General features: G+C 47.8%; 4 protein-coding genes across 5 annotated transcripts; 3 read left to right on the top strand and 1 right to left on the bottom strand.

The window, feature by feature from the left end:
• Positions 1–10648: 10648 nt before the first annotated feature.
• On the bottom strand, positions 10649–19171 carry GSTT2B (glutathione S-transferase theta 2B). Its single transcript, XM_032947237.2, has 5 exons — positions 18689–19171; positions 16123–16210; positions 14423–14579; positions 12968–13144; positions 10649–12303 (listed from the first exon to the last, which is right to left on the bottom strand). The coding sequence occupies exons 1-5, from the start codon at positions 18798–18800 to the stop codon at positions 12088–12090; spliced, it is 750 nt and encodes a 249-aa protein (XP_032803128.1). The 5' UTR covers positions 18801–19171; the 3' UTR covers positions 10649–12087.
• A 6086-nt stretch (positions 19172–25257) lies between these two features.
• On the top strand, positions 25258–34136 carry PGAP4 (post-GPI attachment to proteins GalNAc transferase 4). Its single transcript, XM_032947236.2, has 2 exons — positions 25258–29197; positions 30410–34136. Exons 1-2 carry the CDS (start codon positions 28710–28712, stop codon positions 31110–31112), a joined length of 1191 nt encoding a protein of 396 aa, XP_032803127.2. The 5' UTR covers positions 25258–28709; the 3' UTR covers positions 31113–34136.
• Positions 34137–41287: 7151 nt separating this feature from the next.
• Positions 41288–51918, top strand: LOC116939165 (14-3-3 protein epsilon). Its single transcript, XM_032947235.2, has 6 exons — positions 41288–41485; positions 46507–46706; positions 47137–47243; positions 47862–48068; positions 48889–49025; positions 51135–51918. Exons 1-6 carry the CDS (start codon positions 41422–41424, stop codon positions 51188–51190), a joined length of 771 nt encoding a protein of 256 aa, XP_032803126.1. The 5' UTR covers positions 41288–41421; the 3' UTR covers positions 51191–51918.
• A 7978-nt stretch (positions 51919–59896) lies between these two features.
• LOC116939164 (protein-tyrosine sulfotransferase 1-like) lies at positions 59897–105810 on the top strand. 2 transcript variants are annotated; one of them, XM_032947233.2, is made up of 7 exons: positions 59897–60181; positions 89865–90089; positions 92294–92429; positions 93131–93325; positions 93669–94036; positions 96038–96236; positions 102345–105810. In XM_032947233.2, exons 2-7 carry the CDS (start codon positions 89881–89883, stop codon positions 102375–102377), a joined length of 1140 nt encoding a protein of 379 aa, XP_032803124.1. In that variant the 5' UTR covers positions 59897–60181; positions 89865–89880; the 3' UTR covers positions 102378–105810. The 2 variants fall into 2 exon arrangements, with proteins under 2 accessions (XP_032803124.1, XP_032803125.1); XM_032947234.2 differs by having other exon boundaries at positions 59897–60185.
• The last annotated feature ends 4809 nt before the right edge of the window (positions 105811–110619 follow it).

Raw genomic sequence — 110619 nt, 5'->3', positions numbered from 1 at the left:
TGGGGGTGGTTTTGTTGGTGGTGGTGGGTGGTGTTGTTGGTGGTGGTGGGGGGTGTTGTTGGTGGGTGTTGTTGTTGGTGGGTGATGTTGTTGGTGTTGGTGTAAAGACAAAGGTCCCCCGTGTAGCCGTGTAGAGCTGTCGAGGGGGACAAGTGCCGTTCGATTCGAGCAGCGACTCCGCGGCGGCCAACAACCGCGCCCGGCCGCCTTTGTCTCCCCGCGGTGGGGCGACGTTTTACAACCGACACCTACCCCAGGTACTCGTTTTAGCGCTGAGTCGACCTAGGAGAGGGATCGAACTGGGGTCGCAGGGGGTTCGTAGCGAAATAGCCGACTGGGTGGTTCATCACTCATCGTGTATCGGTTATCACGACGGCGTTCGATTTTATTGTTTAATTATCATCACCACTTAACCACCACCAACAACAACCACCACCAACAACCATCGTCCAAATCAATTAATTAAACTACGGACGAGACCTCGTTCGCTACCCGCGCCGTGCGTTCACATGTATGCACTGTATGTATCATCACAACTGGTTGGGTGAGATTTTTAGTTTTTTATTACCACAACCACCAAGCAATATTTCTTGTCATCATCATCGTCGTCGTCGTTAACATCGTGGGCGAGTGGAAGGGATCAATCTTATTTTCTTCGTGCCATCATCATCATCATCGTGTCACTGGCTTGATGTTTGTTGTTGTTATTATTGTTGTTGTTTTGTGGAACCGGGTTAATGTGGATACACACTCGCATCACTTTGCACGACGATCCAGTTGAGTAACATGAACCACTCGTACACGAAGTCTCTCTGTTTAGTGGACACACACACATTGCTACAGCCCCACGTCTCTCTGTGTACAAACAAAACACACACACAGGGAGAGAGACGTGTGTGGGTGTACTTGCTGTACACAAACACGTGTGGTCACTTCAAGTGTAGGCGCTTGCTAACACTACTTGCCCATACCACCACCACCACTTAGATAGGGGAAAACCTTTGTAAGAGCAATGTCTGTGTACAATTGTGTGTGGTGTTGTGGTGTGCGGTGTGGTGGTGGTGTGTGGTGGTGTGTGGTGGTGTGTGGTGGTGTGGTGTCTGATAGTGTGTTGTGTGGTGGTGTGTTGTGTGGTGGTGTGTGGTGGTGGTGTGTGGCGGTGTTGTGTGGTGGTGGTGTGTTGTGGTGGTGTGGTGTGTGGTGGTGGTGTGGTGGTGTTGTGGTGTAGTGGTGTGTTGTGGTGTGGTGGTGGTGTGTGGTGGTGTGGTGTGTGGTGGTGGTGTGGTGTGTGGTGGTGGTGTGGTGTGTGGTGGTGTGGTGGTGGTGTGTGGTGGTGTTGTGGTGTGGTGTGTGGTGGTGTGGTGTAGTGGTGTTGTGGTGTAGTGGGGTGTTGTGGTGTGGTGGTGGTGTGTTGTGTGGTGGTGTGGGGGAGCGGTGGCGCAGTGGTTTGGCCTCCATGTGCTCGTGACGAAGTTGCGCAAATTCTCGTCCATCGGTGGCAGAGTTTAAATCCGAACCGGTCCCTGTAACCACCCTAACGTTAGTTTAACACACAGTAAGTAATAAAGTATTAAAGCTTTCGTGACTGCATAAAATTACTCAGTAAGTAGTTGTAGGCTTTCCCGACCGATATCATCCATAATACAGAGAGGGTTTAAAAAAAATGGGTTAAATCGCGTGTAGATATATAAATGCGTGTCGTGAAACCCGCCACCACCCGACACAGCAACATTGGTATGGTTTAGTGTCACGTAAACAGGACGTGGCCAATTCGTTACTGGTAACAACAACAACACCGGTTGTGTGTTGTAGAGCCACCATAACGTGGCCAACACGTGGCGAACGGCACAATAGAAAACCTATTGTTAATGGGATGTTAATGACCGTATAAGTATTAATGAACGGTTATTATTGTATGTACGTTGAAACTTCTTTCGCACCGTACGTAGCCGCCCGTGTACATATCACGGTATGTATATGTACTCTGTACATTGTGTACAGTACGCACACTGTGCACAGTATATGTGTGCACAGTATATATACAGTATAGACATAATGTAGACGTATATATACTGTCTACATTATGTTACAGCGTTATACAGTGTACACGCACTGTGCAAACATTGTACAGTATGCATGTATGCTGCGCAGAGTATGTACCGCGCACAGTACGTACTGTACGCAGCACACGCACACTGTACGAAGCGGATAACACTACACAGCATATGTATACTGTACATAGTGCGTATACTGTACACAGTATATACCGTTGCACAACGTATACTGTGCACAATGCATACTGCGCATTTATATACTACAGTACGTACAGTCCGTGTTTATACAGTGTATATTTTGAAAAGTTGTTTTGTTTTGGCCATGTTTTTGTTTATTGTAGTACGGAGTGAGACTGATGGCCTTAATCTTAGTTGTCTTGTGGTTGTTGTTGTTGTTGACTTGCATCCCACTGGGATTTTTGCACACAGCGTTGGTGTACGGTGCTATTTCAGGAATATTTTGATATTTCTTTCCTGTATTTTCTGTTTGCACAGTCACATAGTCACTTTTAGATGTTTTCTTGTACGTGTTTTTTTTTGTTTGTTTGTTGCGGTTGCACCCGATTCAAGAGCCGAATGGCTCACAGGGCTATACCAAATAAATGAACTATGTATATTGCGTACAGTACGTATATTGCGTACAGTACTGTACGGGGAGGCGGTGCCAGTGACGTGCGGCCGGGCACGTGGTCACAACAACAGCGCCACGTGCCAGGTCAGAGGGGGGGTTTAACCTCCATACGATACGTGAGTAACGTTGTTAGAATAATAACATTTATACTGGAGGACTTCGACAAAGGTAAATGTTTTGTGGGGGTAGTTGGCGGGGTGTGTTGAGACAACACATCGCCAAATTTCAGCAGCGTTGAGCTTATAACGAGAAACAACCCCCCCCCACCCCGGGACCGCTTGTCACAGTGAGGCTGTATATTCTTGGCTCTTTCGGGAAACAATAAAATAATGTTAAAATAATATGATTTTATTGTTTCCCTTCCACGTGGTGACTTTACCGAAAGAACCAAGAATATGAATCCCTGCAGTCACGAAAGCTTTAAAACAGTGAGGCTGTTTAGCGGCCAGAAATTTCGTAGTGCAAAGGACCCTATCCGCAAAACTTTGTTAGTAATAATAATAATTTACCCTGAATTACAAATGTGAGAATGGGCGAAAGGACTTAACGCAAGAACGTAACAAGGGTGCAAAGTGGGGCTAGCTCAACGTTCGTCCTACAAAGTCCCATCACAAGGGAGAAACACAAATAGATAGTTTTATTTTGATTTATAGCTTTTCGTGACTGCACGGATTCATATTCTTGGTTCTTTCGGTAAAGTCACGTAGAAGGGAAAGAATAAAATAATAAAAATATAAAACAATACAATTCTCACGACGTTTCGACTGCAACACAAGCAATCATCATCAGGTGTGAAAACCACAGCAAGAAAATTTTCTCGTTGTGGTTTTCACACCTGATGATGAGTGCTTGTGTTGACTTTACCGAAAGAACCTAGAATATAAATAGATAGTTTAACACGTAGGCTTTCGCGACCAATATTCATAATAAACGGTTTTTTTGTTAGATCACGTTATTAATAAATGTTGTGGATTCACTCTTCAACACACCGGTGGGCTAAAGTAGTGAACTATTTTGTCTTTTGTCAACATGACACTTTTTTGCTGATTGGCCCTGTCGGGTGGTGGAGGGTTACGACACATTTATAAATAACGCGATTTAACCCAAAAACCTTTATTATGGACAAATAGACAGTAGGTTTTTTGCCCGTATTGAGACGGCTGTACGCCGTACGGAGCTGAAAACTCAATTTCCCTGTACAATAATGTGATAAGTTCGCTAAACAATGAAGATAGTTTATGTTGGAAAGGGCAGAACTGGAAAACACGTGTGAGTCGAGCACACCTAGGGCACGCATCTATTGACGAAGGCCTTGGTGATCACAACGAGGAAACGGGCCCCTATGAATGCGGAGCAACACATTATCTTATTTCGTACGGCTGATGTCGATGCAGAGACAACAACTACGATTTCACGTCCAAGGTGTTCAAGGCCGGACAAGTCGCATCAGAATGGTCTGGTTCTGGATGGCCACAGTCGCGGACTATTGGAGAGTTTTAAATGTTCCCATTTTTGCTTCAGGTGTATACGCATCTACTGCCATTGTTTGTGCAGTGGATTCGATTTAGGATGGACAATGAGCTTCGTGAAAGATCAAACCCAGAGGAGGATATTCTGAGGTTGGGTCTTTCACAACGAGGTGTTTGTGAGTTATCTTCAACTCCATTCAGCTCTCCAAAAAACTTCACCGGGGGTTGAATTCGCATTTGTTTCAAGGTTAAGCGCATGGGTTCCTCAAAGGGCTTGCGTGACTTCAAGCGATAAATGATCGATAAATAATGCAGGAAGTAAATAATAATAATAATGTTATTTTGTCTACCTACGTGACTTTACTGAAAGAACCAAAGGGTAAGGCTACCCTGACCGCGTAACAATTGTTTGCTGAATGATACCGCCTCCTATTGACTGAATAAGGCTCGTGCACGTATCATTATTTTATTACACCTCCGACCTGACGGAGATAAGATGCCGCCAACTCGAAATGCATTTCTACAGAAAGATACTGCATCTAGGCTGGACCCGAGTGACCAACGTGGAATTAATGCAAAGGTTGCGCATAGAAGAAGACAACCCGCTGATGCAGCCAGTGATGAGAAAGTAACCGGGACTATTTGGACACACGTTGTAGGATGGGCGACAGCAGGAAAAAATAAAAAGTGTTGTTACTCTTTGCTTTCGGTAATAATAGGTTACGACGTTTCGATCGCAACGCAAGCGAACGTCTTCACGTGAAAACCGTCTTCGCCTGTTACTCGCCTGAAGACGGTGGCTTGCGTTGCGATCGAAACGTCGTCGTGATCTATTATTTTGTCTAAGCCACGTGACTTTACCGCAAGAACCAAAGAGTATGGATTCCTGCAGTCACAAAAGCTTCAAATCAAGATTAAAAGTGTTGTTGTTTGTAAAAAAAATGGAAGGAACTGGAAACGGAAGGAAACCTCTCAAGATAATGGCTTGAGACTTGGTGCCAGAAAGATGTGGCGCTACCTGAGCATATAAAATCAAGATTGAGCATATTGTCATTAAGACAGAGGAAAGTGTAAACGAATGACGAAATGCGCAGTGGATACCCACGGGCAAATCTGCCCCTCGGATCGTGATGTCTCCCCTGCAGGCGAAAGGGCCTAAGCGCCCACCAGATCTCTTAGAGGGTAAAGTGGCCTTACACTGCCACGTTGGCTCGAAATCCGTGCGAGTAACCCACACTTTACCCCACTACACGGGACCTGCAGATCTACGCGGTTGTTACCCATCCGTAAACGTTGCGTTGGTAAGAGGCGGCGGTGGGGAAATGTTGGAACTCGGCCATTGCATGCCTGCCCAACCCCTTATCAGTGCCCTACATTATTACAGAACAATTCAGACCTTATTGGTCATCCCGTGGCCCTTATAAATCTCAATGTTCATCCTACAAAGTCCCATCACAAAGGAGAAACACAAATAGACGCATTTTTTGTTGCCCGTATTGAAACGGCTGTACACCGTGTGGACCTGAAAACTCAATTTCCCTGTACAAGAATGCGGGGTAAACTGTATGGGTTAAAACGGTATGCCATTGCTTCAACATGAGATCGAACCGGTGACCTCTGGATTGCAAGTCCAGTGTGGTCAACTTGGAAAGTTCGGCAATATATTGGGCCAACGGTTCCAACTTGCAAACGTTGGCACGACGTTGGCACGACGGTGGCCCAACGTTTGCATGTTTACTGAGCAGCGGTCAAAGCACACCGGTGCTCGTGAAAGCGATGCAACACAAGGACGAGTGTGCATAGGCAAAAGGAACAAACGTGAACATTCGGATGCACCGAACTGCCATTGGCGCGCGGTCACCATGCGATTCTATCAAGAGGTATCGAGTTTAAGTGTAGCGAGCCATAAAATAAGCCAATTAGAGGTACAAACATTGGATTTAGCAAGTGAACTAAGCACCATAAACTTTTAAATATCCATGTAAAATCCATGGATGTTCTTTTGTGTGTGTGTGTGCTTACTTTGTTGTCCTTCCAACTGCGCTTTCCGATTATCACGGTTGGCTACGTACGGTGCGAAAGAAGTTCAACAAAGCTTTCGTGACTGCAGGGATTCATATTCTTGGTTCTTTCGGTAAAGTCACGTAGAAGGGAAACAATAAAATAAGAAAAATATAAAACAATAAAATTCTCACGACGTTTCGACTGCAACACAAGCAATCATCATCAGGTGTGAAAAGTCACGGCAAGAAAATGTTTACCGAAAGAACCAAGAAACGTATATACATCGACATACAGCCATTTGCGCTCCGCAAGCCAATAGGGGGCACTTGGCATGGAGAGAGTGATGAAGGGGCCCAGAAATAACGTGGGGGAAAGTGGATGGGTGGGCTGGGGGGGGTCAACAGGGTTTTAACTGCAGCGAGGTCGAAATGCGACATAACCGGCCACTTGCAACATTTTACAAACCGCGCCGACCGCAGGTTTTTAACATTTAATAAACTGACATTTTCACATAAATCGGGGTGGCAGGGGGGAGGGGGATATACCCATGGCTGCTGTGTTGTTCAGTGAATGGGACATGGTGTACCTGCATCAGAACGTTAATAGACCGATGTTGCACATCTCCTTTGTAAGTGGATCATTAAACACAAGCCAATAAAGTCGTGCGGTTTTGGCCCTGCGACCACAAACTATGGCCCATATAGTAGACCCATAGAAACACAGATAAGTAGAGATTCACAGGGAAACAAGGAGGTACCATTAAAGACAAATCAGTGTGATTGCGGCCATGCAACCAAAAATATAAACCCTATAGTAAACCACTATACTCCGCGCTCCTTCAACGAAGGAGGGATAGCAGAGCGACACGAACTTTTACCTGAAGCCCTCTCGCCATGACTCGCAGACCTCGACATTGGCATTTATCTCCTGAACATTAGAATAGGGGAAGAGAGAGAACTAGTTTGGGCTGTGATGCGCAAACACTACGGACCGCCACACTCGCCCTCGTATATTCGACGGGAGAGTATTGCTCACCTGTGTGTGGACGCAGCGCTCACACTCGCGTTATCAACACACACCTGAACATCGCAATCCGTGTCATCTCAGGTACACTGAAGTCGACGCCGAGCCAGTGGGTCCCAGTGCTCACCCCACATCGCTCCGCCGCAAATCCGTCGTGAAACAGCAGCCGTCCGGGAGCACCAAGTAAATTACCGTTAACCCCCGCACCTTCCGAGACGTAGGGACATCAACCCAGTGCCGCCTGTTCGCCTAAAATCACGCCACCCCTTCTGGATCACAGCAGCTTCACTCCACGCTGCAAATAAAAACGAAGGCGAGAGGTGGAAGCAAGTCTGAACTTCGGTCGACGTCAAAAGTAAACGTCTCGTACAGGACCATAACCGTGGATCCTCCCGGTTTCAACCTTCCACGTCGCCAATGGTCGACCATTGACTGAATCCGGACCGGGCACGGCCGATGTAACTACCCGATGCACAAATGGCGCATCAAAGATTCGGCAGCCCACGAGTGCGGCCACGAATCCCAAACGATCGACCACATCGTAAACAGCCGCCGTCTTTATTGCTTTAAAGGAGGAACGGACGAGATCCACTCTGCGTCTGAACAGACAATTGAGTGGATAACAAATCTAAAATTACATCTTTAATCTGCTGCTATGAATCCATATGAGAGACGAATAGAAGGCAGAGGAGCGTTTGGGGTGGAATGGACAGGGATTAGACCCAGGCGGTCCTCTTGTCAGGGTGGGGTTGGTAACAATTGCTCGGTTTAGACCAGGGGTGGGCAAATTTCTTGACTCGCGGGCCACAATGGGTTCTACAATTTGACAGGGGCCGGGCCAAGGAACAGATGGATGGAGTGTTTGTGTGAACTAATGTAAATGACATGTAAAAATCATTAAATGAAAGCATTTGGCCTTTAACAGGTAGCAAAGCATTTATTTGCAAGGCAATTTAACAAATTGCACGAACATAAACAATACAAAATCATGTCGTAATGTGACTGATCAAACATCATGAAAACATCTGAGGCCTGCGCCCAAATAATGACCTCACTTGAACTTCTTCATGATCTACATTAACAGGTTGGAGCAGCCACGCAGGCTGTGTGTCGGAGATTTGGCTCCAACCTCGCTGCAGCAACACATCATCACTTTCAGTGGGAACAGTGTTGTTGATCTCCCATTTTTGCCAGTGCATCCAAGTCTGGAGTTATTTTGGTTGTGGCAATTCTCAGGATAGATCTGAGGTGCCGATCCATTAACTTTGATCTGTGACAGGCTTTGTTGGCGTTCATGACGCTGAATGTCTGCTCACACACATAAGTCGAGCCAAACAAAGTCAGCATCTTCTGTGCAGGCCTCCGGAGATTTGGGAACGTGGCTCTGTTAAGTGAAGCATAAAAGTCATTCAGTTTAACAGAGTTGAACTTCTCCTTTAGGACGGAGTCATACTGAAGATCTATCAGTTCCAACTGCAGCTCCTGTGGTGCTGTTTCAGAGTCTTGTGACAAGGGACGGGACACCAGCTGAAGTGACTGTTCAATGTTTTCGAAATCAGAGAACCTACGGCAGAATTCTCCGTGCAGGTGCTCAAGTCATTTGCTGTATTTTTTTGCGTTTCGCAGTGCCTCTTCCTGCATGGCAAGTGTGGGGAAATGATTTGGATTTGAAGGCTTTCACATGTTTGTACATGTCGTGAACAAACTGGTCTTTCCCCTGCAGTTTCACATTCAGCTCATTCATGTGTGAAAATATGTCCACAGAAAACGCGAAGCCACTAAGCCAGTTCTTGTCGCTTAGCTCAGGGAATTCGTCAGATTTCCCCATCAACTCCAAAAATGCGATGATGTCCTCTTACAGCTCCCACACTCGTTGTAACACTTTCCCCAAACTTAACCAGTGGACACGAGAGTGGTACAGCAAGTCCTGATGATCCGCATCAGTTTCCTACAGGAACGTAATAAACTGACGGTGCTGAAGTCCCCTTGCTCGTATAAAGTTAACAAGTTTTACGGCTGGATTCACGACATGATTAAGCTGCAATACAGACTTACACAGGGATTCCTGATGGATGATGCAGTGAAGGAAAATAAGATCCTGGTCAGGGTTTTCCTCTTTCACTTTATTCTGGATTCTTTTCAGCAGCCCAACATTTTTCCAGTTAAATTTGGCGATCCATCCGTTGTGACATTGACAAGTTTACTTCAAGGTAGCTTCATTCTTTCGATGACAGCAGACACCTGGTTATACAAGTCCTCTCCCCGCGTTGTTCCTTTCAGGGACTCCATGATCAAAAACTCCTCTGTTATCGCAAAACTGTCAATGCCTCGGATAAAAATGAGGAGCTGAGCAGTGTCTTTTACTTCTGTATTTTCATCCAGTACTAGTGAATATAACTCAAAGGAATCAGACCTTTTGTTTAATTGGCTGGCTATATTTTCATCAATCAGCTCCACACGGTGAGTCACAGTCCTGCGTGATAAACTGACTTTTTCAAATTTACTTTTAACCTCCGGACACAAGATGTCTGCTGTCTGTACCATGCATTCTTTTACAAACTCGCCTTCGGAGAAAGGCTTGCTAGCCGTTGCTATTTCGAATGCCACCAAAAAACTTGCCTTGGTAGTTGACTCTTGAATCGCAGTTTGTTGGTGAAAAAAATGTTGTTGAGTCTGTAAATTAGCCGCCAACCTCTGAGCCGTAGCCGTCCATTCTTGCATTGACTGCTTGCTAGCGTAGTTAGCATGCTTCGTAGCAAAGTGGCGGCTGATGTTGTACTCCTTAAAAACTGCAACAGTTTCTCGGCATATCAGGCATACAGCCTTTGATTGGACTTCAGTGAAAAAGTTTTTTGTTGTTCACTCCGTGTTAAACACTCGGCACTCAATGTCCACTTTTCGTTTCCTTGATCTGCTTATTTTACAGAAGGGCTCACAGGGCAAAGCGAAAAAGTGAAGGGATCACCGTATCGAACTCAGCAATGTAAACAAACCCTGAAAATGGTGCTGACGGCCCACAATGCATTGCGAGATCATGTGCCGTTTCGAGCCCTATACACCACACTCCCGGTCAAAGTGCGCCATCTAATGGGGAAATGGGGGCATTACAGGAGAAAGGTAATATTTAATAATAATAATATTTGGACACGTTCGGCGGGCCGGATTACTGACTACAGACAAGTGATACAGCTGTGTAGGATTAAACATAGAGTAATAATATGTAAGATACATTCCTTTCATATGCATAAACTATATAGATACTTTAGTTAATTGTAGTTAGCCTGTTGCATATACTCTATTTTTGTTAGCGAGTTAATTGTAAATAATATTTACCCAAGATAAACAAGTTGGACTTTCGCCCGCTGTTTTTTCGGTTGCAGAGTTTATTGACGTAACCGATCATACAACTCACCACCTCTCCATCAAACGTCACCACACGGCCACCGCTGCTTAAGCACGGAGACAAATTTAGAAAAATGCAATTTTTTTATTTGGGTTTACATACTTATGTTAGTACTAAGACTGCCACGGTTTATTGTGAAATCGTCTGAGAGTTGCTGAGTAAACCGATGCTCTATATTGGACCTTTTTCGTGAGCTTACAAGAACTTGGATTTCTAATTATTATAATACTTATGAAATCCATCATATAATAAAAGATTACTATAACGTTGACAGCTTTATTACATGGGCCTTCACAGTTATGGGCTATTGTGCACAGTGCTACATGAATAATAATGATACAAAAATGATGCTGTTATCGTGTTGAGTGTAAATAGTTTTCCTGAGGTGGACCGGTAGCTCATCAATTAGAACCCTGATCTGGTACCGTTGAGTTCTGGTAGTCGAATCTAGGCAGCCACTTGTGATGGAGCGAGGTTCTCACGTGCATCGAGTTGACAGTCATATGCTGGTTGCCAACACCTACGCAAAAATTCCATCACGTAAAGTTTGGTTACGCGCAGTTTGACTAAATTCGAGCTCTGAAAATTGAAAATTAATCTGTTTGACTGCTGTCTGACGTATTACTCTCAGTGGCAGAGTGGCTGGCAGAGCGCTGCCCTCTACCCTGTAGGCCAGTGGTCACTTGAAGGGATCTTTAAGTGGTCGATCTGTGATATCCACTTCCATGGGCTGTTCTCTCAACATAAAGGGTTTCACTGCCCTGGGAGACATCAACAATGGATTATTCATCTCATAACATGGTCAGGATATAAGCATGGAAAAAGACGAACACGTTTTTTAAAAGTATATCTTGTGTTCCAGTGTGAATAAACATTATTTTAACACACACACGTAGCTCAAGGACTACTGAAATACATGTTTTCACATGATTTACACAAACTATGATGTAGCACATCTAACTAAGTATTTTCTACATTTTAAAGCCCAACAGTATATAGCCTGGTGACTGATATGGAGTAAGGTGTGTTTTTGGTAGCCATGTAACGATTTATCGATTGAAGTTGATTCTTACGTTCCTGATAAAAGTGGGTCTAAATAATTTTTGAGGCAGACAATACAAACGATACAAAACAAATGTAAAACGCAACGTGATTTGGATTACATCAGAGAGCTGAGCTTACATTGCCAAGAATTGAGAATGCCGGCAGCAGCAGCAGCCGACAATACTATAATTGAGAAAGTGAGAAGCACAGTTCAGTTCCTGAAAAACCTCCTCAAGCACATGGATTGAGACGTCCGACTTCGTGACGAACAACACATGTACAACCCAAAAAGGCCAGGGAGGCAAAAACAAGCATCGGCTGTCGAATCGTGATGCCGCATTATGACAACTCAATGAATCGTTACATGCCTAGAACTCATCCCCAGGATGTTTTGCATTGATGCAAGATGGTGAGCGTTGCGGACGGCAGGGCTAAGCGTCGTGGCAACTTGCCGCTCGCTCATCTCGTGAGCTTCTGCAGGTACTTGATGGCCGGAGGCACCGCCAACGTGCCTTCGCCTTGCGGGTGCAAATAGTTCTTGAGCTTGTCGTGGGCTCCCATGATGCACGCGTTCACCTCGGCCAGCAGGTCGGCTCCCAGTACCTCCTCGGTGCGGGCACGCCAGGCCACCAGAAGTGGGTGTGGTGCCAAGGGGTCGTGGCCGCACGCGACTGGCTGTCACGCCAGACAAGACGGGTATTATTTGCAGGCGGTGGAAATATAAATGAGCTTTGCCGAGTCAAAGGTCGATGCGGCCGTGTCTGCCATTTGCTGTCGAAGTTCACGGTTCGAACCCAATGAGCACCCCGGTTAATATTTGTAAATAGGTCCCATCTGCTCCCCGGTGGATGTTCAAGATCCCGTGATGTCATTTGAAAAAAGAGTTGAGGCAATGTGTGCCGATATCGCGGCCCAAATTTTTGCCGAATTTGATAACTTGCAAATCACTTAATTGCGTAAACCACGTTACTGCATCGCCACCTATTGGCAGACCACTAGACTCGTCTGTGAAGCATCGCCTTTTTGTGATAGCCTCGTGCTGTAAGAATGGCGCAAATACCAAATGTACTAAATTACTATTATTGTTAGAATTATCATTGCAAGACATGCTGTATAAAACACACATTTCACAACCAACTATTGTGTCATGCAAACCTTTCCAAGTCTGATTATGCCACGCTTATCAGTGACAGCCAATCGGCCGTCAGGACAGACCCATGCTCATGTTAACCCGCGATAGAAGCCGCCTGCTCAAACTCCGCGCGTGTTAAATAAAATATCGAGATCGTGAGAATCCGGCGACGACCTCAAAACGGTTAATGGGCTTGAGCGAGGTCACCTGCATGAGCTCGCAGAGTGCCAAGATATCGGCCACCGAGATCTCCTGGCCGCACAGGAAGGGCTGGTCCTTCAGGAACTTGCGCTGCATGGCGACGAGTGTATTCTCCAGGTCCTCCAGGGCCTCTTTGACCTTCTCGGGCTCAACCGGCTCCCTCGTGTATATCGGGATCAGCACCTGCAGCGCGACACGATGAGCCACGCGTGGCGCTGGGTTCACGCTCGCACGCTGCAAACGCACGGTGCGTTTATGTGTACTGCACTTGTGTGGTTTCTTTATGGGATGCATTGAAAAAAATATAATTTTTTACTCATTTATCTAAAACTGATTTTCGTGTTTAGTTTGTTGTCCTTCCCCAGCACCTTCCATTAGTACGGTTGGCTACGTACGGTGCAAAATCAACTTGCATACGTACATATTGCATCGCAGGGAGTCATCTGGCTGACTTCATCCACCTCCCAACTTCACCCGTTCCTCTCCAGTATGTTTGAGACTCTGCGTGAAGATGTCAAGGTGCAGCCCTGCAATTCCCCGCTCACACCATTGCTGGCAGATGGGCCTCCACACTACAAGGTGTTGTAGAGAGCCCCCCCCCCTACCTCTAGAGTTGTGTTTGTGGCTACTCTTTGGAGGTGATAACAATCAAAATTCCACAAAGATCGACTTAAGCAACTTGCTGTACTGCCATGTCTTGACCGCCTCGCAACCCAGTGAGATTTGGGAGTTTCACAAATCTGTTTAGCACCGATCCACCAACCCCTTGCCTCCGAAGCGCCGCTGGAATACAGGCATGCAACGACACGCGCGGCTCAAATAACGATGTGTTTCCTGGTTGTGCCACGTATTGTACACCCAAGGGGTTGTACTGCATGCTGTATCACCCAAAAACACAGAGCCACACAGCACAACTGCCAAAACTTACGCAGGAGCAAAGACTTTTGGTTAAAGCAGCGTACGTCCTTTTGTGTTTATGTAATAATTTAAACTTGTAATGAGCACAGTATACGCTCACTGTCGAAAGTGAGATAATAACTCGGGAGGCGTCAAGAACCGCAGACGGAGCAGGAAGGCAGCCAGGTGGTGAGCCGTAGCCAACAATTGCCCAAGCTTAGGCTTTATTGCCAATTAATAAGCGTGTACATAGTTTATTACAGTGTTCTTCATTGCAAGGCCCGGGGGCCATTGACGGCTCCTGGTGGCCTATAATGTGGCCCCTGACGTGCACCCCCCGACAATACAAAAATGTCTAAACACCCCCATCATCATCATCATCGTGCTGTCAAACCCAATGGTTTCAAATGTGTGGCAGCCTCTCACACTGATGTCTTATCGGCGAAAGTAAGGCCCCCTGCAGAAAATTTGCGAAAAACACTGCATCATTGTGTCCCCTCTTGTTGCTCGGGTAGTGATGCGACTCTCAGTGAGCGTCAAGGGTAGTGGCAGCGTGAAGCCAACCTCCAGCCAGAAGACCTTGGCGGCGTGCGGGCGCACACTCGTGTGCTGCCATGACAGGTACTCGTCCACGCGTGCCCGCTGCTGGACGTCCGCCGGGTACCAGTGGTCGGGCACGAGCGAGGAGTAGCGCGCCAGCAGGTAACGCAGGATGGCCACGCTGCCAGGGTCACCATCAGCAGCATTCAACGGTGGGGGATTTTTTTTTTAATATAACAAAACAATAGTTTAGTTATGCGTCAGCGGTTTCGTATCGCGAGATGTTGTATCCGTTTGTAACGAGGTCACGCCTGCAGAACAGTGCGACCCCGTGTTGGAGAAGAGCCCTCGGAAAGCAGACATTGCAGAGCTACTTCTGAGGTTCCCATGCAATTCTCAGAGCTGGAATTTAGCTGAATTAAGTTATAAAGCAACATTTGAAAACTAAAACTATTTAACTTTTTTTAAATTCTACCAGATAAGGCTTTTTTTTCTGAAACGGCCTGGCCACAAATGATATCCCAAACAAAAGTGGCTTATGTGGAAATTTATATACAAGCAAAATACTCTAAACGCATATTCTTAATGTGGAAGGAAAACCAGAGGACCCGCAGAAAAATCTACATGGCCACGGGGAGAACATGCAAACTCCAAATATAGAGGCTTGGGTTGGGATAGAACCCACGACCTCCTGTATACCAGGCAAGGCAGTTAACTTCTTGCCACCGCGGCGTTTTACGTGATTTTGTGTGAGCAGTCATTGGTGATCAGGCTGAGATCATCAAACTTTCTACTCTTGAGAATCCAGTTAGATCACGGATGGCTAAAATCTAAATCGTACCCGTGGGTATAGCTCTGCAGACTTTAATACCAGTGTCTGTTGCACAATTTTATTTCGTAAAAAAAATCGAAGTGGTTTCCTGTTTAAAGGAGTAAGGGTGGGTGGTGGTTTTGCTTCGCGTTTCCAGCTCTGAGAAAAATTTGAAGAACAAAAAAGCCAGACTTTTACAGAGTATACGAGGTTAATCATTGGACAACGTTAACTCTGACATGGCCAAGTGCATTCAGCTGGCACTGCTGAGTTATTGGGGGTCAAATCTGATTTTCAGCATGCTTGTGATTAAACTGGGTATTCAGCTGTGGTGAGTTAGTTGTCTCAGTGGTTACACGCAAAGAAACTGTCAAGTTACATTAAGGTTTTTAGTTTGGCATGTTCCAGCCCTGGGAATTATACTAAAATTTGGTTTGATTGACAATGCGATGATAAATATTTGCGGGATATTAGAAGCTGTGCCCCTCGTGTGGCTAGAGAGGTCGAGTATTGAAGTGCCTTCAGATGTAGTTCTGCAACATCATCATCTTCCAGGACCGCTTAACTGACACAGGGTGATGCACCGCTCTCTGCAAGTGCAGAATGGAAATGTCTTCATCTCTTGTCAGTAGAACAACTGGAATACTATCTATAATACTATCTATAAATAAAATGTGTTTTTATTAAGTCAACTCCCATCATTGAACGTTGCAAAGTATGCTGATTGCCACAAAAATGCACACACAACCCAGTTTGGTGGGGGGGGGGGGGTTGTCCTTGATGCGGGGGAGTGTTAAAACTTCACCGTTCGGAGCTCAGCCTTGGCTGGCTGGCTAACTCTGTGGAATGCAAGGTTGAGTGCAACACACAGCGACTTTGTAAGAAGCGGCCGCAAGTCTCGCCATTAGCTCACCACTCTGCAAGTGCGAAGCCATCGTCCAGGATCGCTGGCACCTTGGCCAACGAGTTCACGGCGAGGAACTCCTCGGAGTAATTCTGACCTGTAACATCAGAACACATTTCTTCAGTTCCCGAAGAAGCTTCCAAGCGCGTGCAGTGTATCTCGCGACATGCCGAACAACGCGCGTAAAAACTAACCCCGAAAGCGCACAGGGAGGGCCGATACAGCACAACCGTGAAAACCCTACGCGGTAGGATGCTGGTTGACAGCTGCCCTGTGCCATCACCATCCATTACGGTTTTGTGATGCCACAATCAGTTAATCTCTGTTCTGCGCTTTGGTTGATCTTATCACCGCATCCCCGTGGAAATTATCCTCTTGCACGCATCCTTTCTGGCCGTGATGTATTCTGCCCAAGCCCATTTAAAAGTAAAATCAAATTGAATGTTAAGGTGTCTACATGCGTGCGTATTGTGAATGTCTCCATCTCGATCCATAACCTGTACAATCGTAAACGTCGTGTGCTTGTGTACACCATATATTGATAATGACAGTACAGCAATCAGGTTGCCGAGATTTCTGTGCGTGGGTGCAGATGAGATAGCACTGCCTCCGTGCATGGGGGTTTGCCCCGTAACTCTAGGGGTCCTTCCACACCAACACACACAGGAGCACGCAGAGAACGGTTAGAAATGCTAAGCAGGGGCACACCTGGAAAAAGTCCTGGGTGAAGATAAAAAAAAATTATCCTCACATTTTCTCTCGACCGCATTTGAATAAAGGTAAAATAATTTCCAGCCATTCTCGATCAACCAATAGACGACAGCCTTCCAAGGCGTTGTCGGTCACGGTAGGATATGTTTGACCATACTTCACCATGCTGGTCAGTGTGGGTTGCTGAAGAGGTTGTGGGGGCGGGGCTGGATGCTCCCCCCCCCCACACCTTCAACTCACATTGCTCAGCGTGGTGAAGTATGCCCATGCAACATACGAATCACGTGATCAAACTGCACGCACGTGACGAGTCAATTCGAGAACCCAACTGATGATACCCACCCCGTGCAAATCGGAATGCATCCCGAGTCTCAAGAATCGACGCGTACGGCTTGCCGCTCGGTGGCTTAAAAAAAAAGAATACTTCACGTCGCAATGAAGGGAGGCCAAAGCGTTCCAAAAGCATGTTCATATTTGTTTCCTTCAAACAAACATGAACGCTCGGGGTAGCCCAAATGTCAACAAAGCCATCATCAGCCGTGGTCTATCCTCTGCTGGATGAAGGCGTTCCGCGAGTCGCCGCTATCTCTCTCAGTTTTGCGATGTATCGTCGCCCGAATAGAATATCCACTTTAGGTTTTATAGGAATAAAAAAAACCCCACAAATACGGGACTGATTTTGACATTAATTTCAAGCTGCAGATGCTATGATGCGAATGGTAAATTGCCAAATTAATTGAGTTTGATGCTGATACGGGTCGAATTGCAGAATTTTGTCTTCATTTACAGCCAGGCCCCGAATGAGTGGAACTGAACATGTTTTAAACGCACACGGCCACACGCAAATGTCTCCGTTGGCATTGGCTGCCCGTTGTCAACGTCTGCCTCGGGCCAAGTTTAACAACCAAGAAGTCTTCTGTAACACACGCACATGCGGTTTAAGTCGGACCTATTAATTTCCGCTAACACGAGTGAATTATATGACCCCCGTTAATTTCAAATACACGGGTATGCAATAATAATTTACCGTTATTGACCACATTGAGAAACTAGAACCGCTAAAGTTATGCCACCTTCACGTGGTACCGACAAGATTGAAAAGTCATTTTTAGAACTGCTTTCTGTGTGTTTAGTTTTTTCTCTGTTTCCCGCACCTCCGATTAGCACGGCTGGCTTCGTAGGGTCTGGGCTCATGGACTAAAAGTGTCTAACTCTCAGTAGCAGCTGCAAGGCACTCAAACAATAGTGTGCTTGTGAAATAAATAAATAATAATCTGCCTTTGGGAATTGCAGACGAGCACTCTATAACAACATTTATTAAGACGTCTCTACACCGGTTTCAACCTTTGGAGTCTTAAGCAGCAGTTACCTTTCCGTGAAACGAATAATGCTGGGTTTACATGACGCTCCAGAGTAAATACAACGTAAGTAATTTATTTATATTTTTAAAGATGCGTACATAGTTGTGGAGCATTCCTGACTTCTGGTGTGGCCGTACAATTTGCTCGCTTTACACCGCTGCTGGGCTTCGACGAGAGAGGGGAGAAAACTGTAAAAGCCCTCTCTGTAGGGGGTGTTTTGGCCTACTCTTCCAGAAACACTGGCCGGACGTCTCGGAAAAGGTGGAAAGAAACTTACACTTTACTCCCACCATACGCGACCTGCCCGATCGCCTAACTGGACATCTGTAAGCAATAAAAAAGCGCTTAATGGCTCATCGGATTTCTGCAGGATAAATATTCCCATTTCGGATAAACTGTGGGGGGGGGGGGGGGTGATGAAACAGACACGAAGACTTAACCTGCCAGAACCGTGTTCCTGAACGTGCAGAACACGTGCAGAGAAAGGAAATGCGATGTCGCACCTTTGGCGAGCTCCACAGTCTTCTGGACGAAGGGGATGTTGTTCTTCTTGAGGAAGATCACGAGAGCTCTGCACGGCTGCGACATCAGGTCCACGTACACCTCCAGACCCATGGCGATCAATTAACTGCGTTGCGGTGAGGTTAGTATTGAGAGGGTTTTGTTGTTGTTTTTGTTCGTTAAGTCAGACTTTAGCAGTCGCCGGGCCAACAAAACGGAACGGCGAGCTACGACTTTGAGAATCCGCAGGAGGATCAGCATCAGCAGGGATCCAGCGAGCGCGAGTTAAGTGACACGGCGAGTTGTGAAGAAAACAAAACTAAACCCCCCCCACCCCGAACACAACAATGCCAAAAGTTGGTCGGGGCCGACGAGAGAGATGAGATGAGAGAGAGAGATGAGAGATGATGTTTGTAAGTCAAGGTTTGGCCACCGCAGCGTTCGCAAGCAGCTTTATAGACGCGGGCTGTTCGACCCCGGTCATCCAATCACGCCGGGGATGTAGAGGGCCCATTGGGGTGGGGTTTGGGGGGGGGGGTCGGATGTGCGTGCGAATACATTCGGGGTTATTGTATTCCCTCCCCGTGTGTGTGAGTGTTTTTTTTGTCCACCCCCCCCCTCTCTCTTGTTTAACGGGATCGTTTGTGATTTATTTAATTTAGTTTAGCCCAACTGCCTCTGTAACCCCACAACCCCCACGTTATTTCGCTCTTTCTCGCTCTCTCTCTCTCTGTTGCACCCTCTGGGGAGGTTTCTCGGAGTTCGTGTACCCTGAAGCGGAAATTCCAGTTGATTTGAAGTTGGGAGAGAGAGAGACGCCATAGGTCAGGTCAGAATCATTAATTCAGCTGAGAAACCGCATTGCTGCATCGCAACACTTACCGAACTCCCCCCGTACTGAGGGGCCCCTCGTGTACGAGGGAGATGGAGTTGGGGGCTTGTAATAAGATGGAAACTTTGAGACAAAGAGAAGACGCATGGGGGGGGGGGGGGGGGAAGAGGGCATGGAGAGAGAGAGAGAGAGGAACACGCGAGAGATCTGGAGAGGGACAGAGACGCAAGAGGCACGAATGCGTACGATGATAGTGCGTGTCCGATCTTAAACAATCGGTGCAGGCCGGAAAACCCACAAGTTTAAAACGGCACAGGCAACCGTGGGGAAAATGAAAGCACTCGTCAGCGTGTGTTGCGTTTTGCCACACAAAAAAAATATATCAACAGTTCCTGAAAAACTGCAATGTCATCTCGTCTTAAGGCCCCCCATCTAACCTATATTTCAGCAAATCTGACTGACGAGCAGAAAATGCGACTGAGAGATAACTATAAACCTATATTCTTGGTTCTTTCGGTAAAGTCACGTTGAAGGGAAACAATAAAATAATGTATATAAAACAATAGTTTTATATATTATTTATATATATTATTTTATTGTTTCCCTTCAACGTGACTTTACCGAAAGAACCAAGAATATGAATCACTGCAGTCACGAAAGCTTTAAATCAAAATATCAACCTGTTTGGTTCTCATTAAGATTCACCAGTTACAATATAGTCACCAATGCTCACTGCTGCAAATGCTGCCTCTGGGAATCATATTTGCAGTCTCCACTTCTGTACCTATGTGGCGCGTGAGCTGGGCTCATGTCAACAATCGTCAAATCTGTAAGTTGCGAGATTTTCTGAAAATCCATCATAACGGAAAAAGCAAGGGATGGTTAGGAAGAGATCCATGGAGAGTCAGAGAGCAGGAAAATATAAAGAGCACATGGGGACAGATAAAAAAAACATTGACAATCGATCATGATAAAAAAGAACACTTTTACTATTTCAACTGCCACTCAAGACTTCAAAAGCATACTTCATAATGTAACGAAGCGAGGCCACAGCATTCCAATGCATGTGTGTTTTTTTCTTCACAAACAACATCCAGAATTGACCAGGAGTAGCGTTATAGTCAACATCATCAGCAGAAGCAGCAGCCATGATCACGCCACTGCTGGCTAAAGGCTTCCCCAAGACATCGCGATCGCGCACGTTTTTTTGCGATGTCACAGTCTATTGAGAACTGCACAACAGATGAATGTATCGCTCCATCTCCACGGTGCAGTGTCCTCTGGGACGCGGTCTAATCAGTGGCTGCCACTGTCACTTATCCTTGACCTGCATGAGCCATCCTGCCATTATGCGACGTGTCCTCCTGCCCTAACTCCACTCTTCTTAAGCGCTGTAGTAAAAGAAGACGGAGATAGAGGCAGACATGGTTGGCTACATACGGTGCAAAATATGTTCATCATACATAACATTATAACACCAGAGGACCTGCTGATACCTTCACTCGGCCAACTCGGCCTTAAATGAGCACCGAGAGAAGGGTTTCAACTCTGTTGATTCCAAGGCTTGCTGCCAGCTGTGGCGTCGGACTAATTATATGCTCACAGTACAGTAATCCATCGATATACAGCAATTCAATATACGTAATTTCGCTACAACGTAACTTATAAGTTAGGGAACGAACTTAAAAAGAGTGCCCCTATCACTGTTATTAAGCATATCATAAAATTACTTTATCCATGAAATAAGTACTTTTTGAAAAGTTTGCTGCATTCTTAAAATAGGATTCCATATACGCAATTTCATTTTACGGACACATTTTCAGGATCGTATATGTTACATATGTCGAGGGATACTTGCTTTAGCAGTTCGTTAAAAGGTTATACAGGGGGCCTTTGTTATTTTCTTATGCACCACCTTACGCTCCGAGTGACTTCGGTTCAACCCCAAGCCATGTACAATCACATCAGTGGCAATTGTTATCCGAACCTGGCACGGGTGTCCTTTAGGGCAGCGGTCTGGGGACGTTTTTGGCACCAGGGACCGGTTTTCGTGGAAGACAATTTTTGTCTGCGGTTCATCATTGTGTCTTTCCCCCTTTTCAAAGATGCTCTCCAGCGACGTTTGTTTTTTTACTCATTTTGGCTACTAGGGTTGTTAGCTCGTGGGCTTACCAAAACACTGTGACTGAGACAAGTGCGCAGTGCGTGAAAGAGACGCGAACGGGAGTGTGTCAATAAAATAATGGGGGCGGGCCACGCGTGGACTCACCGCCCTCACCTCCTGCTGCTGTGCGGCCCGGGGGTTGGGGACCCCTGCTTTAGGGTAGACTCCGCCAAAACATGGACTGATTTAACTTGTGGGATTGTCTCAATGAAAACGATGTTGCCGTCTGCTGGATAAACTTACGAACTACAGTGATTTGCAGGACGGTTGCGGAGTTACCGACTTTGAGCCAGTGGTACAAAAATGTTTTACAGTATTAGAACCCCACAAGATGACAAATGCCAAATATAATTGTATAGAAAAATATAATCTGTAGATAACGTACATGTTTGGTAGGTAAGTCATCCTGGTAGCCTCGTATGAATAAAATATTCTTCAAGAATTACCGTAGCGTGCTTAATCGAGAATATAGGTTTGTTAAAAACAATGTGATATGAAACATCGGAGGAATATGAAAACGTGCGGTATATTCGTTAAGCTTTCAACCCCTGGTGGACACTGCCCATGGGGCATACGGAGAGCGTTTGCCACACCACGTGGTACCAATCACCCCCTTGGCTCATGGACCTAATACGGTGGTGACATCTATTGGCCGACTAAACAAACATCACGATGTCACTAAATATATACATTACAGTACTACATATCTACCAATGGGGTTCATATGTCAAGTCGAGACTGCTCGTCTAGAAACATTTGTAAAACTTGTTTTTTTCCAGGTTCCCATGGCATAAGGGGCCATCCATAAATGACGTCACGCGATTTTTGGACGCTATTTCTCGTCACACGGCGTCACAAAAAGTCAGACCCACCCTCAAATATGACGTTACAAAGCTCTGCCCCCCCCCCCCAAAAAAATGTATAAAACACGCTTCAAATCGCTTTAAACTATTGTCATTGTAGTGCGTATTTAATGTGGCCCTGCACTCTGATGTTGTAGGAGAAAACATTTATTAAAAAGTATATTTCATTAAGTAGAACGTGCTGTCTATATTTATTTAAAGTTGCGCCTTTGTATGTGAAGTCACATTTCTCACCCCCCCCTCGCCACACATCGTCACAAATGTCTGACCCCCCCCCCCTACGTGCGTGACGTCATTTATGGACGCCCCCAAAGGTTAAAACCTATTCTTATTTTTTCATACTTTGATACTTGCAAAAAAGGTCCCATGATATCGCTGCTCACCCCGAGTTATAAATGTTCTGATACGTCCGTTGGTGATGTAAGCCCCTTTTAAATCTGTAAATTAATTCGATATGACGATGATGTGGAATTAAAGATTGGGTAATTGTATAGTATAAGGGAGCTCTAAGAGATGCCATTCTGGGAGGGTAATTTGGCCTTCTTTTCCACGCCGGTCAAGGCGTTTGGGAATAAGTTCGGCGTCCCCACATTTTGTCCCACCACCACCACCAGACACGCCTGTGGTGTACTGTAACCCAAATACGTTTGGGGTGGTTGGTTGGTGGTGGTGAGATTCAATAGCGAATAAATACACGCACGTGTATACCCACACACAAACACCCACATACACACGCGCGTGTATACCCACACACAAACACCCACATACACGCGTGTATCCACACACAAACCCACACACACACGTGTGTACCCACACACAAACCCACACACACACAAACCCACACACACACGTGTGTACCCACACAAACCCACACACACACACGCGTGTGCCCACACACAAGCATTAACAAGGTTCTAATAATTCCATTTATATGGTGCTTGCTTAGTCGCCTCTGGCAATTGGGAGTTTTGTTGTTGTTTGACTTGCATCCCACTGGGATTTTTTGCACACAGCGTTGGTATACGGTGCTTTTTTCAGGAATATTTTGCTGTTTTTTTTCATGGATTTTCTGTTTGCACAGTCAACACATAGTCACTTTAAGATTCTATATTTAAAGCTTTCGTGACTGCTAGGATCCATACTCTTTGGTTCTATTGGGTAAAGTCACGTAGGTGAAAATAAAATAACAAAAAATCACGACGTTTCGGCCACAACACAATCGGCCTTCATCAGGTGAAGGAACGAGACTGTCTGGAGGACAGCGCTGGAGTGAGAAAAGCCACGCTTAGATCACGACCTTTAAGCTTAAAGGTCTGGAGGACAGCGCCACGCTTAGATCACGACCTTTAAGCTTAAAGGTCGTGATCTAAGCGTGCTTTTCTCACTCCAGCGCTGTCCTCCGGACAGTCTCGTCCTTTCACCTGATGAAAGCCGCTTGTGTTGTGGCCGAAACGTCGTGATTTTTTGTTATTTTATTTTCACCTACGTCATTTTAAGATGTTTTTCTTGTTCGTGTTTTTGTTTTTTTGTTTGTTGTGGTCGCACCCGATTCAAGAGCCGGATGGCTCACAGGGCTATACCAAAATAAATAAACTTAAATAAATAAACACGCAAAACCCCACGTTACTCGGTGCTTTATTTAGTAGCGGCTTAATTAATCGGTAAGGACAGGCTGAGTGTTGAGGTTTACGACGTTCGGCAGCGGGCAGGGAGGATTCCGTTTAACAGGAGCGGTTTAAAGGGCCCGGAAGTACGTCACGAGGAGGGGGCGGGGCGTGAAGGGGGAGACGCGGGGCCGGACACGCGGGAGGGCCGGACACGCGGGAGGGCGCGTGCGTGGACGTGGGTATACACACACACACGTGCGTGGGTTTGTGTGTGTGTGTACACGTGTATGTGTGTGGGTTTGTGTGTGTGTGGGTGGGTTTGTGTGTGTGTGTGTACACGTGTATGTGTGTGGGTTTGTGTGTGTGTGTACACGTGTATGTGTGTGGGTTTGTGTGTGTGTGTACACGTGTATGTGTGTGGGTTTGTGTGTGTGTACACGTGTATGTGTGTGGGTTTGTGTGTGTGTACACGTGTATGTGTGTGGGTTTGTGTGTGTGTGGGTGGGTTTTTGTAACGCTGTGTGGAAGCTACCTGTGGCTCCGCACGAAGCTTCAGGTCTTCTCGCCCACGGTCATTCCCTCCCTTCTCTTCGCTTTGCGAAACGTGGACCCCCCCCCCCCCCCCCACCTAGTGGAACATCTTCGCCGGTTAGAAACATTTAGGCTGCCCTCTCTACGATCCATCCTGGGTTTAACCAGGCTGGATTGTGTGAGGAGCTCACATATCCTTGAAAGATCTGGACAAGGTCCCATCGGTGAACTCTTCCGGCAGGCAAGGCTGCTTTAGCTGGGTCATGTAGCCCGCATGCCCAGCCACCGCTTGCCGAAACAGCTTTTGTTCGGCCGGATCGAGGGGGCTAAGCGGGCGCGGCACGGGCTAGAGAAGAGATGGAGTGATGTGGTACAGGAGGACGTGGAGCTGAGTGGACTTGCCGATGACTGGTACCAGCGGTGTCAAGATCGGCCTCTGTGGAGGAGGCTCGTGAAGGACGCTACTGGGCAGTTGGAGGCAGTCGCCCTCCAACAACAACGGAGGGCGGAGGAGCGACGCTCACAACAACGAGCGGAGCGCCGGGTGGCTAAAGCACAGCAGGTTGGCACAGTATGGGGCACAGGTGGTGCATCAGCTTTTTCTTGAACCTTCATGCCCTTGGTTTTTTACCTTGAGCCAATCCCTGTCCATTCCCTTTATCCATTGTTTTTTTTACCCTTTTATCTGGCAACAAAACTGACACCTTTATTACAAGGAGTCATGTTTGCATTGACCACAATACCTCTGATATAACTCTGATAATGTATGCAGTGCATACAGTGCATACATTATCAGACTTATGTTTTTTGTTTGCATTCCGACCGCAGGTTTTGTGGTCAACGCAAACATGACTCCTTGTAAAAAAAAGGTGTCAGTTTTGTTGCCAGATAAAAGGGTAAAAAACAATGATCATATTTTGCTACTGGCAAAGGAGGTTCTAATGGTGGATCCTTTCTGTTTTCCAATTCAACCCCCTTATTTTCCAATCCCTTGAAAAATCTGTCCTGACCAATCACCGTGGAGGCCTCTTTCTTCCAATAGGAGACCAGACCGTTGTTTATTTTTAAATAGCCGTTAGGCTGCATCTGGCTTAGGGTAATTTTTCGGTCATTACACTATGAATCCAATTCTGCAGCCTACTTTATCATAGTATTTTCAATCGTTTATTGTAATGATATATATATTTTTTATTGATGGTTATAATGATTGTTGCCAGCGAACCTGAGATTGTTAATGTATTTCTATACTCTTTGGCTCTTTCGGTAAAGTCACGTAGGTATAAGATAGAAAATAAAAACATAGCCACTTCCGTGCCCTCTGATTTCTCACATTAACATCGTGCTAATCTCTCACATTAACATAGCCACTTCCGTGCCCTCTAATTTCTCACATTAACATCATGCTAATCTCTCACATTAACATAGCCACTTCCGTGCCCTCTAATTTCTCACATTAACATCGTGCTAATCTCTCACATTAACATAGCCACTTCCGTGCCCTCTAATTTCTCACATTAACATCATGCTAATCTCTCACATTAACATAGCCACTTCCATGCCCTCTAATTTCTCACATTAACATCATGCTAATCTCTCACATTAACATAGCCACTTCCGTGCCCTCTAATTTCTCACATTAACATCGTGCTAATCTCTCACATTAACATAGCCACTTCCGTGCCCTCTAATTTCTCACATTAACATCATGCTAATCTCTCACATTAACATAGCCACTTCCATGCCCTCTAATTTCTCACATTAACATCATGCTAATCTCTCACATTAACATAGCCACTTCCGTGCTCTCGTCGAGGAGGCCGCTCTCCTATCTTACAGTTACATGCTAATTTCTCACGTTAACGTCACTAGCCACGGCCACTTCTTTATGACCCTTGGGCTACACCCATTTCAAACCTTTTAAAAACAGTCTGCCCCAGCAGCAGACCACGCTTTCCCATCTGATGATGGACGCGTGTGTTGCGCCCGAAACGTCGTGATTTATTTTATTTTTCTACCTACGTGACTTTACCGAAAGAACCAAAGAGTATGGGTTCCTGCAGTCACGAAAGCTTCAAATCAAGATTAATATGTATTTCTATTCACGCTTAATATGGACGGCACCAGTGTGCCCCTGATCCAGTTGCTGGAAGTAATATAATGTCTTGGTGACAGCATGTCACTATGCCTTACTCCATCTGTCATTTTAGAAATGTGTTAATTTCTTCATCTGATCTCGGCCGTAGCTGCTTCATCATCCTTTTAAATTGATTTTGATCATTACTATCTATGGCTTTTATTAAGGTTATGAATTGTGAAAGCTTGGACGACTACATCAATTTCCGCTGACTCAAATGTCTTCGTAATAAAAAAAAGTCAGTTATTATACAATATATAACAACCATTTGTTATTTCCTACACTTTGGTTGATAGTAGTCACGTGGTCCATGGTAGAAATACCTTTTTTTCTGAAATAAGCCTGCTCACAGCTTGGATCTTTGTGTGATCCCTTATGGATTATGTGAACCGGTTACGTTCACACGTCAAGATGCTCGTGGTCTCAGCATTGCAGTAATCTTATAGAGTCTCCTTTTTTTAATATAACAACACATTCCTTTTTGCTGCATTCATGCCATTATTGTTAGTTTCTGTGTTTCATTATTGTTACACGTTCTTTTCCTCGGGTTTTTACGTAATTATGTGTACAGTATTCTGTCTTTTGTTTACAATTTTCATCACTTTTAACATCTCTTTAATCGTTACTCTTTTTGTGCTTTCAGATATCCAGTTGTGTACGTTTTTATTTATTTTCCCCGTACCTTTCAGTACAACGTCTATAAATCAGCCCAAGCCTCCTGTAAAACACGTGACTCCCCCCCCCTCACCTGAATCCCTCCCCTGTCCGCCGCCCCCTGTGAAAACAGACGCCGCTCCTCTGTAAAGCAGCGTCAAGGCCCTGATCCAGCCTCTTCCTCCCCATCCTCATCTCTCCTAACTCCTTTGCTCCAGTTTCTCCCTCCCTTTTCCATACCCCACATTTCCCCCAATTTTTTTTAAAAAATATTATCTCTCCCCTTTTACTATTCATTTTGTCTTTCCCCCGTTCATTATACATCCTCGACTCTCCCTTGCTGTGGTGTTCCACCGTTATAAAGTTGCAGGTAGTATTCATCCCCTCCCCCACCCCCCCGAACGTTTATCCAGGTCTGCCATGGATTATGGTACATTTTAATGGACTATCATCAGGTGAAATTACTGTAATGATGAAACAGTGCGCACGTTAAAAACCTGAGGAGCAACATTAATCCCCTGCACATTGAACGCTATTCTGACTACGGCACCCCTCTATGAATGAGCAATGTTCCCCGTCTGGGCGTGGTTGCCGTGAGGCGCCCATAAAGACGTGTTCTTTGCCGATTACCATTTACAGTAAGGTTTCCTGCCGTGTACAGAGATTTCTAAAAAAAATTGCGTGACTAGTTGATCATTATCAGACGACGGTGCTGTAGTAGGTGTGGTAAAGTAGGCGACGCCGCTGACAACACTTGCTTCCTCCGCCTGTTGTTGCTGTTCCCTCGCTTATCAGGTTTGGAAATTGTTTGTCTCATGAAGCTGGGGTTTTGGACGCACAATGATAGCGAGAGTGTTTTACGAGCCATCTGCTGTGAGCACGATTGGAGACGATAGAGGTCCACTACTGGCAATGTAAGACGTTTGGACGTGAGATACGAGGATACAATCTCTTTGGCACTTTTCCAAAGTCTTTTGACGTTAAGTTAGCAAGTTGCAGTTATCCATTGTGCGTACTGGGGAGTTTACCACCACCACCATCATCATCAACATCATTAAGGCAAAACTCTTATTATTCCTTGGGGTCATATGTTACGTGCACTTCGACGTGCCTCTTGTCACATCCACTGTCACCGTCATCATAAAACAATCTTGTTCCATTTGCACAGCGTGCCGCAGCTCCTTCCCTGTGCTCCAGGACGCAGCGCTCGGAGACGAAAGAGCGCCGTCGGCTGAGAGATGACGGCGCGTTGGCGTGCGCGCGTCCTCCGCTCCAACCGTAACCACGTGGCCGCCCTCTTCGCCCTCACGTTCCTGGTGGTGCTGCCGCTCTCGTGTCGCCACCTCCGCTACTCCCACTACTTCGACGGCGGCGACCGCCTGGTGCAGGCGCGGGACGAGGCGCAGGCGCGCGAGGATGCGCTGGACGCGGAGCGGGCGCGCCGCTTCCTGCGGCGGGTCGCGACCGAGGGCGACCTCCCCCGGCGGCGCCGCCACCACGGCAACGGCACGCGGGGCGAGGGCCCGGGCGACTTGGCGGTGGCGGTGGTCAGCGTGCGGCGGCTGGAGCCCTACCTGAGCCGCGTGGTGGCGCGGCTGCTGGCGCTGCTGAGGGCGTGCGGGCTGGCGTGCGAGCGACACCGGCTTCTCGTGTGCAACGCGCAGGCGGTGCCCGAGGACAACGTCGAGGCAGGCGAGATCTCCGCGCTGGTGCACACCGTCGCCAGGTGAAACCCTCGGGATAACCGCGTTCATCGGACGGCCCCACGCGTTTTAATAACGTCTTGTTCGTTGACCTGGGATGTGTTGCAAGTGGATGCCCGCGGTTTTATAAAATACATTGAGGTTTGTCTACAGCAGGGGTGGCCAACCTGTAACAGACCAAGAGCCAAAAAGTGCCCGTGAGTTCTGCAAAGAGCCAAGTGCATAAGTGTGTATATATTGACAGTTTACGGCATAGCACGGGAGACATACATTTATAGTTGCTACTGGGATAGTACGTTCTACGTTATGCACCGTCGATAGAGCCGCGTGCGGTGGATTAAAGAGTCGCATGCGGCTTGGGAGACGGCGCTTGGCCACCGCTGGTCTACAGTATAAGACACTGAATTTGTCCCTCTGTGAGTCTGTCAGTCATTCGCAACATTTTATTGAGCAATTGTCCGACAAAATTAATGATTGATTCTGTCCTGTGGAATTAAACCAGGGAACGATAGTATTAAATGTTGTGTACCACATTTAAACGTTTCAATGAAATTAAAAAAAACTGTGAAGACATTTTTTTAAAAATTGTGGAATGAAGAATGATCTGGGTAGCTAATACTGTAGTTTTCTAGTTTACGTGTATAAAAACAGGGTAAAGGTTTCATATTCTTGGTTATTTCGGTAAAGTCACGTAGAAGGGAAACAATAATGATGATTGCTTGTGTTGCAGTCGAAACGTCGTGAGAATGTTATTGTTTTATATTTTTATTATTTTATTGTTTCCCTTCTACGTGACTTTACCGAAAGAACCAAGAATATGAATCCCTGCAGTCACGAAAGCTTTAAATCAAAATTTAGGGTAAAGGTTTATATTTAATTGTGTTTAATAATGGGTTTGACGTTTTGTAGTACATTGGCAAGGCCTATGTTGGCAATCACAAAGCCAATGGCAATGTCTTAATAATTATAACCTCTATTTATAAAGTGCCTTTCATATTGAAGTATCTCAAAGCACTAACATTTACATGGTTGGCATAGGTCCTTGTACAAGGAATGAAATAGGGGACCCCCTCTCTCCAATTTCACCGCTCTTCATCGCGAAGTGCCTGCAACCCTAGGGCCCTTCGGGCCCGGTGCATTTGCACCGCCTGCACACTCTATTGCGATGGCAATCGCCGGCGGGCCATGAAGGAACTGGAACATTCGGATTCCAGCATCGCTGCCACTTCGTGCAGGTTCTCGGAGAGCGATCCGGACGCAGGGAAGCCGCCGGCGCAGAACCGCTTCGAGAAGGAGAAGCGTGACTACACGTGGTGCCTGCGGCGTGCGGCGACGGCGACGGAGGGGGGCGATGGCGGCGCCGTGGTCCTGCTGGAGGACGACGCGCTCCCGGCGGACGACTTCTTCCCCGTGCTGCACCACCTCCTGGGCGAGCGCCGTGCAGCGTCGCTGCGGCTGCGCCGCGCCCTCTACGTGAAGCTCTTCCACCCGGAGCGGCTGCAGGGCTACTTGAACCCCGAGCCGATGCGCATCCTGGAGTGGGTGGGCGCCGGCGGGCTGTGCGGGCTGGCGCTGACGGCGGTGTTCCTGCGGCTGACGCGCGCGCCTTTCCGCTGGTGGTTGGTCGCCGCCCTCACGCTCCACGCGATGCTGTGCGTAGAGATGGTGGGGCGCCACTACTTCCTGGAGCTGCGGCGCGCGTCCCCGCGCCTCTACGCGCTGGCGCCCGCCACGGAGTGCTGCACGCCGGCCATGGCGTTCCCGAGCGCGGCGGCGGCGCTCGCCGTGGCCGAGCTGCTCGACGCCGAGCAATGCGCGCCAAAGTACGGCAAGGACATGGCGCTGTACGCCGCGATGCGCCGCGCCAAGCACGGCGCCCTTGTACTGGAGCCCAACCTGGTACGGCACATCGGACGGTACAGCTCCCTGCGGTCGTAGCCACCGCCGCCCACCGCCATCAACCTCAACCCCTGCTGCTGTTGGTAGGGACTGCACCAGATATTGCCGAGTGCCGAGTCTGAATGTGGGACCGGTGCCTGCGTAACATCATGCACATGTACAGCCCGTTTGGTCAACCCACTCGTGGGTGAGGATCTCCCCCACGGCACGCGCTTCGTTTGCAGCTTCTTTGACCGTGGGGGTTTGGTCAAGGCGGGTAGCCATAGATGTGGTGGCAGTGTAAAGTTCTACGATGGGTGTCGCTGCACTGCCCTCTGCTGACAAACTGCGGAGTACAACCGCGGAGCCGCCCTTGACAATCCGCTGTGCCGCACAGCGTCTCGCGTCGTAGCCCAAACTGCATTTATTTGAAACTTGACTGCTAACTGCAGTGCATTTGACGTTACAGCCAACCTGTGTAGTCACGCTTCTCATGGTGTCTATTTGCAAAGAAGTCTGTTTCGGGTCCTGCCAGTTACGCTTCATGCTATAAACATGATCTTATTTGTTGTGTACGCTCGTAATGATGTGATGTACTGCATTCACTCGGTGTGATGTTTACACGCGCGTGGTTAAGTTTGCTGAAAACCCGTCTGCCACGATTTAAAAAAAAAAGAATTCCAACAAATGAGTGGCGATTATATATTCAGGAACTAGTTCAAAAATGTATATGGATGGGTACATTGTGCAGTGCTTTTTATAGATTACGTGACACCAGTCAGTTCGGGGCGGTGAAGGTGGTATGGACCGAGGACCGGTTCAGATATCATTTGCCACCGTTTAACCATGGCCAAGAATCCAACTCAGGTTTGGCAGCTTCATAACGTAGTGCGCTAACCATTGCACTACCGCTGCGCCAAAGTTCAGTAAAAATTCAAAGCCATCGTGGTCAAAGCCGCTGACCCCCCAGGGCCACACCTTGCCGACGCTTTACTCCCCTCCGCCGGATCCCACAGCAGCCGCTGCACAGTAAACGCAGAGAGAGAGAGAGAGCTCTTTGGTCTTCCCCATATTTTCCATTCATTGATAAAATTACATGATTGTGGCGCGGCATGTGATGCTGAGGATATGGGGTTATTTGCCTTTTCCACTTTGATAAGAAAAAAGGTTTATTGTTTCATCACTTCAAAAATCTGCCACCTACGCAATTCGAGAATATTTTTTTAAAACCATGAGGTCACGTGAATATGTTGCAACGAGAACCGTACAAGGATTTCAAAGATTCTCACGTGCACCATTCGATGCGAGCATTGTGAGCGCTAAATATCGATTTTCAATCGATGAAACGGTGTCTCATTGAGAGCCTACTTTCTAATTTCTAATGCGTGGGTGTTTTTTTTTTTCGTCGATGTGCCACCACATATCCTCCCCCAAGATCAAGTGAGCCTGGTATGTCTTCCTTATTCATGGAACGTCCTTTCCAGTTATTATATCGGGAGTGGGGGGGGGGATAGAGTTACTGGTACTTAAGCTCCAATGATGGAATTTTTTACGAACTTAGTGATGAGAATATTCGTCAACAAAGTATTATTTGTATTTATTTCAGTCATTACGAAAACCACAAGGCGTGCCGATGACTAGGACTGCCCGATCAAAGACCAAAGCTGTGATGAGACGAAACTAACAAGTATGAATGAAGACGCAGACTGAGATAACGTAGGAACTTTATTAAACACTGCAGTGCACTTAGGAAGCCCTAAATGATAATTGCTGTAGAGTATTGTATAGTATATAAAATGGTTCACTGATTGGCCGACCTGACAATATTGGGAGGCGGGGTGGGAGGCGAGAAATTGCAAGACAAAAGACAAAGATCCCCTGTGTAGCCTGAACAGACTGTAGGGGCAAGTGTTGTTAGCGAGCACCTATGAAGGCTGTCACGGTACGCGAGGGGGTGGGTGGCCAGCACTACGCCAGACCGCCTCTGTCTACCTAGTGGCCATATTTACACATCACACGAGGTACTCAATTGAGGCTGAGTCGATCTAGGGGAGACCCAGGACGGGTTCAGATAATCATCGTCGTTGGTGTTGGCCCTGAGCAGGAATCGAACTCGTATCGCCGGAATCGAACTCGTATCGCCGGGTTCGTATCGCAGCGTAGCACTAACCGCTGCACCACCGCTCACCATAAGGAAATTGCACCCCCCCCTCACACCAACATTGAATAACTAAGAGCGGACTACATTTTTGACCGCTGTAGTCAACCGAACGACTAGATAAACTCAACGGATTGACTCGACTAAAATGCCGCAGGTTGTCGCTCACACAAAAGACTGCGGACTCACGTGAAAATAATTCCGATTAACTGCACACTAGTCTCAGCTGTGCCCCCCCCCACCCCCGTGACTCACTGCTGGGTGACTTTGCTCGGTCAACTTGTGGGCCATGTGGCAGCTGCACACGTACGTGTACCCCGAGTCGCGGAGTGTGAGCCAATGAGGGTGAATATGCAAGTAAAATCATAAAATGCCTTCTATTTGTAATTCATTATGCACTGCAAAATGATGCTTTTGTCGTGGAGTTTCGCTACGCGTTTGTGGTGGCTGCCCTCGAGTGCAATAACGAGGGCCTGGTCATCGTTGTCTTAAATTGTTGTAGCTGACGGTGCTGGTTGTCACGGCTGGTATTGCTTGAGATTTCTAGTTTATAAATACAGGATCGCGAACTCTGTGTACGTGCAGCTGAGTAGTGTAACATTTTATCACAACAATGTCTTTGTAAAAGTAAGGTTCAAAGGTTTGATATCGCCAAATTTGGAACCCATGACATTTTGGTACAAAAATTTGATGCAAAAAAAAACTTGTTTGTTTTCTCATATAATAAAAAAAGGGCTTGTGATGATTTAAACATTTTTGTGGTAAAATCGGTTATTATTTTCCGGTATTTTATTTTTAAGTATTGGTTTCTTTCAGTGCATTTCGAAACAATGTTCCCGTGAGTGAAATTATAAAAGTTTTCATTTTCTCGCGTAAAAAGTAATTGTTGACGTTTTGTCTTGAAATGAAATCTCGCTTTCACAATTCTCCAAGTGTGTTGTTTTATTTTTTGAGTGCAACCGTTGGCAGCGTAGAGTTTCAAAAATTACGCAACTTATCGTAAACTCCTTTTGTTGAGCTTTAGATGAAAGACTTTTCTGGGTCAAACTGTCACAAGCACGACAATCGGGGCACGGATAGAAGAGCACCCGTGAATGTAACATGAGGTGCGCGGATTATATTTCACATGGTTAAATAAGGGACGGTGAAAAAATACGAAGGGGAAAATGATGACACCCCGTGTACTGCGTTTGTCGTCGTTTGTCATGTGGTAACGTTAATGGATTTCCCAACGCTGGGGCAATCACCACGCCACCATCATCTATCTCTGCGTCCCAACCCCCTCCACATATCGTGGTTATGTAACCTGGCGATGCTAAAAAAAAAAACCCACACTACTGCACAGCAACCATTGTGCAAAAAAAAACATAAAAAAAAATACCATGCAACAATTATGGGAATAAAACAGACAACAATAAAATCTAAATCACAAAGACAAAGAGCCCCCCCACACCGTATAGCCTCAACATAATTTTGGGGCAAGCGCTGTTAGCGAGCACCTATGAAGGCGTGGTGCTGGCCACCCACCCCCTCGTGTACCGTTCCGGCCTTCATAGGTGTTCGCTAACAGCACTTGTCCCTACAGTCTGTTAAGGCTATACGAGGAATATTTGTCTTGTGTGGCATATGTAACAGTATTATACCTGTGTAGCACAATTTGAAGGCTTCCAATTTTCATATCCGACTCATTACATTCTACGATCCTCGTTACATTCGGTTGAACTTATTTGATTCAATCTTCATCATCACAGCACAACCATTGGTCACGTAGAAAGAGTGGTTTCCGTGCCATACAAAAACATGTTTTTTTTGGACATCATTGGGATAGGCGTGCAACTTTTACAATGCGATATTACGTTAAATTAATATGCAAGGTGCAGTTTTATTGAACACAACTATTGAACCAATATTTATTTCAGAGACTGTTGTACGTGCGGCATAGTTGTCTGTTTAAAACAATCTTACCAGTGTACTGAAACAGTCGCATTTTTTCATGAAATAAAATAAGTTACAGTTGCTGCAAATATTGCTACCGTTTTAAAGAAGTCACGTGAGAAAATGTAAGTAACAGAGACTTGTAATTTTAAAGTGACCCCACTTCACAGTGAACATTGTCAGAGTGGGTGCTTATATGTAGCCTTGGGTCCTTGACATCAGTCTGAGGATACTCTCTCAGCTCTTGTCCTCAATGTTGGCCTCGGTCTCAGGAATTGGCTTTTGGGTGCACCGGCCTTGCGTGCACTGCAACCACCGTACGTGCTAATCGGAGGTGCGGGCAGTCGCCTCGATATGGAGGATCCACCTGAAAGTTTCACCGGCCTTAACCAATGCTTTAGGCTTCGACCTCAGCCCTGGCCTCGTGCGTTCTAGCCTTTAAAAAACTTCTGTATACAGTACTTACTTTGGCATAAAAAACTCACAAAACGGAAGATTTAAATTTAGCAAGAGCTGATAAGGAAAAAACCCTCAATGTAACAAATCTCTCTATATAAGGGAAATTTATGATTATGCGTGTCTGTTCAAAATGTTTAGCGTACTTCCTGACATGCAACAAACTTTACAACATCGGCATTGGGGAGACAAAGGCGGCCGGGCGTGGTGAATCCAAGTCCCGGGCGAAGCCGGGTAGTAAAGCTAGTTGTATATATAAACCGGTGGCGTTGAGTGCAATGGATACACGTGCAAGAGATCGGACAGCCTTATCACACAAACCCAGGGCCGGATTCAGATTTTGTAGGCCCCTGGGCTACATGTACTGTGAGGCCCCCAGTAATATTTTCAAAAGGAAAACAAAGTTAAAGAAAAAATAATTTTTACAAGGCTAACAGCAAATAAAATTCAGCATTCACAACTGAAATAACTTCTCACTTCATCTCTGGAGGCCCTCCAGCTGACGGAGGCCCCTGGGCTGCACCCCCTAAAGCCTCGTGCTTTAATCTGGCCCTGCACAAACCCGAACGTATTCTCCAGCACCGCGTCTCTCCTCTCGCTCCATTCACTCAATCACCTGCGTGGATATGATCCAACGTTAAACCTGGGTCAGTTGATCTATAAAGGAACACAAACGGCCTTAGAGGGAGAGAGAGACAGCAAGATATGCTTGTGAATGTAATGTCGTGCTTTAAGAGTGGACACTAGTTTTGAACGGATAAGGTATGTGGGGTGATACGCAGTGGGCAGTAACAGCAAAGTGCATTGTATAGTCACTGCTACAGTAAAGTCACGTAGAAAATAAAATACTAATAGAATACGACGTTCCTATTATTATTTCATTTTCTACGTGACTTTACCGAAAGAACCAAAGAATAATTCCTGCAGTCACGAAAGCTTCGAATCTAGAACGCTACAGTACTTATATTCTCTACCCGCCTTCACCAACCGGCACTGAACGGCGTGGTGAAGTATGGTCCTGTAAACCCGCAGGGCATAGGAGAGGCCCGCATCCTAGCAGTGGAATAACAAAAGGGCTGTGCCGTCACACGTGAAAGCGGCGTCACTGCTGGAACACGCGACCCGCGCCCGACGGCGGCCACGTGTTGATCCACTGCGAATTTCGCGCGCTTTTCACAGCTGTTTTCTCCGGCGCTCGCCCATTGGCCGCCTTCGCCACCGATCACGCGCCTCGTCGCGGCTATGATTGGTCGTCGTGGCACGATCACGCAGTCGAAGCGCGTTCCCATTGGTGCGGAGGCGGGCACGCTGTGGGCAGTGCTGGTTTCGGGGCGGGGTGGGGGGTGGCATTGAGAGCGCCGTCAGTTAAAAAAAAAGAAGACGGTGCAGATACGTGTCGCGAAACGTCTATTGGGGAGTCCACCACGCGGTGGAATGTAGACGGACGTCTACAAACGAGGGACGTCGACAAGTGGCAATGACAGCACATAAACAATGAAGCGTGCCCACGCGATACAACAGCAATGCGTGGATGGGGACCTGCAAAGGAAAACATCGATGTCTATCATGAAATCCCGACAACGTCGATTTACAACTAAAATATGGGGGCACAAAACGCCGTGTTTTGTCAGTGTTCAACATTTTAATTTGAGTGAAGATGTTATAGGAAAGAGCAATGGGCCATAATTCAAAAGCGATGTTTATTGTGGAACAAAAATAATGAACACTTAATAAAATAAAGTCGAATCGCAGGGTCAGCATTCGGCACGTTACCTTCCAGGATGCATCGTGAAAAGAGAATGTTTTGTTCTTTCATGGGAAACAATACAATGACACGTGGCCATCATACCCGTCAACCAATTCTTATCACAGAGAAATTCAGACCTTATTGGTCACCCCCGTGCCCCCTTATAAAATCTCAACGTTCACCCTACAAAGTCCCATCACAAGAGAGAAACACAAACAAATAGACACATTTTTGTTGTTGTTGCCCGTTTTTGAAACGGATGTACGCCGTATGGACCTGAAAACTAAATTTCCCTGTACAAGAATACTGGGTAAATCGCATGGGTTGACACGGTAGTCTTGGCTGCTGTTGGCGAATGGTCAACATTTAATCGCAATATTAAGCCCATTTTCCAATACTGTATATATGTCGAAAAATACGATTCATACTATTGTTCACCAACATACAGAGGCACAAGATTGCTGCTGTTACAGGAGTCAACACTCAACAAACTACAGCAAACTTACACCGATTATTTCGAACATGCAGGTGAAACGTAAGAGTATTTACAATACGTTATAATGGTAATAAACATACACTCGGTTAATGAGAGTCTGTCTCGCTTCATGTCTTCCTATTTCTGTATTTGTCTTTCGATGTCACCATGCCTCTGTGTCTCCACCTGTCAGTATACCTGTGTCTGTTTTTGTTTATTTCATTCTCTCTGTACGATATTTGTGTCCATTTCTGGGTCTGTTTCTGTTCGTGTATCGATGTCTGTGTGTGTGTGTCTCTGCTGCGTCTTTCTGTATCTGCCTCTATAAGCCTCCTCTTTCGTCTGGTCTCGCCAAATTTTTGTGCAGGCATGGTAAGCCGTGATATAATAAAATACAATTTAGATTTATATCGTGTCTAAATATGATCACATATCCGGAAGCTTTACAAAAAAAACCGTTCTAGATTTGAAGCTTTAGTGACTGCAAGGATCCATACTCTTTGGTTCTATTCGGTAAAGTCACGTAGGTAAAAAATAAAATTAAAACAACAAAAAATCACGATGGCCGAAACGTCGTGATTTTTTGTTGTTTTATTTTTTACCTACGTGATTTTACCGAATAGAACCAAAGAGTATAAAAAACGGTCATACTTATTTTATAGAGAGAGGTAGTCAGACCCAGGCAGAGGTAAAAAGAAAGGTCTTGAGGCTGGACTTAATTTTTTTATATGTAAAAAATACTCCACCTTATCATCATCTCAAACATCCATTAGAGTTTGAACTTAAAAATGTACACTGGCAAACCTGTATTGTTAAGTGTGGGTATTTATTTGACTTCACGGTAATGTAAAATCAGCTAGTGTGCAAGTGGCGTCAGGTGGCATTATTATCGCATTGTAGGATGGATGGTGAGCGGTGGTGGCAGCTTAAAGAGGCTTTAATCCAGCAGTGGATTCACCATGGCTGATGATGAATGGATACCTATGTCCTACATCCTCGAAACTAGAAGTACCAAATTTCAGTGAATTATTGCCATTCCTATGGGTTCAACTAAGGTCGAGTAAGCTGTGGCCACATGCGGGACCACTGGACTGCTGACTTGGGTGGCATGGGGCAGCTGTACACGTCCCATTAATGAGACACGAGCCATCGAGGGGTGAACGGTTTATTGAAAGCAGATATCGTTCCAGAAACGTAATCGTATAATGCATATAATTGCGAAGAGCACGGCACATTTTGTACCAATATTGGCTTGAAATGTAACAACAATAATAACTTTGCACGTAAATCTCAGCGGTAAAACATAATCTTCAATGACTACATCTGATTTTGTTGGGATTACTTACCGGTGCTTTCTAGTGTTTTTGTTGTTGTTGTATGATATTGCTGCTGGTTGTTGATTTTTAGTGTCCTTTTTGGTGGCCAATTTCCATGTAATCCTAAACAGTGCTTGCAAAATAAATTGCACGACATTGCACTTTGTCCCACAATTAATTTCATGGATGCTTTCTTTGTTTTGAGTTGAAGCAGATTTCTCAATGTTCCAAAGTGTTTCTATTTTGTAGCAACCGTACGGGGTTGTCGCCTATTACTGTATATGCCGTGTTTGTACTTTTCTCCTGGTTTCCAATTATAAATTTTTGTTCGAATGAGCAATGTTTATTTGATAAATATTTAGGAAAATTGATAGGGCAGATGACAAAACGTACTAACAAAAAAAGTATGCAATTTACAACCAGGATAAAAATGCAGATGTTCTTAATTTGTGTAATACAGCACGACTCCAATTATCCACGTTGATATTTGGGGGCCATATCGCAGATCCCATAATCTGCGGCGCACCAATCTTGATTTGAAGCTTTCGTGACTGCAGGAATCCATACTCTTTGGTTCTTTCGGTAAAGTCACGTAGGTAGAAATAAAATAAAATAAAACAAATCACGACGTTTCGATCGCAACACAAGTGAACTTCATCAGGTGGGACAACCACAGCAAGAAAATGCTGCGGCACACCGTGGAGGTTTGCAACATAATTCGCGGAAAGTGTTTTGTACCGACGCGGTGTGACGCGGATTCCCGGACAAATACTGGAAACGATCCAGATAATCGATATTTTTGTGGATTTCAGGATCAATGGTCCCACCCCCCCGGATTACAAAAGCTGCAAACGGCGGGTTATTCGTCAATTACACGATTTTGTGGATTATTGGAGGGTGGATTTTTGGAGATGTGCCCTACGCTACAGTAATCTGATTCTGATTTAGGATGCAGGAAGTTAATGATCTACTTCGGATTCAAAATAGATCGGCAATGCATGAGAAGAAAACTTATCGTTTTATCCACAAGAGTGTAATCATCTCTCACACATTCCTGCTAATTGGAAGCAGGATGTGTATTTTTAAAACATCCTCATTATTTGTTTTATTTAAAGCTTTCGTGACTGCAGGGATTCATATTCTTGGTTCTTTCGGTAAAGTCACGTAGAAGGGAAACAATAAAATAATAAAACAATACAATTTTCACGACGTTTCGACTGCAACACAAGCAATCATCATCAGGTGAGAAAACCACACAAGAAAATTTGAATTTTTTCTTGCTGTGGTTTTCACACCTGATGATGATTGCTTGTGTTGCAGTCGAAACGTCGTGAGAATTGTATTGTTTCAAATTTTTATTATTTAATTGTTTCCCTTCTACGTGACTTTACCGAAAGAACCAAGAATATCCTCATTTATGTATCACCATGGACAGTTTTCACGGTGAGACACTCCTTACCGCGGTGAGGTTATAATGCTTTCCCTGGGCCAAATTGCCGCAGGGCTACGCGTGGCATGCGGATCAGATCACAGAGTGAGCAAGGACGCCTGTACTACTAGCTCGTGTATATGTTGTTTTAATTTTGGTGAGTGACGGGACATCAATCAGCCGCACGGGGAAATTATTGAAGGCGAATCGCATCAGCGAATTTCCTCAGTGCAGAATTGCGCATGACGTCAGTGGGTTTGCCCGTATCCATGGCAACTCGACCCCCCGCCCACCCACCCACCCACCGCTCCTTCTCTCCCCCCACCCACCAACCCGCGCGCGCGCCCCGCCCATGGCTTGCCGCGTTGACGTCACCGGAACGTGCCCCCGCGCCACCCCCCCCACCGATGACGCAAACGCGTCGCCTAGCAACCGCCTCCCCGCTCCCGGCGCGCGCGCGACTGCCGCCGTTGGATTTCGCAGAGCGGATCGGACGCCTTCGACGAACGCCATTGCCCGGCGCGCGTCACGTGACCGACCCCCCCCCACCACCATTGTCCGTGATTGGACGAGGGTTCTCGTCAGCCACTCCAATGGGAAGAGGGGCGCGCTCGTCCGCGTCGATGCGATGTAGGGATTTGAAACTCGGGGGGCGGGGCGCGGGGGTTGAGGGGTGGGGCCTGGGTGGAAGTTCCCCCCCCCCTCCTCCGCCGGCCCCCCCCCCAGCCACCACCGCGGCCCCGGCGCTACTTTCGGCCATCTTGATCGTCGGGCGAGAGCGAGCGGAGAAAATAAACAAATTAAAGCGAAGGAGAATCCGAGTGGAATCCACCGTCAAAACGCGCCATCCGTCATGGAGGACAAGGAGGATCAAGTGTACAAGGCCAAATTGGCCGAACAGGCCGAGCGCTACGACGGTACGTGGTTGTTTTAAGTGATTACAAATTCGAGTGAAAATGAGAGGGCGAAGCGCCGTCTCTTTCGCGGCCGTTTTTTTTCTCCCCCCCCCCCCCAGGTTGGGGAGCCTCGCGAGCGAGTCGCCCCGGCTGCGAGACAAAATCGCGTCTCCTTCCACGGGACGCAAATAGGTCGCTCGTACATGGCTCCCTCTTTGTGCCGTTCAGAGGCTCCCACCACCACCACCCCCCCCCCCCATATCTGCGTTGATTATCGTTTCGTTAAACGCGTGTCGGGATGTTGGCGATGACATGTTTTTTGACGGGGTCGCGTTGCTCAGTGGACCTCGCGTTCACTAAAAAAAAAGGCGTTGGGTGGCAGCAAATCGTGCGTGGGAGCAGTTTGGCCGCATCACCGCCCTATTGCTGCTCGAGGCTTTCCAACGGCATGGAGGGAAGTGTGGCGTGGTAGTGGTGGGGGGGGGGCCCCTTTCGGGAAGCGTTGAAGATTAAATGAAATAAATAACGATCGGTCAATGGTGTCCGTCAAAAAAAAAGCCCGCACTAAATAAGTCGGTACGTGTGCCATACTTCGCGTGCTGTTAGTGGGGCGGCGGTGGGGAGGGGGGGGGAATTCCGTGGATGTACGTTGTTGACAGGCGTTGACGGATATGCGCGCGATCTGGAAGTTGGTGCGGTGTTTGTGGGTCCGGTGGAGGCGACGCTTATTAAATTAACACATCGCCAATGCCGTTATTGTTTTAATGAAATGGTTGTCACTTAATCTTCTATTACATGTTGGGGGGGGGGGGTTCCCCACCACACCACACCCCCCGTTTCCCTCGCCCGTGCAGGTAGCCGCTGGCCCTTCCCCTTGCGTGCTGATACGAGAAACGTGCAGAATGCCACCCACAAAAGACGACAATACAGTACCATAATTTAACTTGCATTGTAATTACATTGAACATTAAAGGTACTTTTGTCACTCTTTTGGAGAGGGGTGTTGGGGGAGTGGTGGTTATTTGACCACGCTGGTCTGTGCGGCTTGGTGAAGGCGTTGGGAGCATAGAAGCACAGCACAACGATGGATTGTGCTGCACTCCCCGCTGCTGATGACCAGCAAGCAGGTAGCCACGCCGCAGCCTAGAGCACCAAGTTGTACACACGGTGGTCAACCAATCCAAGCGGTTGATTTGGCCACAGGAATATCATCTACACACACAAAACAGGTCCCTGCAGGTTGGGCTGGTAGGAACATTGGAATTTTGCGCAATTTTATAAGACATATCAAGTCTCTGCACTGTCTATTGCTGATTTTACACCCAACAGCACGAGATTTTACTTCGTTAAAGTATTGAAAGGGGACGGACGGACACATTAATCTATTGCAGGCTGGTACACTCAGTTTACAACTTCGTTCCTACCAGTAATAGATACTGTATAGTGACATTCATTAGAGCCATGCGTGGAGTCCTTTGAGACAGATGTCTCTTTTTGTGCAATACCTGGAATGCAAAGAAAAGTACGGCGCAAAGACCGCCAAGATTCATTTCCAGAAGCCGATTCAATGAAACGGCGTAAGCGAACTGTTCTTGTATGAACAAATAATAGGTTTCACCCTTTCTGGCAATAAAACAAGATGTGTTAAGTTGTTCAAACACCAAATAGAAACATTTTGCAAGGAATCAAGTACTGTACTGCATTAACCACGCACGGTACTTGTGAACATGCAAACAAACATGCTCTGATAACATAATATATGCAATATTTGCATTGTCTTTGAAACTGATTGGCCTACACCAGAGACAGCCTTCTTTAGGGCCTAGTCCCAAAAAATGAAAAATGTACCATTTCGAATTGTCCTTACTTTACACTTGATACTCGCGTGAAACTGGGTATTTTTTACACCGATCTTACGCAATCGGCTACAACCCTCCCTCCAACCCAACCGGACCACCTGAAACAATAGGTCAGCGGTTATTACTTGAGGTGCCGTTCCCATTTGTCGACGTCATGAATTCACAAAGTAAGAAGAACAATCATGTTTGCAAATAACTAAATCTCTGCCTATGAATAAACAACCCAGCATTCGCCTGATCTAGCCAGATCTCAGAAGCTAAGCAGGTTTGGACATGGATGATAGTGCTTGACCCAACCATAGCTTAACAGGTGTTATTGGGGGAAAAAAAATATTTTTATCCTAAGATTCTATTTTTCTGATTTGGGGAGGCCTTCATCCAGAATCGTATTGCATATACTAAAGCACCGCTTGCCATGCTGCGTTCTTACTGTTTGTGTCATTCATTGTCTTCTACTTTAACAATGGCTCATGCTCGGGTCATAACGGATCTTGGAGAGGGCGATTGCCGGACTTTTTTGACAGCTGATTGACCTCCAGGAAGAAGGAAGGAGAGGAGGATGGCGAGGTGTGGTGGCATCAGCAGCAATGGCAGAGACCTCGATGCAACGTTGTGCTTAGGACTGTGTCACGCCGCGTGCTATCTTAAGCAGTGCATTGTACTCGTGTGCTCATAACAGCTTTACTTATAGTAGCGTGGCACAATACTAATGTAATAGTTGACAGTCCTTTGTCAATTTACCACATGCTGGATGAAGGCCTCCCCCACGCCGTGTTGGTCATGTGGGTTATTTGACCAGGGTAGATTGGTGATGATTGGGCCCATGATCGTTTCTGATATCACTTGCCACTGATGTCAGCAGTGGTCGGGAATCAGACTCATTTTCCGGGGTTCATAGCACGCACCACTGCTGCCTCTTCATTACCGTGCACTGTAGTGTGTAATATTGTGCTAGTAGAGGTGCGCATTGCTTGGAGACACAGCCTTTTTGAATTTAAAATAGGAGTCCTCAATAATACAACAGCTGTAATGGAATGTGAAGTCACGCTTTCTGTAATCACGTATTATACAGAGCATGCATGCGTATACTCTGTGTAATTATACCACGAGTATATGCATAAGACTGTCCAGTACATAGTGTTTCATTACTTTATAAGACACGTGTGTATGCAATATGATTCTCAGCAAGAGTAGAAATTAGCTTGCAGAATGTGTTGTGCCTTAATTTACTACTGATGAATTATCATTTGTGTGTAATGTCACCGTGTGAACAACACTGTATTGCAGTTCATTTAAAAAAATATATTACTGTGTTTGTAATCAATGACCCTGCGGCGATTTAGCTGGGCACCGTAGCAATGGGCATCAATTGGCTGCATGGTTCTGGCTCTCAAGCCTTCTCTGGTTTTTGCTGTACCGCATCCACTGTGCACACTGCTGGTGTGCATGGCAACCGTGATGCCGTAGCGTTGTTGCCCCTCGCTACCCTGATGCCCCCCCTGCCAGCCTCGCGCCCACCTCGCCTCTTTAGGTTCTGATTTGCGGTACTTCATGACGTGCTCTCTTTATTTGCCAGGACAGTCTCGCCGAGTCTCAGGACTATTTCATTTAGAATTCTGAATTGGGACGTTTGATCAATTATATTGATCAAACATCAAACATCCCGGAGTACCTGGAGAAAAATATTTGTATCAGAAAGAGTAACAACTCAAAGTGCAATATAGAGAGATATATATTAGAATCCATTTCTGTACTGCCATCTCCATGCCACCTCGCAGACCTGCCATATACTTTTCTTGAACTCGCATCTGCAACCTTTTAAGTCTGCTTAATCTTTTCTCGACTGCCCTGCCCATCTAGATATATACTTTCAAAACGTGATGCCTACCAATCTGCTCGATATATCTGCTCAAAACCTTTCTTCTTCCATTGCATTTTACCTCGCCTTATCTCGTTCCCCCCCCCCACCTTCCAAGGCCGGTGCCCCTGTTTCGCTGTGCATCTCACGAGCCATTTCCTTTTAGTATTTTGAATGCAATTGCTTGACAAGTTCTAGGAAGCAGAGTGACTGGGCCCCCAGGGTCAAGGGGGGAAACTCATTAGAGTAATTGGTCGTGCCTCCCAAGATGTGCAAGGACGCGTCGAAGACCATGCTCAAAGCGGCGGGGGGGGGGCATGCACGCGCCACGCTGGCTGTTACGAGTGTGTGGTACACCCAGGTGACCAAGCCAGCACCATGTGCCGCAGTCATTGTGGTGTGGAGAATATTACTTTAATAATTGTTGTTTGTCAGGTGTCCTTTCTTGTTGGTGTGTAATCACTTGATAAAAGCAAGGTAATTAAATAGGTGACAATTTATGCTATTGATGCAGTTTTGAAGAGCAGGTCAATTTTATATTTTTCATTGCTCACTTTTGGTAAATATATACTGAAATTCAAATTTGGCATTCTTTAATAGTGTTTACTCTGGCTATGCATTGCTGCCAAGCTGTGACACTTATTTGTCAATGTTAGCTTTTATGAGTGTACTTGACCCACACGATACGAATGTGTGATTGGCAGATACGTGCAATATTATTCTGAGAATATTAGGTACATTAAAGTGTCTGAGCAATTGAGAGGAAGAGAGCCAGCATTGCTAAAGCCACATGATAAACTATTCATTTGGTTCAGGCTCCCAAAAAAAAATCTCAGTCATATCGGAGCGAGTTAAAATCGCAAGCAAAAGGAAATATATATACCCACTGTTTCCTGTGTACTGCAGTATCAAATGGCATCTTGTGTACACTGCATGTTTACATGCAAGGAAGATTGCTTTTTGTCAGAAAGAAAAATAAGGTAGCTGCAGGGGCGTTGTGCCGATTGGAGGCGGGGGTTGGGTTGTGGGAATTCCCAAAGGGGACTCCATTTGCAATGCTACCTATGTGCTGTGAAAAATGCAATGTGTCGCGTACAGAATTGTGGACTCGCGTAGGCCATTGCAGAAAATGGAGGCATTTGTAGATGTTGCCGTGCGTTCACGCGTGGCCATTTTCCCTGTCTCCCTTTCAAGAGCTTGAAGGCGCTTTTAGCCCGGCACCCGTAAGGAGACGTCTCGCTGCAAACGAGCGCTGACAGCGCAAACGTCCCTTGAGAAACGACGTATGGCGGTGTAGTCAACTGGCCTGGTGTCGGTTCCCACAGAGATGGTGGAGAGCATGAAGAAGGTCGCGGCGCTGGACGTGGAGCTGTCGGTGGAGGAGCGGAACCTGCTGTCGGTGGCCTACAAGAACGTGATCGGGGCGCGGCGCGCGTCTTGGCGCATCATCTCGTCCATCGAGCAGAAGGAGGAGAGCAAGGGTGGCGAGGAGAAGCTCAAGCTCATCCGCGAGTACCGGCAGATGGTGAGCTGAACCCTGGGTAGTGGATTGGGTGTGTCGGCTTCGGCCAGGATGTGGGACCACGCTCATTGGTGGCAGCCAAATTTTGTTCGACAGTCATAGTAAAAATAGAGGCCGCTTGAAGCTAGTTGAATAAACAATAAAAAGGACGTGTACATGCGCAGGGATAGTTATATGTGATGAGATCAAAATGTAAATGTACGGCAATTAAGTAAACATTTTGAACGTCAGCATGATATTTTTCGGTAAACCTGTCTCTTTTTTCGGCCGCTTGCAGCGTTAGAAATTGAATGCACTTTCAAGGTCATTGTCATCTTTGCCATTTGCCATCACGAGGATCATGACAACATGTGGCTTGTGCGATTTTGGTCTCTTTCACATCGGTGCAGCACTACACAAATGTCTAAATTGCAGGTCTGTTGTGCCCACGCAGGTGGAGAAAGAGTTGAAGTCAATTTGCGGCGACATCCTGGACGTTCTAGATAAGCACCTTATCCCCACCGCCTCCACTGGCGAGTCCAAAGTCTTCTACTACAAAATGTGAGCCTCGCCCAGTTTCTAACTCGAGCGCAGTGAAGGACTGTAAAGTGTTAAATTCCTTTGTAGAAGTTCATTTCATCTACGAAGTGCCACACAGCTATGGAGAAATTGCTTAATTTAGCTAAATGTGTAGATCATTTTGTTCCTGCCCCTCCTCATGATCATTCCCTTACAACAGAAGTGTACAAATGGTTGACCCACTTCGAGCAATGGCCAATGTTTTAAACAGAGATTGAGAGTAGAGAGGTTAACTGGATTAGGCTGTTGGTGCGCTGAGAAAAAGTGGGGTATTGTAGGCAAGTTGCCAAGCTTTATCAGACATATAAACAGTTTTCCATTGGTGGATAAAGGAGAGCAGACCGTTTCCAGCCTTCATAGGTGCACGACAGTGTAAAGAGACATCTACAACGACACAGCAGTCGATGTCTTTGCCATCGCTTTATTCCAAAGAAACACCTTTGTTTAAATTGTCAGCGTGTTATGTTTTTGTACTTAATTATAAGGGCAATGTTAATGAAGACTACAGTATTTTTTTTGTTTATCTGGGGTTGTGCCTCTGTCCAAGCGATCCCTTAATTTTGTTGTAAAATTTTTTTTTACACTTTGCTGTTTATGTAGGAAGGGCGACTATCACCGGTACCTGGCAGAGTTCACCACGGCCAACGACCGGAAGGAGGCGGCGGAAAACAGCCTGGTGGCGTACAAGGCGGCGAGTGACATCGCCACCACCGAGCTGCCGCCCACGCATCCCATCCGCCTCGGCCTCGCGCTCAACTTCTCGGTCTTCTACTACGAGATCCTCAACTCGCCCGACCGCGCCTGCAGGTTACCTGGCCACGCGCCCACCTAAGTGTTGTGCGGCGTCACTTCCCGTTGATGCTTTTAGGCAAGGCTCACTGGAGCAGCGCATGTGTGAGTGCAACAGTCGAAGCCGGCGGATGAAAATGTTGTCCCGTGGATATTTCAAACCATTTACATTGTACAGCTATGCGGAATAAAAGAGGGGGCAGTGGCGGGCACAGTGGTTACCACGCCGCACTATGAACCTGGTCCTGAGTTTGATTGTTGGCCTTGGTGTGGACATTGTTGGCAAGTGATATCTGTACCGGTCCTGGGCATCCCCCGTGACCAAATCTGCACTGACCAGTAGGCTGAAGTTTGGTAAAACAATTACTATGACCAACACAGTGTGGGGAGACCTTCATTTTGCATTGGATTGACGAAGAGATTAAAGATGTTTTATTTGAAGGAAAATAAATGTACCATTATTGGGGATCATCAGTATAATCTAGCTCTATAACTCTACTATCATTGGTGCCTCGTGGTATGAAATGTCCTACTTTTACGCATTGATGTAGGCACCAACTGTCACCTGTTCTTTTTTAACATTGTTGGGTCTATTTTTAAATTGGTCGAGCTCTGGTGAGACCATGAGCTAAGATATACTCCGCATTATAATAAAACATTCTTTGTCCAGCTAGAGATTTAAAAAAGACCAATACGTGTACAAAAGTTAACATAACGATTTTGTGTGACAATAGAAGCTGAGGCCCCATGAAGGTCAGGTCAAGGGGTCAGATTGCATGTGCGCCTGCGTGCTGAGCTCGTTTATTAAGACGCGGCGTTTCCCTGCGCTCGTGTGCAGACTGGCCAAGGCGGCGTTTGACGATGCCATCGCTGAGCTGGACACGTTGAGCGAGGAGAGCTACAAGGACTCGACGCTCATCATGCAGCTGCTGAGGGACAACCTGACGCTGTGGACGTCCGACATGCAGGGTGATGGTAAGTGGCAAACACTCGCCCAATGTCGGTCTCCGTCTGTTCTTCCCAGTTCCTCCGCGTCGACGGCCACGTCACGACCTCTGCAGTGTCCGCTTTGATTTTGTAGTGCAACGTCACATGTCCGACTCGCTGGGTACTGAAGTATAGGTTGCTATATGAAAACGTCAAGATGTTAACTTCTACAGGAAATGACATGTTACACCTCGCACAAAAAGGTTACTGGACAAAAATAGAGCACAAACCACTTTAAACGAGGGAGAATTCTTTCATGTACGTTAGTAGAAGTATCAAATCGCGACACGGTGTAAGACTATATTAATGTAACAAAGTCAGATTTGTGAAGAGCCATATAAAATGATCGCAACACCTTGTACGAATGCCACACAGAGCGCGGGTGGTTAATCGGTCACGTGCGGCTATGTAATGTGCTGTTTTGTTGTCGTGTTTTTCTATTGTTTAAAATTGCAACAAATAACCTAAGGCGGGAGGGGACGTTTCCATAAATGTTTCGCGCAATGTGGAGCGCGCTCCATTGCACTCACGCACCATAAAGTTGCTGAAGACGAATGGATATTGATGCGTGCACACTGGTTTGGCGCTCTGAATTGTAGCACTGATGTGCGTTTGCCGTCAGACGGCTCAAGACGGTGTCCATTTCGGCATGCAGGAAGCTAACTCCCCTCGTATGTGCCTGCATTCTCTTCCGTCCTAAACCACTGGCCAAAAAAAAGGGTTGTTCATCGGCAGCAGTTGAGGTGCCGCACGCCGCCTTCACAAACGCCATCGATTAGATGAAATAAACTGGACGTAAAATATATGTTTTTAACGTTTTATTTTTGTTACGTTCACCCGTACACGAGATGCAGATTCCTTTTTGTTTTTGCGCTTACGTGCGTACATTCTTCACATGCACGCACTCGGTGGAGGCTTTGGTCTCCAACCACCAGACCTGCGTTTGTTGTAGCGTGACCTTCGGAGAATGAGGATTCTAAGCGGGTTCCACTGTACCTGCATGCTCAGATGTTTATCTTCACAAGTATGCATACCCAGGAACAGCTAGTGCAGCATAGAGTTGATTATAGTAAACAGTTAATGGTGGTGCCAGTGTTTTGTTATGAGATATCACAATAAATATATCTTAGAACAGATTGCCTCCTTTGCTTAGATTGCTGTAATAGAAACAGTGGGCAAACTTAGACTGCCAATTTGGTTCCTTTTAAAAACCATTACTTTTTCTAAGGATGCCATCCATTCATTTTAATTGAAGTGTATGTCGCTGATCATGATTTAACAGGTAGTCTCTAAAATTGCATGCATTGGCAAAATGAGAGCCTATTTCAGTAAAACATGCTCCCTCAACATTGCAAAGTGAGGCACTTTCTCTGTAGACAAGTTGAGTGATCCAACACACCAGTTGTGAACTGTGTGCTCTATAATTCCTCTCTTCCCTAATTGAAATTTTCCAGCCACTGCAATCTGAGAGAGGCTCAGCCTCACAATTTGCCCTCAATGCTTCCCAGAATCCTAAACCGGATCTTATCTTTTAACGGACCCTTTTTGGTGTAAATTTCTCAAACCACTGGATCTAGGTCGGCCTGCATTTTTCTCCACCGTCGCTACCTTCGCTACAAATCTATCGTCTATCATAATATTCCTTTGAATTCATTGTTTACAAATGTGCTTTTGTTAACAGCTGTCAACACACCGCCACCAATGAATATGTATGGGATAGCATGTTCCCTGTCGTGCGGGGCTTTTCTCCAGGTGCTCCAGTTTCCTCCGACATGTATAAACACTCCATTGACTGAAAATATTATTTAAAGGACAGCATAGCTTGGGCATCGTTGGTGCAGGCTCACCACCCGACTGCCTTTCCAGCTTGTCTGGTTCCTCAGCGTTTATGAAATGCAATTAGCATGCATGATGCTATATGAAATAAACAAATAATCACACATGCGTACTTGCTGGCCTGTTAAAGCATCGCGAGTCACCGACTCTGGGTTTTACCATTCAAGAGTGTTGTGATGTGTTCAGGCACGAGTAAGACACGTGACTGATGCGAACTTGTGGCTGGTCCTTGTGTGCCCTTCCCTGCACTTTCTCCCACAGCGGAGGAGGATTCGAAGGAGGAGACCTTGCAAGATGTGGAAAATGAAGCCAACTGAGCCCCAGATTTACCCACAGCCCACACAGCTCTCGCTCTCTCTCGAGCCAGCAGACACCGTGCTGCCTCCCACTCACAGCCGCCTCCACCCGCGAGGGAGGTGGGGGTTCAATGGTGGGCACGCTGTGAATCAAAACACAAAACAAAGTGGAAGGAAATCCCTGGCTCTTCTCTGTTCATGAAGGGCTCATTGCATTCATTTCTCACTTTCTAAACCCCCCCTCCCGACCCTCACCCCTAAAACCCTCAACCCAAAACGTTCACCCCCTCAATTGCGCATATTGCTCGAAGCTGTGCGCTAGCGACTGGCGGTTGCCGCAGTTTTAAAAAACGGCGTGCACTTTTTAGTTTGCCGAAGGGTGGCGGCGTAGCGAGCCCGAGCATCTCGGCGGTTTTCGTGCCATACCACCGCTCGATGGCCGCACGAACCGTAATATTGCGAAAAAGCAGGATTTTTAGTAGGTTCTGACCGCTAAAGCACATCGGCAAAGTAACCTGAATTGTCAATGGCTGATCACTTAGATGCGAGTCGGTAAGCAGTTGAGGGAATACCCAAACCCCACACTGTTTGCTTACTGTTGTTTGCCAAATTTTGAAGAGTGTAGTGTGAAGAGATGTTTTGGCTAACTGGAATTGCTCACGCAAAGCTTTCTCTGATTCTCTTTTGCTCAATTTTTTTTCTCTTTTTTGCATTTAGTCGCTATCGTAGCTTGTTAGGGCTCTTAGTGCTGCAGGGTTTCGTGGAAAACCAGGCGTAATTGATCTTTGTGGCACCTGACCGCATCAGACGCAAGATGTTTTACAACTTTTGGCTGGCTGAGACAACGGAGCAAGGGGCAGATATACCGGCTTAAAATAATGGGGGGGGGGGTATGGTGGGGGAGCAAATTGGTTCAAAAGTAAGGATTAATTCAAAAATTGGGTAAATTCAGTGGTCTGGGTTGCAACGGCTCCAGCATGATTGAACACGTCGCTATGCCTGCACAAATACGCAGTGTGTGCAACATTTTTAACCCGTCCCGTGACACAAGTACGTGGGTACAGTTGCTAAGCTTTAGGCTGTGCAGTGCTGTCGCCAGCGATCCGTATATGTCTGCGCAGTGGAAATAACTTGTACTTGAATCTTGGGTGTGATGTTTTAGGCGCTAGCTGTTTAATCACATTTTTACGAAGATTCTGTGAACTTGCTGATATTAAATATTAATCCTGTGGTCTTTGTGTTTGTGTTGCTGTCGTAGCATGTAAGTTCACTGGCGAATGAGCTTTCGTTCTGGTTATTATTGTAATCTGTTTGTGTTCATTTAATGCTCTTGTGTAACCTGAATGTCATATTAAACCTTTGGATGACTGAAATAATTGCGGATTTACTCTTACTGTGGTGTTACTGGTGTCTGATTGTAAAGGTAAAGTGTTGGCATTTCCGGCAACTAATTTAAACATCACTTTATTTAACACATTTGTTTGTCTTACTGCAAGTTATTCTATCATGTGTGAGATTGATAATCCATTTGCAAATATTGCAGAGAAGTTTGGACCATGTGTAGTCAAATATATACAGTATTTCGCAGGACCTCTCCATAACAGTCCTTTAAACTTTTTAAAAAATAATTTACATACCATGCAGTACACTGCTGTGATTTTGTATCATGATAGTCAAACTGACAATGTATTTTCAATTTTCAGATGGAATTTCTCCAAACTGCAAATTAAAACTCAATGTCTTTTTGTGAAGTTGTTGGCGATGAGGCTGAGATACATCAACCCTTCTGCACTTGAGAACTTGGGTTTAATATTGAGTGGCTAAAAACTGGATTTGAACCCAGATTAACAGCGGTGTGCTTTGACAGCTGAGCCAGAAGATGTCGTATTTGAATTGAATGTGAGATTACTCAACGTATTCTTGGTTCTTTCGGTAAAGTCACGTAGAAGGGAAACGATAAAATAATAAAAATATAAAACGTGACTTTACCGAAAGAACCAAGAATATGAATCCCTGCAGTCACGAAAGCTTTAAATCAAAATTACTTAACGCGTTTATTATTAATAGGGGTTTTCCCCTTTTCTCTGTAAACAAAACTGAAACCTTTTTACAAGGATTCATGTCTGCATTAACCACAATACCTGCAGTCAAATTGCAAACAAAAGTACGCCTTTTGGAGTCATCTGGTCGAGCACCAATTGGGTCGAGGCTCAAAAGAAAGCCGTCCCTTGGTGTGGACCAATCAGTTTCAAGGACAATGCATGTTATCATAGTATGTTTTTTGTTTACATTTTGATTGCAGGTATTGTGGTTAATGCAGACATGAATCCTTGTAAAAAGGTTTCAGTTTTGTTGCCAGAAAAAAGGGGAAAAGCCCTATTACATTTTCGTACTGGCAAAGGAGGTCTAATGATGTGTTTATTCCCATTTTCCCGTATGTTTTTATGTCCGTATTCTTCCACCAGGTGGCGGTAGCTGACCAATATTGCAACTTGCCTTATTTTATAACTGTAAAAAATCGGCACATTGTTAGACTTTATAGAGTTAATGTGTAATCGTTAGGCAAGCGTAGTTTCTCTGCGGCTGTCGAAAACTCAACCACATTTTAGATTAGCAACCTTTCAAACGTGTTTTTGTTTAACGTAATTCACTGTTTTAACTGCCCGTGTCTGAACGCCCGGTTGGCTTGCTAACAGCTCTGAATGGCAGTGCCGCAGAAGCCACATTACGTAACTGCTATCGTCATTCCTGAACCCTGCTACATATGGCAAGGACAAACTAACATCGAAGACGACTGACCAAAGCATAGGAAAGTAAAACAAGACAATCGTGAACGTGATAGGGTTTTCAAACGCACACATTTTATCGAAGAAAACGTGTTTCTGTAGCTGTCTCTCCGAAGTAGATGTCTCGGAATGCGATAATCACTTCCAAGTGGCGATGCTCACCTTGTTACTAGCCGCAGGGTGGATAACATTGCCGCTTCAACGCCCAGTAAGTAGAAGCACACTCGTAGCTTCTGGCAGAGCGATGTCACGCCAAGACAAAATGACACCACGGGCTTTCGTGTAAAACATTGCGTCGAAAAAAAATACTAGTTTCTCCGATAATCTCGTACGGTGGTGTTTATTGCAAAAAAAAATAACGTAATAATGACTGTAATGATAGCAAAACAATTGCAGGCGGGGCGTCAACTCGTCTCCACCAGCTCCGTTTGAAGTTGTAGCTAACACTTGTTTTGTCACTGCAAAAAGGTGGCGGTCCAGAAATTGCTTCTTGAAAATCTCCCTCTGTGGGATATCCCAAGTGGAATTATTTTACCGGTTACTCCAGTTTCCTCCCACATGAAGGCAAAACACCCTTCATGGAATTTGACTAAACATTCCAGAGGAAGAAGCAGCAGCACCACCCTCCTGAAAAAAAGGTCTAGACGCATTGAGGATATCCCGGATAGATATACGATATATAGATAGGTGCGTTTATTGATAACCTGATAAGAGTCCATTGAGACCGGGGCCGACACGAATACAATATCGCCTGAACACACCACAATATGTAACGCCAATTTTGCTAAAGCATTAAGAAAATTACTGCCATGGGTTGGGGAGTGGGGGGGGGTCTTGGCCATCATCTATGTTTCCGAACAACAGCCGTGTCAAAAACAAACAAAAAGACCCCCACGCATATTTGCTTCGACTTTTTGTGTTCTATTAACTAAAAAAAAATCACAACTATGCACACAACTCGTGCCCTTTGTTGTATGTCCAGGCAATCTGCGAGGAGGAATTTTTCGGCCAAGCAGCCACCGCACGACCTCAGGCCGCTCAATTAATCATTCGCGCCAGGGCTTAATTTCAAACCAGGGCTGGTCCTGGGCTGAATAACAACAACTCAACACTGCGGCCATAAAAGGAAAAAAAATATATTTGTCGATATTTCGGGCAATTAACCTTCTGCAGTGACCGTTCAAAAACTTGGCAGGGCCCTACCTGAAGAAAAAAACAAGTCTTGGGACTCGGTAAGCAAGCGTAAACATAACAACAACAACAATCAAATCTGACTGTTGATGAGACTCAGTGAGGCCGAAACGGGTCCCAGGTTTGCTTGCTTAAAAAAAATACAAATGCCGTCGGATAACAGTGGTCCAGAACAGCAGGTGGCTGATGGACTGGAGACATAACGGGGTGATCTGATCATATCACGGGGTGATCTGATCATGTCACGGGGTGATCTGATCATGTCACCGGTTGACAACTTGGCACGGTGATTTCCCAACTTTAAAACCCCCCAAATAAACACAAATTAATACCCCGTCTGGCCCCGTGTTCCCACGGGGGTGGCGGCCCTGGAGTGAGTGGAAACCACATTGCGAGCACAGTGATAATTCATCATACAGGGGGTTTATTGGGGGGGGGGGGGGGGTGGTGCGGGGGGGTTAGATCGCGTCAATATAAATGTGTCGTTAAAGCCGCCACCACCCGACACAGCCAATGAGTAAGGTTTGTCGCGTAAACGGAACGTGCCAATTCGTTACAAGTACAGCAACATCCGTAACATTTACAATCTGATCCACAACATTTACAATCTGATTGTAAATTTGGTGGATTTGCTCTCCAACACACCGGTGTTGTTGTACTATTGACGAATTGGCACGTTCTGTTTACGTGACACACCTTCATAATCGGCTGTGGCGGGTTTAACGACACATTTATATATTTACGCGATCAAACCCAACAATAACACAACCTGTATTATGGATGATATTGGTCGCGAAAGCCCAACTCGCTACTCCTGTGAGTTAAACTGACAGAGAGAATTGTGTGTCTATGTTGTGTGTCTCTCTCTCTGTGTCTGTGTTGTCTCTCTCTGCTTGTGTCTGTCTGTGTGTCTATGTTGTGTCTCTCTCTGTGTCTGTGTTGTCTCTCTCTGCTTGTGTGTCTCTCTCTGTGTGTTGTCTCTCTCTGCTTGTGTGTCTGTCTGTGTCTATGTTGTGTGTCTCTCTCTCTGTGTCTGTGTTGTCTCTCTCTGCTTGTGTGTCTCTGTGTGTCTATGTTGTGTGTCTCTCTCTGTGTCTCTGTGTTGTCTCTCTCTGCTTGTGTGTCTGTCTCTGTGTCTATGTTGTGTCTGCGTGTCTATGTTGTGTGTCTCTCTCTGTGTCTGTGTTGTCTCTCTCTGCTTGTGTGTCTGTCTGTGTGTCTATATTGTGTGTCTCTCTCTGTGTCTGTGTTGTTTCTCTCTGCTTGTGCGTCTGTCTGCCTGTGTGTCTATGTTGTGTGTCTCTCTCTGTGTCTGTGTTGTCTCTCTCTGCTTGTGTCTGTCTGTGTGTCTATGTTGTGTGTCTCTCTCTGCTTGTGTGTCTGTCTGTGTGTCTGTCTGTGTGTCTATGTTGTGTGTCTCTCTCTCTGTGTCTGTGTTGTCTCTCTCTCTGCTTGTGTGTCTGTCTGTGTGTCTATGTTGTGTGTCTCTCTCTGTGTCTCTGTGTTGTCTCTCTCTCTGCTTGTGTGTCTCTCTCTGTTTATCTCTGTGTTGTCTCTCTCTGCTTGTGTGTCTGTGTGTCTATGTTGTGTGTCTCTCTCTGTGTGTCTCTGTATTGTCTCTCTCTCTCTGCTTGTGTGTCTGTCTGTGTGTCTATGTTGTCTCTCTCTCTGTGTCTGTGTTGTCTCTCTCTGCTTGTGTGTCTGTCTGTGTGTGTTGTCTCTCTCTGCTTGTGTGTCTGTCTGTGTCTATGTTGTGTGTTTCTCTCTCTGTGTGTCTGTGTTGTCTCTCTCTGCTTGTGTGTCTCTGTGTGTCTATGTTGTGTGTCTCTCTCTGTGTCTGTGTTGTCTCTCTCTGCTTGTGTGTCTGTCTGCCTGTGTGTCTATGTTGTGTGTCTCTCTCTGTGTCTGTGTTGTCTCTCTCTGCTTGTGTGTCTGTCTGTGTGTCTATGTTGTGTGTCTCTCTCTGCTTGTGTGTCTGTCTGTGTGTCTATGTTGTCTCTCTCTGCTTGTGTGTCTGTCTGTGTGTCTATGTTGTGTGTCTCTTCTGTGTCTCTGTGTTGTCTCTCTCTGCTTGTGTGTCTCTCTCTCTGTTTGTCTCTGTGTTGTCTCTCTCTGCTTGTGTGTCTGTGTGTCTATGTTGTGTGTCTCTCTCTGTGTGTCTCTGTATTGTCTCTCTCTCTGCTTGTATGTCTGTCTGTGTGTCTATGTTATGTGTCTTTCTCTGTGTGTCTCTGTATTGTCTCTCTCTGCTTGTGTGTCTGTCTGTGTGTCTATGTTGTGTCTCTCTCTCTGTGTGTCTCTGTGTTGTCTCTTTCTGCTTGTGTGTCTGTCTGTGTGTCTATGTTGTGTGTGTCTCTCTCTCTGCTTGTGTGTCTCTCTCTGTTTGTCTCTGTGTTGTCTCTCTCTGCTTGTGTGTCTGTGTGTCTATGTTGTCTCTCTCTGTGTGTCTCTGTGTTGTCTCTCTCTCTCTGCTTGTGTGTCTCTCTCTGTTTGTCTCTGTGTTGTCTCTCTCTACTTGTGTGTCTGTGTGTCTATGTTGTGTGTCTCTCTCTCTGTGTCTCTGTGTTGTCTCTCTCTCTGCTTGTGTGTCTGTCTGTGTGTCTATGTTGTGTGTCTCTCTCTCTGTGTTGTCTCTCTCTGCTTGTGTGTCTGTCTGTGTGTCTATGTTGTGTCTCTCTCTCTGTGTCTGTGTTGTCTTTCTCTGCTTGTGTGTCTGTCTGTGTGTCTATGTTGTGTGTCTCTCTCTCTCTCTGCTTGTGTGTCTGTCTGTGTGTCTGTGTTATGTGTCTCACTTTCTCTGTGTTGTCTCTCTCTGCTTGTGTGTCTGTCTGTGTGTCTATGTTGTGTCTCTCTCTCTGTGTCTGTGTTGTCTTTCTCTGCTTGTGTGTCTGTCTGTGTGTCTATGTTGTGTGTCTCTCTCTGTGTGTTTCTGTGTTGTCTCTTTCTGCTTGTGTGTCTGTCTGTGTGTCTATGTTGTGTCTCTCTCTCTGTGTCTGTGTTGTCTTTCTCTGCTTGTGTGTCTGTCTGTGTGTCTATGTTGTGTGTCTCTCTGTGTGTTTCTGTGTTGTCTCTTTCTGCTTGTGTGTCTGTCTGTGTGTCTATGTTGTGTGTCTCTCTCTGCTTGTGTGTCTGTCTGTGTGTCTGTGTTATGTGTCTCACTTTCTCTGTGTTGTCTCTCTCTGCTTGTGTGTCTGTCTGTGTGTCTATGTTGTGTGTGTCTCTCTGTGTCTGTGTTGTCTCTCTCTCTGCTTGTGTGTCTGTCTGTGTGTCTATGTTGTGTGTCTCTCTCTGTTTGTCTCTGTGTTGTCTCTCTCTGCTTGTGTGTCTGTGTGTCTATGTTGTGTGTCTCTGTGTGTCTCTGTGTTGTCTCTCTCTCTGCTTGTGTGTCTGTCTGTGTGTCTATGTTATGTCTCTCTCTGTGTGTTTCTGTGTTGTCTCTTTCTGCTTGTGTGTCTGTCTGTGTGTCTATGTTGTGTCTCTCTCTCTCTGTGTGTCTCTGTGTTGTCTCTTTCTGCTTGTGTGTCTGTCTGTGTGTCTATGTTGTGTGTCTCACTTTCTCTGTGTCTCTGTGTTGTCTCTCTCTGCTTGTGTGTCTGTCTGTGTGTCTATGTTGTGTGTCTCTCTCTCTGCTTGTGTGTCTGTGTTGTCTCGCTCTGCTTGTGTTTCTCTCTGTGTGTCTATGTTGTGTGTGTCTCTCTCTCTCTCTGCTTGTGTGTCTGTCTGTGTGTCTCCGTGTCTGTGTTTTGTCTCTCTCTCTCAAATTTAGTTCTTCCTGATGACGGTTGCTCGTGTTGCAATCGAAACGTCGTACTCTCTTGTTTAATTTATTTTATTTCCACGTAACTTTACCGAAAGAAACCAAAGAGTAATTCCTGCAGTCACGAAAGAGAGGAATTGTCTCAGGCGATCTGCAGCTCCACGCTCCGCGAATTTCCACTCCGATCCGCGTTTAGCCGCCAGCCCCGGGGTCCGTGCACGCAATCCGGAGCGAACGGATATCATCATCATCAGCATCACCACCATCATCATCAGCATCACCACCACCACCATCATCAGCAGCAGAACAGTGATCGATCATCATCGGAAGCTCATCGAGCAACATTGGCGGCTCGTCTTGGGATAAGAAAGAAAGGGGAGGGAAGAAGGTTGTTGGCTCGCGACAATGCCTGGCTGAGACAGAGAGCTTGCGCTTTTGTATCGGCGGCTGCTGCTGTGCGGGACACGTACACAGACACACACGTGTACATATCACCACGACACACACACCACCACACACACACACACCACCACACACACGCGTACACACCACCACACACACACACCACCACACACACGCGTACACACCACGACACACATACACACCACACACACCACACACCACCACACGCACACACCACCACACACACACACCACGACACACATACACACCACACACACCACCACACGCACACACCACACACACACACCACCACACACACACACCACACACACCACCACACACACACACCACCACACACACACCCCCACACACCCCCACACACACGCGTACACACCACCACACACATACACACCACCACATACACACCACCACACACCACCACACACACGCGTACACACCACCACAGGGGTGGTGGTGGTGGTGGGGGGGTGGTGGTGGGGGGGTGGTGGTGGTGGGGGGGTGGTGGTGGGGGGGTGGTGGTGGGGGGGTGGTGGTGGGGGGGTGGTGGTGGGGGGGTGGTGGTGGGGGGGTGGTGGTGGGGGGGTGGTGGTGTGGTCACGCCCAGGCTCGCTCCACCGCTCGACTGTGGCCGTGAGGCACAGAGTGTGGGGATGCCGAGGAGCTGAGTGGACAGCCTCTTCTATCTTGCCCGTGAGGACGGGAGGACAGCAGAGGGCTTCATAATCTTCGTCATCAGCAGCAGCAGCATCATCAGCCCCGTCTGTACGCAAGGCGCTCCGAAGCCCTGGAGGGGACGAGGTGATTCTTTGGATGCTGCTCCGCTGGTTTGGATAGATGGAGTCCGTTCACTGACCGGTAGGTGTGTCCGCCACACACCCCACACATACCACACACACACATACCACACATACACCACACACACATACACCACATACACCACACACACATACACCACACACACATACACCACACACACATACACCACACACAGATACACCACACACACCACACACATACACCACATACACCACACACACATACCACACATACACCACACACACATACACCACACACACATACACCACACACACATACACCACACACACATACACCACACACACATACACCACACACACATACCACACACACACCACACACACATACACCACACACACATACACCACACACACATACACCACACACACCACACACACACATACACCACACACACCACACACACATACACCACACACACATACACCACACACACATACACCACACACACATACACCACACACACACACCACACATACCACACACACACATACCACACACACACATACACCACACACACCACACACACATACACCACACACACATACACCACACACACATACACCACACACACATACACCACACACACATACACCACACACACATACACCACACACACATACACCACACACACATACACCACACACACATACACCACACACACATACACCACACATACCACTCACACATACCACACACACCCAGCACACAGACACCACACACACAGCGCGCACACACATACCACACATACACCACACCACACAGCACAAACACACCACACACACCGCACACACATCACACACACCACATACAGCACACACAGCACACACAGCACACACACCACACAGCACACACAGCACACACAACACACACACAACACACACAGCACACACACACCACACACAGCACACACACATACACCACACACAGCACACACACACCACACACAGCACACACACACCACACACAGCACACACACATACACCACACACAACACACACACACCACACACAGCACGCACACCACACACAGCACACACACCACACAGCACACACAGCACACACACAACACACACACACCACACACTCATACCACACATACACCACACCACACAGCACACACACACCGCACACACAGCACACACACACCACACACAGCACACACACACCACACACAGCACACACACAGCACACACACACCACACACACCACACACACATACCACATACACCACACACAGCACCACACACCACACACAGCACACACACACCACACACACATACCACACACACACCGCACACACAGCACACACCACACACAGCACACACACACACCACACACAGCACACACACACACTACATAACAGCACACACCACATAGCACACACGGCACACACGCCACACACAGCACACACAACACATACACACCACACACAACACACACACACCACACACACCACATACACATACACCACACACAACACACACACACACCACACATACACCACATCACACAGCACACACACCGCACACACACACCACACACACACACCACACAGCACACACACCACACACAGCATACACACAACACATACAGCACACACACCACACACACATACATACACACACAACACATACAGAACACACACACACCACATACACACACCACACACACATACACACACAACACATACAGCACACACACACACACCACCCACACACACACCACCCACACACACACCACCCACACACACACCACACACACACACCCTACTTACACTTAGTGTATCTTGCGTTGAACAGGATCCCAATTGTTCAGATGAAGTGCCCTGGTCAATAACATCTGGTAGCCCGGCAGCATTTGCTATAACAAGCCTGACTGCTGATAACCAGACCCAGACGGTCGCACACCGGTCCGGAGTTTTTATCACTTAAAGCAAATGCTACTGGATGACACCTTCGATTAGCAAGGTTGGCTACGTACGGCGCTAAAAAAGTTCAACGTGCATGCATGGCATTGGTTCCGAGAATGAAGGGGCCGATAAACTAAAACACGTGTTGTGTTTGCTAGTGCAGAGACACACCATGCGCTCTGTGCATGCGTGCCTTTACATTCGTAACAAGTGTGCGTCACTTCTTCCGAGCTATATAATCCGTCATTCTGATGATATTTACCGAATCGGCCAAACATTGCATTCATAATAGAGTTCTTTTTGGGGTTAGATCGCGTAAATGTCTAAATGTGTGTCGTTAAACCCACTACCACCCCACACAGCCAACTAGTAAAGGGTTGTCACGTTAACAGAACGTGGCCAATTCGTCACTGGTACAGCACTAACCGCGTTGTGTGTGTTTGGAGAGCCAAGCCACAACATTTACAATATGAGTACGACGTTTCGCCAGTAATTACAACCAGCTTCATCAGGCGGCAGCCAGACATTGCATTGTTGGGACCCTCCTTGCGAAGCAGTCGAGCTTCTTTCGCACCGTACGTGGCCAACCGTGCCCATGGGGGGAAGGACAATGATCGGAAAGCACAAAAAAACCCAACAAACCCCGAATCTTGAGACTTGGCGAGGCTTTTCTGGTGAAAATAGATCGCTTTGTATTGTACGTTTCTTTTCATTCCGTTGCACGGATTATTTTCGTTTGTTCATATAGAACGAGTACATAGGGTCCTCCTTGAGGAAAACTGCGGGACTATTTAACGGGCCGTTGGCTACGTACGGTGCGAAAGAAGTTCAACATACGTATACTGTACATACAATGAAAATGTAAAAAATATTTTAAAAATAAATTAGACACAGGTGCACGTAAGCTCTCTAGGTACTGTATGGTGTGTTAGTCGTAACAGTGACATAAACACACGCACATCGAAATACAGCGACGTCTCTATTTACAAACACTCGACTTACGGATGTGCAGAGATACGAACAAACCTGTCCGTGTGTCCGGTCGCTTGTTCGAAACCGAGAGTCGTTAAGTTCAACCGCAGGTGGCGGCATCTACATCATGCAGAACGTGAAAACCACAGCCGCATCTACATCTACAGGAGATTATTCAACTTTTAAAGCCATTTCCCCGTGTTCAGTGTACACGCCGTACAAGACGTTTGGACTCGACATGAGTAAAGGTGGGACTTACGAACAATTCGACTTATGAACAGATCCTCTGGGAACGTAACTCGTTCGCAAGTAGAGGAATCCCTGTAAAGGAAGGGAGTGGAGGTGCTGCGGGTGTCGCGTTTTGCCCTCTGAACGAACCCGGTCAATTCAAGTCCACCGGCCAATTCAAGTCCCCGGCCACAGCTTATACCAGTGGACCAGTGACAGATATCTGAACCGGTCCTGACCCGCTCACCTTTATCAGGCCACACTGACCAGCAAGGTGAACTATGATCGGCCTCGAACACGCAACCTCTGGGTTATAGCTACAAGTTAAGAGTTTTTTTTGGTGTGTTTTGAGTTGATCTTCTTTGAATGCAGAACATACCGTGACATCTTGCGCGACGTAAGAATGTTGTGCCGAAGGCTAAAAGTTGTAGATTTTGGGGAGAAATTATTGATTTCATGTTGTCTACATGCAGGCGCTAGGTAGGTTGTTGCATCGCATGATCACGAGTGATGGTAATGGCTTGGGAAGGCTATCATCCAGCAGTGGATTGACCATGGGCGAAGATGATTTATGATATTCAGGATTAAGTGGTCGTGGTGTTAATCGATCTTACACAGAAAGTTTGCAAACTATGAAGAAAACACAATGTTTTCAAACCTTAACAGAATATTACTGGCCCCCTGGCTGAAGACTGGTTTATGTAAAAAAAAAAACCTCTAAGAATTCCTTTATACAGTACAGTGTATCCAGGAAAGCTCCACTGAGGTGGGGCTATTTTTTGCAGACAGGTCCTGCGTTGGAATGTTTCGCCAATTCCATTGAGTCAGGGGGGGCATGTGGGAGGACATCTGAGTGCCCGGAGAGAACCGCACACCTATGAGTGGACTCGGCACTCTGAGCTCCACGGAGATTGATTCAACGTAACTCATGAATTACTCTCCCAATGGAAACAGTCGCTGTATCGCCATCGACTGACCACTGCAGCCCAGCATAGCTCAAACCTGTAGCACCTGGCATTCCCAGGCAGTCTCGCATTCAAATACAAAACAGGATCCTCAAACTGCTTTTTTTGTGTTTAGTTTGTTGTCCTTCCCCCGCACCCCCAATTAGCACAGTTGGCTACATACGGTGCGAAAGAAGTTCAACGTACGTACATGCGTCTCTGTTGAGCTTCTGAGACCGGATGAGACGGGGTGGATTTAAACTAAAATCTAAAGATGATTGGAAACGCGCCGCACAAAATTAATTCGCTCTGGAAGAGAGAGGGAGAGAGAGAACGACTCAGAGGCATGTGGAACCACGGACAATGTACGTATGTTGAACTTCTTTCGCACCGTACGTAGCCAACCGTGCTAATTGGAGGTGCTGGAAGGCAGCAGCTAGGTGGTGACCTAACGCCAACTCCCCCCTCCAAGCTCTGCAGTCCTCTGTATATAGTAAAGTGTTTTCAGGCCAATCAATGCGTGTTTACATGTGGGAGGTAACTGGAGCACCCAGAGAAAACCCACTTGTGCGAGGGGGCAACACTCTATCCTCGGGTGTGCCATCTCGACGACACCCACAGAGAAGAGAGTAGCGCAGCATTTGTGCGATCCACCAATCCTCGCTGCGTCCACCGTGCTGGATTAATACAGGCGTGCGCCACGTGAAATGAGGCAGTGTGGGCTCGACAACCCTACCCGCGTAATCTCGTGTCACAGGATCAATGCCCCCATGTAATGGCTTGCTTTGTTTCGGCGCTGTACAAGTTGTCATTGTTATTAACGACTTCTATTTAGAACCCAGTTACAACTGCACAGCCATAGCGTTGGCGTCACAACGCTTTTAAAAATGTACTGCACTTCCAATGCGCCTTATCGCTGTCGTTTTATGTTGAAACAAAAAAATTAGTTTTCAAAAATTCCGATTGTAGATTTACATTCGCCAAACCTTGAGAACCTCCCAATGTAGGCCCAGGTTCAACAACAAAAACCTTCAAAATATTTATTCCTGAAATGTAAGTAACGTTACGGTTTTTTTTAATTTAAAAGTTGGATTTCAAATTAAGAGAGTTATTTGCATAGTAATGCCTCTTCCCCTTATTTGTTTCCAATACTGCAAAGCGCCATAGCAAGTCAAAGCCATAATGAACTGTAAACACAACACGTGGAAATCGTTCAACTGCCCAGCAGCGATCTCCTTCAACATTTCAAGGTCTTTGCACAGCTTCGAGAAGCGCTGCCACACCACACCACGTCCGGCCAGCCAGCCAGGCGGGCACACAGGTGGCCAAACCACGATTGCCACCGCGGGCACCCACGGCACCTGGCACCAGTTTACCTGGCACCAGTTTACCTGGCACCGGTCCCGGCTGAACTTCACTCGCGCGCCCAGATTTATCTACTCGCGGCGACCCATATATCGTAAACTCGAGTTTCTAATATCGACACTACGATGGGGTATCGCTCCTGTTGAGCTTCAGATTTTGGATCGGAATGCCTCCTCGTTGATGTTAAGTTCAAGCGCGACTTGTTTCGCCAGGCGAGGACACAAGCGATTCAGGATCGTCTCGTTTTGCAAGAGCGATCTGGGTCGTTGGTCGTGTGCGTAATATACGGACGTGCAGCGGTCTCCTGCGGTGTTTCAATTTGAAAGCAAAAATAAAGCTTCGTGTCCCATTCCCCCCAAAGCCCACGTCTCACATGCGTCATAACCGCCACCAAATCGACCGATTTGTAGCAATAGGCTGCTGACCTTTAGGCCCCTTTAGAGCATACTGATATTCAAAGCGGCTGATATCGCCGTATAACAAAACCAATTAGAACAACAACAAAAAAAACACTCAAATTTTTTTTTACTTACCCAATTTTTACTTCGAAAATTGTTACGCGGCAAAAGGGGGTTTTGGAAATGTCGGCAGCCAACCTCTTAATTCGGTACGGCTTGGCGAGCGCGTGTCGTGAGATGCTACAGACAAAGAGACGGCTGCGGTGTCATTTTACCCTCCGCAGCAATGAATGCGTTCGGATCCTCCAAATGCGACCGAGCGTCGCCAGAGCAGCAGTCGCGAGTTCCGAGACCGGCAGAAAACCATCGAGCGATGGCGAGAGCCTCCCGCGGGTGTCAAACTACGCACGCCGTTGGACGTGGCCTGCGCACCCACAATGCCCGCTCAGATTTGTGTCGTAACATCTCGGGCCGTCAACCGGTCACGGATATCACAATTGTCCCTGTCGTGTTTCGCGACATCCACCGCTGACATTTCCAGCCATTTGTGTGCGCCTTTCCTTGCGACAGTCCAAGCCAAATCAACGCCGTCGGCTTTAACACAGACGACTAATGTTTGGCTCGCCGACGGATCCGCACGCTGCTGTAGGCCCTGTCGGTGACTCTTGCTTAGATTTCTTGAGGGTTGGCTATCGAAGCGGCTCGACTAGTGAGGTAGCTATCGAGTGTGCTGGCAGTGCAAGTGCACAGGGTGAGCGGCTGGGAGGGAGGGGGGGTCACCATGCGCCGTAGATGCCGAGGTGCCAGGCTATGAAGATGGGAGAATTTGGACAGGGGTTGGGGAGGGGGTGGCACCCCATTTAATTCCTTGCTGTAGGGCCCATGTCAATCACGTTACACCACCGGGGTATGTAATAGCACGCAAAGCTGCCTGATGCTTGTTCTCGAATAAAGTCGACTGCTCTAAATCGCACACCCGACCTACACCCGGAGCCATCGCACGTACAGATTTCACATCGCGTGTTATTACAGTTCCACCAGCTCCGATGTTAATCTCACAGAATCGCTGCCAGGCTATGCATGCCAATTGTTGCAGTGCTTCTTTATCTCCCGGGCACACCAGACACAGCGTTTCTCAGATTATTCGAGCTACGTTTCAGTTTTCTAGCCTTTCTAGCTACAACATTATTGCAATTGACATCACTCCTTAGACAATCATTACCAGCTGTATATACGATTGTGAATGCTGGTACATTAAAACATATACGTAATCAAGTTAACTCTGTCTCTTGTAATGACAATAGTAATTATAGCGCGGTGTGTCATTGCGATATTAAATATTTGAGGGGGAACTGGTGATAATCGTGAGTGATGGGGATTTAATGCTAATGTAAACTCTCACTTTGGCCAAAGGCCCATGGCACTGTGGCTTCAGCAGTTGCGGGAGAGAAGAAAAGCAGAGCTTCATTTTTGTTTGCCGGGTCTGTCTGGGTCAATGTCTGGGAAAATATATCCACACCCAACACACCGCATCCACTATACCTCTCACTGTGGCTGTGGCTACGGCTACTAGTCACGTGCCTATTCCAGTCTACCAGGAACCCACAATATCCAATGTGAAAGTAAAGCCTCTGACGAGATTCATAATGATGTCACCAACCCGTAATTGGCATCATATTTAAGGTAGCTTTCATCTGATATTGAGACTTGTATTTGTGCGTAGTTCGCTGAGAAGCTGGGTTTAAATCCGGATTTCAGCCAACCGTGATTAAAATCTGAGTCTGAAGTGTAAGCTAGTTGATGGTGTCAGACCGGTTAATCAGTGACTGCATCAAAACACACATTACCTTAAATTTGGTTTGTCACGTAATTTGGCTACGTTTCCAGCTCAGAGAATTGAAAAAAAATATATAATTTTTGTCATGCGACAATGTCATAGCAGAGCTTGTTAGAAGGTGCGCCCCCTATTGTGTAAATGATTAAAAATGGCCACTTGAAGACAATTTTCAGATGTCCTATGTATTTGTGTCAGTGTTCAATAATTTTCAGGAGGGGGCCACTTTCGCCGATAAGACATCATTGTTGCGGGGTCGCCGCACATTTGAAACCATTGGGGTTTGACAGCACGACGACGATGATGGTGGTGGGGTGTTTTCACATTTGTGTGTTGTCAGAGCGGCACGTGAGGGGCCGCACAAAAGGCCATCAGGGACCGCCAGTGGCCCCTGGGCCTTGCAATGAAGGACACTGATGTATGTGGAACTTCTTTGGCACCGTACGTAGTCGACCGCGCTAACCAGAAGTGTGGGGGAAGGACAACAAACTAAACACAAAAAGCAATCATAAAGAAATTCGTTTTCAATCAGAAATGTATATGAAAAATGCCTATCGCGGTCCGTTGGACACCGTTCTGTCAGATCTCCAAACGGATCCTTAACCTCACCCCGTGGTGCTTCTTGAGCACAATCGTCATACATTGTAGCGGGTGGCGGGGGGGGGAGAAGATAAAGAGAGCCGTGTTTGATATTGTTTTTTCACAAGGTCACATCTTGCGAACTTTGATTTAGCGGCGTGATAGATTTCACGCTCGGCTTGTCGGGAATGCATTTGTGTGTCAAAGACCTCCTTGTGCTTGTCATTGCCGTGTGTGTGTATATTTACATGATTCGCCCAATAACGGCCGCCTTACAACAGGGAGAATGAATGACGTTTTTGGTCCTGGCCCTTCAGGCTGGAGAAAAAAATTGGCCTATTTTTATTAATTAAAATCTTGCAATTGTAAGGCATTGAAAAAAGGTGAAATGCTTGGACTTTGTTTTTGTTAACTTGCACTTGCGCACCACTGGCAAGGAAATTCCACGATTTGTGTACCTCATGTATGTATGTACTGCACCGTATCATGTAACGTAATAATAGTATGTATGCTGGGTGGCCCAAAAGTCAGGACACATAGGCTAATTCCATCTACTTTAATACTGGCAATAAAACACTTTAATTGTGTATTCTTTCAATGACTATTCTATCTATTATTAATGTCTATTTATCTTCTTCCTGTGGGGTCTCCTCCAATCCATCACTGACAAAACTCGACCAAGAACCCTGGACGAGTTGACAAAACATAAACGACTAGCCTTTTGCCCGTCCAAGGACGGATGCATTGCAGTAAATCTGAAACTTGCAAGCGAAAAGCACAGAGCGCGACGTGATATTGATTGCATCAATTCGAGTGCAATTTGTAAGGGCGCGGTGACACAGACCTATTTCATTTTAAGGTTATAATCCATTGTTCATCACGACGTCCTTTTTACTTTGATGTCTCAACAATAGCGTCACGGAGATCACGTGACGTGAGGGTTCTGCCTTTGTAGTGAGGGTTGTCAGTTGACGCCCAGGAGGGGGGAGGAGGCGTCTCGCCCCCCCCCCCCCATGTGGAGTGACGTGACCTGCTCATGATAATTATTAATGAGGGGGGAGGGTGCTTCATGTGGGGTGACGTCACCTGTTCATGATTATTAATGAGGGGGGCTGGTCGATATGGAGTGACGTCACGAGCGTTCAGGACATTCCTGGGTGATTATAGTAGGTATGTTCATGGCATACTCTTTGGTTCTATTGGGTAAAGTCACGTAGGTGAAAATAAAATAACAAAAAATCACGACGTTTCGGCCACAACACAAGCGGCCTTCATCAGGTAAAGGGACGAGACTGTCTGGAGGACAGCGCTGGAGTGAGAGAAGCCACGCTTAGATCACGACCTTTAAGCTGTGTGAGAAGAAAACAAAGCGCCTTGACAAAGGAATTAGCATATAATTTAGCATTGAAATGGCTCATTGAAATAGCTTTAAATCTAGAATGTTCATGGCAGTCAATTTGCAAATAACCCTTTGTGGTTTGTTAAAATAAATACAATAACCCTGTGTTTCCTGACTTTTGGGCCACCCTGCATATATACAACAACAGGTGTCTCTTTGCTTCAGCGTCACACTCACCGGCAGGCGAATTGCTTGGTTCACCGATTAAGGGAATAGTCTATTTTGAAGGGTTTAGTAATCGACTTAAAGCAGTGTAGAACTTTAGACTGAGTCCTGCCTTACTGCTGAAAGCCAACCAACTTTCTCGTCCATGTATTTTCATGAGGCCCAAGTGTAAATATTTCGGGTTTTCAATCTCTAGTGATAAATATAACACACGTTACGCATGTGTTTTCTAAAAGACGATTGTGTTTATGTCGGTTCAAGTCGTAGTATATTGAGCCATAATTTGGTTTGTTTTGCAGTCGGCTGCATACTTTCACTTCTTCCAAAAGATCAGCGCTTTTAGATAACCATTGGAATTCACATTATTTACAGTCAGCAGCGTACATATGTATTAGATATGTGTGTGTTTATGTAATGATGTAAATATATTCAACAGCGTACATCCAGTTGTATAGTTAGTGCGGCGGTGAGCGTGCTTTTTTACGAACCTGATGAGCCGAGTTCGATTCCCACTCACAAGCCAACACCGGTGACGATTATTTGAACCGTTCCTGGGCCTGCTGGACGAATACCTCTGCACATTGCGTTGGTTTACGGGAGATTGGTTTGACCATACTTCACGCTGGGCATTGTGGGGGTTAGAGTGGAGGATCTCGTTTGTTTAAATTGAGAAAGTCGTCGCTGTTCATTACCAGTCAGGTGGCAGGTGTTAAGAATTATCCGTCGCTTGATATCGTAAAAAAATGGAAAATTGTCATTTCGTTTTTCACACTGGCATTGTGCAGATTACTTAAATGCAGTACTTTGACGTGTAAGACCGAGCGAGGGAGTTCATTCAAAGGACCCATCAATTTAACTACAGTATTTTAATACGTGTGTCGTTACCGTCAAAGCACGCTGCAGTCAGCGAGTGGTTTTTTTGAATAATTAACCTAAAGCCTCGAACTTTCGTCTGTGTTTGTTTTAACGTTTTTGTATTCAGCCAAAAATATAGTTTTTTTTTGTTGCCTTTCAGCCCAATGTTTTATGATAATCATTAACGTATCTGGGCTCGCTGGTCGAGTCCTCGGATGGGGTTTGTGGCCTAAGCATTTTGAATTCGGCAGGACGTTTTTTTTTCAAAACGAGTCGGAAAAATTCAAACACTCGTGGGAGATGGAACGACGAATTCCGGCTCGCGCGCGGACGCTCGTCAGATCGTTGCATGCCGGATGCCAAGGTAGAGGGCTTTTGGGAAGGGCCTTCACCCAACAGTGGATTGATCCAGGCTGATGATGATGATGACCAGCATGGTGAAGTATGGTCAAATAACCCCCACGGCCTCCACGGCGTAGCGGAGGTCCTCAGCCAGCGGTGGAGTTTGCAGACGGGCCGTGTGCATGCACTAGATATATTTACAAACGCAATATTCGAACGTTTTAGGCAATCACCCTAATCCAGAGAAGAAAGACAGCGGGCAGCCAGGCTGACTGGCTCGGTGGCAATTTCATGAATGCTCAAAGTGGTGCTCGAATTTGAAATGTGTGGGGGGGAGGCCGTCATCCTTGCAAATTTACATCTCAAGCCGCTGACCGTCGCAAACCAAGCACGCGAACGTTAAAACAACAACAACAATGGTGCGAAACGCCACCGACGGGAAAAAAAACGCAGCACGATCCACCGCAGGAGAGAGCGCCTGGGCGCTCTCTCTGACAATAATACCACGGCTACTACTAATGGTGGCACGAATAATGGTTTCAATTTATCCAGCGGGATAGCATTTTTTGTTTGCGAGATGAATAGCAGCGGTGGTGTCGGAGTGAGCAACGCTTTGAAAAAAAGCTGCTGCTGCCGTTCGATGATTGATGCTTTGGAGCACAAACGCAAAGAGAGAGCGTTTTGTGCTTTAGCGAATTTCCTCGTACAGTGAGTTACGCCTGGAGCCGCACGGGGAGGATGGAGACGATGGTGCTGGTTGCTGGTGGTACGCTAGTTGCGATTGCAGCAGTTACGTCTCGTGGTTTATTTCGGTGAAGTCACGTAGAAAGAAAATAAATTAGTAGAATACAACGTTTCGATTGCAACACGAGCAACCGTCATCAGGTAGAACTAAATTTGAGAGAGAGAGACAACATACAGACACGGATATGTTGTGTGTCTCTCTTTGTGTGTCTGTGTTGTCTCTCTGCTTGTGTCTGTCTGTGTGTCTCTCTCTGCTTGTGTCTCTGTGTTGTCTCTCTCTCTGCTTGTGTGTCTGTCTGTGTGTCTATGTTGTGTGTCTCTCTCTGTGTGTCTCTGTGTTGTCTCTCTCTGCTTGTGTGTCTGTCTGTGTGTCTCCGTCTCTGTGTTTTGTCTCTCTCTCTCAAATTTAGTTCTACCTGATAACGGTTACTTGTGTTGCAATCGAAACGTCGTATTCTATTATTTAATTTATTTTCTTTATATGTGACTTTACCGAAAGAACCAAAGAGTAATTCCTGCAGTCACGAAAGCTTCAAATCAAGTTTGCAGCAGTTATGTCTCGTGGTGGGATGGATGGTGGTGGTGATGAGTGGGATCGCGGTGGTCGCGACAATGATGAAGGTGGGTGATGATGGTTATAGCGGTCGTGGTGGTGGCGTTGATGGTATTGGTGATGGCTGGTGGTAGTGATTATGATGGTGACGGTGGCGGTAGCAATGATGGTGATGTTGAAATGTTGATATTGGCGATGGTGGTGCTGATGGTGATTGTGGAAATGTTGGTGGTAGAGATTATGGTAGTGGGAATTTATATCGTGGCGATGGTGGTAGTGGTCATGATGGCAAGTTGATTTGTGATGGTTATTTTGCATATAGTGGTCGTGATTGTATAGTTGTGATGGGATTCGTGTATATGGTGGTTGTAGTTATGGTGGTAGTAGTGATGATGGTGGCGTTAGTGATGGTGCTAGCAGTCGTGTGTTTCGTGGTGATGGTGGTATTCTACATAGAGGCTATGATAGGAAACCTGGCACTAAAGATATCTCTATCCAGTGTTGACGCTCGTTACGCCCTCCCCTATTAAAGTTCCGCTCTTCCCAACACCAAAAAAACAACCAATGCGTCTGCCTCTCGCTTCGCGATGGGAAGGCAGTTTTCCCAAAGAACAAATTGGGCCACTTTTTTTTGTGTTCGCTGCAGATTTCACCCCACCGAACAAATACCGCCCGCCCGCCCGCCACCGTGGCGTTTGTCAACGGCGGGATTCAAGGACGAATCATTTTCCGTGGTCCTTGGGCGGATGTTTTTTTTTTCGGAGTCTGTCTTTGCGCGATAACGACGTGGAGATTTCCGCCACTCCCACGAGTAAGGCACACACGCGCACGCGCGCGCATGTATAGATACCGTCGACAAATGAACGGGATCGAAAACTTTTGGGGCTGCGATCGGTTTCGCTACGCGGCAAGTTGCACAGTTTTGGTTTTAGCGAGGGGGCTGGAGGGCGGCGGGGAAGAGAATGGATACGAAAGAAGGGTCAGCAGACGCATTTCTAATCCTTTTTTTAAATCTTGAGTATTGTGTTACCTAAAACGCTCACGTTTAATTTTTATTATTTTTATTATTATTATATATTCTTAGTTCTTTCGGTAAAGTCACGTTGAAGGGAAACAACAAAATAATAAAATATATATAAAACAAAAAAAATCTGACGACGTTTCGACCATAACACAAACGGTCGTCTTCAGGTGTGTTGGTTTGCATGAATGTATTTTTAAACGGTGCATTTATTTATTTATAAAAAACGTTAGCGCCACGCGCAGCGATTTGGCAGTTTATTTAGGACTAGTCCATCTATATTCTGAAAAGAGGAGGGGGGAGACGAATTTTTTTTATAATGTATGCTGTCTGAAAGCCACTGTAAGCGTGAACAATCAATTAAGACCTGAAATGGTTTATCAAATCTTTCCAATGATTGCTAAGATAGAATCCATCTTCTCGGTTGAAATTGTATTATTTTGTAAACATTGAATGGAAGGCTGACGTTGCAGGAAATGGCTCTCATTATTCAGGGTAAACGGATGGCAGAAAACTCCAACACGCTCGTCAACAAAATCGTGGCCCGTAAAAGAAAAACAAATATCATATCTTGGTGACTATGGTCCCAGCTGCCTTGAGATCATTGACAAGATCCTCCCGTGTAGTTCTGGGCTGATTTCTCACCGTTCTCATGATCATTGCAACTCCACGAGGTGAGATCTTGCATGGAGTCCCAGGCCGAGGGAGATTGACAGTTCTTTTGTGTTTCTTCCATTTGCGAATAATTGCACCAACTGTTGTTACCTTCTCACCAAGCTGCTTGGCAATGGTCTTGTAGCCCATTCCAGCCTTGTGTAGGTCTACAATCTTGTCCCTGACATCCTTGGAGAGCTCTTTGGTCTTGGCCATGGTGGAGAGTTTGGAATCTGATTGATTGATTGATTGCTTCTGTGGACAGGTGTCTTTTATACAGGTAACAAGCTGAGATTAGGAGCACTCCCTTTAAGAGTGTGCTCCTAATCTCAACTCGTTACCTGTAAAAAGACACCTGGGAGCCAGAAATCTTTCTGACTGAGAGGGGGTCAAATACTTATTTCCCTCATTAAAATGCAAATTAATTTATAACATTTTTGACATGCGTTTTTTCTGGATTTGTGTTGTTATTCTGTCTCTCACTGTTCAAATAAACCTACCATTAAAATTAGTTCGAATTATAGACTGATCATTTCTTTGTCAGTGGGCAAACGTACAAAATCAGCAGGGGATCAAATACTTTTTTTCCCTCACTGTATTCTCAACCTCTGTAACGTTCTTACCCACCCCTACTGGACATCTGTGAAACATATCTTTATAGCGCATCGGATTCCTCCAGTATAAATATTCAGATTCTGTCTCTTTTCTAACTCTCGTTTCGTCTGCGTGTCCTCTCTGCCCCCCCACAGCAAAAATCATTTGTCGCTATCGCCTCATTTGCTCTTCTCCTTTGAAGAAAATTATAATAAGTAAAGGAGTCCATATCTGTGTGTGTGTAAGTCGATGCGTTTGTGTGTGTGGGTCGATGTTTGTGTGTGTGTGTCTAAGTCGATGTGTGTGTGTGTGTCTTATTCGCCCGGGCAACGCCGGGTACTTCCCGCTAGTAAGTAAATAATATTAAAAGGCCCCTCGACTTGCACGGCGTCGTGAGACGCGGCCACGTTAAACTTCGTTCTAAATGAGAAACACAGCCGCGCAACAAACCTCCTTCATCATGTGGTGACATCTGGTAAAAAACAGAAAAAACAAGTTTTTTCGTGTTTTTTTTAAACAACAATCCCCGTAAAGTTGTAAAGTAAAAGTGCATACGTTTAATACGCACAGGGGTGGGGAACTTTACTATTCTATTTAAATGTTTTACCAGGTAAGGCCCACTGAGCTAAATTGCTTTTTTTTCAGAAGCGACCTGGCTCTCACAAATTATAGCTCAACGAAGTGGCTTATCACACGGAAATGTATAGCAGCCAAATACTCTATAAACGCGTGACGTTGATTTTAAATGTGGAGGGAAACACCAGAGGACCCGGAGAAAAATCCACGCGGCCACGAGGAGAACGTACAAACTCCAAATATACAGCAGGCGTCGGGGTCGGGATCGAACCCACGACCTCCTGTATACCAGCCGAGGTAGTTAACATCTCATAGCCACCGTGGCATCCATTTCGTCGCAACAGGAATTTACAGCCACATTAATACAAAAAAAGGTGTCCCTGAAATGAAATTGTCGTGAATGATGAGTAATGAGACAATTACGATCGTGAAGAATTTGATTAACAGGGTGATGATGATGATTGGCAAACGATGGTGATGATGAATTGGCATGGTAATGTTGATTGATGGGGCGATGATAGTGGTGAAGATAACGATTATCTAATTATAATCGATTGGGTGATGATGATCTTAATGATGGTGATGACGATTATCTGAATTAACTCTGGCCAGGATTTGAACTTATCACCCGTGCAATCTTGAGGGATCCCATCTCAGCCACTCGTGCACAGCAACACAAAGAGGGATCTAATCACAGAGAGATGAGACAGGGAAACGGACATCGGGGACTCAAACTTGAAATTCCGGACTCACTCAGCGTCTATCCCAGGGCATCTCCACTGTACGAGACAATGCCACTGCTATCTGGGACGAAAGCCTGAGAGAGAGGGAGAGAGACACTGAGAGGGCTGGTGTCCAAACAATGCCCTCATGCTTCTCCCCATTACAGATGAGGTATAGATGTCTCATCGCAGGCCATTAGCCACTGCATAAAACGACGGAATCATGGACACTTGACAAATAATATGGACATTTATTTTTTAAAGTACACAGCAGCAACACGGGGAGATGCACGCTGGGAGTGACACTGAGAGCACGTGGGTCACAGAACAAACGCAAACCCGAGACATTTTGGCTGTTATTGAAAAATGCAATTCGGATTTGGGCAGGATAAACATCGCTAAAAGGGATGATGGCTGATGGAGAAGGCCGGTGATGGAATAGCAGCAAAAGGAATAAAAAAATATTCCAGCTTCGTCTGTCTCATCCATCTGTCCGTCCCTCTGGACGTCATTAGTTCATCCGTTTATCTTTCCTGTCAGGTTCGCCGATTTATCATTGTGTTTCTCCTCCTATCCCTCCTGTATGGCAATTCATCCACCCATCGGTCCCGCTGTTCATTTTCTCGTTTGTCCATCCATCCTTTCATCTGTCCATGGCTCCCGTGATGATGGTGAAGTGGGGGGGGGTGTGGATTTTAGACAGACACCTCCCCCACCCCTGTCCCTGCAGGGAGCACATGCGTGTCTGGGAGATCTGGAGAGAGAGAGAGAACCACGGCATCTGCTGCGGGTTTAATTCATGTGCACACGCAGACCACCATCATCATCGCTATCATCATCATCGCTACCATCATCATCATCGCTACCATCATCATCGCTACCATTATCATCTCCACCATCATCATCGCCACCACCATCATCATCGCCACCATCATCATCATCGCCACCATCATCATTATCGCCACCACCATCATCATCGCCACCATCATCATCGCCACCATCATCATCATCATCGCCACCATCATCATCATCATCGCCACCATCATCATCATCATCGCCACCATCCTCATCGCCACCATCATCATCGCCACCATCATCATCATCATCATCGCCACCATCATCGCCACCATCATCATCGCCACCATCATCATCGCACCATCATCATCATCATCGCCACCATCATCATCATCATCATCGCCACCATCATCATCGCCACCATCATCATCGCCACCATCATCATCATCATCGCCACTATTATCATCATCGCCACTATTATCATCATCGCCACTATTATCATCATCGCCACCATCATCATCATCATCATCGCCACCATCATCATCCTCGCCACCATTATCATCGCCACCATTATCACCACCATCATCATCGCCACCATCACCGCCACCATCACCGCCACCATCATCATCACCGCCATTATCACTGCCATTATCATCACCATCACCACAATCATCATCATCGCCACCATTATCACCACCATTATCACCACCATCATCACCACCCCGCGCTTCCGATTAGCACGGTTGGCTGCGTACGGTGCGAAAGAAGTTCAACTTACATGCATCATGATCCCCCCTTTCTGTTGATAGAAGAACAATTAACCAGCGCCTATGAAGGCCAGCACTGCACATGAGGAAGAGATGGCGTGGACTCAACTCGTGATGCTGCTGGTTGACTTGGGGGGGGGGGGGTTAATTGCCTTCAATAAACAATGAGAACCTCAGTAAATTAAAAAAAAAACATCCATTGAGGATTATTCTAAGGGTGATGATGGATAGCGCTGATCACGATAATGACGACGATGAGGGTGGTAACGCAGATGAGTGATGATTGTGACGACCATGATAGCTGATACGGAGTGATAATGATGAAAACAAACTCTGACGCTGGTGTCGATTTTGCCGATTTGACCTTGACCTGGATTTGAACCCGTGAGGTTCACGGCTGCTACGAGCGGCCACGTTGCATACCGCCCCCCCCCTCCCCCCCCCCCCGAGAGCTGTCCGCCACTCCGTGCTGCGTGGATGTTTTCGCTTTGAATATTTAATTCGGTCGGAGAGCATATCTCTAATGGGCCCGTAATAACTTTAAATTATTAATCCGCTCGGCTACATCGATGACGGCCGCCTCCCTCTGCGAGCCCAACAAACAACAACAACATTCACCACACATCAACAACCAACACGCAGCAACTGACAAATAACAACATCCACCACACAACAATAAACAACCAACACGCAGCAACCGACAACTAACAATAACAAAAACAACCAACACATCGGCAACAACAGCAACACACAACAACAGCACACAAAAACACCACACAGCAGTTACCAACAACAACAATAGCAATTCATAAATAACATGACACAACAACGATAGCAACACACCACCACCGCCACACGAAAACACCACAAGACAGAGTTACCAACAACAATTCATAAATAACATCACACACCAACAACACCACCACCACCAAGCAACAGCATCATGGCACATGGAGACATTTCCCTTTTTGATGTCTCTAAACAGCGAGCGTCTCACGATTCGCCCCTCTCCCCTGCGATTCTCCCCCACCCACCCCACCATCCCCTACCACCTCAATTTGATACAAATTGGCATTGACGGCGGGGGGGGGGGCGGAGGGTTGTTTGTGATTCGATTTTTGGAAAACGACGATCACTTTGCGGTCTCGAGTCTCGTCTCCTCCGCGTGCGGCTGGGCTCTGCGTCTTTGATTTTTGTCCATTGCCCGGCTCGCGCGTTCACGTTTGAGGCTCGCGTGGCACCGTTTACAGCACGTCGTCGTCCGCTTCGCTGACAACGCGTTGCAAAGAACGTCGCACGAGGAACTCGGTGGGGCATCAACTCAGCCTTTGTGCAATTTGCAACAACACCCCCCTCCCCCCCCCAAAAAAAACACACCATCAGCGGGTGTTTCTGAACAAATGCCCCGAGTGCTTATTGCAGAAGCCGCTTTCTCGTGATCGCGCTCTCTTTGATTATTATTTGCCTCCGATGCCAAATTCTGTCTCCGTTTCTATTAGCCCGCCAGGGCTCCAAAGCCGGCGTCAAGTACGAATTCGGTCCAATCCACGCTCACGACTACAAACATCTCGAAAAGCCACGAATATTTACGAACGATTCCTGCTCGCACGGACCGTCGATACGCGAAGTGTCGTGAGCGTCGGAATAATTGTGTTTTTTATCGATTTCATCAACGCATGCCCAGCCACGCCACTGACACAGTTGTGGGGCGGCGGGGACCCCCCCCACCACCCCACCTTACCCCACCCCTATGGATGAAGAACCACAGTGAGGGAAGTTCCACGCTTGAAAAACTTGCATTTTCAGACAAACTTTCGGAAGGCTGAGAGTTCGAACCCCAGTCGGGGGTTGATTCTGCTCCATCACAGCTCCGATGTCAAAAAAATTAAAAGCCCTACGAGTTTGGAGTTTGCGCATCTCGCTCTCTCTCTCCCCGTGGTTGCGTGGATTTTTTTTTCTCCATGTCCCCTCCGGGTTTTCGCCTCCACGTTTAGAATGAATGTGAATGATTATTCACGCTGATAAAGCGCGCTTCACCCAGAGGTCGCACGGCGCTGCACAGATCTAAAAGCAAGCGCCTACATAACTAAGGCAATTCTAAAACCTAATATAAGCACGCAGGCTCATAATTTAACCACGGATACGATTACCCCCATCCCACACTTCCAAAACACATCACAGAATTAAGAATGCTAAAAGGCTTTCAATAAAAAAACATGTTCTTAATGCGGAATTTAAATAAACCAAGGGAGTCAGAGCAAATTCCTTGTCTGTGCGAACTTTCATGACGAATAAAACCCTTTCTGATTCTGAGATGGAATATCGGACGGGGAGTGAATTCCACAGCTTGGGGGAGGAGGGGGGGGAGCAACACGGGAAAAGGGCCCCCGAGGTGACCCATTGAACGGAGGTGCGACCTCGGCACACACGACAACAGTAGCCCACACTCAGACGACCCAGCAACTCGCGTTGGGACATGTGGGTGGAGGGTGTAAGAGAATTTGGCTTGCTCTAAATTTCCACGCGATAAAGCCTACTTCGTTCAGTAATCATTTGTGGCCTGGTCGCTCCTGACAAGGAGCTGTATCGCTCAGTGCGCCTTACTTGGTAAAAAAAAAATAGTTCATAGTTTAGTTTAGAGCATCACTTTGTGTGGTTGCCGTATCGATAGACTCACCCCCACCGCAGGAACGTGGAATCTCCACAACTGGTTCAGGGCTGTAAACAGGAGATGAGCAACCACACCTACATATTTATTGGATGAGCAAGAAATAGCAATTTGATTTGTAGCAGTAAGTCAACCAATGAGGACTGCAATGCAGATATCACGTATTTGTTCACCTTGGCTGATTGGGGAGAAATTCTCATGAAATGCCACGGCTGCCGTAGGACGGACTGAGGCGAACTCTGAACCACGCCGGGATGGTGACGATGCATTCACTGTCGTGTTCTTGTCACGCCATCGACTTGCTCCGTACGTATTCCACTTTTTCTAAAGCTACGGGTCATCAGCCGGGGATTGCTGCGAATGTGGCAGTACTACGAATTCGCAGGGTATAGGATTCGCTGTAACCGTATCGCCCGTGTAGTAAGATATCCACGAACCGGGATTTTCGTAGATAATAATTATATCTTATATATTTTTTCTGTATATTTTACTTCCTGATAAATGTGAAAAACAACTGCAATGAACAAAGTTGTAAATAATGACTGTGAGGTTCCCCAATTTGTGGAACTTCCCAGTGTATAAAACCTGCGTACATGAGTGACCCCACGTACTTTATTTGATGCTCTAGAAGGGCTCGAAAGCTGCAATGAGGCACAAATATAGTGGAGTAGGTGCTGATGACGAAGACAAAATCCGAAAAAGTTATTTTTAATCGTCGGCCCCCAAGAAATGATGACCTGGAGGTTGATTGATTTCACACGTACAGTAGAGCCAGCCGAAAGTTCCAAATTGCTTTTAGTCTCGTGCCGAACACTTGCAAATTCATACGATCCCCGTCATCTGTAAACCGAGTAATTTGCCCCCAAATGGAGTGTGACTCTAACGCCGATAAAAAGCGGGCAGAGTTTTGCTACTGCGTACTTTCGAGCCCGTTGCTGTTGTTGCGCTGGGACGGAGCGATAGCGCAGTGGGTTACCACACCACTGCACCGTTAGCCCAGCCACCTGAGTTCAATTCCCAGCCACGGCTAACATCGGTGGCGAGCGATATGTCAACCGGTTCCCGAGTGCTGCCCCTCTCCAGGCCACGCTGACCGGTGATAATGGCTTAAAATTTGACTGCGAGTAACTTCTCATTTCCCAACACGGAAACTGTTGCCCCTATTACGCTACCGTTGGCGTTGTGGGAAATGTTTAAAAGAAAAGCCACAGGACAGCGGCTGTGGATACGCAACCCAAAGCTTATGGACAGTAGCGTAAACCACTGTAGTCGATAACACAGGTGTTCTTTTTTGTTTTGGGTTAGGTCGCATAAATATAAATGTGTCGTTAAAGCCACCGCCGCCACCCAACACAGCCAATCAGTGAGGTTTGTCACGGAAACAAAACGTGCAATTTAGTTACTAGTTCTGCACACCAGCGTGTCTGACAGTAAACCCACATTTACAATTCGAGGATGGTAGTCTGCGCTCCTTCAACGGAGAAGGAGGAACAGAGCAACTCCACGAATTCTCTCCTAAAGCCCTCTCGTCGTGGACGGCATGACCTCGACGTCGGCATTTAGCTCCTGAGAATATTGTAGCGGTACGCAATAACAAAATATAGCAAGGGTCGTGTGCTGCGATTGACGCAATTTGGTGAAGTGTGGCCAAACAAACCCCGTGAGCGATGTGGCACTGGAAAGCCCTTTGTCCAGCAGTGGATTGACACAGGAGTGATGGTAGTATTTATTTATTATTGAGTCGGGGGGCGGGGGGGGGGTCAAACGGCGCACGCGCGCCCGGCTAATTGGCGGTTAAGATCAGGCATCCGTCTCATTTGTAGACGGTCCTTTTTTTTTCGTTACCATAAAAAAAAATCCCCGCCGATGCGGTCGCCGATGCGGGGATGCGGTTGCACGGCGTGTGGTGCGTGCGCTTGCTCACACCTAACCCGCCGACAGTGGAAATGTTTGTGGGTTTTTTTTATCAAAAATTTTTTTTTTTGGAATGAAACCCAACCCAACCCCCCTCCTCCCCCCCCCCCCCCCCAAAATATTGAATGCGCCACAGACTGAGTTTATCGTCTTATCGATGGCCATGTGTCAGTGTGGGTCAGCATGGTCAGCAAAGATACAAAAAGCATAGCGAGAAGGGTACGTGTCACTTTCTTTTTTGGAAATGTTTTGGGACCGCTTCGAACTGACGACGGAGTCCCAAGATCGCCGTACCGGTGGCGCTAATGCGTAGGACGCCTCAAAAGCCCCTGGAATTGGCAAAAACAAAAACGCGCGACGTTCTTTTTAGGACTGCATGAGGACAGAAAATATAATGGCGGCCGAAACGTTTCAACAGCCCCCTTAGGAAGACTCGCTCTGGTTCAGAGCAGAGAGGGCCAAGAGATTGGACAAATGTGAAAAAGAGCTTCATAACTTTCATCGGATTCTTCCAGTGTAAATAAACATTCTGATCGACTCCGAATTGGCATTTACCAAAACCTTAAAGTAGTCAAAATAAATACTTCAATCACGTGTCGATTAACTGCCGGGGTGAAGACATCCCCAACGCCGCGTCAGTCACGTGGTTTCTTTTGACCATACTTCGCCACGCTTGCTTGGCCGTGGTGGTGTGGGGGTGGCGGTGCCGGGCAGTGCTGGGCTAGGACAAATGCCACTCCCCACTGATGTTAGCCATCCTCTCCACTCGGAATACGAGTCGCCAGCTCATTCATTCTGGGACAGTAGAGGGGTGGCAGAGAGAGATTGACTTGGGGGGATTTCCCTAATTGTTAACCCACTGTATTTCTTGTAAGCCATGGGGCAATAACAAAAGCTGTTGAGGGTTTTCATTAAGATGTTCGCGATTGGCTTATGGTTTCAGAGATCACATGCTTCGCTTGTGCTTTGCGCAGAGTGTTTCCCACGCAGTTCCTTATTTTTGACACACACGTGTATACATTTTAAAGAAATCTACGTTTAATATATTGAAATGCGAAGCCCAAAAATGATTGTTATATTTTTTTTAAATAGGTGACGTTTGAACACGCGACCGTTGCTCGTCTGTTCACGGAGAACGGCTGCATCGCGATTTGCGGCCACGGAACGACGCTCTGAATGAATCGATTTAAAAAAAATAGTTTTTTTACTCCCACGTCAGAGTCGTCGAATTGTGTGAAAAAAATATACACTTCCGTTCATATAATGTTGTTATTATTATTTTCCTTCTGTGCATCGCGCGTTTACATAACATATAATTATTATTAAATCCTGTCAATAACGATTGTATGTAACTTGATTTCGAGGTGCTGCAATGCACCACTATGTGTAACAAAAAAGTTTCACCAAAAGAACCGGGCAGTTCCGTGATTTTGAACGTACGTTTTTGACACTTTATAAGATATGACCGATTGTTCGTATCATCACGCAGTAACTTTCTTAAATGGGCGTGGTAGCAGGTGCAACGGTGACGAGATGTTAACTACCTCGCCCGATATACAGTAGGTCATAGGTTCGATCCCGACCCTGACGTCTGTATATTTTGGAGTTTGCAAGTTCTCCCCGTGGTCGCATGGATTTTTCTCCGGATTCTCTGGTTTTTCTCTCCACTTTTAGGATCAACATCGCCGCGTTTTGGAGTTATTTGGCTGCTATACATTTCCACGTGAAAAAGCCACTTTGTTGAGCTATCATTTGTGGCCAGGTTGCTTCTGAAAACAAACTGTATAGCTCAGTGGGCCTTCCCTGGTAAAAGAAAAAAAATAATCATGGTTTTTCGTATGTCGACCAATTAGCACTGTAATTCATATACAAATAATATAATTTGTCCACCTTTCTTGACGAGGGAGAGACGCATAATAAAGTGCCACGGTCGTCAGACGGATACTGAGATGGTGACGGTAAATTCAGTTTTGTGTACATTAAACCCTGGAGATATTTTATATAGGGCAATGTGTTACCCTTGGCTCTCCACAGGAAGGACGCAGAGTCAAGGATGCACTGTAGGGGAGAAAAATAAAGAACAACAGGAAAGGGAACGGAAAAAAGAGAAATAATGTGAATGTAGCGGAAAATGATGGAAAAGGGACTGAGAAACAGGAACTCTGGTTCAGGAAAGATGAGGATAGGGAGGAAGGGGCTACACTAGGGCCTCCACGCTGAATGGAACGGTGTCTGTTTTCACAGGGGGTGGCGTTGAGAGGACAGGGATTTAGAGCGGGGATGGTCACACAGAAGTCAGGGGATTTACGGGAGGCTTGAGCTGATTTACTGATATAGATAACAAATATTTACTTAAACTGTTTACGATTACCCTCGAAATGACACCCCAGACGGAGCGTGCCGTTAGGATGATTGTGAAACGTTGGCCGAAGATTCCTCGTTTTGTGGAACTGCCCAGTTCTTGAATGGACTCGTAACCCCAAAGTGACAATTCATCTACTCACGATGAGAGTGAATCATCCACAGGCCTCATCTTATACTTATACTTCTATAATGTATGTATGTTGACTTTCTTTCGCACCGTACGTAGCCAACCGTGCTAATCGGAGGTGCGGGGGAAGGACAACAAACTAAACACAAAAAGCCGTTCTAAAGAAAAGAGTTTTCAATCTAGATTGAGAAAGTGCGTAGGTCCAGTGGCTTTCTGACATCGGAAGAGCGTTCCAGACGTGCCACAGAAGCGCATCTGAAAGCGCGCGATGCAGTGACCGCCTTTGTTCGATGGCTCAGCCGTGACAATCACATAAAGCCACACCGCAGTAGTACGACTACTAATACTAATAGTGGACAGCCGGTTTGTCAACCCATTACTGGATTGACGTTTTCTCGCCACAAGATGTCAGTCGTGGAGGCAGCCCGTCTGTACTTCAGCATGCTTGGTCAGCACGTGTTGGTGAATGGGAAGTCCAAGCACTTGATTTGGATGTTGAAATCTACTCATGGGGTTAGTCGTGGCTGGGATTGAAACTCGGGTTGTCGTGGTTCATAGCGTAGCGTGTTTAAACCACAGGCTCTATAGCCCCGCAGACAACATGCCACTCGAAGGCGCAGCCTGCCTGCCTGCTGATAATAACCGGCTGTGAACTATCACGAATAGACAGTGAATTCTAAAGTGGTTACACACGCGCAGTGTTTACTTGGTTGTGAGTTTCTTTTTAATTGATGATTATATATTTTAACAGAAAAAACACATAAATCGGGAATCCCAGCACAACCTTGCGATGGCTGTCAGCTCCCAAGAACCGAGACTACGGATTTATTTAGCCTGCTCAATGAGTGATCGGAGTACGAGTTATGCAGCAATACTTTTATAAGGGGGTGGGGGGCGGGGCAGCTTTTTCTGAAGGCTAGTGCTGTAAAAAAACAGAACAACAGAAAACTATGGAGGTTAGTATAAAAAATAGTTTTGCTGCTGAACAATTGATATTTAAAGGAGGCTCTCTTGCAGGACTGGCTTGGCCCAGCTCGTTTGCGTTTTTTTGTAGTTTGCCCCCCCCCCTTCTCGGTATCTGCTACGCCCCCCCCCTTCTCGGTATCTGCCACGCGCTGGGCCCACAGCCAACGCCGCCCCACGCTTTAACCCTCGCGTCGCCCTGCAGATCTCTGACCGCATGGCCGTCCTGACGAACGAGGTTGCGGCTGGGTCTGACCTCCAACTCACCCTCGGAGCTGGCAGATGGAATGACGCACGCACGCAGCGATCGACGCATATTGGTCGTCAATATTGAGTCGGGTTTTATATTGGAAGGTCATCGTTGGGTTTTCCCCCCTTCCAACGATGGTATTTTTCCACTTATGCCGGGTAGGCCTCATGCTGTCAAAGAGACGGAGAAACTTCTCATTGGAATTCTCGCCGAGCTGTGTAACATTGCCCCGTGTTAGAAAATTGCCCTCCAGAAGTCGACTTCACAGAACTACTTCTGAGATCCCTGCAATTGCCCCTGATACCAAAGGCTTGCAGTTGTGCTGTCGGCGTTGCGTACCGAGACTTCGTGCCTGTGCAGAACTCTCGCAGGGCAGGCCATCACGCCGTGCGTTCGCGTCATTGCCAACTCTGCCTCGCCGATTATCACGACCACCATCAGCATCGGCCTGCCAACCATCACACCACCATCATTCGCGCAATGATTGATCGCGCGATGAAGTTGACGGGAATAGTTTACACAGCGGCAATACTGATGATGGTTATATTATGCTGCCACTGGGTTCTGGAGACCACCTGGAGAAGACTCCAGGCACGTGCTGACAACGATGGCGAACAAGTGGAGACTCTTTGAAGCTACTAACATACATTTGCCATCATAAATTTTGATTTTATAGCTTTCGTGACCAGGGATTCATATTCTTGGTTCTTTCGGTAAAGTCACCACGTAGAAGGGAAACAATAAAATAATATTGTTTTATATTTTTATTATTTTTTTGTTTCCCTTCTACGTGACTTTGCCGAAAGAACCAATAATATTTGCTATCATGTTACATTGTATTATCCCTTCTTTTTCCATTAAAAACGATAGTCCCATAATAAGTGTTAACATTTTTTTTAAGCACACTGTAATAATACTGCAGTATAATTTAGTACACCGCCTCTTTCAACGTCCGGCCACCGTGGAATAGCATGCCAAAAACACGGTCTAAAAGGGGAGTTTTCTGGAGCCCCTTCCTAAGACACTGGTGCCATGAACAGGCAACATCAGAGCTGCGCCTTTACCATTACAATGATTGACAAAGCAGTTTGCAAGATGATGGTGATGATTGTGGATTGCAGTGCGTGCGGTGACAACTGTGCGACGGAAACCAGAGCCATCATAAAGTCACAGTTGCTGCATTGCCTGCAGACATAGGCTCGGGTTCACTGAAATTGACCAGACGTCGGCCGTCGCAGCTTCCCCGCGGCCGCGTTAGCCAACGCATGACGGGGGTGATGGGATATTGGCGGGTCTTGCCATCGACGTTACGCGTCCGTCCGCGGCGTTGAATTACTGCAGTCACGAAAGCTTTAAATCAAAATCTTTACACCTCCTGTTGTATTGCCAGAAATGCCGAAGCCTATTCTCATAATTTCATCACCGCGGTACTGCCAAAAAGGTCAGATTTGATTCTGTCCGAGCTTTCTTCATTTCACCGTATGACCCCGACCCCATCCCCCCCACCCACCCACCCACCTCCTTCACTGCTACACAGGAGACACTCACCGACACAGGTGGGAATGACACAGAAGTAGATGAACATTGAGTCGCGCGCAGGTGAGACCACTACGAGGCGCACGGCGCCGCGTCTCCCGCGGCGCCGTGCGTCTGCGAACGGCAACGCCGCGGACGGACGCATCACGTCGATGGCAGGACCCGCGAATATCCCATCGCCCCCGTCACGCGTTGGCTAACGCGGCCGCGAGGAAGCTGCGACGCCTGACGTCTGGTCAATTTCAGTGAACCCGAGCCTATGTCTGCAGGCAATGCAGCAACTGTGACTTGATGATGGCTCTGGTTTCCGTCGCACAGTTTTCACCGCACGCACTGCAATCCAACGTGACTTTACCGAAAGAGCTAAGAATATGAATAGGTGTAAAGATGTTCGAACGCCAAATAGCCACCTACCGCAGGGCATCAAGCCTGCATTTACCATACATACTTGCGGCCAAAGCATGCAAAAACAAATGTGCTCTGATAATATACGCATTGTTTTTCAAACCGATTGGCCAACACCCTGGCCTAGTCATTACCGGTGTTAGACCAGAGAACGCCAAAAGGCGAACAGCGCAAAGGCAATGCCACCGTCAAAGTTTTAATAGCTCGGCTTGAGCAGCTACATCTGTGGGACCTTTTTGTCATAAAGAAAGCTGTCTCTGGTGTAGACATCAGTTTCTTAGACAGTGCATATATATATTATCAGAGCATGTTTTTTTGCATTTATTGGCCACAAGTATGTGTGGTAAATGCAGAATTGACGCCTTACAATAGGTGTCTATTTGGTGTTTGAGCATCTTAACACCACTGGCGGAGCCAGTGAGGGGGGGGATGGAACGTGCTCCTCCAATGATCCGATCTAAATCCCTAATTTCGATCGGATCATTGTGGTTTATTAGTAATAGATCGGCATTTTGCGACCCCCACTGCCCCTGTGTAGCATATTATTACGTGCCAGGGATTCTATGAGATGATCGGACAATAGTCTGAGTCCATAATTGGAAATAAGTCACGGAAAAGCAGTTATAAGTGACTCACAGGATTGTGCGCAGTTGCGTATACAGTAGACGACTTCCCTGAAGGCATTCACCTTCAGCGAGCGCGATGCCGATCACACAACGCGGTTCGAATTCGACCCTCGATCGATGGCTGCGCCATCGCCGCACACGCGTCTAATAAAAAGCAAGGGACAAGTCCTTACTTACTAACAACTCCTCTATCATTTTTCATTGCTGGAGGGGTTGCCCCCCCCTCCCTGAAAATCCTGGCTCCGCCATTGCTTAACACCTCCAGTTTTATTGCTGGAAAGGGGTAAAAGCCTCCTCTTATTTTTTCATCAAAAATTCAAAAAAAGGAGTTTAAGTGGCAGACCTGGCAGAGGCCGAACATGAACGTTTGTGGAGGAGGTAGAAGCGATGGAGGTGATAAGGATCGGCGGAGATGCAGCTGCAAGCATTGGTCAAAGTCATCTCGCGTTTTTAATTTCAACCACGCTTGTTTCGGGTTAAATAGACAATTAAGATTACAGAGTAAATGTTTACTCCGCGTGTGTGCGTGCCGCCCGTATGCGTGCAATTTAACTGCACAGACGCGTGCATTTGCGAACCACTGACGCACAGCTGAGAACGCTGTGACACAGGTGAGACTCGCTGACACACAGGTGATTCTCACCGATGCACGGGTGACACTGCAACGCAGGTCACACCAGCACACAGTTCCACACACTGACACCACGCAGGTGACACTGACACACCTGTGACCTTGACACACACCTGTGACTGACACACTGGTGATCGTGACGCACCTGTAACCATGACACACAGGTGACTCTGATGCGCGGGTGACGCTGCAACGCAGGTCACACCAGCACACAGTTCCACACACTGACACCACGCAGGTGACACTGACACGCCTGTGACCTTGACACACACCTGTGACTGACACACTGGTGATCGTGACGCACCTGTAACCATGACACACAGGTGACTCTGATGCGCGGGTGACGCTGCAACGCAGGTCACACCAGCACACAGTTCCACACACTGACACCACGCAGGTGACACTGACACACCTGTGACCTTGACACACACCTGTGACTGACACACTGGTGATCGTGACGCACCTGTAACCATGACACACAGGTGACTCTGATGCGCGGGTGACGCTGCAACGCAGGTCACACCAGCACACAGTTCCACACACTGACACCACGCAGGTGACACTGACACACACCTGTGACCTTGACACACACCTGTGACTGACACACTGGTGATCGTGACGCACCTGTAACCATGACACACAGGTGACTCTGATGCGCGGGTGACGCTGCAACGCAGGTCACACCAGCACACAGTTCCACACACTGACACCACGCAGGTGACACTGACACACACCTGTGACCTTGACACACACCTGTGACCTTGACACCCACCTGTGTATCCCTCCACCCCCCATCCCGCAGGTGTGCCGGCTGCGCCATGCGGGGCTCGTCGCGCCACAAGCTGCTCGTGGCGTGTGGCCTGGCGGCCGCCTCGGCACTGCTCGTGCTCTACCTGGGCCAGCAAGCCCTCGAGTGCCAGGCCCGGGGGGGGCCCGGCGAGGCCCGGGGGCCCGAGGACCCCCGCTGGCTCGGCTGGGACGGGCCGGGGCTGCTGGGATCGAGGGGCGAGGAGAACACGAGGAGCAGGTATGCAATGGCGGTGCACAGGTTTGTACGTACGAGGTGGCGGCGGCGGCGAGGAGGAGGAGGGCGGCGCTGGTGAGGGGCGCCGTGGTGGCTAGGAGATGTTGACTACCTCGCCTGGTATACAAGAGGTCGTGGGTTCGATCCCGACCCTGATGCCTGTTGCTGTATATTTGGAAGCTACGTGTTTCTCTCCGTTTCTCCCCGTGGTCGTGTGGATTTTTCTCCGGGTCCTCCGGTTTTTCCCACCACATTTAGAGTAAAAATGCTTTAAAATTTCCACGCGATGACCCACTTCGTTGGGCTATCGTTTGTGGCCACGTCGCTTCTGACAAAATAAGCTAATAGCTCAGCGTGCCTTACCTGGTAAAAAAAAAATATATAGTTTCAAATAGTTTAGAGGATGACGATGGTGCTGGTGAGGGTGGTGGTGAGGGTAGTGGTGCTGGTGAGGGTGGTGGTGAGAGCGAGGGTGGTGGTGGTGCTGGTGAGGGTGGTGGTGAGGGTAGTGGTGCTGGTGAGGGTGGAGGTGAGGGTAGTGGTGCTGGTGAGGGTGGTGGTGAGGGTAGTGGTGCTGGTGAGGGTGGTGGTGAGGGTAGTGGTGCTGGTGACGGTGGTGGTGAGGGTAGTGGTGCTGGTGAGGGTGGTGGTGAGGGTAGTGGTTCTGGTGAGGGTGGTGGTGAGAGCGAGGGTGGTGGTGGTGCTGGTGAGGGTGAGAGTGGTTGTGTTGTGGTTTGCGCACTGCACTACAAATCCGGCGACCCGAGTTCGATTCCAGCAAATGGTTAATATCAGTGATGAATGTCTGAACCGTTGCTGGGCCTCCCCTAGGTCGACTCAGCTTTAAATGAGAACCCGGTGCAGTGTAAACACCAGCACTGGGGAGACAAATGCGGCCGGGTATGGTGTTGGCCATCCACCTCCTCGTGTGTGGTGTCAGCCTTGATAGGTGCTCCTTAACTGCACTTGCCCCAAGAGCCTGTTAAAGGCTATACGGGGGATCTTTGTTTTTAGTGGTTAAGGTGGTGGTGGTGACATTGATAGTGATTCTGATGATGCTGGCCATGAGTAGTTGAATTGATGGTGGTCATAGCGCTGGTGGCCATAGTGGTGGTCATTTTCGTGATAGTCACGATGGTGGTCCTGTTGTGGTTGTAGTAGTGAGGGTGGTGCTGGTGAGCATGGGAGCGCTGGTGGTCGTGATGATGGTTTTGGTCACCATGTTGGTGGTTGTAAGGGTGGCAGCGGTGGTGCTGACTGATAATGATGGTTGTGAGTCATTTCAATGATGTCTGCGGTGGTGGATATTTCGGTGAAGATCGCGGTGGAGACGGTGGAGATGGTGGAGACGGTGGTGAGTTGGCACTTGGATGGGACACTCCCTGGCAATAGTCAGTGTTCTAGGTTGTCAGCTGGCCAGTCGATGGCGGTACAGCGATCGTTCGTCTTTTTGCCGTTCTAATTGTGCTCGCGGCGTTGTTTCGGCGGCGTTGTTCTCTGGTCTGACACTGGTGCTGAGACGAGGCCCTACAGAAGGCCGTCTCTGGCTAGACCAATCAGTTTCAAAGAGAGTGCAAATATGATCGGACCATGTTTCTTTGTATGTTCGCCACAAGTACCGTGTGGGTTAATGCAGACGAGATTCCTTGCAAAAGTTTTCCATTTGGTGTTTGAACAACTTAACGCCTCCTGTTTTATTGCCAGAAAGGTTAAAAACCTATTCTTATTATATTCTTGGTTCTCTCGGTAAAGCCACGTAGAAGGGAAACAACAAAAAGACAAAAATATAAAACATAAAATTATCACGACGTTTCGACTGCAACACAAGCAATCATCATCAGGTGTGAAAACCACAACAAGAAAATTTGAAAAAAGTGGCGGGTTTTTTTTAACGTTAGCACCACGGAGAGCGATTTGACAGTTATTCAGATGGACGAGTCCATCTATGTTCGGAAAAGAGGAGGGGGGAGGCGAAAAATAATGGATGCGGTCTTATTGTTGATACTTTGATACCAGCAAAAAAAAGGCGTCCCACGCTGTATCCACAGCATGTATACGTGTGTTGAACTTCCTTCGCACCGTGCGTGAAATAGCCCCAACAGACGGTGAAGTTCTCCTGAGCGAATGATCCCCGCTCGGCTTGTGCCGAGAATCGCGACGCGGTGGGGGCGCGACCGACGTTGCGGCCCCGTTCCTTGTGGGTGCAGGCGGCAGGGCCTTGTGGTGTTCGACCCGGTGAGGAGGGAGTTCCGCTACAACGAGTCCATCCCCATCATCTTCATCGGGGGCTTCCCCCGCAGTGGCACCACGCTCATGCGGGTCATGCTGGACGCACACTCACAGGTGAGGCGGTGGTGGTGGCGATGGTGGCGCGCTTGCCCACACGGCGACGCACGGTACACTCAGCATCGTGCACCCATCACGGTGCCCCTGGCACGATGCGGCCTGCCCCTGGCACGACGCACCAAGCAGCATGCACCATTTATCGAGTATCCAGCAACAGCGCCCTGAAAACAGCACTCGGCACTCGGCTTCCCACGCCTCTTCCTGCCCGGGTAGGTACCGCGAGTGGTCGGGTGACGTAGCACCATGCACCCAGCGCCCAGCGTCCCGCTCTCAGAGCCCTGAGCCCAGCACTCGGCATCTTGCAATGATCGCTTCGCACTCGTCACCCTGCACAATTGACCGTGCGGCACATTGCAACCGGTGGCACAATGAACTCGGCACCCAACCTTGTACACCGCGCCCCCCATGTCTCTCCCTGGCAACCCGGCGAGGCAGGGGCGCCGCGGGGAGGAGAGACGCAGGTGGTGCCCCAGGGGTGGTGCCCCAGGGGTGGTGCCCCAGGGGTGGTGCCCCAGGGGTGGTGCCCCAGGGGGTGGTGCCCCCCGCGTGCTGGGCACGTAGCGTCGCACGCCGGCAGGGCTCCACTCCGCGCCCCGACACACTGCGGCACGGCTCCCCCTGCCCCTCGCGCCCAGCGCTCTCTCTCTCTCTCTCCTCCGCCGCTCTCCCGTGTCCCCCCCTCCCCGACCCCGGGCAAGGTGCGCTGCGGGGAGGAGACGCGGGTGGTGCCGCGCGTGCTGGGCATGCACCAGATGTGGATGAAGTCGGAGAAGGAGCGCGTGCGCCTGGCCGAGGCCGGCGTGACGGACGCCGTGCTGGACGACGCGGTGCGGGCCTTCGTGCTCGAGATCGTGGCCAAGCACGGCGAGCCGGCGCAGCGGCTCTGCAACAAGGTGGGCCGGGCCTTGGGGCGGAGGAGACCCCCCCCCCCGCCCCCCCCCCCACGGCCGGGTTCGGATAATCGCCACCGGCGTTTGGCGGCGGCGAGCGCCTCACGAAGGGGGCGGGTGGCGAGCACCGCATCCCCGGTGGCGATGTATCGCACACCGCACCGGGAACTCACTCGAGGCCGAGTCGACCTAGGGGAAGCGCTCAGGACCAGGTTTCATACATTTTCGTCGCCGGCGTCGGTGGCCGTGAGCACGAATCGAACTCGGGTCGCCGGGTTCGCAGCGCGCTAAACCGCCGCGGTGCCACTGCCCCCCCCTCCGTCCCACCCCTCGCCCGCCCCCGCAGGACCCGTTCGCGCTCAAGTCGCTGTCGTACCTGGCGACGCTCTTCCCCGAGAGCCGCTTCCTTCTCATGCTGCGCGACGGCCGCGCCTCGGTGCACTCCATGATCTCGCGCCGCGTCACCGTGTCGGGCTTCGACCTCTCCAGCTACCGCGACTGCCTCTCCAAGTGGAGCCGCGCCGTCGAGGGCATGCACGCGCAGTGCCTGGCCGTGGGGCCCCGCCGCTGCATGGCCGTGCGCTACGAGACGCTGGCGCTGCGGCCCGAGGCGACTATGCGAGAGGCGCTGGCCTTCCTCGGCCTGCCCTGGGAGGCGGCCGTGCTGCACCACGAGGACATGATCGGCAAGGCGGGCGGCGTGTCGCTCTCCAAGTGAGGGGCCGGCGTGGCGCGGAAGGCGGCGGCGGCGGCGGCGGTGGCGGTGGCGGTGGTGGCGGCGGCGGTGGTGGCGGTGGTCGTTGTGGTAGTTGTGGCGGCCGTGGGATTCCGCCATATTGCTAACACCCCCGACGGTTGTCAACCCACACAGCCTTTCAGGGGGAGAGCAGGCTGCTGCATTTCAAATGCGCACGGGGGGGATGCCAGCGCCACATTGTGGCGACAAAGCACATTAATTCACAACTTCAAACGAATGCCTTACTTGCACTCGACTAGGCGTGGACACGTGATCTGTGTTGTTCCCTTCGTGACCTTGTCGTTGGGGGGGGGGGGGGACGGGTTGTTTGACCATCCTTCACCATGGGGTCTGGGGGGGCACGTCGGTGTACACAGTGGTGGCGCGAGGTAGAATAAAACCAAGCAAAAGCTGAGCGCCCTAAGCAGCTCAAGAGGCCCATATTTGTGTCACAATTCTGAATTGATCAATTATACGCCTTTTAAATATCAGCGCGAGTGTAGTGGTTCGTGCTCTGTGCTATAAACTCAGAGGCCCACCTTTGATTCCTGCTTATGGCCAACACCAGTGACAGATAGCTTAACTCATTCTGGGCCTTAAATGAGTAATCCGTGCACTGGGGCATGATCCTGGCCACCTTACCCCCTCGTGTGCCATTCCGGCCGTCATAGCTGCTCGTTCACAGTGGGAATCTTTGCCTTTATTGGGTACATGTCTGTGCTTTTTTGTGTGTTTGTTTGTTTGTTTCCTTTGAGAACCTCAAGAATTCATGCGGCACACCCCAGGTCTCAAAACAAGGGGTTCAAATGTATTTCCGTGCATGTGTGAGCGTGCATTCGGAACACGACTTCAAGACTTGCACACGCGTGTACAGCGGTGTGTACAAGAGGAGGTGCACGCTGGGGGGGATTGCGTAAGGGGACAATTGCCTAAGGCGACCTAGGGTAAGCCGAGGACTGTAGGGTGCCACGGTGGCTAGGAGATGTTAACTACCTCGCGTGGTATACAGGAGGTCATGGGTTCAATCATGAAACTGACGCCTGCTTTATATTGGAGGTTGCATGTGTCTCTCTTCCCGTGGTCGCGCGGATTTGTCTCTGGGTCCTCCGTTTTTTCTCCCTCCACATTTAGAAGCATGCGTTTAGACTACTGGGCTAATACAAATTTCCACGCGATAAGCCACTTCGTAGAGCTATCATTTGTGGCCAGGTCGCTTCTGAAAAAGAGCTATGCAGCTCAGTGGGCCTTACCTGGTAAAAAATAAAATAGTTTGGTTTAGTTTGCTGGTGCAAATATCACTCGCCACTGACCTTATCTGTGGCCGGAAATCAGGGTTGCCAACTCTTCCACAGACCAAATCTGGATGCATTTCTCAGTCAGCATATACGCCGTCACAAAAACTGTGCAGCAATACCACACCACCAGATATTGGTACAAACGCAATCCTGCCACCCGTACACAGATGCCCAACTGAGGCAGGTTGCAACCCTGCAGGGAAGAGCGGGATGAGGGAGGACAGGTAGGAGAGCCCGTGGACGGGAGGAGAGTGAGATGAGAGGGGAAAGAGCGACTGGGGTGAATCCATAGCAGTCGTGGGGGCCGGGAGGGGGGCGATGGGGGAGATTGCCCATACCCCCAGCGAAAAAACATTACATTTTTATTTAATTTGTTTAAAACTAGCCGCCGACATGTCCTTTGGATGTGACCATCCGTCCTACCAGCCAGCGAAACCTTTCTAGAACATAAAATGACGTTTGAAATTTCAGGACTGCATCCCACTACTCCTTCCCCACCCCCGCCCCCCCCCCCAGCCTCGGAAGTTTCTATGTCCCTAGCGGACCTCTCGGTTGATCCGGCATTGGATTGGAAACCACCGGAAGGATCCAGCAGAATTGTCGGGGTGTTTCGGCAGAACGCCTTACAGAGCCTTAACGGGAGGTGTTTGGGTTTGCCGTCTCCCCCCGTGTGTCTCACGGCAGGGTGGAGCGCTCCACCGACCAAGTGGTGAAGCCGGTGAACCTGGAGGCGCTGGCGCGGTGGGTGGGACAAATCCCGCATGACGTCGTGCGCGACATGGCCGAGGTCGCCCCCATGCTCGACCGCCTCGGCTACGACCCCCGCGCCAACCCGCCCCGCTACGGCACGCCGGAGCGCAGGGTGGTGGACAACACGCGCAAGGTGGGGGAGGAACGCCCGCTCAACTCGCCCGCCCGCCCGCCCACTAGCTTGCCCGCCCGCCCGCCCGCCCGCCGCTGCCAAGGGTGCTCTTGGGGCGCACGGCCCTGCGACGTGCGCTTCGGGTTGTGTGCCACGGCCGTTGCCGTGACGCCACGGTACAAGCCGAAAGCACGTGGGCGGGCAGACGCAGCGCAACCGCGCAGCGGGGATATCTCGGGATGTTGCTCCACCACCACATGGCCGTGAGAGTTGGCGACGGCTTCGGGAGGCTTTCACACAGCAATGGATTGACCATGGCTGATTATGATGATAATTGGGAGTATTATTGTACCCCCACCTATTGAACAGCGGGGGCCCATCCCGCCCAATATCGTGTACCCATGTGTGAGTCTCCTCCATTCATAGGTAGCTCCAGATGCCCCACTTCACCGACCCGTGCCGACCAGCATGGTGAAGTGTGGTCATACCCCCCCCACCCCCATAACCGACACAGCAAGCATAGGGAAACCTGCATCCAGCAGCGGATTGTCAAAGGGCCGTGGAATATAAGTTCCTCTGGTCGCCTGCGTCATGAATTTTCTGAACGCCTACATTTCGCGTGATGTATAATTCACGCAATGCCCCCTCTGACATTTGGCGGCACCTTCGCCGTCAGCTGTGGACTTAAAATCCGCAGGTCGTCTCCGTCCCGTGCGTGGTTTTTGTTGCCTCTGCCGCGAGGATTATTTTTAAAGTGACGCCCTCGCCGAGAGTGACTTACTTGTGGAGTTACCTTTTCACTGTCGTGGAGTTCAACCACTCCCCCACCACCCCCCACACCACGCAAACATTTCCAGTCCTTTTGTAATGTAAATATTTTTTTGTCTTTTTCCCACCGTTTATTTCTAATTGTGCTCTCGGCGTTGTGCACTCAGATAAAGTATCGATTCGCAACTGTCGCAAATCAGTGCATCGTGCCACGTGTTACAGAACGATTCGTGAAAGTAGATTTCGCAGATCTTTTCAAGCGACTCTTTTTTGCTTGTACATGGGGTGGGTGCAATTTTTTAAAAATGTCAACGAAATACTCATCGTTAGACAGTCAAACCGATCATTTCCATTTCTAAATGATCAGAGTTGGAATGTAGCCAAATGAAGTGCAGATGCACGTGTAATGTCAAATGGATTTTATATTTTTTGTGCGTGTAGTCATTGGTGTTCAGGCTGAGACTACCAACTCACTACTCTTGAGAATCCGGTTCAATCTCGGAGCAGTGGATTCAAAGCCAGGATGACTTCGGTGCGGGCTCAGTGCTCTGATCCCCGAACCACCGAGTCACTCCGACATCTTCAGTTCTTATTCACAGATCAGAGAAGAAATAACCTTATCGCGCAAGGTGGCAAAAGCTTTGCACCGCAGTTCTGTGCCAATGTCTCTACGTGGTCAGTAATAGTGATGTGTGACACCTATTGCAAGACATCAAGTTTGCATTAACCACACATGCTCGTGGTAAGACATGCAAACAAACATGCTTTGCAAGTGCACACATCGTCTTTGAAACGGATTGGCCTACAGGGACTTATTTTTGGTCGAGTCAACCTATGGGTGGCCCAGAGCAGATCGATTTTCAGAAACAGATCGCCAAGAAGAGAGCCTTGGGTGGAGGAGGGATGTGGCGATGGTGATGGGGTGGGGATTGAGTGAAGAGGAGAGGAGATGTGGAGAGACGAGCACGAGCCCTGGAGAGGGAGGGAGAGAGTGGAATGGGCGCTTTGGGGGGGGAGCTGCCTTGTCCTGACAGCCATGAGCAAAAGAGAGCTGCAGGCTTGTACTGCTGGTTCGAGAAAGTAATAAAGGTGTCAGCCCCGGCATTGCATTGCGACACGTGTGTGTGAGTGTGTGAGTGTGTACGTGTACGGTAGTGGAGCGGTTAGCACGCTGCGATACGATTTCTCCGACCCGAGTTCGATTTTCGCTCACGGCCAATGCCAGTGACGATTCTCTGAACCGGTCCTGGGCTTCCTCTAGGTCGACTCGGCCTCAAATGACAGCACTTGCCCCAACAGTCTGTTAATGCGATACGGGGGATCTTTGTCTTTTTTTGCGTGTGTACATACCGGTGTTTGTACATTCCTGTGTCTAGTTATGTGTGTACAGTACAATAAAACTAGTTTATAGTTAAATGTGGGGAATGGGGAGCGGTGGCGCAGGAGTTAGCGCACCGCGCTCGAACCCAGAAACGTCACTTCGATTCCTGCCCGTCACCAATAACCGTGACCGCGAATATTGCGAGTGATCCTGGGCCTTCCCTAGATCAACTCGGCCTAAAATATGTGTCTGGTGTGGTGTGTAAACATCAGCACTGGGGAAACAAAGGTCACCACCGGACATGGGGCTGACCGCCCACCCCCCTCTGTTGTACGATGCCAGTTCGCTAACAGCGCTTGCCCCAAGGCTGTATGGGGAGGGGGGGGTTATCTTACATTTGTTTTTGTACATATATGTTCATATATATATTTAACTGTGTGTGTGTGTGGTTGTACATGCGTGTAAATACCTGTGGTATGCATTCCGGGCACAGTGCTTAGCCACATCACCCATCTCACGAGCAATGCAAGCTGTCAATAGGTGCTCGCAAACGGTCTGTCGAAGGCTATGGTTGGGGGCGTTGTCAGTCTTTTTGTGGTGTGTGTATGGTAAAGAGGTGCTTGTGTGTGCTTGTGTGTGGGTGTGCTTGCGATGTTAAGATCGCTACAGGGGGCACTTTGCTTCGAGCGGCTCGGCTCACCGACACAAACCCTGCACCTTATTGCTACCAGATGCTTTCTTTCCAGAGAAGGGGAAAGGGGGAGAAAAAAAAACTAAACCTCTTTCTGCAGCATTTTCCTAATAAAAAAAATATCTCGCTTACACTGGATCTGGCAGACAGCCCAAATTACTGGCTATTTTTAAAACGGTTTTATTTTATTTTACAAATGATCGTTTAGTTTGTTTCCGTACACGCGTAAACCTCTGGCCAGGATTTATTAAATAAATCTAAATAAATGCATTCGGCCCCATCCAACGCTGTACAAACATCGTCCCCGCACTCCACAGGGCTTTGGCCGGCCTGCGTCTCTTTCAAGAAAATTTAAGTTTTTTTACGGTTTAGTGGGCGGTACTGGGAAAGGGATCGGATTTTTTAAAAAGAAGTTAACATTTTCTTAACAAATCCTAATACGGCAATTATTTGGACGCAACGTTGTAATTGAACCATCACTTAAGCCCCCTCCGTCCGCTCACCCCCCCCCCCACTCTTTGCGTTTCCGTGGCTGCGGTTTCATGGAGCGGGCGAGTTTGACTCTAGGGATTTGGGGGGAGACATTTTCAAGAAGCTGACCGCTCGCCTGTTCGCTCGCTCAGCCCCCCCCCCTCTGCCTCACCACGCGTCAATTTCCGCCCCAGTTCCCCGTCAGCCGGTGCGCGTGTTTTCCAAGTGTGGCCCGAAGTGCTCAGTCGCTCGCTCGCTCGCACGCAGAGGCCCAGGAATGCTGCAGGGCTCACCTCCGTTGGTGGTCCTCTGTTGCCAGCGGTGAAAATTCCACTGTTGTTTTGGGCGAGGGGATAGGATGGGCTATTTTGTTCCCATCCCCGCCAAAGTGGCGTTCTTTTTTTATTACGAAACCTGGAGGCGTGAGGATGGTCACGGTGTTGGAGCGAGGCGAGACTGGCCGAAATTTGAACCCACGATTAAGATTTAAACCCATGGGGGAGGGGGCACAGTAGTTATCTGAGCCCCCCCCCAATCCACCTTGACCAGCATGGTGAAGTATAGTCAAAGAAACCCCCGCGACCAGCATGGCGTGGAGAGACCTCAATCCAGATATGGATTAACAATGAACTGCGATTTAATATAATTAAAACATATACTGTATGGCCCATATGTTGATACATTTTCGTGTAAATAAGTAAAATGTGAAAACGTGCAAGTGGGTTACTTCTTTGCCAAGTCAAGGGTGCAAATAAAAAAAAATATCCTTTAAAGTGTTCGCCTGTGATATTTCACTCGGCATTCGGTGGCCAAATGCTTTGAACGCAACACGAAGCATGCTGGTCTGAAGTTTCCTGACAAAAAAGAATGATGGTCATACTCCTGAGTGCAATGGAAACAATATGAACCACGAGGACTTCTTTGGCCGATCGATGCCATCTGCTGCCACCTGGTGTCGGATTCAATTTCGTAAACAGCACCGCAAAACCATTACCGGTAATATTTTCCGGGTGGATTCGGTCCTGGAGAACGGCGCGAATATTAAGTCCGCGAATATGAATACTTAAATCTTGGGAGACAATAGGGTTAGTGGACGTGGACATTTATTACGTTGAAAAATATATACTGTACGTATATATTAAGGAATACGAATATTGTGTTCTTTAACTTGGCTTTAATAGCGACGAACATCAACATATTTCAAAGTGAAAATATGAATGAATAAATACGTGAATATTATACGGTATTATTTAAACTCACCTTGAATGATTTCACTTCCTTTTCGGGGGGGGGGGGAGGGGGCATAGTTAATACAGCACGAACACAATTAAAAAACTGTAAAGGATAAGCATTCGCGTGTCTACTATTTTATTTTTTATTTTACCAGGTCCCACTGAACTATACAGTAGCTCGGTTTCAGAAGTGACCTGGCCACAAACGATAGCCCCATGAAGCGGGTTATCATCATCGTCACGTGGAAAAATGTATAGCAGTAGCCAAATGCTCTAAATGTGGGGGGGGAAAATCAGAGGACCCGGAGAAAAATCATCCACGCGACCACGGGGGGGGGGTAGGGGGAGGGTAGGGGGGGTAGAGTGGACACGCAAACTCAACCGCGTGGCAGACAACGGCAGACCCAGAGGGAGAGCGGCAAAGCGTGGGGAGGGCAATTTTCGTGTATCTGGTACGCATAGCGATAAAAATAGCGCGACAAAAAGACATTTGTATGTGTACGTATGTTGAGCTTCTTTCGCACCGTACGTAGCCAACCGTCGCGGCGGGGGAAGGACAACGAAACAAACGACACAAAACGCATTTCTCAAGAAAGTGAAAAATTGTCGCGGATGCGCGAAGCCGCCACGGAAACCTCCGCGAACGGTTTGCGAGAAACTCCGAACGACCGCCCCCTCGATCGTCGTGAACAAATGCTCCTGCTGTGTTCCATTCAATTTTGCGATGCCCTCAGATATCCTCGAATGATGAGGACTCATTGCACTTGAGTGAAACTGTCACCATCTCCACTCGATCTGACCGACATCATCCCTCGACAAAACCCCAGCCATTCATTGGTGTTGGCATCAACATTTAGCTCCACCCGTCATCCGCAGTATGTTTAAGACTCTCACGATGTGCGTGTGGAGTGCGTTTTGCCAAACCACTGCTGGATGAAGGCATTCCCATGCCGTGTGCCTCTTAGGGGTAACCCAAGCCTGGGCCCACAATCGAACTCCCGTTGCGGGGTTCATAAACGGAGTGCGCTCGCCACAATTACAGAACCAAATTACCGCACTATACCTTTTTAATTTAACGACAGACGGTTCACATGTGATGTTTTGTAAGCTCGGGGAAGTGCAATTGAAAGCACGCAGATTCTAAAACCAGCAAACAAAGACAACGTTCTCACGTTTAGCCTAAAGCAGGCTGTCGAGCCAAGTGCTGTTAGTGAACGCCAACGAAGGCCAGCGCAGCAACACGAGAGGGTCGCGTGATCAGCACCATGTCTGGCCGCCTCTCTCCCCATTTCAGGCTGAGTTTCCCTAGAGGAGGCCAAGGTCCGGTTCAGATATTGTCCGTGAGCGGCACTCAAAACTCGGTGCGTTAACCACCACGCTTACCACTCCCCACACACACACACACAGACACATGTACGCATTCATTATTGAAATTGTCCAAACATCCCAATGTAGCAGGACGCTCCTGAAACCTAACTTTGAGACCCAGTGAAGATTTACAGGGTAAATAAATGTATTTAGTAATACAATGTTATTATGGTCATTGTTTGACCACACCGTGGTGTTGGTTGCTTGTGGGGTATTGCATGCGTATTGTGTTTGTTGTTAACCGAGATGTCTCTCTCCCGTACTTTTGGCGCGTGCAGATCAAACAGAGAAATGCGACGGCCGTGCCCTGAAGGAGGACAGGCTCCACGGGATCTTGCTCCAGTGCCCAAGGAGGGACTGAGAAGGGAAGGAGCTGCTGCCCGCTCCCCCCACCGCCCCGTGCCGTCCCAACCTCTCCGAATGCCCTCGGTCGGGCACCTGCCCACGCCTCCCTGACGAAGCCAGCAGCCTCGACCAATCTGTACGGACACTCGCTGCTGCCGCTGCTGCTGCTGCCCACTGCCAACACGATCACTCGCCCACCGTGGGTAAATGTGCTGACAGCAACCCACATCAGAGACGGTACCAAACCAACTCGCATTCGTTATTAATAATGCAACGGTCTGCCGAGAGAGAGAGACGGAGAGTGAGAGAGTATATCCAGAACACCGTGAAAATGTACGGAATTTGCCTTTTTTGTTTTGTGTTTTCTTATGCACGTGGCAAGTCGCCCGCCCGTCATTTGTGACTGTTCGAGCGGTGTCCCCTTGAAGCCTTCATTCCTCCTTCTCACCCCAGGGGCACGGACTCGCTGTCCGTGCTCACCGGGCGCTGACCCGTGGGACAAATGTACGACAGGGGCCCCCCCCGCACCTCGCGATTGATAGAATCGTCTATAAATAGATTTAAACCTTTTCGGCCAAAGCGACGACGTCACACGCCATGTGTCAGTGCGCGTGTGACGTCATCTCACGACGGCACGTCATACGCAGTGTGGCGTCCTCTCCTTGACCCCCAACCCCACGACCACCCCGAATCCCACCCCCGTACCTCCGATTAGCACGGTTGGCTACGTACGGTGCAAAAGAAAGTCTATATATATACACACACACATACACCCCGACCCCCAACCCCGACCAGCTCCTGATTCCACATGTGTGGTGTTGGACACAGGGTCAGCGACGTCCGCTGTGATTTATGCATATATACGTAGTGAGACGTGCTTGGAGGAGAGTGGATGTGGTTGTGAATCGCTGCTTTTTGTCAGCCAACACCCCAATGGCACTCGTAGGCAGTTGCCTTTATTTTACCAGAAAAGAGCGCACCTGTCCTGGGGAGTTCAACCGAACAAGTGGATTGCCTTGCCCCGACCAAAATTCCAGGCTTCATTTACATTTAAACCCTTTTTATACCTCCGACCGCAAGCCCAGATTTAGCCCCAAGCGTAGCGTTATAGCTTTAACCCTATCCCTTTGTTATAGATGCCAAATCCCAACTCGTGACAGCGGTGACATAGCCGAGCGGTATTGCATTTCACTTGTTGCCGAGGCTCGCGGTTCGAATTCCAGCGGCCGCCCTGGTTATTACTGCGTGTGTAATACTACGCGTCGTCGGCTTCGCTCGGTGAACGCTCAAGATCCCCTGATGTCATTTGCAAGAGTTGACCATTGTGTGCCACCGGTGTCAGGGTCCAAATTTGCCAAATTGGAAAAAATATATTGGTGAATTACTCAACCATCGCCCCCTACTGACAGACTAATGCCCCAGGTCACTCTTGAAAATGACTCATCGTGGTCTCTTGAGTTTCTCAACCGGTTAAACCAAAACAATTGTGGTCGAGCATTCTCAATACCATTTAAAAATGAAATGTGCCAAAAACGGACGAACATGATGAAATCAGCTGGTGCGCAGGCACAATGCTCGACTGACATTGATATCGCAGGACAGTGAGAGATGGCAGCGGCTGATGGAGGCCTTCATCCAGCGTTGGTTCGATGAACAGAATTGTAAGACCCTGCCAGCAAAGATTTCGGAATGGGCGTCAATGCCTTTCACCAAATGAACATGCAACTAAAATAAAACACGGCCCACGCACTTATATTTTTTACAACTAAAATCACGGCGAGACACCGTTTATGCTCCATTGGCAGCTAAAGATGCCCACGCAGAGGAGCTGCGAATCTTAAGTGAAGAACTTTGTTTTCTCGTGGTCAGTTAATCAAAATGTGTAAATGATGATAAAAATCCCATCATAACAGGATATCAGTGCAGGGCCGGGAAACCACGATGCACTTCTTCAGGAACTGCCGGTGGTTTTAGCATACTGCACACAGTTGCTTTTTAACATGTTTTTTTTTCTTGCGGGTCGTTGAATCGTCGTCAGATCACGTGGGTGACAGATGAGAAAATCCCATTTGTGACAGAAAAAAATATTCAGGCTAGAAAACCACAATGCACTTCAGGAACTGCTGACGATTTTTTAGCATAATTCACGATGGTGCTTTTTACACGTTTTGTTTTGCGGGTCGGTAAATCGCCGTAAGGTCGTGTGGGTGGCATTCACAAGGCAATACAGCCGTGGATTTCTCCAGGCACTTGGGGTTCCACGCGTGCGCAAAAACACTGAACAAAAATTACCGGACCAAATACCGCAAAACTTGCGACCCTCCTGAAAAAGTCTCGAAATTCACCGACCTATTTTATTCGTATTTTTGTTGTTATCTACCGCACACCACCTATAGTACGAGGTGGACTTTAAAGAAGCCTAAATATACGTGTCGTTAACTCACCACCACCAACCGACAGCCAAATAGTATGGTTTGTCAAAGTAAACAAAACGTGGCAATCATTTTCTGCTTCAGCACACCGATGTGTTAAAAGGTAAACCCACAACATTTACAATTTGAGTACGGTGACGTTTCGCTGGTGATTACATCCAGCTTCCTCACACACACAAAACCTTTTTTCATTAATAATATTGGTCGCGAAAGCCTGGTACGCTGTAATCCGCTCATGTCTCCACACCACAAAATGTCAAATTTGTAAAATACGGCGATTTCCCACGACACACACACATACGAACCTCTTTCAGATGCCTCTTACCTGGTCAAATAAGTTAATGTGATAATTTGAGCGCTTATTCGTACGTGTTTACAAAGAGTGATGGGATTTCATTGAATGAAATCCAATTTCACTTGGGTCACCCACCCACTCACGCACTCACCTCACTCGCCCATCCACCCACTCACGAGTATTTATTGACAATGAAACTGCAAAACGTCACATAGTCACTCACCCACTCACTTGTAATGACATGACACCTGCTGGCTGGGAACATCCAATCGGAGAGGGATCTGGGGCAAAGGTAACAGGTGTGGTTGGCCAAGATGCTCTGGGAACCTTCTCGAAGGTTCCACGAGAGGGCGTGGCCAGAGGCGGGGCCTATATAAGGGGGAGCGGAGACGGGGCTCGGGGTTCGCGTGTGGACTCTTGTGCCCTGGCTGCATCGCTGCTCACCGTCATCTGTCGTCCTGGCACGTGGAAGATCTCCTGCGGGGATACCATCATCATCATCGTCACGCCGCCAGTCAGCGGCGTAGCCGAGCGAGGGCGGTGGGACCACGCCGAGTGATCGGCTGTGTAGCCAGTAGAGACGTTCATATCTAAAGGTTGCACTCAGAGTGAGACTGATGGTGCTGGCCTGTGTTGTGCCCAGTGTGAGAAATAAAAGTACCCTCTACACAACGTGTCGCGGAAGTTGCTCATTACACACACTCACAAACTCACCCACCCACTCGCACTCCGGTTAAGAACCAGGCTAAAGTCTACATTATAGACGGCCAGTACATTCACCGAGGTTAAGAACCAGGCTACAGTCTACATTATAGACTGCCAGTATACTCACTGAGGTTAAGGACCAGGCTACAGTCTACATTATAGACTGCCAGTATACTCACTGAGGTTAAGAACCAGGCTACAGTCTACATTATAGACGGCCAGTACACTCACCGAGGTTAAGAGAACCAGGCTAGTCTTCATTAGACGGCCAGTAAACTCACTATATTAGTGCTTTTAATTTTTATTCACTTTATTTTAATTATTATATCTACGTGACTTTACCGAAAGAACCAAAGAATTAGGGAGACAAAGCACGTAGCACACAATCGCCCAAATATTACTTTGCATACTAAAATATAGTTCACATTTGCTGTTGAATTCACAAACAGCTCATTAGTGTTTTGGAATACTGTATATGCTGCCTTCACCCAATTGACTACCACCGTCTTCTGATTTAAAGACATTTTCCTGATGTGACCTTTGGCATGAGTATTTCATCAAGGAACCAATAATTGGCACGTTAACCCACTCCTATGGGGCCGTTCATAAATGACGTCACGCGTTTTGACCCCATCACACGGCGTCACAAGTCAGACCCCCCCCTCAAATATGACGTCAAAGCTCTGCCCCTCCCCCCAAAAAAAATTCCATTTTGAAATTAAAACTTGCTTCAAATCGCTTTAAACTATTGTCATTGTAGGGCGTATTTAATGTGGCGCTGCACTCTGATGTTGTAGAAGTGTTGTTATAACAATTAGTGTTGTTATAACAATTCTATATTTAAAGTTGCGCATTTTGATGTGACGTCACATTTTTCAAACACCCCCCCCAGGTGCGTGACGTCATTTATGGACGGCTCCTATCCTCCCAACAGGCCCGTGCATGCCATGCTTATACAGTAGCAGGATTCTAACGTTTCAAAAAAAATACTGTACTTGAGTTTCGTCATTCTAATTGGGTTGCAAAGTTGTGCCCAAACCGAACTAACATAACCCACATCTAGATTTGAAGCTTTCGTGACTGCAAGGATCCACTCTTTGGTTCTATTCGGTAAAGTCACGTAGGTAAAAAATACCCTCCTCCTGATTTTTGTTGTTTTATTTTTTACCTACGTGACTTTACCGAATAGAACCAAAGAGTATAACCCACATCTCAAATGTAATGTAAGGACAGTACACGGGGCCACGAAGCGGTGGCTACTAATTGACGCGGCGGGCACAGACACGGTCACCTAAGGGCAGCATGGGACCCAAGTGGTCGTAAATAATAATAATAATAAAAATTGAGCGTGACAGACAGGCCCAGATGCGACTGTAGTCACAAAACATAACTGCGCAAGACGGTGTCTCAGATAGAGCTACATTGCGTGTATAAAAAGATAAAGGCGCAGCCCTGCAACGTCTTGCTCACACCGCTGCTGGTGGTGGGGCGTCCACACGAGGCAGCTCTTGAGCCCCTCCGGAGGGCACTTTGGCCTGCCACGAATGGCCAGACATCTTGGAAGAGGTGGCAGTGCCCACACTTTACCCCACCACAGATCCGACTGTGGTTGTACGCAATTGCCCAGGAGGATCCTTGGGGGGGCCTCCTACACAGAGGCCAATGATTATTATAAAATCGCGAGCGTCTCAAGGCTGCATGCAGACTCGTAGCTAATAGCTCACGATACTCCTGGGTGGACAGAAGAGGGGGAGCTGTGAAATTTGGCCATCCTTTCAACGGCTGCCCCCTGATATGATCCGAATACTCCCATGAATGAAAACACTCAAACAAGGTTTTTGGGTTAGATCGCGTAAGCAGGGCTCCCTCTGCTTCTACGCCACCTGGTCAAGCAGCATCATCATCATCATTGCGAGAACTGGATCCTGTGAAGACATCCGAATTGTGAAAGCTGCCACGATGACAACCAACGTAGCTGATGAAGCGCCAATCGTTGATTTATCATCACCATTGCTAACAAACCCCGAGGTAGCAAGAGTCGATAACAATATCCGGATAACTTTGTGAATAATCGCATCATAAATCACATTCCCATTAATTTTAATCACAATCATACAAGTAACATCACACCTTCTTACACTTAAAAAGGCAGATTTTTATTGCATTCACACATTTTATTACGTTAACATTACACAATTAACATTTGTCTCCACGACTCTCTGCGTCTCTGTCTCCACGACTCTCTGCGTCTCTGTCTCCACGACTCTCCTCCTCCACACGGGACTGCAGGAGCTGCAGGGGTTCATAATGCCCGTGTCAGAGACGCTCAGAGCCTGTTGCGGGTGCGAGTGAGTGGGGTGAGTGGTGGGTGCGTGGGGGCGCGAGTGAGTAGGCGAGTCTCACAAAAGGGTGCTTCTTCAACACTGTTTGTTCCTCCACCGCTGTCCCTTCTGAGACACGAAGACACACACACACTATACACTACACCATACACCACTACACAACCCATCCTTCCTTCCCCCTCCTCCCTCCTCACCGTGACCCTCAAAGGTCTGCCCCAGCTCCTCCTCCAGCTGCTGCTGCTGCTGCTCCAGCTGTTGCTGTTGCTCGAGCTGCTGTTGCTGCTGCTCCTCCAGCTGCTGCTCCTCCAGCTGCTGCTCCAGCTGCTGTTCCTGCTGCTGCAGCTGCTGCTCCAGCTGCTGCTGAAGCGGCAGCAGCTGGAGAAGCAGCAGCCGCAGCAGCTGGAGAAGCAGCAGCTGCAGCAGCTGCTCCAGCTGCACCTCCAGCAGGGCTTTCTGCAGAATCAGGAGCTTCTCCTGCTGCAGCATCAGGAGCTTCTCCTGCTGCAGCTGAAGTTGCAGTTTCTGCTCTGCTTCAGCTTCTGCCACCACCACCACCGGAAGAAGTGGGAGAGAACAAGTGAGCTCTAGGTAAGACACTCCCATATTCATCATCATCACCATCATCATCATCACCAGCACCATCATCACCATCAGTACCATATCACCTGTCTGTGTGGGGGCGAGGGGGAGGGGGTGGTCACCTCGGTCATGGAGACTTCTCTATAGGGAAGGGAGGGGGTGGGGGGGGATGCGGGGGTGGGGCGTGTCGACAAAGACACAAAGATCCCCCAGGTACCAGACTATAGGAGCAAGTGCTGTTAGCGAGTAGCAGCGCCCATGAAGGCTACCGGCACTGTGGCACACGAGGGGGTGGCCAGTACCACGCCCGGCCGCCTTTGTCTCCGAGTCGTAGAGAGTTGCAGAGACGCAGAGACATAAGACACAACACACACGCCGAGACAGTGAGACACGCACAGAGACACAACACACAGACACTGAGAGACCGAGACATTGAGACAGATACAGACAACGATGACACCTGCACCATCCTCCCCCCCCCCCCCCCCAGCGGCAGCGAACAAGGTGATGATCTTCTTTGGTTCTTTCGGTAAAGTCACGTAGAATGAGAATAAAATAATAAAATAACACAATAAAATTCTCACGACGTTTCGGCCACAACACAAGTGACCTTCTTCTGGTGAAAGGAACAAACCCTCAACTTCACCCAAAGAACCAAAGAAGATGAATCCTTGCAGTCACGAAAGCTTTAAATCGAAAGGCGATGATCCACCTGCCAGACGAACGTGAGCTCAGGCGCCGGATCCTGTGCCAGCTGAACAAGGAGGGGGGGGGCCTCAAGAGACTCATGAAGCTTCAGATTGGCAGGAAGAGGGCCGAGCTGCTGCTGGGCTTTAGAACCAAGCAAGGGCCCTTCACTCAGGTGGGTGCCCACAGCTAGCTTAGGGAGTGGTGGGCCAATGGGTTGTGGGTGGGTTCCTCCCCCCTCCCTCCTCACCGTGACCCTCAACAAAGGTCAGGTCCAGCGGCAATTATTCTTGCTGCTGCTCTGCCTCTGCTGCTGGTCTAGCTGCAGCTGCATCTCCGGTTGCTGCTGCTGCTGCATTTGCAGCAGGGCCTTCTGCAGCTGAAGCTGCAGTTTCTGCTCTGCTTCGGATTCTGCCACCACCACCACCACCACTGGAAGAAGTGGGAGAGAACAAGTGAGCTTTAGGTAATACACTCCCACATTCATCATCATCACCCAGCACCATCACCACCAGCATCATCTTCATCATCACCCAGCACCATCACCAGCAGCATCATCTGCATCATCACCCAGCACCATCACCACCAGCATCATCTTCATCATCACCCAGCACCATCACCATCAGCATCATCTTCATCATCACCCAGCATCATCAGCACCAACAGCATCAGCAGCACAAGCAGTACCCAGCAGCACCATCATCCAGCAGCACCATCATCATCATGAGCAGCAGCTGGGGAGATAGGGAGAGGGGGGGTAGAGATGGTGAGAGAGATAGGGAGAGAGGGGGAGATGGAGGGAGAGATGCAGAGAGAGAGGGGGGGGGGATGAGCAGTGAATGAGAGGGGGTGGCAGGAGGTTGTTTACTCACTTCCATTTGACATTCTAAGTTGCCCATTTCACCACTTATATCTACGGCTGTGTCCTCTGAAATTCAAAAACTTGAATGAAAAAGCAGCAGTGCATGAGACGTATATATCGTGTGTGTGGGGGCGGGGGGAAGGGGAGGGGGTGGTCGCCTCGGGCCATGGAGACTTCTCTAATGGGGAGGGGAGCGTGTCGACAAAGAGACAAAGACACAGATCCCCCAGGTAGCCTTAACAGACTATAGGGGCAAGTGCTGTTAACGAGTAGCAGCGCCCATGAAGGCTACCAGCACTGTGGCAC

The sequence above is a fragment of the Petromyzon marinus genome, chromosome 5 (assembly GCF_048934315.1).
Source record: "Petromyzon marinus isolate PM22_M1 ecotype Great Lakes invasive population chromosome 5, UKy_Petmar_22M1.pri1.0, whole genome shotgun sequence".
Taxonomy (NCBI): domain Eukaryota; kingdom Metazoa; phylum Chordata; class Hyperoartia; order Petromyzontiformes; family Petromyzontidae; genus Petromyzon; species Petromyzon marinus.
Note: the sequence above shows the minus strand (reverse complement) of the source record. Positions and strands in the feature narration are given on the sequence as shown.

Bases quoted from the DNA above. Each gene is read 5' to 3' on its own strand.
- LOC116939165 (XM_032947235.2), top strand. From the start codon at position 41,422: ATGGAGGACAAGGAGGATCAAGTGTACAAGGCCAAATTGGCCGAACAG. The intron at 47,244-47,861 runs GTGAGCCTCGCC...CTGTTTATGTAG, and splicing joins AAAGTCTTCTACTACAAAAT to GAAGGGCGACTATCACCGGT. The intron at 49,026-51,134 runs GTAAGTGGCAAA...TTTCTCCCACAG, and splicing joins GTCCGACATGCAGGGTGATG to CGGAGGAGGATTCGAAGGAG.
- GSTT2B (XM_032947237.2), bottom strand. From the start codon at position 18,800: ATGGGTCTGGAGGTGTACGTGGACCTGATGTCGCAGCCGTGCAGAGCT. The intron at 13,145-14,422 runs GTTGGCTTCACG...GTCGCGCTGCAG, and splicing joins CCAAGGTCTTCTGGCTGGAG to GTGCTGATCCCGATATACAC. The intron at 12,304-12,967 runs GTGACCTCGCTC...CTGGCGTGACAG, and splicing joins CACTCTGCGAGCTCATGCAG to CCAGTCGCGTGCGGCCACGA.
- LOC116939164 (XM_032947233.2), top strand. From the start codon at position 89,881: ATGCGGGGCTCGTCGCGCCACAAGCTGCTCGTGGCGTGTGGCCTGGCG. The intron at 92,430-93,130 runs GTGAGGCGGTGG...ACCCCGGGCAAG, and splicing joins TGCTGGACGCACACTCACAG to GTGCGCTGCGGGGAGGAGAC. The intron at 94,037-96,037 runs GTGAGGGGCCGG...GTCTCACGGCAG, and splicing joins GGCGGCGTGTCGCTCTCCAA to GGTGGAGCGCTCCACCGACC.
- PGAP4 (XM_032947236.2), top strand. From the start codon at position 28,710: ATGACGGCGCGTTGGCGTGCGCGCGTCCTCCGCTCCAACCGTAACCAC. The intron at 29,198-30,409 runs GTGAAACCCTCG...CACTTCGTGCAG, and splicing joins CTGGTGCACACCGTCGCCAG to GTTCTCGGAGAGCGATCCGG.